Source organism: Oncorhynchus masou, chromosome 2 (genome assembly GCF_036934945.1).
Source record: "Oncorhynchus masou masou isolate Uvic2021 chromosome 2, UVic_Omas_1.1, whole genome shotgun sequence".
Lineage (NCBI taxonomy): Eukaryota > Metazoa > Chordata > Actinopteri > Salmoniformes > Salmonidae > Oncorhynchus > Oncorhynchus masou.
Window position 1 is genome coordinate 26,015,210 of NC_088213.1, and position 118,189 is coordinate 26,133,398.

Consider the following 118,189-nt stretch of genomic DNA (forward strand, 5'->3'; position numbering starts at 1 on the left):
AATAGCTCTACACTCCAGACCTCCAGTACGCCTCCACAGTCCAGTACGTCCTGTTCCTCCTCCCCGCACTCGCCCTGTGTGTGTGTGTGTCACCAGCCGAGGTGCATGTCACCAGCCGAGTACCACCAGTGCCGACACCACGCACCTGGCTTCCAGTGCGCTTCCAGGGTCCAGTACGCCCTGTTCCTCCTCCCCGCACTCGCCCTTAGGTGCGTGTCTCCAGCCCGGTACCACCAGTTCCGGCACCACGCACCAAGCCTCCAGTGCGCCTCGGCAGTCCAGAGGGTCCGGCGACAGTACCCAGTCCAGAGCGTCCGGCGACAGTACCCAGTCCAGAGCGTCCGGCGACAGTTCACAGACCAGAACCTCCAACGACGGGCCACAAACCTGAACCTCCAACGACGGGCCACAGTCCGGAACCTCCAACGACGGGCCCCGGTCCGGAACCTCCAACAACAGTCCCTGGTCCGGCGTCTCCAGCGACGGTCTGGGGTCTCCAGCGACGGTCCCCAGTCCAGAACATCCGGCGATGATCCACGCAGCGACGGTCCCCAGCCCGGGGCCTACGGCGAGGATCCGCAGTGCAGAGCCTCAGACGATGATCCACAGGTCAGAGAAACAAAAGCGGACTCAGAGTAAAGAAGGGGGGCGGCGTCCAGAACCAAAGCCGCCACCAAGGTTAGATGCCCACCCAGACCCTCCCATATAGGTTTAGGTTTGCGGCCGGGTGTCTGCACCTTTGGGAGGGGGTACTGTCACGCCATGATCTTAGTTATCCTTGTTTTCTTTATTATTTGGTTAGGTCAGGGTGTGACAAGGGTGGTTTGTGTCGTTTTTGTATTGTCTAGGGGTTTTTATATGCTTATGGGGTTTTCTAGTCTAGGGGTTTATATGTCTATGGTTCCTTAGATTGGTTCTCAATCAGAGGCAGCTGTTTATCGTTGTCTCTGATTGGGAACCATATTTAGGTAGCCATAATCCTTGATTATTTTCTGGGTTGTTATTCTATGTTTAGTTGCCTGTTCTGCACTAGCTATATTGCTTCACGGTTCGTTTTGTTGTTTTGTTTAGTTCTGTTCAGTGCTCTCTCTTTAAAAGTTATGTTCGCTTACAACGCTGCGCCTTGGTCTCCTCTTTATGACGACCGTGACACTTCTCTCCCTCCCTCTCTCTGTCCCCCCTCTCTCCCTCTTTCTCCACCCTCTCATTGTCTTAAATCCCCAAAATGTGAAATGTATACTCTCCATAGATACAGTATGAGGTGCATCTTCAATCAACAACTTTTGCATCATGATGTGCGCAGCACGCCTGACACCAAGAAGCATGCCCTACTTTCCAGTGGATTAGGAGAGACAGATCATGTCTCAATGCAGTCTGTCACTGGCTTAACAGACCCACCTGGGTAGTTTCAAATCCCCTGGCTGCCAAACTTCAAAGCCTCCTCTACATAAAGTAAATTGAATTATAACTTTCCAAATAAGTATGATCGAATTGTAATCTGTGTAAAATGTAAGAAGAATTGACACCGTGAGGAGATGTTTCTTATTTAAGCACAAGTGTTCTCCTCGGACCTGCTCTCTGTTCACAGCTCAGGTCTCGTCTTGTCTCACACACTGCTCGTCATGAGTCACCATTCAGCCCTGGATAAGGAGGTTCAATACAGACCCATATTAATATACATTATGTAAATTATACCGATGCACAGTATATAGACTGCAGATACCAGTGGGACCAGGATGTTTGAGGGTCTCCAGGGGCATCCATTCTACTGCAGGCCATGTCACATGAGTGTGCGTGGAGGAGGATACTGATATTGATACAGCATGTTGCTACAGCTTTTTGACATTCTATATACTCACATATATTCTACATGTGTCTGGAACTCTATTGGAGGGATGTGACACCATACTTCCACAAGAAATTCCATCGTTGGGTGTTTTGTTGATGGTGTTGAAGAACGCTGTCTCAGGCACCGCTCCAGAATCTCCCATATGTGTTCAATTGGGTTTAGATCTGGTGACTGAGAAGGCCATGGCATATGGTTTGAATCATTTTCATGCTCATCAAACCATTCAGTGACCACTCGTGCCATGTGGATGGAGGGATTGTCATTCTATGGGGGCATAGACATGGTACCCAAAATAATGACCTGCCCAGCATTTTTATACATGACTCTAAGCATGATGGGATGTTAATTGCTTAATTAACTCAGGAACCACATCTGCTTTCAATATACTTTGTATCCCTCATTTACTCAAGTGTTTCCATTAGATTGAATGTTCTGTGAAAATGACCAATGGAGCTATATGCAAATCATAGATGTGAAGCATGAGTGCGTTAATGAAAATGTCTCACACAAACCCTTATATAATGAGCACGCATGGACAAGCACTTTATACACAAACCCCAACAGAACTGCGTGGGCCTGTCTGGGTGAGGGCACAGCTGGCCCTGCCTCAGCCTCAGCCTGCCTGGATCAGCCTATTTCTGTGTTTGTGTGTCACAGTGTAGCGTATGGAGCTGTAGCTGAGGGGCTTGGTTGCTGTGACCTCTGAGACATAACCACAGTTCAGTGTGAAGGGGGTAGATGTCGTACCCAAGGAACCATCTCCCCTCTGACTTCCCATATTCTGATTAACTGGTACGGTTTAGTTCAGTGAAAATACACACACAGAGTATCCTTATCCTCCAGGTAGGAAATCATCTGCAAACGTGTTGCTCCCTAAATGTGACTTGAGCATTTCCTGTGATTAGTGTGAGTGAACATGACAGAGAGCACCATGCTATCCATCTCTCCGGGTTAGTCAGGTGGTGGTGGTGTTTAGGATTACCAAACGATGGGATAGAGACTCCTGTATGTCAGCCATCCCTTCTGATCCTCAACAGATGTCACACCTTTGTTTCCTCAGACGAGGGCTTAAAATCCTCATGTACCTACTGACTGCAGCAGCACACAATAGAATGGTTCAGGGAGCTTTGCTTGCTTGGAGCTCTACATAAATGAGTATATGCAGTCATCAGCTAGTGCAGGGCTGTCACTTACTTTGCCTAAGGGACCATTTCTATGAAGGCATTTGTCCAGAGGGTCACTCACTTTTCACCTGCGGTGCTTGAACAAAACAATCTGATGCTAGGAATGACCTAATTCCATTGTGTGGAGTGTTGTTTCTCCAACATTAAATCTTAAATAATCCAAGAGGTAAGTGTTGCTTGGTGTTAGTGTTACATCATGGCAGGCTGCACACAGCCCATGGACAGCATGTTTGACACGCCTTAGGTTCGTTTTTTTTAGGTGCTAAACTACATCTGGGTTACGGTGCTAAAACTGGGCCTTCCACTTACATCACTGTCTACCATATAAGCAACACATTATGTTGGGGCTTAGCATGAGTATGAAGACATTTTAAGTGGTAGTGGAGGTCAGGAGGCTTTAACATGAATAGAAAACCATGGGAATCATAATGTAGATTGGATATGAATCTTTGTTTGATTTATTTAACCTTTACTTTATCAAGGAGTCATACTGAGACCAATGTCTCATTTACAGATGAGCCCTGAATGACATAAAGTACAGAAAATACACACACCAATATAAATACAAAATGCAAGCAGAAAGAACAACTAGGTCATACATTTTTTTCTTAGAATACACCGTATATCCTGAATATGAGCATAAGGTAAGTTATATCATGCAACAAAGACTGGTCCATACCAGTTTCCCATTCACTTAAACCTTTCACCCTCAACCTCTCTCTGTCCCCTTCTCTCCCATTACCTCACTTTCCCCCCCATCCCATCGCTTCAATTCTCTCCCCCTCCACATCTCTCTCCCCCTCCACATCTCTCCCTCCCTCCATCCTGTATTTTCCTGATGTAGTCCAGTTGCCTGAGAGGGATAGCAGAGCACAATAAGGTAGTGCTGACTGTGGTGAAATGGGATGCAATAGCCGGAAGATTCTCTTTCATCTGAATTGCTGTAAACAATCGGCAATGAGAGGGTGAAAAGAGAGAGGAATGGTGAGGGAGAAGGGAGGAGTGGTGAAATGAGGATGGGGTGGAGAAGAAATGTAAGAAATAGGGTTAGAGGATAAGGGAAAGGTCAGAGGTGACTGGGGGGCAGGAGCAGGAGTGATGAATGGTGATGGTAATGTATGTATGGGGTAAAGTGGTGGTTCTGCATGTAGACTATGCATGGTGGTGGAACACACAATCTTCAAGATAGGTAATTCACTATGCTGCAATTCTAACTAGAAATATAGTGACATCCTTTGGGCACTTAGGATATGTAAAAAATGAAATAAACAATAAGGTTGTGCTGCAGGCTAGACACTCCTGTTTCCTGTGTGGAGCTGCAGAGTTACTCCTCACCCACCCCTTCCCTCCCCTCATCACCCCTTCCCTCCCCTCCCCACCCCTTCCCTCCTCACCCCTTCCCTCCCCTCATCACCCCTTCCCTCCGCCCCTCATCCCTCATCCTTACCTCCCCATGCCAACATCCCCTTCTGTCTTACGTAAGCGGTAGCCAACATATAGCCCTTTCCTCATACTACACCCGCCCCTCATACACACACAAGCAGTGCAGATTAAGACTGTCACGAAGACCTTGACAAAGATCCCTGTATGAAGTGACGTATGTTTGAGTCATGGCAGAGCCGTGTGCACTTCTCTCCACATTCAAATAAACAGTGTCCCTGCCTGTTTATATGATGTGAACTGACTTCCTCCCAGCTAAAGTGTCCTTGCATGCCCGTGTTAGGGCCCCTCCACTACACTACACTACACTACACTACACTACACTGACTAGCCCACGCTGAGTTCAATAGGAATTTCTAGGATTAAAAGAAAACAAAGCTAGGAATCCAAAGGAGGGTGAGAGAGTCTTTGCCTTGGAAAACGTTCAGTTCCCAGGCTTGGGAGAACTAGGATTATGGAAGAGGTCGGGCGTTGTCCATCTGGGGGGAGTGGTCCGACTCAGTCTCCATTCTGTTCTCATCATGAGGCTCCACTCTGCTCTGTTTGAAACACTGTCAGGGAACATTACCAAACACACACGGGTCAACCTCCTCCTAAACACACAAATGAATGCACTTATACACATACACACACTATGACAAGATGGCACCAAGACATGGATGCCCTGTTCCAGGCTCCTAAGCAACTTTGCAGTATTTCACAAGCATGTCCCTACACCCGCAATAACATCTGTTAAATATGTGTATGTGACCAAGCAAATGTGATTTGACTTCTGTACAGCTGACTCAAAGTACAGCTATGGCTATGAGGATAGACATGGTACAGTAGCATTTCATCCTTGATGACCTGATATGACTTTCTTTCTTGTTCTTCATGATGCTCTCTGCGCTTTTAACGGACCTCTGAGACTATCACAGTGCAGGTGCATTTATACGGAGACTTGATTACACACAGGTGGATTGTATTTATCATAATTTAGGTCAACATTGGATCATTCAGAGATCCTCACTGAACTTCTGGAGAGAGTTTGCTGCACTGAAAGTAAAGGGGCTGAATAATTTTGCACGCCCAATTTTTCAGTTTTTGATTTGTTAAAAAAGTTTGAAATATCCAATAAATGTCGTTCCACTTCATGATTGTGTCCCACTTGTTGTTGATTCTTCACAAAAAATACAGTTTTATATCTTTATGTTTGAAGCCTGAAATGTGGCAAAAGGTCGCAAAGTTCAAGGGGGCCGAATACTTTCGCAAGGCACTGTAGATGTGTGTAAGCTGGTGGCAGAGCTATAGGAGGATGGGCTCATTGTAATTCCTGGAATGGAATCAATGGAACGGTATTAAACATATGGAAACCACATTTGATTCTGTTCCATTTTTCCTTTCCAGACATTACAATGAGCCTGTCCTCCTTTAGCTCCTCCCACCAGCCTCCACTGCAACACACACTAACAAACACACACATTTGCAAAGCTGGCTAACTAACTGCCCAGTGATAGGCCTTCAAACACTTCTCAATGTTCATGTAGGCCTACAACATTCAGACCACACAACAACAGAACAACACACACAGACTCCTGTCTGGCTGCTGTCCTGACTACACAAACCCTCCCTCCCTGCCTCAGTCAGTCTGTCGAAGCCAGTGAACATGAGATGAATTCAGTAGAGAATGACTGAAGGCAACTCAGATGCTTGTTGCCAACTAGATTTGAAAAATCAGGCCTGTCCCCTGGGCACACTCATCATTCTCTCCACTCTCTCCTGTCTACCCTCTCCTCTCTTTTCTCACCCTCTCCCCTCTCCCTCTCCACATATTACTACTGGCCCAATGAAAGAGGCTGTGTTGTTCGTCATGGCCACGCTGAGGTGAAGGATAGGTGAGGCCCAAACTAGGCTGCTGATGGCTGAGGAGGTCAACTGCAGCCAGGAGCCATCAAACTCCCAGGACTGCTGGACAGGGACCTCAGATTTATGTGACAGGCTGCCTGGAGACGTTAGCATCGCTGAGCCTCCGGTCACAAACGGAGTAATGGGTCTTCTTACACAGGACCAAAGACCGTCACATGCGTGCACACACACACACACGTCACACTACCCAGTCCACCATTACACGGCTAGGGTTGAGAGAGACCCCGTCACCAGGCGTCCGGTGTAGCACACCCCCCCTCCCAGACTATACAGCCTGTCACACACCCAACGGCTCGCTGGGCGGACAAGTCATACACACATCATTGGAGAAAATAGAGCGGTTACACAAGCCATCGCATAGAACATCAGCCTTGGCTTATCCTGACCTGAAACACCACCACTGTATGGGTTGTTATCAGTCAAGTCCATCTTAAAATGGATTTAGGACATGGGACTCAGCTAACCTCAGACCTCCAGAAACCTCCAAGTCAAATGAGGAATATACACTCCTCGAGCCAGTAGGATTTGTGTGAGGAAGTCAACAGATGAGGGTCTTTTCAAAGGGCCATGGCCTCCTTTTTTACTTATTGTGAAACACTCTCCTCTAAGAGATCCAAGAATTCCCCCAGAATTGTCAGCATCCCCGCCTTTCCTGCTGTTCCCGCTCCAACATATAAACACACACACACCCGTGGAGCTATCAGGGCGGAATTGATTGATGGCCTTCAGAACCAATCTCATCACAGGTCGGTGAAGATGACACCACCTCTCTCTGCTGTAGTTTCTTATGAATGCCACAGGTCTCAGCTTTCAGTCTCCCCAGGGTAGGAAACCAATGCTCCATTCAGTCACAACACCCAGCCCACCCACACACACAACATGCATCACATCAAGGGATGGATCCATCACTGGCTTTCTTCCATCAACAACCCCGAGGCAAGGCTTACTTTATCAACCAATGTCCTTCACCGGGACATTTCTTTGTAAATAAACATCAGCGCTTGGCTGCTTGCTTGTATGCTCTCCTGTCTGGGTACAGGCTTGAGTATTAAGGGTTAAAGCAAACATTATCTGGGGAGCGACTGAGAGAGTGAGCCACGTGAGTCAGGCACGTCAGCGGCCGCCCGTGTCTGCCTTGGGTCCAGTAAGGTGGTGAGTAATCTGGCCCAGGGTCCCTGCCTCGTCTTCCAGTGAGGTCATTACTGCCAGCTGACCCAGAGAGGTCAGACAAACAGGCAGAGCAAGCCCTGGTAAAAACACAACACTTCCACATCCCTCATCATACACAGCATCTCCAATCATAAACACACCTTTTATTGTCAGCGTTACATGTGGAGAAACACAGTGATGATCATTCACATGATCCCACTTCCATTTGCTGTAATAATCTAATTATGGTTAAAAGGGGAAACCATCTCTCCATAGACTCAGACCCAACATGACAGAAAAAGACAGATAATGGCACCAAACCATTTCACAAAGACCCTGACCATTACAAGCCATTGAGTTGCTTAACTCAAATAGGAGAAGAGGGTGAGGAGGATCCCTGGCAAACCCTCCATAGGGTCTGCTACAGATCCTAGATCTTAATTTGACCAGATCCTCACAGCAGCAAAATAATCCTGCAGCAACAGGAAATGTTCATTATTATGTGGATAATAAATAATGGACATGTCATACTGACACATAACGCACAGCGACTGGAACTTCTCTCCTGTTCTCATGGTGTTCATGCAGAACCTGTCTGCTCTGTTCCTCATTAGCTTGTTGTTCTAAGGCTATGTGATTACATGTCTCTTCGCATGTGAGTTGCCACAACACATTATCTTCATCCATGTGAATGTACTGGAGGAGCCACGAGTCATTCCTGCCCATGGACAGAAAAGAGGTTGTTACTCACATACGGCCCAGCCTGAGATACACACAGGAGCTGTGTTTATGCATTGTGTGTTTGTGTGTATGTGTAGACGCCTCTCTCGACTGGAGGAATGCAGACTGGACCATGCAGTCCACAGCCACTCACTCCTGGGTACATTCCATCAGCCACAATGTGTCGGAGAGGGTCTGATCCCAGTCTGCCTGGCTTTCACTCCTCATCTCTGTCAGCAGGGTCCAGGGTCATGGCTGCTCTATCCTCCTCTCTCCCCCTGCCTTCGCCCTGCCACCCAGGACACAGACAGCTCAGCCTTGTGTTGTCCTCCAGGACAGTAAAGGGACAGTAGGGGATGGAGGACGGAAGAACCAGGTTGAGGGAGGGGATCATCAGGCAGAGTCCATGTGTGTGGAACTAGAGGGACATTCAGGTCCTTTGGGTGGTGGATCATTCTTGATACACATGAGAAACTGTTGAGCGTGAAAAACCCAGCAGTGTTGCAGTTCTTGACACACTCAAACTGTTGCGCCTGGCACCTACTACCATACCCCATTCAAAGGCACTTAAGTATTGTCTTGCCCATTCACCCTCTGAATGGCACACATACCCAATCCATGATTCAATTGTCTCATGGCTTAAAAATCATTATTTAACCTGTCTCCTCCCCTTTTGACACATGTTTATACAGTAAACAGTGTTTGGATGGTTGTCTACCACCTGTGGTTACTTTAAATGACTTACAAGCATAAAATGAACCACTGACATTATTCATGATGCTGGTACTGTTTATACTTATGTGCAGGAGCTCCACTATACTTTGAGCTAATATTCTTTAAGAGGAACATGAGCTCAAGCAGCAGAACATTTTTAGCTCCTGCCCAAGTCAAGCGCTGTGTGTGTACGCTGTGTGTGTGTACGCTGTGTGTGCGTACCCTGTGTGCGTGTCAGCTATGGAGTTGAAGTGGTCTAGATGTGTGGCAGCACAACATGGAATGTGAGAAAAGCTTGCCTTACAGAAGCTGCTTGTTCAGGGAGACTGTCAGCAGGCTGATATAATGGGCCCACTAGTCGATGACAGCGGGCTGCATGGGCAACATGATCTAGTCCTCAGTGTTGAGTCAAGCACTGACCCATCTAGATTCACTAAAGCATAAGTTAATCTGCACAGCCTCAGCAACACCATGTATTAAATCTAGCTCTTGTCTTCTTTATGCCTGTCATGCCATGGAATCTAATGTACTGGTGTTTCAGGTGGCTAACTAGGCGATGATGGAGGATAAAGTGATCCAGGAGAGGGGGTTGGGTAGAGGAGGAGGGGGTCTATGGTGGTTCCAGGGGCCCCTCACCCTGCTCTGAGAGAGATGTGTGTTGGCACCGCACGCCCCTCCGGCAGGCAGTGGGCGCGGGACTTGGGGCAGAAGGGTGAAATGTCACAGACAGAATGCAAATCCAGCCTGACAACTGGTGCAGAAAACATGTTCTCTCTGACTCTGAGAACCTTGCAATTTCACAAAGCCGAACGAACATATCAGCCATGCGGTGCCCTGGGCTCCAATTGGGTTATTTTTAAAAGAGTCCCCCAAAAAACTGCCCAGCTAGCGTTACATCATCACAGCCCTTTGTTGCCTTTATCCGTCTTCTCCAGCTCAGAGCTCCACCTCCCTCCTCTTTTACACGTCTGTCTCCCAGGAGCAGCTTCACACACATGGGTTAGGGTTAGATGTAAGTCGGCCATCTGGAGTCTCGTTGTGGTAGAGATGATAAAACAACTACACACTGACTCCTGTTAGTCATCTCCGATACTGTATGCTCAGATCAGATCCAGCATATTGAGCATCATAACATGCTGTTTGGTTCAACCGAGTTAAGATGATTCCTTCCTATCCATGATCTGCAATGTCACGAGTCAGTAAGCTATTTCGTTCAGATGTCCATGTGATCCATGATTTGTGGTTCCACATATGAACGAACGGTGAGCCTTGCTCTGCCATGCATATTTGATTCATAGCTCATGGATTTCTCTCTCAGTACATGATGTCCACTGATGATCGACCTGGCCAGGCCCAGCTCAGTGACGTCACACGGTCACAGGGGCCGAGACATGGTCCTCAGTCCTCTCTGTCATGTACTGCCTGGGGAGTCAGGGATACTGAGAAATGGCTCTGCCCGCCTGCCAGGTCTAGTGGGTCGATGATTAGCTGTGACGGCAAGGTTATGCCTTCTGCAGTGAGACCTGAAAAATATATGGAACACAGTTGTCGGCACAACTGGTCCAAGCACACCAAGACAGTCGTGAAGAGGGCACAGCAAAACCTATTCCCCCTCAGGAAACTGAAAAAAATTTGGCATGGGTCCTCAGATCCTCAAAAGGTTCTACAGCTGCACCAGAGAGCATCCTGACTGGTTGCATCACTGCCTGGTATGGCAACTGCTCGGCCTCCAACCACAAAGCATTAGAGGGTAGTGCGTACGGCCCAGTACATCACTGAGGCCAAGCTTCATGCCATCCAGGACCTCTATACAAGGCGGTGTCTGAGGAAGGCCATAAAAATTGTCAAAGACTCCAGCCACCCGAGTCATAGACTGTCTCTCTGCTACCGCACGGCAAGCTGTACTGGAGCGCCAAGTCTAGGTCCAAGAGGCTTCTAAACAGCTTCTACCCCCAAGCCATAAGACTACTGAACATCTAATCAAATGGCTACCGAGACTATTTGCATCCCCCCCTGGCTCTGTACCAGTACCCCCTGCATATAGCCCTGCTATTGTTATTTTACAGCTGCTCCTTCATTGTTTCTTATTTTTCTTTAGGTATTTTTCTTGAAACTATTGTTGGTTAAGGGCTTGTAAGTAAGCATTTCACTGTATAATCTACACCTGTTGTATTCGCACATGTGACAAATAAAATTATTTGAACTAAGAATCTAACTAGGCAAGTCAGTTAAGAACAAATTCCCATACTGAAAAGCACAATTACAAAACTGAATAGCATTATAGAATATTACTCAGCCCATTAGTCCATCCAACCACCTCAGAATGTGAATCCATAAAAATTATTCTGCACTCACTAATGTGGCACAAGGCTGTCGTACTACTACCACGACCAACTAATAATAACCAAGGCTGCCAAAAGACACCAAGAACTGCGTTATTAAGCCTTTCTATAACAAAGCCAAAAGCTGCCGAGCCAATAGACCACTGGGCATAAACCTCCCAGTCCACAGACACAAAACAATGCCCCGGCCAGACAGTCAGGACCACAGCGACACCCGTAGCTATCTGAGATGTCTGCACGCATGGCCACAAATAGAAGCTAATTGCTGCTGAGACATCAGCTGAAGCAACAGATTATTTTTAGGGTCTGTTCAGTGGAGTGAGAGATCTGATCCCAGACCAGACGAAGGGGAAGGAAGGGAATTGATGGAGCTTTGTGGAAGGGGATTTGTCAGGGAGCAACAGAGTGGGGAGCACAGTGGGCCCATGTGGACAGCTGAGACAGCCACACATCGCAGCCAAATCAGCCTGACATCGGCCTGACTACTCCCTTCAGCACCAATCACCTCACTAAATTCCTGTCGTCACCGAATTGGGCTGGAATCGGAAAACTCCCCCACATGTCCTGCTGCTGTGCCAGTACAAATTAACCCATTTTGGCATCAGTGTCTTTGTTCTCTGCATATTTCTCCCAGTAAAATAACCTCCTCTGTGCTGTATAAAGCATTGCATTATTATACATCTTATCTAAGGCTTCTATTTCTATGTTATAGAACATGTTCAGTGTCTCCAGTCTTGAGAGTTATGGCAACCATATCAGGTGAAATAATTACGCATTAAAGCCAGAGGTGTGGTATACGGCGAATATACCACGGGTAAGACCTGTTCTTTTGCACGATGCAACGCAGATAAATAAACTGGACAAAACTCTTAGCTGCGGAGTGTCTGGATACAGCCCTTAGTCGTGGTATATTGGTGATATACCACAACCCCCTGAGCTGCCTTATTCACTTTATAAACTGGTTACCAATGTAGTCAGTCTTTTTTTGTCATGCCGTGGTATACTTAAGTGATAATGCCCGAGAAGCTGGTGTTTGGAGGATATACTGGCACGAGTGTTGTCAGGCCCAAGACAAAGTCGAGTGCCGGCAAACCGTGCCAATATATAATCCCAATAACGGCTTCTCGGGCATTATCACTTAAGTATACCACGGGTGTGTTATTTTGAAGAATTTATTCATTCTGAATCTATGGACGCTACCCAGTTGTTCGTTCTAAATGCCATACTGGCTGGCAACGTTCTTATCCTTTGCTAGCTAGCCAACGACGGCTAATTTACAACCACGTCAAACGGTGCAGCCAGAACAACAACAAAGTAGCTGCATTTGCATAAACTATTCTCTGGTGACATTTATTTGGATACATCCATAACAATGAGCTAATGAGGCACGACTTCACCTAGCATAGAACATGTGCTCTCTGTGTCAGGACACTGTTGTTCAGGAGCTAGCCAACAACAGAGCGAAATCAAATCACTCAGGCTGGAAAGACCGCAAACTAGCTGCACTTTGTTTCGTTTGACTTGTTTTCTATTGATAGATCATAAAAATGATACTGATTCATGATTTCGAATGGCTGAGAAAAGCTGCCTGCCTGTCTGTGTCTGTCTCATCCCGACACGTTCATTTGTATGACAGTTGGAAATCGAATATTGGAACAATGCTGCAAATGTTAATACAAATCTCCGCTGTTGAAAACTAAATGTTAGTCTAAAAGAAAATGGGAGAAAATGTCTAAATGTTTTTGATAGTGGAGATCAAGTTTATAAATGACCTGGCTGGGCTGATAAAACAGTGGATTGCACAGTCATATGGAACAGAGTGAATAGGCATTTTAAAGTCAGATTTAGCCAGTGGTACTTCAAATGGCCCAGAGGCTCAGGCACTACAATCCACACTAGCCTCTAGCCTGCAAACATCAGAATCCTCCTGGATTTAACAAAAATTGTTGGTGTAATCAGATTAATTCATGGTGGGTTTTTAATTTGTTGCTGTCAAGAAATATCAGGCTTAGGAGATAAGTTATGGATCTCAGCTGCCAACGTAACAAAAGCTGAATAAAACAGGATGCATCCTCTTCCACTCATCTGTGATAGTGAAGAACAGGCACTGAACTGTGTGTGTGTGTGTGTGTGTGTGTGTGTGTAGTTGACAGGATTAGGGCATTTAATTGTGAATTTGTGTGACAGTGAGATGAGAATCATACACAAAAGTCCTGGAATGAACTATGACCCTTCCAAGGTAGGATGACATCTCTATAACTCACAAGTAGCCTAATGCGGCTACATTTGAACACGCGAGAAGGGTGACTAACTCTGGTGTTCCCACTATAACAGTAGCAGTATATCACATACAGGCTTTTTAATCGATGTATTGTATTTTACCAGGCAGATTGATTAAAAACTAAATTCTTATTTACATTGAAGGCCTGTCATAGCATATTTATCGCCATCCATCCATGAGTTCTACTGGAGTAGACTACACAGTGCCAGCTGGTGGTGATCCATGGTAGTGGTACAACCATCACATGACTGGGTGAGTAAGATTAATTGCTGCACTCTTGTAGTAGCCTAAGCCATAGACACAGTACACATCAAAACATGCATTTAAATATGAGGTCCCGCTCCAGCAATGCTCCTCCTGTGTTTTCAGAAGCACTGTAAATGTGAGATGGAGTGACAGCCCAGTGTAATGATGGGTTCTGACAGCTAAGCAGAGGCACACAGCCTTGGTTGAGAGCGCCCTGTGTTGTGTAACCAGCCCATTGTTACCACTTTGGACTGTCAGCGCCATTAAAATTCATAGGAATCTAAACGCGCCAGCCAGCCCAGACCATGGACAATTGTCCAAGCAACAGGGCTGGCGAGACAGGATGAGGGATGGAAACAGAAAAACATGTGCGAAGAAGGAAGGCTTTGAGCCATAAAGAAAGACAAAAGCTGAAGATATTGAATCATGTTTTTCTTTACAAAACAAAAAAATACACGGTCACACAGACAAAGCCCTTAAAGCTGTTCCATTTGAGCTCTGCTCAGTTCAGGCTCAGTCTCATTCTGTGTGTGTGCCCTGTTTGCAGCAGAATATCACTGGAGGCGAGTGGAGGAACAGCCACCCCAGGGGAAAGAATGGAGACGAGAATGACATGAGAGGAGCTTTAGTCTGTTTGACTGACCATTGGAAATGGAAACAGATCAGCTGACACAGAACACTGCAGCTTCAAAGCTTGAAGACTCTTTTGGCACGTCAGCTATATCTGTTTTCACACCCTCAAAACACTTCTACATTCTAAAACAGAGCTGTGTGAGAGAATTATTTTAGGCTCAATCTGTGAAGTCACAGGTTCTGACAAGCATTTCGCTACACTCGCAATAACATCTGCTAACCATGTGTATGTGACCAATAAAATGTGATTTGAAGACCACAGAAACAAGCCATAGTTAGAATACCTTATTCACAGTTCAGTCAAATAAGATTCATTGGCCCAAGTGTATGTATGAAACCAGGGGGTATGTAAAGTGTGTGGAATAGCTGTATTTCCTCTGTGTAAATGAATATTTACCGTGTGGGAATGTGTGTAATAGCATAAAGACGAAAGGTTCACTTCATATGGAACAAACACCCAGGGCATCCCCAGTGGCCCACTGCCCTGCTGTTACCGCTATCATCCAGGACATTCACATGACTGAATAGTACCCAGGTGCTTTCAGAGGGGAGCCCCCTCTCCCTGTGATGTCAGTGTGGACTGTTGACCTTCTTTCCACACTGTTCAGACGGAATGATTTATTCATAATCATGGTAGCATAATAAACATTGAAAGCACTGACAGTTAAACCCAAGGCCTCTGGCACGGCATGCACACACCCAACCCCAGCATTCACTACACTAAAACGCTCTTATATCCTTCAGTCCGTCTTTCCTTGGCTTCTTTTGGTTCTTTATCCTTCAATTATATTTTAATATAAAACAAGCCCACATATGATGAATCGACTATGTTGAGAAGTGCCCCTCCCTCCCCTGTCCTGTGTGGAGTTGGAGACAGGCGCTTCCCAGCGGAGGCTCTTTATGTACTGGCCTCCTTTCCTCTGAAATGTTCACGTTCTCTTTAACGGACATAGAAGAACCTGTTCTGGAGCCGGAGGGAGACAACTGCACAACCAACCTCCCCAGAAAAATTATTTTAAAAAGATTTCTTTAAAAAATGAATATAAACTGAATAGTCCGAGTGGAGGAGTAGGTTCTGGAAGCTGAGGGGGTCTGGAGCTCTGTATACTGAAAGCACTTTGGCACATAGCCAAGGCCCCAAGTAAGGCCCCATACAGGAGAGTGAGACAGACAGCATGCAGCGCCACACTACCAACCAACACAGATACAGGAATGATCAAGGCACAGAGAGACAGACCGAGAGAGATTGAGAGCACCTGACAAACATGTGGAGGAAAAGGCCAGCCTCCCCATTATCACGTTTTTGAGAAGAAGAAAATAAGAAGAGTTTGAGGAGGTGACAACGTCACAGTAAAGAGACTGGGAGAACAGTAGGAGGAAGGGGGTAGAGGGAGGCTGATGGACTGGACAGAGGAGGAAAACAACCAGCTGACAGAAAGCTATTCAACACATACAGGACTTCTGTTCCTTTCTTTCAGAAGAGTAGAGGGGGAATGTAACACAGGGGAGGGTTTACTACAGTCCCAGAGGAAAACAGGTACAGCTCAGGTATCAGGTAGGGTGTGGTCTACAGGTGAAGCAGGCAGATGAGTTCCGGTCCTGCTCCAGTTAGTTTCCCCCAGCCCGGAAGCTCGCTCCCTCCCTCCTCTCTAGTCTGCTGTGTCTTCCCTCTCTGCCCCTCACAGGTAGAGCTCCTTGGCTCTGATATGTGACAGCTTGTCTCTCAGCATGCGGAAGGAGGGCCGCAGCCCCACGTCCAGGGTCCAGCACTGCTTCATGACGTCGTAAACCACCACCGGGCAGCCGTCGGGGGCGTCCATCTTGTAACCCTTCTCCACCCGCGGCACCACCTCCTTCAGGGGCTGAGGAGCAGAGGGCGTTATCAACCCAACCACATACTCTACTAGTACGTTCTAACATCCACTGTCTGCCTGTGCACAAGCTTCACAGCTATTAAATGATACTAAATACATCACTCATCTAGATATATCCATTTTTGCCTTGCATTGGAGAAAGCAATACAGATAAGGCTGCTGCCCCTTGCTGGAGTCACCTTACTTACAATTCTTGGGTAAGGCACACGCCCAAAGGAGTAGATCTCCCATAGCAGGATACCATAACTCCACACGTCTGACTTAGTGGAGAACCTCTGGAGGGGGCAGAAAGAGAGGCTGAGGCACCCCAGACACAAGACACCACAGACAAAGACAGAGCTCAGGCTACACTATTTAAACATGCTCCCTCCCTCCATCCAATCCTCTCTTTCCACCTTTACCTTCTCTCGCAGGGCTTCGGGGGAGGTCCATTTGACAGGCAGTTTGGCAGTGTCCTGTGTGGACGAGGCCTCCTTGGTCAGACCAAAGTCGCTGACCTTGGCGATGTTGTCGTCAGACACCAGCACGTTCCGGGCTGCCAGGTCTCTGTGCACAAAGTTATTGGCCTCCAGGTACTCCATGGCTTCACATACGTCACTGTACAGCAGGGGAGAACGAGGAGAGGAGGAGTCACCAAATGGAGATGTGAGACACAGAGAGAGAAACAATGGGATCACTCAGCCAAGACAAATAACTAATTTCACTGTAGATAAGTGATACCAATAGCTATTTAAAATACTTTGTTTTCTGGCATCCTCTCCAGGGAAATCACATTATAATTGAATAAAGAAATCCAATACTGTAGAACTTCCTGAGGATGACTTACAGTGAGAATTTGAGTAAACAGTCTCCTCCCAGCACGGTCCGTCCTCGAGAACGGAGGTAGTCCACTAGACTGCCCTGCGGTGGGGGGGAAAGGGGGACGGCTGTGAAGTTGGGGAGTAGGAACAGACCCTATCATAAAGGGACAGTGGACTCCAGCCCACGGCCTAGATAGAGTAGTCCCTGGACAAGCAATAGACTAGACTGAAGTACCTTGGCCATGTACTCTGTGACGATGTAGAGACTGCCCCTCTCCTCTACGATCACCCCCAGCAGCTGAACCAGGTTGTTGTGCCTCAGTTGCCTGCAGGGAAGAGGGTTTTAGTGACATAGCTACGCACTAAGGTGCACAGACACAGTCAGAAGGTTTTAGAGAAAGTGGGTAAGACCATAAAACAGAATGGTTTTTTTTTGCTATTTTTTTTTACCCCCTTTTTCTCCCCAATGTCGTGGTATCCACTTGTTAGTAGCTATTATGTTGTCTCATCGCTCGGGAGAGACGAAGGTTGAAAGTCATGCTTCCTCCGATACACAACCCAACCAAGCCGCGCTGCTTTTTAACACAACGTGCATCCAACCCGGAAGCCAGCCGCACCAATGTGTTGGAGGAAACACTGTGCACCTGGCAACCTTGGTTAGCGTGCACTGCGCCCGGCCCGCCACAGGAGTCGCTGGTGCGCGATGAGACAAGATATCCCTACCGGCCAAACCCTCCCTAACCCGGACGCCGCTATGCCAATTGTACGTAGCCACACGGACCTCCCGGTCGGGGCTGGTTACGACAGAGCCTGGGCACGAACCCAGAGTCTCTGGTGGCACAGCTGGCGCTGCAGTACAGCGCCCTCAACCACTGCGCCACCCGGGAGGCAAAACAGAATGGTTGAGACTTACGTCATGACGGAGGCCTCGGCGATGAACGCCTGGGCCGTGGCGTCGTGTTTGATGCACTTCACTGCCACCTTGGTCCCTCTGTAGTCCCCCACCATCACATCTGAACAGATACATAGAGATGTAACACTGGACAACAACACACAGATCTCACACAGGGATGGAAAGAGACATCTTTATCAGCGCTGGTCTCAGTTTGGGTCTTTACCTCCAAACTCCCCTTTGCCAATGGTCTGGATGAGCTTGAGTTCCTTTCTGTTCAAGGCCCAGCCACCTGTGGAGCAGCAACAGAGAGAAAGTCAGATTCAGGTTCCAGCAGATCCAATGAAACATCATCCTTCCCCAGACAGAGCAAAGCACAAGGTTAAAGACTTACTGCTGATTAAGCCCAGGTTTCCTGTACTACAGAAGATGAAGACATACTTTATTTATTTTACCTTTATTTAACTAGGCAAGTCAGTTAAGAACAAATTCTTATTTTCAATGACGGCCTAGGAACAGTGGGTTAACTGCCTGTTCAGGGGCAGAATGACATTTGTACCTTGTCAGCTCGGGGATTTGAACTTGCAACCTTCCGGTTACTAGACTGTAAGAATACACAGTGACTCAGACCAAGAGTGACTCGGAGAATGGAAACACAAGGTTAGTAAAGTGCTCTTACTCCTGGAGAATTCATCCTGGGCGGCCACCGTTCCCTCCATCAGCTTTGGCTTGATGAGTCTGGTACAGAGGCCGTCGGCATCTTTAGTGTAGTGCTGAATGGAGATCGGCGAGAGAGAACATGGTGAGTTGGATAGTGTGTATATTAACAGTAGCTGCATAGTCACACTGAGGAGGTAGAACTGCATTGTCAACCATATGTCAAGGACCAGACAACAATGAGCGGGAGTCAAGAAGGCTCTCAGCAGTCTGTGGTGGAAAGGATGCTGGGATTGTAGGGCTAGTGGGGACTGCTAGTTAACAGGAGAAGCATGGCAATTGTGTGTTTGGTGGTGAGGTCACTAACCACACCGTCACTTTTGATACACTCACATAATCCTGTCCACACCAACTGGTCTACATGTGATCATGTTAACCAGTCAAACACACCGGCCATCCTTTTGACCTGTGATTAGTTTGTTAAATCAATGGAGAAGCACCCAGTCAGTGTAATCTGACTGCCACTGTCTGTTCTACATGTGAATAGCATTCGCAACCACCAGATGGCAGCATGGTATAGGAACTATTGCCTCTGTACAAGCTACTAAACAAATATATTCATGTCAACACTGTATTTGAGCTTTAAAGACCCATCAAATTTACACATTTCTGAATATTTGCAGTTATGAAACCAAGGTTATATAACTGATATTTGGACAATACAAAAATACTCAATGTGCCTGAATACATACTTGAATCTCCACACATAAGTACCCACCATCCATAATAACCCAAGTACTTAACATGTGATTGACTAATCCCTTAAATGCAACAGTGTTAGATTTCCATTATGTGGTTAACACCACAAATGTGGGTCTTTTGACAGGGAAGGACAACATGTGTACCAATGTGGAGCCCGTTGTGACAGGCCAGTGAGAGTAAGGGGGAAAAGAGCGAGCTAAAAATCACAAGAATGTGAGAGCGGGGGGGGGTAAGGCGAGAGAGAGCGGAGAGACGAGGGCGAGAAAGCGCAGAAGGAATAAGCAGAGGATTGTGGTGGAGTGATAATAAGATGGAGTGTGCCAGTTAGACAGATGGTCCTCGATGCCAGTGTGCAGATTCCTGCCTAAATCCCAGCAGCGCCTCTGGGAAAGAGATGAGCGTTAATTAAAGTGCGATTGCAAACAATCTAGCTAGAAGCCTGATGGAGCGTCTTATCTCTGGGGAAGAGAGACCTTTCCTACCATGGCCCCCTTCCTCCCTTACCAAACTAACTCAGCCCTACTGCTGTAGTAGAAGCTGTCTAATAGACCACGCAGTAAGCAGAGGTCTCCCTCCACTAGGACTGGGAAATGACAGGGACCGAATGATATTATGGTACTTAGGTGCCGATTATATTTGTATTGCCATTTGATGTTCCAAACATATTGCTCACGATAGGTCTGCTGCAGAGACGAGAGAGCACAAGAAAATGAGTTTTGATCAGTCATGGAAATAAGTGCTGAAAACATGTTGGCTCCCTATTTAAAAAGACAGAACAAGCTATAGCATGAAAAAAATACCAGGTACAGCCGACTAGCGCTTGCTAACGTTAACTTAAATCCATACTTGGAGTCAAAGTATCAATATAATACATTTCCCAAAATAATATTGATCGCTCTCCCATCAATAACCACCCCCTTTGCCTTCTCTAACTATGTGACTAAGCATCCTTGACGAGTACCTGACCACCATACAGGATAGGCAGTGCGAGAGCTGAGGGAGTAGCCTAAACAGTAAGAAATAGGGAGCGCTTGGGACTGACAGGCTGACACCGCCTTACCTCCACCAGCTGCATGAGGTTCTGGAAGAACTCCTCCTCATCGATGCTGAGCTTGCCGTTGTGGTAGATGATGCGGTAGTGCTCCACCTTGCCGTCACAGCTGACACACAGGGTGTAGTCCCCAGGGTAGTTGGTGCTCTCCCTGGCCAGGAACAGACCAGTCTCTGGGGGGTAGAGGAGGAGCTCTGCCTGCTCCCTCGTTATCTTACCATGGAACCATCTGGAGATGGACATGAGAAGGAGAGGAGAGAGGGGGAGGGACAGGACACAGAGATAGGGCCTTAGTGGACTACAGAAAATGACCATACCAAGGTCATTAAAAGGGCAACAAGACAATTTATAAGTAGATGGGAGATCTACTCATCATCATTATCATCATTATCATTATCATTATTATTACTAGCGTGTAATGTTGGCCATGTAACACATACAAAGCCCTGTATTAAAAGAGTTGTTAAACAGTCAGTCATAGACAAGGTAAAGGGGACAACAGCAGTAGATCAGCATAATGTAAGGCAGTGGCATTTCTAGGCAGTTGTACTTAGAGCAGTGGAGTGAGTCTGTGTCTCAAGGAGCCAGTGAGAAAGTGCCTTGATGTAAACAGGAAACGGTGACAAAAACACACAGGCAGGTAGAGTCTGAAACTGACACAGGCTCTGCAATAACAGGAAAATGCAAAGCAGCACAGGGCAGGCTAGACACAGAGCAGGGCCTACCAGACCCCGCTATCACAGAGAGGTGAGACCTCACTGAGGAGGCTTTTAGAGAGAGCAGCATAGTCTCATCCCCTCAGAACACAGTCTATGAAACCTGCCCCCAGCTGACCACAAGGCAAGCTGCAGGGCACAGGACTTAAAAAGCTCTCTTAGGGAAAACACACGCGGTTCCCTTCTTTGTTTTAGCTCAAGCTATTAAACACAGCCTCCATCTCACCTCATGTAGAGGATCTACAGGCTTCTAAAAGCCCTTTCTTGGCTTTTACCTTAGGATCATTAATCTCTTATCTGTAGTAGACCCTAACACAGAATCCCCCAGCAGTATGGAAACAGGAGCAGCAGGAGGTCCACAGGGGTCTCTCTGGGGGCTGGTGAGTTAAGGGTAATCAAAGTGTGTAATTGATTTACACACTTCCCTCCCTCCGTTGCCCAGCACCAAGACAGAGACAGAGCAGGGCCTGTGCAAAGCGGCTTAATGCGGAGAGAGGATTGAGTTGATTAGATCAGCGAAGCTGCTTCTCCATGGACAGCAGCCTCCTTAACTCCCATTAATCTGAGAACAGGCGCCAGTAAGCCAGCAGTCAGCCAGACACTGAGTAACCAACAGCCAAAACACAGGAGGAGCACACAGGAGCTACCAGCCAAACATATGACCAACCAGTCAAACACAGGAGGAGCACACAGGAGCTACCAGCCAAACATATGACCAACCAGTCAAACACAGGAGGAGCACACAGGAGCTACCAGCCAAACATATGACCAACCAGTCAAACACAGGAGGAGCACACAGGAGCTACCAGCCAAACATATGACCAACCAGTCAAACACAGGAGGAGCACACAGAAGCAATCAGTCAGACCATTTAATGAGGAAGCAGGGCATGTAATATGTCATTTATGTTGCAGTTTGTGCTATTCATTAGTCGTACGATGGGAGAAAGGGAAAACCGGCTGCTAGAAGTAAGGGGCAAATAGAGAAAGGAAGGACAGTGCGGAAGGAGGTAGGAGAGACTGCAGTGAGGAGGGAACTGAGGCCTTTTGCCAGTCTTTAGGGTGGTGCCGTATTTTCCTCATTACCAACAGAGTAGAAGATTACCAGCAGGTGGCAGCAGTGAGCTATGAGGTCAAAGAGCAGCATCTCTCAGGGTGTGTAGACCAACATAACCAAGAACACAGCTGACACTGTTGGTTATATAAGCCAACAGGGAGCGTTTTCCCAAGACATCTGTTACCAATTCGTAAAAACATAATAACCCCCCTCGGACTCTCGCCACTAACCACCGCTCTCTGAGGGGATCCACAGGGCTGATGCATCATTAGCTGTACTTAGAGAGTTTACTCTGTTACAGCTGAAGCAGAGTATGAGTGCAGTGGACACCACTCAGTCCCTGAACTGGTGACCTCTACTTCATAAGGACAGTAAACCCACCGACTCCCTCTAGCCAGTTCCCTGTCCAGTGGAGTAGCTTTCTCTTTGTCCTTCCTTGTAACACTTGACTGGTCACCCTTCCCCACACTGCTTGAGCTTTCCTCTGCTCAGCTGGGCGGTTAAGCTCAGTTGATGGGTATGGAGAGGGAGAGAGTCTTCAGTGTGTGTGTGTGTGTGTGAGAGACAGAGACACACATCCCCATCAGTGTGTTTTGGTCCAACACGTTTGAGTGCAGCAACCTCAGCCTTGTCCTGTGTGTGTGTGTGTGTATGAGAACACCGATTACCTCCTGGCCTCCAGTTTTATTCCATTTGCATAAGTCTCGTTTTTTTTCTCCCTCTTTTGAAATAGCTGTCCCTTCAAAGAGCCCGATTCAAATCGCAGCGCCAGTTAGCCCCACCCGCAGTGGCAGGCAGCCACCCAGAGAGCAGAGGGGACAGAGAAGCGGCAAAAAAATAACAAATCAATTACCAACGTCTCCTATCAGGCCTTTGTAACACTCAAACTCTAATGAACTAAGCCCCATAATCATACCTTTATTATACAGTGAAACTTCACAGGTAAGGGCATATCCTATGTGACAGATCAGCAAGGTACTCGTGTACTTACGGCATAAGACTGAGTTTCCCCCCCGACTTGACCCCTTCCCTTTTCTGGACGTAGTTAGCTGGGATGGTTCCCTCTCTGCCCACTGTGTTCTTCGCTTTGTACCAGTTGGGATCCTGAAATAGCAGCAGAAACACACTTTAGAACGGTGCCGTGCCCCCCCACAGGACAGTTGAGCTAACGTAGGCTAATGTGATTAGCATTGAGGCTGTAAGTAAAAACATTTCCCCAGGACATAGACCTATCTGATATGGGCAGAAAGCGTAAATTCTTATTCATCTAACTGTCCAATTTACAGTAAAAGAACACCATGCTATTGTTTGATGAGAGTGCACAATTATGAACATGAAAATATATTAATAAACCAATTAAGCACATTTTGAACAGATATGCAATGATTCCTTGGATCAGTCTAAAACGTTGCACACACACTGCTGCCATCTAGTGGCCAAGATCTAAATTGAGCCTGGGCTGTAATAATACATTATGGCCGCTCCTGCATTTCAAAGATGGAACAAAAAAAAACATGCATTTTTTCTTTGTGCTAACCTTTTACCAGATCTAAAGTCTTATATTCACCTACATTTATTTCACATTTCCACAAACTTCAAAGTGTTTTCTTTCAGAAATGGTATCAAGAATATGCATCTTTGCTTCAGGTCCTGAGCTACAGGCAGTTACACAAATCTATGTCATTTTAGGTGAAAATTAGAAGAAAAAGGTCCAATCCTTAAGGTTAACACAGCTGAAGAACTACACAAGTCCAGCACAATAACGGTTTCACACAGTATAGACAGGTGAGCCGTACTTACCCTGGTGACTCCGATTATGGTCAACACATCTCCTTTACAGAAAGGCAGGTCCTGTTCATTCGTCGACTGGAAGTTGTACTTGGCTACACACTCTGTGCCAGGCAACCATGGCACCTAGGTCACGAGTGAAGAGGAGAGGCGCTGTTATAAACACTGAGATTGAATACAGTGAAAGGTTACAGATAGTCATAGTTCGGACAAGTGAATTGCATTCACGCCATGACACTCCAGGGAGAAATTAAATTGCCATCGGGTTACAGTAACACATTACAATCAAATAACATTATTATTACAAGCATATAAAAAGGTCTACTATTCAAAAAGGTAGCTATGCTGGTTTGTCCTATACACTGTTCAGACCATATAGCATGTGGGCCTATTCTATAGGCATTAACAGGCTCCCACTTCTAACCGGTGGTGTTGTGGCATCAGTGTTGTGAATAACATACAACCATGACTCCTGTGAAGACGTTATCAGTTAGAGGCAATGACAGTACAAAGCAGCAGGTAGGTAGGTGTGTGTGTGTGTGTGTGGGGTGTGTGTGTGTGGTGTGTGTGGTGTGTGTGTGTGAGAGAGTGAGTGAGTCAAGGTGCATCCAAAATGGCACCCTATTCCCTCGAGGCTCTGATCATAAGTTATGCACTATATAGGGAATAGGGTGGGACGCAGCCACTATCCTCATATAACCTGTTATAACCTGGTGTATTCCTGAAGCAATGCACTACACACAGCTGTGTGTGTCTGATATCATTATCAGGACACACATCCCTCGATCATTTCCCGATAGGAGTCAAAGAGAGACGAGTGTCACAGGGGGAGTGATGTGAGAGTTATGTACTGTTGTGTGCCAAAGATTAAAATCATTTGGGTTGATAAGCAAATGTGAAGACGGGGGATGTCAGTCATGCTATGCTGCTGCTGGCAGATGAAAAGCAGAGGCACTAATGTCAGTCATGCTATGCTGCTGCTGGCAGATGAAAAGCAGAGTCATGCTATGCTGCTGCTGGCAGATGAAAAGCAGAGGCACTAATGTCAGTCATGCTATGCTGCTGCTGGCAGATGAAAAGCAGAGGCACTAATGTCAGTCATGCTATGCTGCTGCTGGCAGATGAAAAGCAGAGGCACTAATGTCAGTCATGCTATGCTGCTGCTGGCAGATGAAAAGCAGAGGCACTAATGTCAGTCATGCTATGCTGCTGCTGGCAGATGAAAAACAGAGGCACTAATGTCAGTCAGGAAATATGACACTTCTGAAAGAGGCATGGCACATTAGAATGTGTGTGTGTAAGTCGGATGCATGTGTTCTTTAGTGATGCATGGGTTGACTCAAACTGCAGCCCCCATTGTTATATCTGCAGGGAAGGCGCTTTTAGGGTCATGACATTGTGTGGCTGAAGGGTGGGTGGCGGGTTGAATAAAGAGAAAATACCTTAAAATAAATAAATAATTAAAGGTATAATTCTTGTGCAATTTATATCAATAGACTACCATTGATGTTCTTTCATTATTTTAGGCTATATGGCATTAGCATGTCAGCCTGAGCTTTAGAGCCCAGCTGTACACGTGTCAAATAGCCTACACGCCAAATCACAAAATACTTTCGAGAACGGGCAGAGAAACAGTTTAATTCAATAAGAAAACAGCTGTGAAATGGAGAGTAGAAAATAAAGAGAAGCGAAGGCCAGAAAGGTATGTTTGGGAAAGATTTGGTGAAGTGGTAAGAGGATGATAGCAGTGTTGTGCGATGGATCTGTACAAATTCGACAGTCACAAGATGGGGACATCAAATAGGCCTATGGTACGTCAAGGGAACTGTAGCCTACTGTTCAGATGGGTTAAATGGACACTACTACCTCTCATAGCCTTAATATTAACTCCTGCAGAAGCATTTCTTGCAATAAAATTATACAAATGTTGGCAACATTTTTACTCAGGAACAGGAGTGGAAAAATCAGATTTTCTTTCAGCGAATGTGCAGTTAGATCACATCTCTACAGGTGGTATATTTATTGGAATCATAAAAGCAGATAGTATGTCAACCACAAATTATGCACCAAGCAGAACTAAATCTGATCAGAAACACAATGGGTCGTATTCATAGCTTTCTATTTCCCTACAACCAGTCAAACTGATGTCATTCGGAAACTTTGCACAGACAATCTTCCCAGTTTTTTTTAGATAGAGATAGCGAGATCCATCTCAATTTATTTAACCCCCCCCCCCCTAACCTGGTCCCTAAATGTCTTTTCTCCGCAAAAGAAGCAGGGATGACAGAACTTGACCGATGTCAACTAGATTGAAGCATTCATTCTATCGATTTAAGACACTATGGTGAGTAAGGATTTAGTTAGTTTTCTAGGGCAGCGGTTTTCAACTGGTGGGTGGTTATGAGTGGTTCGTACGTGTTATAATTTATGAAGAAATACTCCAGTCTAAACGAAAATGGCCAGGTAGAAAGTGTGTAGAAATGAAGACAAAATTCTACATTTAAAATCGCAGATTTGTTTTTCTTCAACCACATCATTTGCAATATAGAGCTATTAGCAGCACTATTTCGGTTGATTGTGTGGTCTCAAACCAGTGATATTATTAACAGTCATCAAGAACATGTGCAAAATGCTATAAGGCCTCAGATTTTCACATATAGTCCGATGGTTGCGGATGGGTTATTAGCAATTGCAAGCAGGGGTAAACAAACAGTTGACTTGTCCACTACTAGCTTGCGTGTGTAGATGTGTTCCTCTCACCTGGATCCCAGACATGGTAAAGGGGGTGGGGGAGGTGTCCTCAGCAGGTGTCACTGGTCAGCTGGTACCATCAGAGCTGCAGGACAACAGAAGAGAAGATAGTCATCCAATCACCACGTATTGTGGTTCCCTCTGACAGACTAACACCACACTGGAACAGGATGTATGCTCAGCCTGGTAAACAACCACATGTGGTCTGGTCACTAAGCAAAAGAGACCCAGATTGAAAATGTTACTCTGCTTAGTTCTGTTAAACAGCTTCAATCTGTAGTTTACTTTGTCAATTCAACTCAGTCGCTGTGAATAAGATTCACATGCAGAGGAAAAATAGCCTACTGTCACTACCTTGTTTTTCGACCAAGGTGCATGAACACTGGAACAACCTCATCTACTGCAAAAAAACCACACTTAATGTGCTGTTATAGACTGCAATAATAGCCTACGTACTGGAATGAGTGAAATATAGGACAAAAAAAAAAATATGACTCCTCTATGCAGATAAGCATTTAAGCGCCAATAATTGTGCCTCTCCACGGTGACCTTCAGAGCAAGGCGAATGCAGGTGAGTTGATCCTCCCAAAGGAAATGTTGCCCACTGCTCTGATCTCTAAAGCTAAACCCACCACTATCTCAGCTCATCTGTGTCAGGTAGGCCTCTGTTCTGCGAGAGCTGAATGATCTACAGTAGTGAGCAGTATGATCTGTTCTGGCTAGATCTAGGCTACAGTAATGAGCAGTATGACCTGTATTGGCTGGATCTAGGCTACAGTAGTGAGCAGTATGACCTGTATTGGCTAGATCTAGGCTACAGTATGCAGGCAGAACACAGGAGATGCCTGGCCTGAAGGGTGTCTCGGTGGTCTGTCCCTGAGGATGAGAAAGGGGGGCAGAGAAAATACTGGAGGCACACAAGGCCATACGGTTCATGCTGCATCAGACAAAGGCACACACAACATGGTAAATTCCCCACATTAGGGCCAGTACAGTAGCTCACAACCTCATCTACCGCGCCTCTCACAACCTCATCTACCGCGCCTCTCACAACCTCATCTACCGCGCCTCTCACAACCTCATCTACCGCGCCTCTCACAACCTCATCTACCGCGCCTCTCACAACCTCATCTACCGCGCCTCTCACTTCAGACTGCCCGAGAACAGGAAGTGAGAAGTGGCTGACTTATATTTTCCCCGATGGCTTGGTGTGGTGGGGGGCAATCAGTGCCTCCCACCTCACTACAGACAGAGGAAATATTTACAGTCAACCTGTTTTAATAGTGCTGCTGTTTTGCTGTTTTTTTATTTCACTTATTTCACCAGGTAGGCTAGTGGAGAACAAGTTCTCATTTGCAACTGCGACCTGGCCAAGATAAAGCATAGCAATTCGACACATAAAATAGAGTTACACATGGAATAAACAAAACAGTAGAACAAAAGAAAACAAAAAGTCTATATACAGTAAGTGCAAATGAGGTAAGTTAAGGAAATAAATAGGCCATGGTGGCGAAGTAATTACAATATAGCAATTAAAACACTGAAATGGTAGATCGGCAGAAGATGAATGTGCAGGTAGAGATACTGGGGTGCAAAGGAGCAAAATAAATACTAGTATGGGGATGAGGTAGATGGGCTGTTTACAGATAGATAGCCTAAGTACAGGTGCAGTGATCTGTAAAATGCTCTGACAGCTGGTGCTTAAAGCTAGTGAGGGAGATGTGAGTCTCCAGCTTCAAAGAGTTTTGCAATTCGTTCCAGTCATGGGCAGCAGAGAACTGGAAGGAAAGACGACCAAAGGAGGAATTGGCTTTGGGGGTGCTGCTACGGTGACCAGTGAGCGGAGATAAGGCAGGGCTTTACCTAGCAGAAACTTGTAGATAACCTGTAGCCAGTGGGTTTGGCGACAAGTATGAAGCGAGGGCCAACCAACAAGAGCTTACAGGTCGCAATGGTGAGTAGTGTTGTGGTAGTGTCCAGTCTGTCAATGTTGTGGACAGCAGCCCCATCCAGCCAGATACTGATTGTAACACAGTGCTTTCGGAACTCCATAAATGTACTGTAGAATTCTAGTGCTATTAAATTACGCATGTCCAGAAGGCCTGGCTGGCCTCATCCATACAACCACTACAGTGTATCAATGGCCTCACAGCACAGCACTGCTAGTTCTACATCCTGTTCTAAAACAGGAAGTTGGCTAATTGCAGACTGCTGCAGACCTGTATGCAAACTGACAGAGCCAAATATAGTAGCTCTGGTATACCCAGAGGCCACCCACTTTTCTATTTGCCTTAGTGTCAGTCAGTGCAAAGGGAAAGCATCACGCCAAAAACCTGTTGTTTTTAATAATAAATACGCATCTCTAAATTGAGCCTACTTCCATCGTCCTCTAAAATGGACTGAATATCCTCCTCACTTCAGTGTCAGTCAGCGTATGTGTGTGAAACAGCCATATGCCATCATCCATGGCTCCTGTAGTGCTGGTGAAAGGAGATGATTCTACACAGAGCCGGTGAGGAGATCCAGACAAGGTTTCTGAACCAAGGTAGGAAGGCGGATTACGTCTGAGAAATGAGCTCAACTCCAGCAGCAGTGTTGACATACTGAGGTCAAAGACAGAGCTGCTTAGAGCCCACTCAGCAAATCAAGTTCACTGAGGTGTCTACACACACAGCCATGTGAGTGATGCTCTATACCTCGGAGCGTAATCTCCCCTTTCCCACTCATCCCCTCTATTCTTTTCAGCTCTCGCAGGCTCCCTGCTGATATCGCTACCATGGAAATCCACAGTGTGATGTAACACACTAGAAAACCATGAGAACTACCTCTTCATATAGTACAATTCTCCTTTCTCTGCTGAGTTCAATGACAGTCATTAGGTGCTCCATTTAGGCTACAGCCACACTAGGTCTACATCAATTCATTCACAGAGCCAAGAAATACTGCTGAGAAAGAGACACCGTACTACAGACAACCATAAATAAACTCCATATTACAAGCACAGCGCTCTGCTGAGGTATCTAGTTGGAAAAACTTTACGCCACTCTCCAGTGAGTGTAAAAACACCTCTCTGAAAGGAAAACCATCAGTCCAAAACCTCTCAGTACTCCTCTCTAGCCATCTAATGTTAAATGAACACAGACATGGTATCCACAGCAAATCTATTATTTTTACCATGTCATGCTTGTGTAGTCAACAAGCACTAAGAAAGTAGGTACGGTAGATGTGTTTGCCAGAAGAGTCTCCCCAGATGGATAGCATTGCATCAGCTTCATGTGAAGTCTTCAGATGGAGAGAGATCATTCTGCTTGTGCAGTCAGGGTGCTACTTATTGTTTTCCTGTGCTGGCTGAACTCTCCATGGCTGCAGCTGGTCGGAAGTGGACAGTAATTCACACTTTCAAAAACAACCACACAATCATGATTAGGCCTACAGTATGTAACAACTATGCCAGTGGGAGACAGAAAGAGTGTTGCATATGTACCACATTGTGAAAACTCTATTCTGAGTAGTATATGCTGTTGAGAAACATTAGCTTATATGACAGGTTGCTCCAGGTAGAAATGGATGGTGCACAGAGTTCACATTTCAGAACTCAACTACATGACCTGAGTGTCTGGCAGTGGCGGTCGGTGCCGTTCAAGATTAGGGAGGAACATTTGTTTTTACTGAACATGGCCTTATTTATATTAAAGCATATTGGCTGACTGTCCTTCAAATTCCATATCAACATAACGTTGATAGGTTTAGGCTACTAAATGATACTCTAAATGTACCTTTTACCCATCGAGGTTGCTACAACGTAGCCTACAAATGAAAGTTCATAACATAGGTGCACAGGTCAAGAGACAAAATTGGAGTAATCAAGGTGAGACAGTGACACGTTCAATACCGCCTTGAACACTCATTAGTCAAAACAGTTGAAATGAAAACAAATCACTTTCCATTGGACAAATTCAGGTAGGTCCCTCCCAGTTTCATTCAGTTTGCTTCTATTTAAGAAATGTTTGCAACAGAATTGGCAGAATGAATACACCCCTGACCTTTTGGTCCTTTAAAAACCTGCTGTATATTAAATTGTGCAATAGCTTGGAAAATGACTCTGGATGACAATGTTTTCCAAAATAATTTAAATCCACTTAGTTTCCTTGCCACAATACTAATGATATCTAAATACTTGTGTCATCCCAGCCCTAGTTGTAAACATATTAACGTTATAGTCAACCAAATAGAACTGTTAGTAATCCCACAGTCAAATCCAAGTGGACAATCACACAGTACAATGTACAACAAGCAGTTACACAGGCAGGCCCCGGTGGCAATAAAACTGAAAGCTTACCTTGGCTTCACTTGGAAGAGTTGCCGTGTTGGATAGCCTTGGCCATCCAGCAAACATAAATAGCATTCCTCTCCTCGCAGAATCAGGTTGTTGAGTTGATTTAATTAAACTGCAATAGTTGGTAAATCAAAGGTAAACTAAGAAATATATAGCTAGCACTCCCTCTCCCTGCCCTCTTCTCCTTAATTTGAAGAAATTAATTTGTTCAAAACTGTTCAACTATCATCTTTGAGTCAACTACTCACCAGAATTTATGCACTACAGTGCTAGATTGCAAGCATAAGCTATAGCTGTACTAGATTCATAACCTGATACTTTGATTGGATGTTAACTTGACTAGGGTAGGGGGCAGCAGTCGGAATTTTGGATGAAAAGAAGGCCCAAATTAAACTGCCTGCTACTCAGGCCCAGAAGATCGGATATGCATATAATTAGTAGATTTGGATAGAAAACACTAAAGTTCTCCAAAACTGTTAAAATAATGTCTGTGCGTATAACAGAAATGATATGGCAGGTGAAAACCCGAGGAAAAGCCAACCCAGAAGTACTATTATTTTGAAAGGCTGATTTTCTATTGAAAGCCTATCCACCAGACTTAGGACCCAGTTCACGAGCTCTGTGGCTCTCTCTACATGTGGTCAGTCTTCAGGCATTGTTTCAGGCTTTTACTCTGAAAAATGGAGGGAGATACAGCACTTTCAATCAGTGGCCAGTGGAAATTTCCATTCATCAGCCATGCGCCTGATCGGGAACGCACCTTTGTTTCTCCTTTCCTATTGACGAAGCATTTGTCCGGTTGAAATAGATTATGACAAAAACAACCAGAGGATTGATTTTAAACATCGTTTGGCACGTTTCTACTAACTTTTATTGTACTTAATTTTTTTTTATCTGGACTTATTAGTGCATGCGCCTTAAGCATTCGGGTCACTGGACAAAACGCGAAAAAAAAAAGTAGGCATTTGGTTATAAAGAGGGACATTATCGAACAAAAACATTTGTCTAACATGGAAAACTGGGAGTGCCACCAGATGAAGATCAAAGTTAAGAGATTAATTTTAATGCTATTTCTGACTTGACACTCTCCTTGGCTGGAAAATGGCTGTATGGGTTTCTGTGGATAGGTGCAGACCTAACATAATCGCAAATTGTGCTTTCTTTGTAAAGCCTTTTTGAAAATCGGACACAGCGGTTGCATTAAGGAGAAGTTTCTTTATTTGTATGTTTAACACTTGTATCGTTTATCAATGTTAATGATGATTATTTCTGTAATTTGATGTGGCTCTCTGCACTTTCACCGGATGTTTGTTTGAGACAATGCATTTCTGACCATAACACACCAATGTAAACTGAGATTTTTGGATATAAATATGAACTTTATTGAACAAAACATACATGTATTGTGTAACATGAAGTCCTGAGTGCCATCCGATGAAATTCAAAAGGTTCGTGAGTAATTCTCTCTCCCTTTCTGCTTTTTGTGACTCCTCTCTTTGGCTGGAAAAATGGCTGTATGGTTCTGTGACTAGATGCTGACCTAACATAATCGCATGTTGTGCTTTCGCAGTAAAGCCTTTTTGAAATCGGACACTGGTTAGAGTTACAAGAAGTTTCTTTAAAATGGTGGATAATACTTGAATGTTTGAGGAATTTTAATTATGGTATCTCTGTTTTGAATTTGGAGCCCTGCAATTTCACTGGCTGTTGCCGAGTTGGGACGCTAGCGTCCCACTTGTACCAGAGAGGTTAATTTATACAGCTTGGATGACTTCCTTCAGAAGTCATAATTATTGTGAAAGTCCATGGAAAGGGATGAGAACCATGAGCCTACTAGTTGTTCAAGTCAGACTAGCCAGAAGAGGATTGAAAACATCTGTCCTCCAGCTACACCATGGTGCTACCATAGAGGGTGCAGAAATTCATTGCAACAGTGTTTTTTAATCAATTATTTGGTGACATGTTGATGTTATGTTGGGAGGAGTTTCATGGTAGGCTCAGAGGTTGCAGGTGTGTGTGCTGGGCCTGTAGCACAGAGTTTGTATTGTAGAGTTTACTGGCAGCAAAGAAAGGTACAGGGAGAAATATGGAAATGTTACCTCCTGACTATGCAAATACAGAGCAACAGCTCACACATTCACAGTTCAGTGGAGTGGTCCGATGTTGACGAGACAACAAGTGCATAACTGTCCACAACAGATGACTCAATAGTTAAGTTTTGAATGTGAAAAATTCTTTACACTATTGATTAGCCTAACCACACCAAAATCACAATATAGGTCAACTAAAAAAAACATTGTCATTGCACAGAGTATGGATATCACAAGTGAGATGTCATTAGTCTCTGCACAGAAGCATAGTGTAAACAATCCTATGGTGAGAAGCACAGTGAGTCCAGTGTTGTGACTGGTGTCCTCACAGCATCTACTTTCTACTAGCCTCAGCCTAACTGAGTGAGGAGAACTGAACATGGACCCTCCCTTGCAGAGCGCACAGTGAAAGTTTGAGGCATTGTGCGCTGTTATGAGTGTTGGCGGTTCTAAAGCAGGGCACTGACAGACGGTATCAGGGTGCTAAACTGCTCCAGTCAGACAAAGCACAGGCCTGGCTGTCACGGTGTTGTCTGCTGCCTCCCTCCTACTGTCCCTAGTAGCAGGAACCAGGAAGTGGGCAACAATTAGTGTTAGCGCAGTGAGACACGATGTGCCCTGAGATAAAGCAGCCTCGCTCCCAGAGTCTAATAAGCCCTTCTGTTCTTTTCATCTGTGTCTGCCCTAACCCTGTGTCCCACTGCCCCAGTAACATAGAGAGGACAGACAAACGGCACAACGTGAGCTCATGAGTAACATGGCACAAGCATTTCGCTACACTTGCATTAACATCTGCTAACCATGTGTATGTGATACATTTTATTTGACTTCCACGACAGGACCAGGTCAGCACCGCTAGCACAGAGAAGACAGACACAGGTGACTCCGAATATCTCACATGGCAATTTCTCTAGCAAAATACTATTTTAAATGCTGGCAAACTTCCTCAGGGTAGGTGTTTGCCAACGTCTACATAAAAGGCACCACAAGGGACACACTATACTTACAACTGGGTTAGTTTCGGTATACAAATAGAATACACAAGCCTTTGATTGTGGGGAATACACAAAGCTAAAAGTGGAACAAGCGCAACAGCGAGAAGAGAATGATTATATTTGAGTGAAATGATCAGCCAAGATCTGAATTCCTCTGTTCAAGAGTCATGTGGAGCAGCTATGGGAGGAGAAATCCATCTGAGGGAGAGAAAGGAAAATACAGAGGAAAAGATGGTAGAGAGCGAGCGAGGGGCCTTCAGGAAAAGAGACAAAATAGAAAGAGAGGGAGGTATGTGGACATCCCTTCGTAGTGCTCCCCTCCACCTCATTAAACAGAGCACATCTGGCTCTGCCATCTGCTGCACGCCACCTTTCCGTCGCTCAATTCTCTCTGTTTTTAGACATGGTCCGTTCTTCACAGTCCCACTGAAACGGCTGGACCCATCTGTTGTTTATCTTGTTCTCCTACACTTAGTTTCAGGGGGATAGACAGATGAACAACAGGCTGACTACATGTGAGAGGAGAGGTAGAGAGCAGGAGAGAGAGCTCGTGTTCAAAGCGCCGAGGTCCTGACCGGACTGCTTCAGTCTTCAGCTCAACGGTCAGCCTGACCGGATCTCATCCAGGCCCATCAGTACTCTAGGCTACATATTCCAAGCCCATACAAATACTCACCACTAGACCTTCACCATATTACTATTACCCACAGATTGAAGGTTGAGACGGTACAAGAGAGCTGATGCTTTTCTTGTGGCCATCTGAGCGTGAGACCTACTCAGCAAATAGCCTAAGGTACTGTAGTTGTATTAAAAGGCCCAGAGCAGCCATTTTTATCTCCATATCAAAATAATTTCTGGGTAACAATTAAATACCTTACTGTGATTATTTTTGACCATTGTGTTTGAAAACAATTTCTCAAGCAACATTTTGCTAGAACTGTCAGGAGTATTCCAAGTGGGGAGGGAAAAACAAAACTAGATGTTACTGGCAGAGAGGTTTGGAATGCTTTCTTACTGGTCTATTAACTACTTTACTGCCTGGTGATGTCACCAGGCAGGCCAAAACTCCATCCCATCAAAACTGACAGACTGCATCCTTATGTAATACATGTATCACTAGCCACTTTAACTATGCCACTTTGTTTACATACTCATCTCATATGTATATACTGTACTCGATACCATCTACTGTATCTTGCCTATGCTGCTCTGTACCATCACTCATTCATATATCCTTATGTACATATTCTTTATCCCCTTACACTTGTGTGTATAAGAGTAGTTTGGGAATTGTTAGTTAGATTACTTGTTGGTTATTACTGCATTGTCAGAACTAGAAGCACAAGCATTTCGCTACACTCGCATTAACATCTGCTAACCATGTGTATGTGACAAATAAAATGTGATTTGAGACATGTAGGCAGTATTTCCAAACAGCTCTTATACTAAAATGGTGAATGTCCTTTTTTAGTGTAACTCCAACCTCAGTGTGGAAATATACAGTAGATACAGTTGAATTCGGAAGTTTACATACACTTAGGTTGGAGTCATTAAAACTTGTTTTACAACCACTCCAAACATTTCTTGTTAAACTATAGTTTTGGCAAGTTGGTTCGGACATCGACTTTGTGCATGACAAGTCATTTTCCCAACAAATTGTTTACAGACATATTATTTCACTTATAATTCATTGTCACAATTCCAGTCGGTCAGAAGTTTACATACACTAAGTTGACTGGGCCTTTAAACAGCTTGGAAAATTCCAGAAAATGTCATACTTTAGAAGCTTCTGATTGACTCAAATGTAAATTAGTCTATTGGAGGTGTACCTGTGGATGTATTTCAAGGCCTAACTTCAAACTCAGTGCCTCTTTGCTTGACATCATGGGAAATAAAAATAAATCAGCCAAGACCTCAGAATTAAAAAAAGAAAAAAAATTGTAGACCTTCACAAGTCTGGTTCATTCTTGGGAGCAATTTCATCTGTACAAACAATAGTACGCAAGTATAAACACCATGGGACCACGCAGCCGTCATACCGCTCAGGAAGGAGACACGTTCTGTCTCCTAGAGATTAACGTACTTTGGTGCAAAAATCAATTCCAGAACAGCAAAGGACCTTGTGAAGATGCTGGAGGAAACAGGTACAAAAGTATCTATATCCACATAACCTGAAAGGCCACTCAGCAAGGAAGAAGCCACAGCTCCAAAACCGCAATAAAAAACCCAGACCACGGTCTGCAACTGCACGTAAGGATAAAGATCATACTTTTGAGAAATGTCCTCTGGTCTGATGAAACAAACATTGAACCGATTGGCCATAATGACCATCATTATGTTCGGAGGAAAGAGCGATAGGCCTGCAAGCCGAAGAACACCGTCAGCCTGGCGGGGGTGCTTTGTTGCAGGAGGGACTGGTGCACTTCACAAAATAGATGGCATCATGAGGCAGGAAAATTATGCAGATGTATTGAAGCAACATCTCCAAGACATCAGTCAGGAAGTTAAAGCTTGGTCACAAGTTGGTCTTCCAAATGGACAATGACCCCAAGCATACTTCCAAAGTTGTGGCAAAATGGCTTGAGGACAACAAAGTCAAGGTATTGGAGTGGCCATCACAAAGCCCTGACCTCAATCCCATAGAAAATATGTGGGCAGAACTGAAAGTGTGTGCAAGCAAGGAAGCCTACAAACCTGACTCAGTTACACAAGCTCTGTCAGGAGGAATAGCCAAAATTCACCCAACTTATGGAAGGTAACCCGAAACGTTTGACCGAAGTTTAACAATTTAAAAGGAAATGCTACCAAATACTAATTGAGTGTATGTAAACTTCTGACCCACTGGGATTGTGATGAAAAAAATAAAACGGTGATCCTAACTGACCTAAGACAGGGAACTAGGATTAAATGTCCAGAATTGTGAAAAACTGAGTTTAAAATGTATGTAAACTTCCAACTTCAACTATATAATACAGCAAAAGCATGTTTGACTGCACTGGGCATTTAGTACCTCCAATATAACACCATACATTCTAAGGCTGGGAATTGCCATGGAACTCACAATATTATCATGATACTTGGGTGCTGATGTGATATGTATTACGATTCTATATGTATTGCAATTCAGTAGTGCGATTTGATGTTCCAAACATATTGCTCACTGCTGCATAGAAACAAGAGACTGCATGAGACAAAGTTTTGATCGGCCATGGAAATACAAGTGCTGAAAACATGTTGATTCCCCATTTTAAAATATTATGGAGAACAAGCCATAGGATTCAACATACCAGAGTTTTGGCGGAGGTACAGCCGACTAGCTCTACCTTGCAAATAAAATATTTTTTTGCATTATTTATTTAGCCTAGGCTACACACACACACACAACATCAAAGTATCAAAATATCACCCAAAATAATATTGTGATAAGCAGCTGTATATCAACCCCCCCATCAGTAATAAATTCTCCATCCTCTATTCCATTTGTAGAAAAACATGGTGTGGAGTGAGTGTCAGAAAGTCTCACAGGAATGACAGGTAGGCAGCAGTATGCACTTGAGTTCAGTACAGTATGTCATGCAGAAGAAATGGAGAGGTTGATCTGAGTGAATGTGTAGCCTATTTTGACAGCACGTCATAAAAGTGAAGGCAGCAAGAAACCCCTTCCCTTCAGAAGCTGCAGACGAGAAAGAGAGCGAGCGAGTGAGCACGACCGTCTATTGTGTTAGAGCCAGAGCAGCCGCAGAGCAGCTCTCTTAGCTGTTGTCTCAATCTCAGCACATGCAGGCAATTTGCTAATCTCATTCTATTATAGCCTCTGCATATCCGGGCAAAGTGAGACTGCAGTCCTTTTCATAATTTCATACATTAGGTGTGTGTGTGCGTACATGAGGGGATTCTCTCCGCACACAGACGGTCAGAGATGCTACAAAGGAAATTCTTCTGGGGAAGGTGGGCAGACAGCTGGAGGGGGTGGGGGCTGGAACCCCTAGTTGTCAAGCAGCATGGAGGCCGAGGGGAGGAATGCACGCTAAGGAGAGGAGTGGGTGACGAAGGAGTTCCTTGAACAGAGACAAATCGAGGCAGAAGGAGCTTGAGCCATGAAAGGGGATTTGGGAGGCTGAGACAGTGTGAAAGCGAGTGAGATAGAAATGACAGCAGGGTACCGGCACAAGCAGCCAAATAGACTGCTGCAGTGTCTTAAACACGCAGAGAAGCAGTCTGCCTGCCTCAGGCAATGTGCCTCATTGCACTGCACAGCTCCCCACTCCGTCTACAGGAGAAGCCAGAGTAATAGGTGACAAAGAGCCTCATCACACACAGCAATGAGAGGATTTAGCAGAGCAGGGTCCTGGAACAACAACACAAATCACTCATCTCCAACTGACAGACTGTTGTGTTCCTGGTTCGAGCCCAGGGAGGAGCGAGGAGAGGGACGGAAGCTGTTACACTGGCAATACTAAAGTGTCTATAAGAACATTCAAGGTTAATGAAATACAAAATGGTAGAGGGAAATAGTCCTATAATAACTACAACCTAAAACTTCTTACCTGGGAATATAGAAGTCTCATGTTAAAAGGAACCACCAGCTTTCATATGTTCTCATGTTCTGAGCAAGGAACTGAAATGTTAGCACATATTGCGCTTTTACTTTCTTCTCCAACACTTTGTTTTTGCATTATTTAAACCAAATTGAACACGTTTCATTATTTATTTGAGGCTAAATTGAATTTATTGATGTATTATATTAAGTTAAAATAAGTGTTCATTCAGTATTGTTGTAATTGTCATTATTACAAACAACAAATTTAATAAAAAATAAAAAAATTAAAACATGGTCCTCCAATAGTCGGTATCGGCATTGAAAAAAAATCATAATCGGTCGACCTCTACTAGAGAGTGCATACATTTTCATACTTTTCTGTACTGGTCCCGTGAGAGTTGTTTCAATCGGACACTAAACATGAACAATGGAGCCACACCCCGCGGACCCTAGTGTACACCAGCCAGCACTGCGAATAATGAATCCCTAAACAGACTTCCATTAGCTCCCTCGACAGAGACTCACATGCATGCTCACAATGAGTGGAATTGAATTATCTTACTCATATATATCTTCTTTAAAAAAGACAGACTCGGCTCCTGATGAGATAAAAGGAAATTGTGGTAGGCTACAATACATCTAATAAATCTTTGTGAGACAAAGAATGTCAATAAAGATATTCAACTAATTAAAATCAGAATAAACAAACATGCTTCATTGTAATTAAGGCAAGGCATTCTTGATAGGGAAATGAAAGTGGTCATATGGTGCAGACATTAGGGTTTAGTGAGTGCAAGACTGCAGGTCCTTGAGCTCCAGGTCAGGACAGTGTGCTGAAGTGTGTTATATCCCCTCTCTACATATGGCCTAGATTCACCCAACCCACATCAAGTCAGATCACACGCAACATACTGTCACACGGCCAGAAAGATGCACACAAAGATATACCAGAACAGGCACGCGAGCATCGTATGCGTTGGTATTCAGTTATTTTCTTAATACCGACTTTGTATGAGCAGAGCTGTGAAGAGCTCATCTCAGAGGCAAACCATTCATCATTACTGATATAAAGAATCCTTCTCTCAATAACATAATACCACACGGGGCTGCATGCAGTCTCCTCACACAGATGTGCCAAGACACCAAGCAATGTGTGGACAAGTCTTCATTTGAATGTCAAGCAACCAACGTTAACACATTTAACAATATTAGGGGGAAAAGCAAGCAGATGTCTCAATGCTCAAGGGGGTGAAGACAGGTAGGGTTGGAGAAAACTTAAAACATGCCCAAAGGTGGTAAAATGAAAGCCATCTTATCCTACACCCACTGACTGTATTGAAGTGACTTGAGTGGCAGGCAGAATTGATCCCATTAGGAGAAGAGGGATAGGCTACATGAGATTCCCCAGGCTGAGAAATGGAGTGTGTGCTTCACTGAGAGGCCTGTTTTTGTCTGACCTGCATAAAGAGAGGCCATCGGAGAAGGTGTGTGTGAAAATCTGAGATCATAAGCCTAGTGAGAGATGCTTAGAGAGGATTTCTGCAAAGTAACCTGCAAATGGTTGCAGAGGCAGCAGTTGCAGGCAGCCCTGTGGAACAGAGAGCATAGAGACAAGGCCAACAGGTTGTTTATGACTGTACAATAGTCTCACATACTGTGGGTGAAGACAACCTCATGCACAAACACTGGTCCAGACTTAACATAAATACAGGCCATTGGCATTTCCATGTGTACAATGGAACCATAGCTAGACTGTTAGCTGTGTGCTTTGCAATGCATGACAGCTCAAGACAAAGCATTGCACTGCAGTTAAATGAAATAAAAATCACATACACATGGTTGGCAGATTTTTTGAATTTAACCTTTATCTATGCAAGTGAGTTAAGAACAAATTCTTAGATGTTACTGTGAGTGTAGCGAAATGCTTATGATTCTAGATCCGACAGTGCAGCAGTAACTAACATGTAATATCAACAATTCCACAACAAAACCTACTACACACAATCTAGTAAAGGAATGGGATAAGAATATATAAATGAGGTAGTGAGTGCGGCTATGATGCAATTGATAGTGTAGGATGCAGTATACACATGAGATATTTAAACATTCTTAAAAGTGGTGTTATTAAAGTGACTAGTGTTCCATTTATTAAAAAGTGGCCAATGATATCACGTCTGAAAGTAGGCAGCCGCCTCTCTGTACTAGAGATGGCTGTTGAACAATCTGATGGCCTTGAGATTGATTGTAAAAGAAGGTTTCTCTGTCCCAGCTTTGATACACCTGTACTGACCTCGCCTTCTGGATGATAGCAGGGTGAACAGGCAGTGGCTCGGGTGGTTATTGTCCTTGATGATCTTTCTTGTCTTCCTATGACGTTGGGCGTTGTAGCTATCCTGGAGGGCAGGTAGTTTGCCCCCGGTGAGGCATTGTGCAGACCTCACCACCCTCTGGAGAGCCCTGCGTTTGTGGGTGATGCAGTTGCCGTAACAGGCGGTGATACAGCCCGACAGGATGCGATCTCGATTGTGCACCTGTAAAAGTTAGTGAGGGTTTTCGATGACAAGCCAAATTTGTTAAACCTCAGGAGGCTGAAGAGGCGCTGTTGTGCCTTCTTCACCACACGGGTCTGTGTGGGTGGACCATTTCAGTTTGTCAGTAATGTGTACACCGAGGGAACTTAAAACTTTCCATCTTTTCCACTACTGTCCCGCCGATGTGTATAGGGCGATGCTCCCTTTGCAGTTTCCTAAAGTCCATGATCATCTCTTTTGTTTTGCTGACACCACACTGCGAGCCCTCACCTCCTCCCTGTAGGTTGTCTTGTCGTTGTTGGTAATTAAGACTACCACTGCAGTGTCATCTGCAACCTTGGTGTTTGAGTTGGAGGCGTGCATGGCCATACAGTCGTGGGTAAACAGGGAGTACAAGAGGGGGCTGAGAACGCACACTTTTGTGGGGCCCCAGTGTTGAGGATCAGCGGAGCGGAGATGTTGTTTCTTACCTTCACCACCTTGGGACGGCCCGTTAGGAAGTCCAGGATCCAGTTGCACAGGGCGGGGTCAAGACCCAGGATCTCAAGCTTAATGACGAGTTTGGAGGGTACTATAGTGTTGAATGCTGAGCTGTAGTCAATGAACAGCATTCTTACATAGGTATTCCTCATCCAGATGGGATAGGGCAGTGTGATGGCGATTGCATTGTGTGTGGACCTATTGGGGAAGTAAGCAAATTGAAGTGGGTCTAGGGTAAAAATCCAACATAAAAATATTTTTTACATACATCTACGGATGAGACAGTCACACTTCATATACAATGTATCCCATAGGACGGTAGCTAGCTAAGTCCACAGACGCAATGAACAAAACACTACCAATTTCCTCCAAGCTAGCTAACCACTGCAGCTAACCTCAGCAAAAAAAAGTAACGTCCTCTCACTGTCAACTGCGTTTATTTTCAGCAAACTTAACACCATATCAGCCCGTTCTTGCTGTGAGATGTTACCCCCCTCTTCCACCAAGGTACCTGCTAGTTCCCGGATGTCCCAGACGTGCTCAATGGGATTGAGATCCGGGCTCGTCGCTGGCCATGACAGAACACTGACATTCCTGTCTTGCAGGAAATCATGGTCATGCTGGAGTGTCATGTCGGGATAAGCCTTCAAGAAGGGTACCACATGAGAGAGGAGGATGTCTTCCCTGTAACACACAGCATTGAGATTGCCTGCAATGACAAGCTCAGTCCGATGATGCTGTGACACACCGCCACAGACCATAACGGACGCTACACCTCCAAATTGATCCAGTGCCAGAGTACAGCCCTCGGTGTAACGCTCATTCCTTCGACGATAAATGCAAATCCGACCATCACCCCTGGTGAGACAAAACCGCGACTCGTCAGTGAAGAGCACTTTTTGCCAGTCATGTCAGGTCCAGCGATGGTGGGTTTGTGCCCAAAGGCAACGCTGTTGCCTTACAACAGGCCTACAAGCCCTCAATCCAGCCTCTGAGCCTATTGCGGACAGTCTGAGCACTGATTGTGCGTTCCTGGTGTATCTCGGGCAGTTGTTGCCATCCTGTACCTGTCCCCCAGGTGTGATGTTCAGATGTACCGATCCTGTGCAGGTGTTGTTACACGGTCTGCCACTGCAAGGACAATCAGCTGTCCGTCCTGTCTCCCTGTCTTAGGCGTCTCACAGTACGGACATTGCAATTTATTGCCCTGGCCACATCTGCAGTCCCCATGCCTCCTTGCAGCATTCCTAAGGCACATTCACGCAGATGAGCAGGGACCCTGGGCATCTCTTTTGGTGCTTTTCAGAGTCAGTAGAAAGGCATTTTTAGTGTCCTAAGTTTTCATAAAACTGTGACCTTAATTTCCTACCGTCTGTAAGCTGTTAGTGTCTTAACGACCATTCCATGGATGGATGTTCATTAATTGTTTATGGTTCATTGAACAAGCATGAGAAACAGTGTTTAAACCCCTTACAATGAAGATTTGTTATTTGGATTTTTACGAATTATCTTTGAAAGACAGGGTCGCTTTTTTTGTTGAGTTTAGTATTGACGTAATTAAATCACAATGTATGAGCTCGCTTCCATTAAACAGCTGCCCGTGTTAGCTAGTTAAGGACACTGCACTGATGTGCTCGCTAGCAAATATGCTAACATTAGCTAGCAAAACATTTGGCTATGGGCTGGCACTGCAGTAGTGGATTATGGAGAGTGAATGAAATTGTTTCATCATCATCTTGCTAGGTAGTTATCTAGCTGTGGCTAGTATCAACAAGGGATTTTTACACAAAAAAAGCAACATTAGCGCAGAGCTTGGAATCTAGACCATAAGCACAGATATTCATTGCCAAACAATGCTACTGCAACCTTCTGGTTTGGAATATTTTAAGGCCGAGTGGCTGATGAATTCCAAGGTCTTTGCTGTGTGAACACGGTCATGGCGTTGGCCTGGGGGGTAGGTTTATGACAGTCATAAATACCTCTTCCCCCCTTTTTCCTCGCTCTTCCCTACTGAGGTTACATTTGCAAAACCCTTGGTTAACAGAGATTCTGGGAACATCAGAAGGTGGGGGGAAATTAACTATATTCTGGTAATCAGACCAATTGAACATATGCGGTGGTACTTAATGAATATGATGTCAGTTCGGTTGTCATCTGAGACATTCTTATCAATGACAAACTCTAGTGGAAAGTCTACACATCATAGTTATCAGATTCACATGGAATTGTTGTTCAACTTAAATGTTTGAATATGAAATTATTCGTGATGGGATAAAATGTGATTTTAGCTTCTAAAATGTGAGATTTGGGTTTTCATAAGATTGAGCAGAGCCCCATCAGTGGCCCGCCCCTGTGAAGGCACATGGGCTATAAAACTTTTCAAACACACCCTCCTCTCCCTTCCTATATAAGCCCTTGACAACAATATAACCTCCTGTTCCGAGGACGAGGGTCCTATGTCAGAATGGTTCAGATAACTACAGAAGGAAGCCAACATCAGCATGAGCTTTGGTTGCGAATGGTATGAACTTTGAACTCTTACTCACGACAGAAGTGATACCTCCTAGCCGTTGAGTTAGCAACAGCCGCTGAAAACGAGGGTTAGGAAAGAAGAGACAAAGTATCCCATCTATCACCCAACAACGTTACTACAACGTAACCAATTGACAACCAGAGACATTCTTCAAAGGACACAGGACTCAGTTGGGCCTCCCATCTAGCACCAACCTACCGAAGCACAGCTCAGAGTAAATATTGCATTTTCCTTTTCCAAATGGGCAGTAAATTTAGAATGCATAAGATACTCTACTTACAATAGCACAGCTTATTCCCTTTGTTCCTCAGTCTTCCCGCTCTTTCACTCAAACCCAGCCCCTTTTCTTTTGTGTAAGAAGCCGTCATATCTGTTCCGCCCGCTAGGGACGTTGTCCTTTGACGTAATTTGTAATCAAGTTTTGATTTAATTATGTGTAATTCTGTGTGATTAGTTAGGCATTTAGTAAATAAATCAACCCAATTTTGTATTGCTGATACAAATTGTTAGCCAGGGTTCATGCAGATAACCAAGAATTTACAACTTTCAGATGAGACCGAATTATGACGATTAATATTGACTGCTATTGATGTAAAATATTACTAGTTCTTTAAGAGTTTATTCGGAAGATAACAGCTCTAAATATTATTTTGTGGTGCCTGACTCTCTAGTTAATTACATTTACATGATAAGCTCAATCAGGTAATATTAATTACGGATAAATTATTTTATAGAAAAGCATGTCATATCACTTAATCCAGCATAGTCAAAGACACGACAACACGAAAAAAAGGGATTGACCGCCGACACTCTGTTGAGAGATGCTGACGGCAGGCAAACGTTTGACAATCCTACAGGTGTGTCTGAGCTTTAACATTTACCCAAACTCTACCTAAGTTTATTTTCCACAAAGCTGACCCTGATATAGCAACGCAAAGGCCTGGAGAGATGCAACAGCTAGGCAGCCTGTCAGCAGAATGCTGTGTGTGTGTGTGTGTGTGTAAATAGCAGAGCAGCACTGTACAGACTGGACATCAGCCCTCCACCACAGCTAGGTGGCCTGTCGAATACCAGACATAAACCACTACAAGAGCAGTGTCTGACAGTCAACTCATTTCCTGAAGCTATTTCTTAGACACAGGAAACCAAATTAGCATACTCAAAATTGAAGACGTTCCAAGAATTGCATTTGAAGTAGTAACAATTACTGCAAATAGTAACTATAGTGTTAATGACACTGCTAGTTGACACACAGTACCCCAGTCAAGGACTGAAGAGAGCTTTGGGAGAATTAAACTAGTGCTGCTTTTTTTAGTAATGGCACCATAGCAGAGTCGTCTGAAAGATAGACTGCAGACAAGCACATCACTAAGCATGCTCAGACTACCAGAGCAATGGTCCTCCTTTTGTATTAATCAATAGCTGATGCAAGTTCTCCTTGTTTTCCTGGAAAATGGTCTCTCATGTTTGAGCTCTTGTCTTGGTTCATCCTGATTGGCCAGCTAGCCCTTGGATGAGGGCTGCCTTTGGCATGATTGGACTGCTGTTGAGTCAAACGTGCTACATCAAGTTCAGAGGTGACTTGTAAGCTGATAAAATCCTTATTGAAATCATATCAAGACAAATATGCCCATCTGCTTTCAGGAAGTAAACCTAGCCTGTAACCTGCATTATTATCAAAGAGCTCAAAGATGGTTTGAAGTAGACTTTTATAAGCGTCTACTGATCCATTGTTGAGAATGCCACTGTTTTTGATGCTGGTTTTTATTTGAAGTTAGCTCATTCAAGTTGGCCTGAAATCCATAAAACAGCAGATGAAAGTAGGAGGTGGCTTCCCCACTGAGACAGATGTATTATCTAGGATTTATCCCGTGTTCCAAACAAACAGGCCAGTCTGTCAACAACAACAGTATAGTTCGACTATATGAGTCTACCCCCCACATCCCCATCAGTTACATAACCACCAACATCATTTTCTCTCCCTTTCATTGAGGGCTCCTAAAATCCAAAGTTACACATCTACCATAGAGCTGCTCCTAGGGAAGTGTGGGGGAAGCAGGGGAAACCCCAGGCTAAAATACAGGACAGGCAAGCAGCATACATCTCTTCCCTGCAGTGACTTCACAACACTTCCTGCTCACTTGGTGACCACAGGGCCAGAACAACCTCAGCCCTGTGTGGACAAGACAATGAGGGTCACTTATTAATACCACATCCCCAACAGAAATAGAAAGTCTAAAACAGACAAAGCCCCCCCAGACCAGAGCAATTTGACAAAACACTCAATATGGCTGAGGTACAGGCTATGCCTAGCTACTGATAACATTTCTATGATATGCCCGCTCCCAGATCAAATGCCACGATCAGAGTCCATGATGCCAAACAAGGGTCAGCCATCATCCTCATCAGTTTAATAGCCAGTCAGGTTAGTCAGCCACAGCCAGCCCAGTATGTAACAGTGTCTTAATGTGAGCCCTTCTGCATGGCTCTGTCTGGAGGAGGAAGTGACCTTACGTTCCCATCGGCTCAACATTTATCTTTTGCTTATTAATTCAAATCAGCTCCCACAAACAAAACCCTTACTGATGCCTTCCAAAGCCCAACATTTGAATAATTAACTGTGGCCACCTGACAGTTCACACAATACGAGGTGGCAATGGTTCTCTAAAACAGGTTTGTGTCTTAAAACAGGTTGGAAACATAGGAGAGAAAGGCATCAAGGGATAGATGGCATTCAGTGACTGAACTTCGATCACCTCTTCTATAAATCTGTCAACTATATTGAGCTGTGGAATGTCTCAGTGCTGTCTTTAAATCATCACTTCCTGTTGAGAGAGATTACTGAGATAAAAAAGGTTTGGGTTGCAGCAGGTCTCAGATATGGCAGGCAGCACTGCTGTCGGCTTGTCAAGTTAACTACCCTCACCTCTGGGGGCATTCTCACCATGTCACAGAGAAAGGGTGACATACACACACTGCGGTTGACCTGGAAAGGCAACAGTTACTGAAAGTATTGGTGTGAATGTGATTCTTAGTCAGTAAACTTGTGTCTTAAAATGATAACCACATTCTACCAAAAATCTGTGTAGGACCTTTTATAGAAGTAAAGCAGATGTGTGCTTTTACACACCAACGCAAACACTCAATTACACAAATAACACCTTAGGCAGTTATTCTAATCTGGGTTTTGGGTCAGATTGGTGTAAAATGTTTCTCAGCAGGGAGTGAGTGTCTCACTGGGTCTCAGTGTGTGTGTGTGTGTGTCAGGCAAGCAGCTGTGCTCTCCTTAGAAGTGTGAAGGTCCCTGTGGCTGTCCAGCAGGCCCAGTAGCAGGAGATCCATGCCCCTCTCAAGGAGCAGCATGCCTTGCCAGCCACTGCCCAGATGGAGATGCTCGCACACTGTGTTTGTGCCTCAGACCACCACCACAATGCCCCCATTCTGCTGGGCGGTAGGCAGGGCCGGAGGGGTCTCGCCCTCCCTGTGGACCCCAACACTGCTCCTTCCTTTCACAGCTACTGAACAGAGAGAAGGGGACATAGGAGCACCAGAGGGAGAAAAGAGAGCAGGGCTAATATGGCTCTATGCCACCTCTTCACCCATGTTACATAGAGACCACAGTGCCAGGGTTGTTTTAATGACAGAATAATATGAAGCTGAATGGCTACAAGGCCAGGCTCTTTGAAAGCTGCACACTGATTGCAGTGTGTGAAAATAATTATAGTGCATTGTAGTACACTTATGGTGGTGCTACTAAAATGTGTTATGTTAGTATGACATGGTTCTGATTGGATAACTTCAATTGATTCTAGCATGATCCACCACATGCAGAAGCCAGGGGTCAGAGTGCATGTCAACAAACACCATCTAGGCCTAGACTACTTATCTCGCCATCTTACTGCTAGATATTCAAGAAACAGAATGTAGCTCAAATGCATGCCCCAGATTTGCCTTGTTGAACGAAACAGCAGGGGGTGTGGAGCAATTTATTTTCCTTCCCAGCCCCTAACAACACGCACAGGCACTGCTCAGACACACACAACTAACCAACTCATTAATCTCAAAACGACATTGCTCCTCTAAAAGCAACTTTGCCAAGCCAACTTAAACTGACTGAGGATGGAGGTAAAAGGGAATAAAAACAGGAACATCTAGGTACACTAGTCTAGTGCCCACCAGATCATCTTAATGCCAATTTCAATTGAGGACTACACAAATCTACAAAATTTCAGAGAAGAAAAAAAAATAGAATGTGGCAATTGTTTAAAGGTCGGGGTCCTTGGCCTGTTGGCCAGGCTTAAGATGTCTAATGAGGGGCCTCACGGGTGGCGCAGTGGGTAAGGGCGCTGTACTGCAGCGCCAGCTGTGCCACCTGAGACTCTGGGTTCGAGCCCAGGCTCTGTCGTAACCAGCCGCGACCGGGAGGTCCGTGGGGCGACGCACAATTGGCCTAGCGTCGTCCGGGTTAGGGAGGGTTTGGCCGGTAGGGATATCCTTGTCTCATCGCGCACCAAAGACTCCTGTGGCGGGCCGGGCGCAGTGCACGTTAACCAAGGTTGCCAGGTGCACGGTGTTTCCTCCGACACATTGGTGTGGCTGGCTTCCTGGTTGGGACTGCTGTGTTAAGAAGCAGTGCAGCATGGTTGGGTTGTGTATCGGAGGACGCATGGCTCTCGACCTTCGTCTCTCCCGAGCCCGTACGGGAGTTGTAGCTCTGAGACAAGATAGTAGCTACTAACAATTGGATACAAAATTGGGGAGAAAAAGGGGTAAAAAGAAAAAGATGTCTAATGAAAGAGTACGGAAGACAGAGCAGCAGCCATTACCTCCCTTCCTGCTGTGTGTAAGCTGAGCTCTGAGACACTAAATACTTCATAGAGACAAGGGAGAGCAGAAATTAGCTTCAGCTGACACCTCTAGTCTTCTTCAGCAGTGGCTAATGCAATCTACCGTCAGTCAATCAATACTGCAGAGTGAGCTATTGACAAAGAGCAGAGGAAGGCGTATTGGTGTGGTCGATGTATTCCTTACCTGCATGGTCTGCCTCAGTAGATGGGGTCTGTCCCTATCAAACCAAGGTACATGAACACTGGAGCAAAGTGAATGACAGACTGGTTGGTTGTTTATGTGTCCAATGTTTAGTTGTCTCAAATGCATTGCTACAGTTGTTGGTTAACTAGCTAGAGAATGTCAGCCATATTAGCACCAACATAAAATCAGTTAAAACACCTCAAAATAAAGACATGGGATCAATACGATGAAATGAGCCACTTATAATTCCCATATGTTCATTTCTTGTCATTCTTGCAAGCAATCTGGCCATCCATAATCACAACATGCTGACTTCTGCCTCATGGAAGCGTGCACGTCATTTTCATGACGTTATCTATTCTGCAACTCTGGGTAGCACAATGGAAGTTTGCAAGCAAACTTTTTAAACAGTGCCTTTTGACAACTGCCTTCATCAGGGTATCTGCTTGCCTTTACAGATAGAGATGAGGCCAGCTTTGTCATCACTCACTGCATACCAATTCTACAGCCTACCAATTCTACAGCCTATCCTTATTCCCTAAGTGCATACTTGTTCACTTACCTTGAGGAGCAGAGAGCACAAGAGCACACTTTGGGATAATTGGGATGCAAACACTCACTCAGCCTCCATGCAGCAGGTGGACACCCTAACAAGGCAGCAAGAGGCCCAGCTCAGACAACATACAGATTCCCAAACATGTTGCAGTCTGGTTTCCAAATAACTTGGAGGATAATCAATGCCAGGATCATCTCCTCCCACCATCTTGATAACCGATTTTTCGCTAAAGGAAAACCCAAAGCTACAGTATCTGCTACATTACACTTTGCACTTAATAACCTGATAGTGAAGATGGGTCATTTGTTAGGCAGAGAAGTGATTTTGTTAGTTACTCCTCTGTGATGCCCAAATTGTTCATGTGACCGCCCATGACCCCTAAAAAGTAACCCAAATATTTCACACTGCATTCATTATAGGCTTTTGACGCCTGTTTCTTTAAAAATATAACTGAAAGCACATCATGCGAAGTACAACGAGATTCTGGTGCTCTGTCACAATATTATACTTTCAATGGCATGTAAGACTATCCAATGACACAAGAAGTAATCAAAACATCTGGAACTAACCAAATCCTATAGCTTCCGATTATCGCTACGGCTCATAATGACTTAGACAAGGTTGTAGCGAAGTGGGGCACAACAATGAGTTGAGGCTACATGGTTTCGGACAGACATGCCACAGCACGCGATAACATGTGATTACATTGCAACATTTAGGAACAACAATGTTACAAAACATGTGTAGATAGAGGATTGATTACCACAACATCCTAAATGACAACAATTAACACATATTAGTACGGAACACAGAACCATAGTCACCCACAACAGTGTAACTAGATTGAGCTGTGCACGAACCCAGGCGATTAGTATAATTCATGCATGCAGTAACACTGCCTTGCGGACAGTAACATACCCACTTCCTGTCTTGCTTGTCGTTATTGCTGAGCTATCAGCGGCCACAACAACACAGAAAACTCAGACAAACTCCCCGTCAAATAACCCGAACACGTTGGTTCCATCAATTGGCTGACCCTTCTCGTCCCGGCACCAGTCAGTCAATGCGACTGATCGAAGGAACGCGGAGGTCGCTAATGTAGCTAGCTAATAGCACCGGTTAAATGGGTGGAGCCATTAAAAACCACTTGGAATTATATTAAGCTAATATATGTAGTTATAACGGCTGTAAGAAACTAATTACAAAAATACAAAACCGCCTAATTTGACATTTTCTTTCAAATCATTGGGAAGCTTTCCGGGCTGAAATGGTAGTGCAGCACAGCGCTAGAGACACTGCTTGAGTGTACAACAACTCACCGTAAGCTATCGCTTTATGTTGACCAGATGTCTTTACAACTTAACGCGGCAGGCCATGAAGATGCTGTATGTTATTGCGAGCATCCAGTTTGTCTGAAGTAAAAAGAAGAATATCCCAATTTGACGTTTGGACGCTCGCTCTATGAGGAGTTCGCACAGGCCTCGTAAATGAAATGGATGGCCTCCCCCTCCTTCCACCCAGCAGCAGTACGCATGCGCTAATATATTGGCAGCAATACACAAGGGAATTTCAGCTGATTGAAGACGTGTGCGCTGTGAGTACAACCTTGTGGTCAAACCAGTGATGTGGAAGCAAAAATAATATATCCAACAGAATGCGGCCAAGTTGCAGTTTGCTGGAAAAATATATATCGAGAGAAGAATACCTAATGCTATGGTCCTCCACTACTGATATGTCATTAACTCTCTTTTTTTTTTAACAATTTGAACGAAATGCTTGATCTTCTCCAAGGCAGTATCAATTCTCATGACTTGTGCCACCTATTGCATTCATGCATTCATCTCAAAGCTACCAGCACGAAGCATCATTAAAAATGGCTGGGTTTCCCAGAGGCAAACTTTTGTCATCACTCAATCACCCAGCACAGCACATAGGCTACCTTGGAGCTTCCTTAGGTTGTGGCTACATAGAACCATCTGGTGGACAACCTGTGAAAATGCATCCTCAGTACTCCCACCATACAAATAATATGTGAACACAAACGTGCAGAGTAACCACATGTCCATTTAATAAACAAAAACACTGTACATTTGCTGCAGCTTTATTAAAAAGTGTGGCTTGGAGAACCGTAACAATTACTATACACACTCCCACACATGATCTTGTAACAAATGTTTTTCCACCCAAAACAACATTGTAGCTGTGGTCTGTGGGTTAGCTATAACACAAATTAAATAAATCAAATGTGCTCTCAAGATTCAATTCCTACAAAAGTAGTGCATGTGGTACATTCTGCCCCCTGTATTTTCTATATAAAAATGGATGAAGTGGTCTTTATTTTTATTTTTACAACAAACAGGTTAACAGCAATTGAAATGGAAGTGTTTTGAAAAATCAAGATTCAATTCCTACAAAAGTAGTGCATGTGGCACATTCTGCCCCCTGTATTTTCTATATAAAAATGGATGAAGTGGTCTTTATTTTTATAACAAACAGGTTAACAGCAATTGAAATGGAAGTGTTTTGAAAAATTGAGGCCCTTTAAAAAATTGAATAGTTTCTATGCAGTGTCACATTTAATGTTTATCAGTCAAGAATTCTCAAGCTTGATCTCAGTATACAGAACAGTGTCAACTTGGACCAGACCTGCATACACAGTTACAAATACTTGTGGTGTCACATGCTTCATCTGCCTTGCTGAAATTCCTTTATGATAAAGGATAACATTTATTATTCCAGTTTACACACCAATTCCTCAAAAAATAAACTTAAGTAAACAAAATGTTAAACAAATATTAAATCTGTAATGACTTGATCAAACAAAAATGGTTTAGTTCCGACATCATGAGATTAGCCACTATCCCATTGCGAGCTACCAAGAGGACACTTCCCAAAAACAATTACTGTGAGTCCTTAAGAATATGACTAACTGGCCGTGTGAAAACATGGCCTGTTTTCCGGCAAATCTTTTGTAACAATATGACCATAAATCACTTGAAAATATATCTGTCTGGGCTGGAGTGTCACAATACAAGACCATCATTTCCCTGGGAAATATTTCTGAAAGTAGCACTTTTAGGTGACACAAAATCTCCTGTAAGACTTCTCACCTCAGCATCCATAACTCTCTGGCATTGCATGCAGGAACAGGCCATCTGATGGCATTCCTCTCAAAGCTGACAACAGCAGCAGCCTCAAGGAGCCCAACAACTAGGCTAAAATAAGTGATTTGGATGCTTTATAAATATACATTTTTTTGTTCTATTCTCACATCATAACATGGTATGTCAATACTGCGGTGCCAACTACAGATACTGCAAGTGAGATGGCATACATTTACAAAAATAGGCTACATACACTTGTAATAAGTGAGAAAGCTCATTGCGTGACATTGTTGAGCAGCACAGCATTATTGAGCAACATTACCAGAGATAAACAAAAACAAATGAAAACTCAAAGAGTCCTACCAGCTAGAACACAATTGGCAACAGATGCCATTGATTCACTATATTACATGTATTGAATGCACTATTAACAATAGTCTGATTTAGTCGTTTGGAAATGTAGAGCAGATACACAGGCAAGACATAGTCATATGAATGTTTGCATATGAATGTTTGCAAAGTTGTAACCCGATCAATTCAGATCAATCCTCATCGACTACCCATGAAAGTAAACATGTGCAAACACACCAATAATTGTATTTAGAATAAAAAAGTGTATAATACAGTTTAAGAAAGCAGTCAGCCTCAATGCCCATGGAGAAACATAGCCAAACCTAAATCTAACCCATTCACAAAAGCTCCCTAAAACACTTGGTCTGCACTCCATGCTAAGATGCACCGAGTGTTTGCAAAAATTGCAAATAGTTTGCAAACATAATTCAGACATCCTGGCCAGTACGTGACCAAACAGATCTGCAATCACAGATCTGTTTACACAACCTCCGAACGTCTCACACAAATCCAAGTCTGGCTCAAGCGAATTTAAAGATCCGCTGTGGCCCCTCTGTTTAGCTACACATCTAACGCTTGTGTTCAGAATTGAAATGGCATATTGCCAACACAAATTAAATAAACCCAAACCCAAGCCTATCTGAACGTGAATTAAAAATGGTACAATGGCTACTACTAGGAAAACTAACTTACATTTTTTGTTTCTTGACAAATGCTGTAATACTCAGTGTAAACTAAATGGTACTGCTTGGCAAATGACATGTTTACAAAACCTGAAGCAAGAAGACAGTCACGGCAGCAGAGATAGAGCATGTGTACCTTTCTACTGTGTATAGCTACTTAACAGATACATATGCATACCCTTGTAAACTATTATAAGACTGTATGTGGCCTTATCTGACAGGTGTCAAACAAAGATGAGATTTCATATGAGAAGTGTAAAAGACGGAGAAACTATTTGTTTGTACGATAACACAAATACACTGAAACAAAGGTGTTGAGCATCACTTTACATATTTCATTGCAGTGTTGTTAAAATATAGCCCAGATGCAGCTTAGAAAATATATGCACTCAAACAAATCCAAAACATTTTCCATATATTCAAAAACAGACCAATTCTTAAACATTCTCTTAGATAGAGAAAAGAGGACAAACAAACTAGTGTGTTTCGAGTTGATACTAGTGCTAGCTAAATTACACATTTCAATTCAATATCACTACAATCGATGTTGACCAAAAAGTGCCATTTAAGAAAAACACACCAATTGAATTTTGTGAGAATATGGCATTTCAACCAAAACCTCCAATTCAGATCATAGTGCTTTTCCCAGAGAGGCGAGAGAGATTGAGCTCTGCTGTGGAGCACTGGGTCAGCCAGGTCCTGTGGTCTCCAGTCCACACAATCTACAGTAGGAAACAGGAAGTATGTCTCAGTCCCAGGGCTGGTCACATGGTCAATGTCAGGGGTTATAGATAGAGACTGACTCCTAGTGGTTAGTCAGCTCTCTGTAAACATAACATACTCAGACTGGCTATTAGAAGAGGGCAATACACACACATTGCCCTTATCAGGAAGCCCTCCTCTTGGAGCTTTACCATTCTCCCGTGGCCCACGATACACTCCCAGGGGTCCACCGGGAGCAAAGGAAAAACATATACCAACCAGCAATACAATTAAGTGCCAATTCTGAAATCCCCCCACAACCTTTATTCAGTAACTGCACACATCACCCTCTAAGAAGGCCTTCTGTATTTCACTAGAATGACAACACAATCCTGTTCACAACCAGGGCTGATAGGTTGTAGCAGGTCCTGCTATGCAGAGTGTAAAGGAATAACGAATTTGCAGCCGAAGGGCGAATGGTAGTTGATGCCCACTTCCTGGAACACCTGCTTGGGCACCCCAATGTCACACAGGTAGACCCTAGCCTCCCCACCATCTATAGGCAGGGGCAGGCCCAAAGACAGGGTCCACTTGGCCTCCACGGCCTGCTTCTGGCCACTCACTGGAGGGTCAATGCTGAGTACTGGAGCCCTGTTTTGGTTGGCCCAGTCCGCAGCCGCCAGGTACCAGGCCTGATCCCTTAGGAAGCCGTTCTCATGGCAGTCCAGACAGTTGATGACCAGATCCACCGGGCTGACCGGCAGGTCTGGGAGGAGAGAGAGGGACAGAGATCAGGGTATGAACTGAAAGCTTCTCCAGCAGAGGGCAACATTGTTTCAGTGTACCCCTGTTAAAAGCAGACAAGCAACACAGATTTTACAGTGTCTAGCTAATTTCGCCTTGTGTCTAACTATAATGAACGGAAATATAAATGCAACATGTAAAGTGTTGGTCCCATGTTTCATGAGCTGAAATAAAAGATCCCAGAAAAGTTCATTACGCAAAAGAAAAGCACATTTATCTCACATTTTGGGTACACATGTGTTTACATCCCTGCTAGTGAGCATTTCTCCTTTGCCAAGAAAATCCATCCACCTGACAGGTGTGGCATATCAAGAAGCTTATTAAACAGCATGATCATTACTCAGCTAGACCTTGTGCTGGGGACAAAAGGCCACTCTAAAATGTGCAGTGTTGTCACACAACACAATGCCACAGATGTCAAGTTGAGGGAACGTGGAATTGGCATGCTGACTGCATGAATGTCCACCATAGCTGTTAACAGAGAATGTAATGTTAATCTTTCTACCATAAACTGCCTCAAATGTTTTTTTGAGAATTTGGTATGTGGACGAGTGGTTTGCTGACATCAACGTCGTGAACAGAGTGCCTCATGGTGGCGGTGGGGTTATGATATGGGCAGGTATAAGCTGCGGACAACAAACACAGCATTTTATCAATGGCAATTGGAATGTCCAGAGTTACCATGACGAGTCCCATTGTCGTGCTATTCATCCGCCTCCATCACCATGTTTCAGCATGTTCCATGTCCCAAGGATCTGTACACACTTCCTGGAATCTGAAAATGTCCCAGTTCTTTCATGGCCTGCACAGTCAGACAGGTCACCCATGTTTGGGATGCTCTGGACCAGTCATGTGAAATCCATAGATTAGGGCCAAATGAATTTATTTAAATTAACTTATTTACTTATATAAACAGTAAAATCTATTAAATTATTGCATGTTGTGTTTATATTTTTTGTTCAGTATATAACAGAGGGAAGTGTCTACTCTAGATTAGAAAACAATGGACTTTTTATTCAGCTCATGCGAACAAAAAAAACACAAGGAAGTGGATTTACCATCTTCACTATCTACAGTTCATTTACCTTTCCATTTACAGTCTCATCACATCTAATGATTTCAAAAGCTGATAATATCTGTGAACAGAGAACAAATCTGTTAATCAGGATAAGTCGGTACCTTTGATTCTGGCCACCTGCTTGCCACTGGTCTTGCTGTAGAGAGAGAGCTCGTTGGTGATGGACTCCTGCATCTTGACAAAGTTGGGAAGGAAGAGGATGACCTCCACCTCGTGGTTGGCCAGGTGCCGTCCACAGCTGATGCCCTGGGCCCCCTGGACATGGGGGCCACACAGCAGGGCCACCGTGGGACGCTGGTGATTATTCTTAGGTGTCAGCCTGGGGACATCCAAGAGACAAATGTGATTTTGTTGTCTTATTTTGATTTCTTATCAATACAAATAGTACAAGCCAATGCCTGGGATATGTGATTACTGGTGGATTAGACAAACTTTATTGTCCTCATTGAGATAATTAATTGTGCAGAATACAATCATGACTGATCTGAACATCATGATCTGCAGTTTCCACACACTGCAAACAAAAGGAGCATTATCATCACCTCAGGCGTGCATGGGTAATAAACTGGTTGTTGTGCAAGGGTTTCTTTCTTATGAAAACACAACTCTTCAACTACAGCATAAACACCAGAGGAAGCCTTTATCTGCAGTCATTGTAATTAAGATCAGTGGAGCATTGTGTCCATAAACACCTCACGCTTTCAATAGGCTGCTACACCTTTCCATGCAAAGTATTGGCTGTCATGATTAATTGCTAAAGCTACTGTCTATTCATCATAAATATGGCGTTTGCATTGACTCCTTCACACGCACAAAGAAAAAGGCCTAAAGCTGTGGGGAAATGGAAGATTCACAGCCTGTCAGACATTCTTGACTTAACAGTGGGAATGAATTTTTAGATACACTAGATGACGAAGGGGGGGGGGTGCACTGTTTTGAAGCCATGCTTCCATTTTGGTGCTCCCCCACCATTGTAAAAAATGTTAATCATTTCTTAATGTCTACATTTGTTTTTACAATGTTTATTATATTATTTTTTTTTATTTTTTGTGAGCTAAACAAAACCACAAAAATATATATATATATATATATAGAAACATTTCTGTAAAGTATCATTTTTACAAAGTAATAATGTTATTGTCCCCACTACAAAAAAATATATACTTAAATCTTTACTGTGTAACTGTGTGTACAGATGTTTTTGGAGACCCTTCTGGCAAGAATGCTGTATTCTTTCAAGATTTTAACCCGATTTCCCAGACACCCCAGTAATCACAGATGGGATGACTTGGCATCAACATCCGCTGTGGCGGTGTTATCAAGCAGGGGAGGCTGCTGAGGAGAGAACGGCTCATAATAATGGCCGGGAAAGGAAAAACTGGACTGGCATCAAAGACCTGGAAACCATGTGATTGATGTATTGGATACCATTCCACTGATTCTGCTCCAGTCGTTACCACGAGCCCGTTCTCCCCAATTAAGGTGCCACCAACCTCCTGTGTTATCTCGTGCAGGGTTTCCCAAACTCTCTCCTGGACCCCCTAGGGGACTTTTTATACGCCGTCTATAATCCTCATTTTTATATTAGAATAAAAAATATTCTCGTTGTTTCAACCAGAAAGGCAGCTAATGTTAGCAATGTCAAGGTAGCTAGCAGGTTGAGAATAGTTACCGTGAATTTCCCTGCCTGGTACAATGTCAAATAGCAATCTGATGATAGCTAGCAAGTTAACTTACAAAAAGCACTGTAAAATGTTTTTGTTTTTGACTTCATAGACCTGCATTCATGTAAAATAATATTGACTTTGTATGCATTCATTCCATTGCCCTTCGGACTCCTATACTAGGGAGCTAATAACATTATTGGGATGGCCCCTTGATTCTCGAGAGCTATTGCTACATATGAAGATGTTGTGCAGTGATTGCAGAAGTGTGATACTCGACCCTTCTGCATGAAAATCAATATTGGTTATTCATAAACACAATGTCGTGAACATTACAATACAATGCTAATAGTGTTGTGTACATGTTTTCTTTTCTGTAGGATTCCAGTTTTGAAGAGCCGCAGCCTGTCCAGGGGCACAGGCAGGGCTGCAGAAAGAACTTGAAAAGATCTGCCCGACTGCAAGAAGAGAGGCTGGCTGAGATGAAGGTTAGTAAAAACCTTTCACCTGTGGTACTGTTCACCTGTTTCACAACATATCACACAACATTTGGCTGCACGCTGTAATTAAGTTCATGCTTCCAGTCTAACTGGAATTATTTTTGATATCATGGAGTACCGGAGAGCTATCCTAGGATCTCCAGACATCCCACAACGAGGACAATCTCACTGGTGCAACTGCCTGAATTGCAGGGAGACTCCTGCACCGTACAACAAAACTGCTGCCATTTAACAACTGCACTATTTCAGTTATTTATTACCAAGTATGTTTACATAGCAGTTGAACACTTTCCATGACATGACAACACCGTACTTTATTCTTCATTTGGATCCCAATTAAGAAAAATACTCAATTTGGTGACATTTTTAGAAGTAATTTTTTTATTTTGTCCTTGGTCTGGGTGACATCAGTTCAGTACTTTATCAGAAGATTTTCATGACACAGTGCCTTTGTTATTTCAAGAAGTTTAAAGATACTACCTTGTATTTTTGTTAATTTCCCTAATTAAACATTAATTGACCTGATCTGTGTAATCAGACCGACTTGTTTTGTACTGTATTTACACCACTGTGGTCCAGCCATCTTTCTGGATATCTACCCACCTGTGGGTCTGCTAATTTGAACTGAAAACCGACAAGAGCATAGATATCCAGGAAAACAGAACAGTTAAGTAAATCATTCTAAAACCATTCCAAAAATACAATGACACCAATTTGCAAGATAAAGAACGCACACATTTTGTTTCTCACACAAGTTTATTGTTGCCCACACTAACATCCCTTATTTATATATGTTTGGTTGTAGTCCCAACTCTTTGAACAACATTTCTGAGTACTCCGTAGGTTTTCACACTTCCCGGGAACGACCAAGTCTGACTAAACGGATAGCTCAGGTCCTTCCCTGCTCAAAGCTGTGCTAACTGCATCCTGTGTTGCAGGTCAACGTCTCCTCAAAGTTGTAGCAGGTCATCCGTTGTTGGTGGTGGCACTTCAGGGAGTCTTGGCTCATCTGATCTCAGTATCATTCCCCTTGGTGTCCACAATTGAGAACCCAGTGTTCTCAACACTGCTCCCTGAAGTTCAAGGATGTAGGTGTAGTCCTGTGCAGTTTTCAATGCGTAGACATTCCACCTTCAAGACTGATTGTAGTCTCCTTTAGCTGAAAGACAGAATAATATTTGGTGAGTATTTTGTCTTATAGATTTTCATTACCATCAGTGCAGAACTGTAGAGTGCAACAAAATTCTAGATCACCTTTACTCCGCATACAATGGCCTCCCTTAGGCAAATCAGGCCATAACTCCATTCTCCTGCTTCCTGCTTAAAAGATATGCATTCATGTTTGTAAGAACGCAGATCTGTTTTGCAAGCCCTGCCACATCCAAGGAGCGTCAGAGCCGGTGTAGCAGGATTCGATCTTAGTCCTGTATTGACAATTTGCCTGTTTGATGATTCGCCAGAGGGCGTAGAGGGATTTCTTATAAACTTCCGGGTTAGTGTACAACTCCTGGAAAGTGGCACCTCTGGCCTTTAGCTCGGTGCGGATGATGCCTGTAATCCATGGCTTCTAGCTGGGATATGTACGTACAGTCACTGTGGGGACGACATCATCAATGCACTTAATGAAGCCGGTGACTGATGTGGTAAACTCCTCAATGCCATCGGATGAGTCCCATAACCTATTGGGGCAAAAGTGTGTCACCAATCAAGCCCCAGAAGACTGGAGTTGCATCATCCCTGACCGAGACAGACATCAAATAAAACATTCCCCATCAATAACAATCTGGAATACAATTTTACCATTTGACAACTATGAAAGAATTGCCTTTGATAACCATCAGTCTTATATATTTAGAGTAAATACATTCATGGGAGAAGTAGGCTATTAGACAGAATGAGGACTTAATGTTTCCAGTCATTTCATGTAATGTCATGTTACAGTCGTACACTCAATGCATGTATATATTTTGGGCTGTCTGTTTACATCTCAGCCAGACAGCTCCAACGGGAAATAACATAGTAACATCTCTATGCAGTAAGATAATGTTGGGCTAGAAAGTCATCAATAATGAAAGTAAATCCTGTGCAGTTCATTTTCCTAAACAGCTTAGCTAGATAGATGCATAGCATTAACATATGCTACTTACTGTTCTTAGCTAGCTAGGGGAAACAACATGATGGAACAGACATCGTCAAAAATAGTCTGTGCTTACCGATCTGATTCTGCTTCAATACTCAACGATGATGGGGCTGGAAACAGGCTTGCTTGGTGTTGATGGCAATTTATTCCTTTCATGACTGAAAAATAATATTTCAGGTTTAAAGATATTTTCAAGAGCTTTGACGTCAAGCAATGAAGTCCAGTTACGATACAACAGCCAACAGGAGACAAAACTAGCTAGTTTTAGAATGTGGTGTTGTACAACAGCTGACTAAAGACAGGGCATTCAGATCAAGAAGAAGAGACGTGAAGTTGACACCGTTTCGTCAATGAATCTTGGAAAATCCAGCCAATGAAATGACAGGTTCTAAAACTAGACCCTTCCGATTAAACAAATCATTGCATTGTGACTCATTTTGTGTATCTGAAATTAACTTTATGATCATGGCTACTCCGTGCCAGTAAAGTAATGTGTGAAATAGCTAGCTAGCTAATATCACAGCGTGACTTTCAGACCACAGAAATATAACAAGGTCAAGCAACGTTACACACATAAATTAGGCAGCTAGTTAGGACTAACTAGTGAAGCTAAATGTTGTTTTTTCATTTGAATATAACAATGTCAAAGCCAGCTAGTAAGCTGCAAAAGCTAATAAACAAAGTAACGTCCTCTCACTGTCAACTGCGCTTATCTTCAGCAAACTAAATATTTGTATGAACATAACAAGATTCAACAACTGAAACATAAACTGAACAAGTTCCACAGACGTGTGACTAACAGAAATGAAATAATGTGTCCCTGACCAAAAAAGGGGGGGCAAAATCAAAAGTAAGTATCTGGTGTGGTCACCAGCTGCATTAAGTACTGCAGTGCATCTCCTCTTCATAGACTACACCAGATTTGCCAGATCTTGCTGTGAGATGTTACCCCACTCTTCCACCAAGGCACCTGCAAGTTCCCGGACATTTCTGGGGGAAATTGCCCTAGCCCTGACCCTCCGATCCAACAGGTCCTAGACTTGCTCAATGTGATTGAGATCCGGGCTCTTCACTGGCCATGGCAGAATACTGACATTCCTGTCTTGCAGGTTATGTTTGGCTGGTGGCATTGTCATGCTGGAGGGTCATGTCAGGATGAGCCTGCAGGAACGGTACCACAAGAGGGGGGAGGATGTCTTCCCTGTAATGCACAGCGTTGACATTGCCTGCAATGACAATGATGCTGTGACACACCACCCCAGACCATGACGGACCCTCCACCTCCAAATCGATCCGGCTCCAGAGTACAGCCCTCGGTGTAACGCTCATTCCTTTGACGATAAACGTGAATCCGACCATCACCCCTGGTGAGACAAAACCGCAACTCGTCAGTGAAGAGCACTTTTTGCCAGTCATGTATGGTCCAGCGACGGTGGGTTTGTGCCCATAGGCCACGTTGTTGCCGGTGATATCTGGTGAGGACCTGCCTTACAACAGGCCTACAAACCCTCAGTCCAGCCTCTCTCAACCTATTGCGGACAGTCAGCACTGATGGAGGAATTGTGCATTCCTGGTGTAACACGGGCAGGTTTTTGTTGCCATCCTGTACCTGTCCCGCAGGTGCGATGTTCAGATGTACCGATCCTGTGCAGGTGTTGTTACACGTGGTCTGCAACTGTGAGGACGATCAGCTGTCCGTCCTGTCTCCCTGTAGTGCTGTCTTATGCGTCTCACAGTATGGACATTGCAATTTATTACCCTGGCCACATCTGCAGTCCTTATGCCTCCTTGCAGCATGCCTAAGATACATTCACGCAGATGAGCAGGGACCCTGGGCATCTTTCTTTTGGTGTTTTTCAGTAGAAAGGCTCTTTAGTGTCCTAAGGACCTTAATTGCCTTCCGTCTGTTAGTGTCTTAACTACCGTTCCGCAGGCGCATGTTCATTAATTGTTTATGGTTCATTGAACAAGCATGGGAAACAGTGTTTTAACCCTTTACAATGAAGATCTGTTAAGTTATTTAGATTTTTACGAATTATCTTTTAAAGACAGGGTCCTGAAACGGGGATGTTTCTTTTTTTGCTGACTTTACAAACTATTGGATGCGTGGCTTGAAAACAACAATCAAAATAAGTAATCCAAAATAAACACTTGCATTCATATTTATAACTATATATCAAAACCATCATTTCACTTTATATCTAGAAAGATTATCTACCTAACAATGTCTTACCTTTTCAGTTGAAAAAATGGAAACTGTCAGTTTTGAATCCCTTCAACTCTCATTGTTCTCTCCACTGTGTGAACGCAAATCCGAGGTTTACTCTAGTCTTGGCCCGGACTCTATCGTTTTCCCTTTTCTCCTGTCAGCTCTCCAAAGTTCTCAGTTTCTTTGGCTTAGATGGAGTAGCAGCTGCTGCTGGGTCAGGTTGTTTGTCCCTCAGGTCTGTAAGCTAGCTATCTGCTAGCCAAGTGTGGACAAGGGCTCAGCTAGCTAGCCATCATACCACTACCCGTTAGAATATCCCTGAACTGTAGCAACGCCTCCTCACAGGCGGAAACAAGTCCCTCATTAAGAGCAGCACAAAATCCAACCCGACAGTAAAATTAAAATCAACGAATAGAGGGGTTCTCAGCTAAAGCTAAAGGTGCAATATTGTTACCGTTGCATCACATTGGATAACCAGTAGCTACTTATTCAAGCTTTTGAACATAGCCAAATAATGCTTAGATTTTTTTTTTCCTGCCCGTTCCCAAAATACATAATTCTATTCATTCCTATTGAGGACTGCTTCTTCTGAGGACTACCAATATGTCCGACCGGTAGCTTCAAAACCTCTAATAGGCCAATACATCCAGAGTTTCATTGATCAGTGTTTTACAGGGAGCACCCCAAGGTTATTTGCCTGTTTAATACACCTCACTACAGTTTATCACCACGGCAACAATACAAGAAACATTTATTTATTTTTTTAAATAGGAGGACAAAGGCATGTTTGTATAAACCTGGGTCATGTTCATTAGGGCACACCGTAGCAAAATGTCTTGGAACTGAAAGCAAAAACTAACATTTCTTATTGGGCAAGTTCAAATATTGTAGTACCTCCCCATTTCAAACCATTTTCTTTAGTTTCATGCCTATTGAACACAACTCTATCAATGAAGCCTGTTGCATGTGATGTGATGTCACCACTGTAGAGGGAGCCCACCCAGCCACTCACCGGTTGGGGCCCCCCAGTAGAGTGAGTGCCATTTGGCTGGCACACACACCAGTCATCTCTAGCCTTCGGTCCAGAGACAGGCCATGCCGCTCCGCTGAGGCCAGAAGACACTTGTGAAGCTCATAGGACACACTGGGGACAACCAGGCCAGAGTCTATTGTCAGAGGAGCGAGAGAAACAAGATGGTAAAATAAACATGTATTAGTTGTTATTGTGCCAGATTATAATATATATAGCTATGAGAAGAGACTGGAAGTTTTTTTAAAGTTCCAGATTTTCCCCCAAAATATATGGAAATGGTACTAAAAATAGAACTGTATAGAATCCTCATAATCAATGTGACTAGACATTATCAAAAGGAACTACAAGGCCTAATTCACCAACAGCATGAACTTTCACAATGAGGACACACACACAGGAAATCTTCAAGGAGTAGGAGTTTATGTAAAAGCAGCACATCCCCTCACGCGAGGAGCCAGTTCCCCTTGGGAAAGCCAGTTCCCTTGACCTGATCGCTTTCCCATCACAGAGGGAGGAAGGATTCCTTTCTTCCCCCTCATATGTCACTGTTGTCCGACGCAACAACAAACAGATTGGCAGCCTTTTACAAAATATGACAAACATGAGGATGCAAACCGTGAACTGCCTCTCCTAGCTATCCACCACGGCCTTCTGGAGGGGCTGGGTTCACACGCTCCAGCTCATCACTGCTGAGATCCCTCAGCATCCCCATAACCAGAGCTTTTGGCTGAGAAAGACACCAGCAGCAGCCCCCCAGGCCCACACACATTACCGCCACACCTCAGAGGACTCACCCAAAACATAAAGGTACCATGACAAAGGGGAAACTTGAAAACAGGTGGTTAAGGTGTACTCGTTGGTACACCTGTGTGCAATGATGATGGCTAGCGTGTGTGGGAGAATTGCAGTTTGACTTGAGTGAAAACTCAGTTCCAAGACTACACACACACACACACACACACACACAAATTATATATACACACACAGTTGAAGTCGGAAGTTTACATACACCTTAGAGTAAAAATTCCCTGTCTTAATTCAGTTCGGATCACCACTTTATTTTATTTGAAATGTCAGAATAATACTAGAGAGAATGACTTATTTCAGCTTTTATTTCTTTCATCACATTCCCAGTGGGTTAGAAGTTTACCTACACTCAATTAGTATTTGGTAGCATTGCCTATAAATAGTTTAACTTGGGTCAAATGTTTCGGGTAGCCTTTCACAAGCTTCCCACAATAAGTTGGGTGAAATTTGGCCCATTCCTTCCGACAGAGCTGGTGTAACTGAGTCCGGTTTGTAGGTCTCCTTGCTCGCAAACGCTTTTTCAGTTCTGCCCACACATTTTCTATAGGATTGAGGTCAGGGCTTTGTTGTCCTTAAACCACTTTGCCACAACTTTGGAAGTATGCTTGGGGTCATTGTCAATTTGGAAGACCCATTTGCGACCAAGTTTTAACTTCCTGACTGATGTCTTGAGATGTTGCTTCAATATATCCACATAATTTTCCCTCATGATGCCATCTATCTTCTTCGGCTTGCAAGCCACCCCCTTTCTCCTCCAAACATAACGTTGGTCATTATTGCCAAACAGTTCTATTTTTGTTTCATCAGACCAGAGGACATTTCTCCAAAAGGTATGATCTTTGTCCCCATGTGCAGTTGCAAACCGTAGTCTGGCATTTTTATGTCGGTTTTGGAGCAGTGGCTTCTTCCTTGCTGAGAGGCCTTTCATGTTATGTTGATATAGGACTTGTTTTACTGTGGATATAGATACTTTTGTACCCGTTTCCTCCAGCATCTTCACAAGGTCCTTTGCTGTTGTTCTGGGATTGATTTGCACTTTTTGCACCAAAGTACGTTCATCTCTTGGAGACAGAATGCGTCTCCTTCTTGAGCGGTGTGGTCCCATGGTGTTTATACTTGCGTACTATTGTTTGTACAGATGGAGATGGTACCTTCAGGCATTTGGAAATTGCTCCCAAGGATGAAACAGACTTGTGGAGGTCTACAATTGTTTTGAGGTCTTGGCTGATTTCTTTTGATTTTCCCATGATGTCAAGCAAAGAGGCACTAAGTTTGAAGTTAGGCCTTGAAATACATCCACAGGTACACCTCCAATTGACTCAAATGATGTCAATTGGCCTATCAGAAGCTTCTAAAGCCATGACATCATTTTCTGGAATCATCCAAGCTGTTTAAAGGCACAGTCAACTTTGTGTGTGTAAACTTCTGGCCAACTGGAATTGTGATACAGTGAATTATAAGTGAAATAATCTGTCTGTAAACAATTTTTGGAAAAATGACTTGTTATGCAAAGTAGATGTCCTAACCGACTTGCCAAAACTATAGTTTGTTAACAAGAAATTTGTGGAGTGGTTGAAAAACGAGTTTTAATGACTCCAACCTAAGTGTATGTAAACTTCTGACTTCAACTGTGTGTACACACAAACACACACTCATTTTTACTATTTTCTACATTGTAGAATAATAGTGAAGGTATCAAAACTATGAAACAACAAGTGGAAGCATGTAGTAAACAAAAAAAGTTAAACAAATCAAAATATATTTTAGGATGTTAGACCCATTGCCTTGATGACACCTTTGCACACAATTGGCATTCTCTCAACCAGCTTCATGAGGTAGTCAACTGGAATGACTTTCCAACAGTCTTGGAGTTCCCACGTAGGCTGAGTACTTGTTGGCTGCTTTTCCTTTAATACTCTTCTTCCCGGTGGGAACCACACATGCGGAGATCATCCGTTCACCTTCTCTGCATCTCACAAAGACACGGCGATTGGAACCAAAAATCTCAAAAGGACAGATATCCACCAGTATAATGTCCATTGCTCTTGTTTCTTGGCCTAAGCAAGTCTCTTCTTCTTATTGGTGTCCTTTAGTAGTGGTTTCTTCGCAGCAATTTGACCATGATGGCCTGATTCACTCGGTCTCCTCTGAACAGTTGATGTTAAGATGTGTCTGTTACTTGAACTCTGTGAAGCATTTATTTGGGCTGCAATTTCTGAGGCTGTTATCTCTAATGAACTTACCCTCTGCAGCAGAGGAAACTCTGGGTCTTCCTTTCTTGTGGGGGTCCTCATGAGAGCCAGTTTCATCATAGCGCTTGATGGTTTTTGGGACTGCACTTGAAGAAACTATCAAAGTTTTTGAAATGTTCCAGATTGACTGACCTTCATGTCTTAAAGTAATGATGGACTGTCATTTCTCTTTGCTTATTTGAGCTGTTCTTGCCATAATATGGAATTGGTCTTTTACCAAATAGGGCCATCTTCCGTATACACCCCTACCTTGTCACAACACAACCGATTGGCTCAAACGCATTAAGAAGGAAAGAAATTCCACAAATTAACAAGGCACACTTGTTAATTGGGTTCCCGAGTGGCACAGCTGTCTTAGGCACTGCATCTCAGTGCTTGAGGCGTCACTACAAACACCCTAGTTCGAATCCAGGCTGTATCACATCCGGCCGTGATTGGGAGTCCCATAGAGCCGTGCACAACTGGCCCAGCGTCGTCCGGGTTTGGCCAGGGTAAGCCATCATTGTAAATAAGAATTTGTTCTTAATTGACTTGCCTAGTTAAATAAAGGTTAAATTTTAAAATAAAAAATGCATTCCAGGTGACTACCTCATGAAACTGGTTGAGAGAATGCCAAGAGTGTGCAAAGCTGTCATCAAGGTAAAAGGTGGCTACTTTGAAGAATCTTAAATATAAAATATATTTTGATTTGTTTAACACTTTATTGGTTACTACATGATTCCATGTGTGTTATTTCATAGTTTTGATGTCTTCACTATTATTCTACAATGTAGAAAATAGTAAAAATAAAGAAAAACCCTGGAATCAGTAGGTAAACTTTTGATTGGTACAGGTGCATCCTGTTTCCATTGATCATCCTGGAGATGTTTCTACAACTTGATTGGAGTCCACCTACGGAAAATTCAATTGATTGGACATGATTCGGAAAGGCACACACCTGTCTATATAAGGTCCCACAGTTGACAGTGCATGCAGAGCAAAAACCAAGCCATTAGGTCAAAGGAATTGTCTGTAGAGCTCCGAGACAGGATTGTGTCGAGGCACAGATCTGGGGAAGGGTACCAAAAAATGTCTGCAGCATTGAAGGTCCCCAAGAACACAGTGGCCTCCATCATTCTTAAATGGAAGAAGTTTGGAAAAACCAAGACTCTTCCTAGAGCTGGCCACCCGGCCAAACTGACCAATTGGGGGAGAAGGCCCTTGGTCAGGGAGGTGACCAACAATCCGATGACCAACAACTCTTTGGCCTGAATGCGAAGCGTTACGTCTGGAGGAAACCTGGCATCATCCCAACAGTGAAGCATGGTGGTGGCAGCATCATGCTGTGCAGATGTTTTTCAGCAGCAGGAGACTAGTCAGGAAGACTAGTCAGGAAGACTAGAAGACTCAACGCTGTAATCGCTGCCAAAGGTGCTTCAACAAAGTACTGCATAAAGGGTCTGAATACTTATGTAAATGTAATATTTCAATTTTTTTGTAAATTAGTAAACATTTCTAAAAACCTGTTTTTGCTTTGTCATTGTGGTGTATTGTGTGTAGATTGAGGAAAACAATATTTAATCAATTTTAGAATAAGGCTGTAATGTAACAATGTGGAAAAAGTCAAGGGGGTTGAATACTTTCCGAATACACTGTCTGTGTGTGTGTGTGTGTGTGTGTATATATATAGATATCTATCTCTATCTCTACTACTCTGGTCAGGTCTGTGTCTCAACAACAGTAGAGGATATCTAGGAAAGACCAGCCCAGGGAACATGGTTCCTAGGTACTGCCACAACCATGTCATTATTCTGGTAGCTGCTCACGGAGCCCTTTAAAGAGCCCTGTGCTAATCTCTACCTATAGCCCATGGCACATTAGTCTAGAGAGGAACAAAGACTGGCTAAAGGGGCTGCACGGCTCAATATCCCTTTGATAGTGAAGCAGGTAAGCGTTGGCCTGGCTATTGAGTGCTCAGCGTGGCTTCGCTCCTCATGTATTATGTGCATGCAGGCACGTATGCAGCTATCAGAAACACACAGGCATATCACTCAGGGCAGAACACACGCAGTGTGACATGCAAACACACACCTGCAAACAGCAGATAGACGGATGTCGTGCCTGGGTGAAATTAACCTTATCTCTTCCCTCTCCGTATCTCCACATCCCTCCCACTGTTCCAATCCAAAGACAGGTAATATACTACAGTGGGGTGGGAGAAACCCAGTCTACACTGTTGCGGCGTTCTTCGGACAATCATGTGAGAGAAAAGCACACAGCAAAGTCAACTGCTCCTTGTTATGCAACCTGCCACTGAGGAGAGGGAGAGAGAGAGGTGGGAGTTGCACTATGATCTAATTGCCTTTTGACCATCCCGCCAGCTAGATGTGTTTGTAAGGAATTCCCCTGCTAGAGCACCCCACCCCGATCCGGTGTACTCTCTCTCTCACACTCCACTACACGCAATGCTCAACCGGGTAGCCAGGAGCACACAGCCGCAGTAAAATAAACTGACCTTGAAGCAATCCTTCAAGCATGACAACGAGAACATTGAAGCTGAAATCAATACACACACGCAGGGTGGAAGAAGGCCATGGGTGATTAGGGCTGGTGCTGAGAGAGGAAGGGGAGAGAACAAGGAGTGAGGTTTCACAAGGCTCCTCCAGACTACAGGCCTGTTACTGCTGCAGTACCAAGGGGCTGCGAGCCTCTAACATTCCAGACCCTCCAAAACTTCGGCACTCATAACTAAGATTAATGCAGGTCAATTGATTAGGAAGTTCCATTTGAGGGCCTCCTGAGTGGCGCAGCGGTCTAAGGCACTGCATCCCAGGTTGTGTCACAACCGGGAGTCCCACAGGGCGGCACACAATTGGCCCAGCATAGTCCGGGTTAGGGGAGGGTTTGGCCGGGGGGCTTTACTTGGCTCATCGCGTTCTGTAGCGATGAGACAAAATTGAAATTAGGGAGAAAAAGGTACAAAAATTTAAATATAAAGTTCCATTTGCTCTCATGCCACCAGACCAGGGGAATCAATAGTTCAACATACTCGTCCTCAGCTCGCTCTCCTGTCACTCTCCAATTCAAAGGTAGTTTGCAGGGCAGTGATTTGTTCTGTGGCTTTAGTGTGTTTACAGTGAAGAGATTTGAGTACATGTGTTCCAGTGGCAGCTGCTGAGGGAAGGAAGTTCATAATAATGGTTGGAACGGAGCAAACTGAATGTGTTTGATGTTGTTGATACCTTTCCATTTTTTCCTTTCCAGCCATTACCATGTAGCCGTCTGCCCCAATTAAGGTGCCAACGTGTTGATGAGGAGTGGTTTAACACGCATAGGAATTAGCAAAGGAGAGTAGACCTATGCCTTTTCCACCAAAACTGAATAATAAGGCCAATGATGCACCACATACATGTCTATGTGTAGACAGACAATATGTTATCCTAACGCCAAACATTTGTTTTCCTAACCCCTTTTCTGTTGTCTCATGTTGTTGATTTAAATGTTTACAGTGGATAGGAATGGATTCAGGTGAGAACAGCTTGGAGTAGGGTAAGGGTTTGTTCCACATGTAGTGTGGTTGCATCCCAAATGGCACCCTATTCCCTATGGGCCCTTAGCAAAAGTAGAGCACTATATAGGGAATAGGGTGCCATTTGAGTGGTAACCTGTGTGTGACTATGAGAGGTGCTGTTTATGTAAAGCTCAGAGCGGTCTGATAATTACAAGGTACAGAGGATGGGGCTTAGCATGACAGCATTCAGGCAGAAAGAGGCAGAGGTAGCAGACCTGCCTAGCCCGTTCGGTAAAAAGAGAAAAGCGTCCAGTCAGCTCCCAGTTCTCAGCACCAGGGGCAAGGCTTTTAAAGGCCGCCTGGCCCGCATTGTTGTCTTCATAGTCACCGCACTGCTGTCGCCATGATAACGTTGGCTGGTGGCCATGTTAGGCTTCTTAGAAAAAAGTGCCAACGTCATAACCCTTTCTAAGAACTGCTGCACTTTGCACATACCTGTATGTCGGTACAGTATGTACTGTAGTGTAGTGGGCTATTTGAGGCTAGGGCTCACATGCATGTAGTGAGTCATGTGGTGGATTAAGCTATCCAGCGAGGTGTATCAGTGTAATGTCTTCGTCTGGGAGTATTTAGTCAGCTGGTAATAGAAGCAAAACACTCCTATCTCCATGGGGGCACAAAATGCATTCTATGACTAATAGCGATGGTATTGGCATCGCTATCCTCTTTTCCCTAATGAGAGCGCAAGCATGTGTGTGAGTGTGTGTGTGAGCGTGTGTGTGCTTGTGTTCCACTAAGACCTATATCACTTTGTGCCAACACCAGAAACCAGATTTGACTGGTACTGATCCCCTATCCTTACAGCGTAGTGATTGGTCCAGCAGAGCCAGAGTGATAGGTGTTGCTCTTCTTGTCACACCTTGGAATCCGGGCCAGGGGCCTAGCATAGTGTGCCATTCACTTATCTCCTGTATGAAACCAATTATATAACACACTTATAAAGAGTGTTGTTGAGGTGTGGAAGAGCAGCTCCTCTTCCCAGAGATGGACTGGGACTGTGTGGTGGGGCAGTGAGCTCAAAAGTCACCTGCTGCCACAATCAAAAGAGCAACCAGAGTAGGATCCCAGCCAGCCCAGCACGTTGCGGAAGTGAGAGGCCCTTTCTGGCCTATAGGAGACAGTCAAACCCACATCCAGCAAAGAGTTTCAGTGTTGCATCACAGAAGCACAAGAGGTAGGCCTACATTAGACCCACACTGTCACTCTGAGAACATACACTATTTCTGTCTAAAGTCACTGACATGGAGGGGGAATTCAACCTGTTTCCAAACAAAACACGACACTCATTGTCACCGGTCCGCAAGACACAAATGCAACAGAAAACATCCTGAGGGTAGAACTTGTGTCGGTCATCAATTCTTTTAATTTTACAGAGGGACAAAAATATATATATTTTTAATGGTAAATCCCGATTCTTTGGTTGAATGGGTCACCAATCTACAGTGGTTTTCCCATCTCTGAGCTACACGAAAAGTATCTGTATGGACAGAGAAGACTAGCTCATTAGGTGTGTGTGCACGGTGGGTGTGTCACTCCTTAGGGAGAAGCCAGCAGTGATTACAGAGAGGGAGAGGCTCAGCCTCTTCACCGCACGCTGCACACGGGCTAAGCTGTGACCGGAACCTATATCTCTCCCCCATCACATCTCCAGCCCGATGGGCTTCACTGAGAATACCGACACCGTTGTAATTCCTCACGGTTGCGTCCAATTACTGGGGCATTTTTCTTCTTGCATGTTAGTTTAAGGCCTATTTTAGAGCTGTACACAATGTCCTGTCTCTCCACTTGTCTGGCTCGCTTAGCCAAACCCATGGGTCTACTGTAGCCTCAATAGATCCAGCGGCTGGGGTGAGAGACACTCAGGGCCTAAGGGCACTGGCAGACAGGCCTCTGGAAGTGAATGTGTGATGACAGATGTGAATGGAGAGTGCTCTATCTGTCTAACCCTCAGGGCAGCAGGTTTCTTGATGTGGATGTGTGATATATATGTGAATGGAGGAGGGTGCGCTCTTTCTCTCTCCCATGGTGAATGTGAATGGAGCCAATGTGTTGTGTTTTCTCTCTCTTACCAGTGCAGTACTCTTTGCCCCCGTGTTGTGGGACCGTAATCTGCCGGTAGACGACTGGTTTGACCTCCAGGATGTTCTCGTCGTGACGGTAACGTGTGGGTGTCCCGCGTTCGCCACCGGGCGTACCACGGGAACGTACCCCATTGTAATCTGTGCCATCAATCTGCGAGAACACGGCTGCCTTGTCGAACAGTGCCAGGTTTGCCTCAAAGTCAAAGTCTGTGTCAAGACCCTCGTCCATGTCAGCACCAAAACACTCGTCGTCCCTGAGCCTCATCTGCCCTCCACCTCCTCCGTTCTTCACTCCGTTCTTCTTCGGCGTGGCCTGGTTTGGCCCTCGGTTACTAGATGATGCTGGAGGACCTGAAGAATATGAATCAAGACATTAGGAGGATGATTAACTCAATTATTTTTACAATACATATGCCTATAGCCTGACTAGAAATTATGGTGCACATTAATCCCAGTTAAGAGGGTAATATTTCAGACTGGAGTCCATTAATCTCTGTCAGGCCTCCAGTCTGCTCTCTAATGTGTCCTCAATACTGATCTTATCCTATGGCTGTATCAGGAGCTACAGTTATATAACAAGCAACATCAATAGCACATTAATAATACAGGCTAGTAGTTTTCTACCAACACACAACGTTTAGATACATGCATGGCGCACTAACAAATCAAAAAGAACCAACTGGAAAAAAAATAACTGGAAAAACCGGGTGTTCAACCCTAACTGTGATGAGGTCTCACGCTAACCTAGAGAGAGAGAGAGAGAGGCACAGCCGCACGCAAGTGTCACACTGACAGCTAGGTACTTTAGGCTCTCACGCAAGATACACACCAAGACTCTCAGTCAAGTCACGTACACACTACTGTTGTCACAATGGCATTGTCACCCGATCACACCGACTGATCTGAGACCTGCTACTATATCAATGTATTTTTGACAATGGAGGGGAGTGAAGGACTGCTTAAAAAAAAATATCTGTTCATATGTGTGCATTAGCTTTTCAACATAGGCAAACATTTTACAATGAGACCACACAGAGTGTAATTACCTACAGGTCTATTGTATATCTCAGTGAATCAGATGCCTGAATGCACTGGGCAATGCTCCAAGTCAAGCAGAGAATAATGAACACCAAGTTAGTACTAGTGTCTGATAGAATTGATGTGAAAATGTGGAGAGGTGTAAGAATCTTAGGTTCAAGGAGAGCTGAGATATTTGAACAAAACATGAACTTGAAAGTGAATGACAGCGTGCTGTGACAGCGTGTGAGGCTTGACAACATGTTGCTGTGTTGTGTGGAGGGAAATGTGTTCACATGCAAGGTAAGACTGACAGAAGGAAAACCATGTCAGTCACCTGCAACAACTCCCTCTGTGTGTGTGTGTCAGTCCAAACAAGAACAGGAAGGAATAGCTTTACTGTACACTTAATGGTATGTACCAGGGGTACAGGAAAAACAAAGGACTGATAGCATGTATAGGAACATGTTGATATGGATTTCATTTTTTTTAAAGCTATTTTTTCCCCCCAATTACCCTCTTAATTTATCAAGGTCTATTTGGATCCAAGATAATCCACTCGATTTGCAGAGGACTATGCATAATTCATTTCATTCCTACATTCCCATCCTAAATCTCCCATAAATACTGTCAGATACTTACAAATCATTTGTACAGCCCATGTTCTTGAATAAGTAGTCCGTAACCCCACCTCCCTTTCTTTCTAAGGCCCCTTGCTTAGGGGCTGGTTTAGGGCATGGCATTGATGTGAAAGGGTCAGCCCAGCCCCTGCCACTCAGAACTTCAGGCTCATGCAATTTGTGCATTAGCTCCCTTGGCTGTTGGCCCAAGAATCTGGAGGTTGGATTTTTTATTTTAAAGGTAAACAGTGCTTCCACAATTGATATGGCCTGGCCCCTTCCAAGCGCACTGCCACAACATGGCTTCCTGTGGGGGGGTCCTGTGCTGAGCAGGAGAGAGGGAGGGTGAGGAGACTGAGAACAGAAGGGCACGTAAGCCAGGCCTTGCATAACCTCTTTAGGAGCAGACACAGCGAGGGGGGAATGTTTATTGATCTTAGTCACACACGTATTGTAAAGAGGAACTTTGGTACAAGCCTTTTGCACGCTATGGGAATCTGGGGAAGTCACAGCATTGCAAACAGTGCCAGGATGCTTCCACGCACAGGCTTGTTAACAGTAACCTAGTGAAACCATAGACTAGAGGAAAGGACACCGGTTCAGACAGAAATAAACTAGACTGATTAAGCAGATAACTATTAAGTAGCCATTTTAAAATGGTCGCTGTTTTATGTAACAATGGAGACGGAGAAGAAGGCTGACGTTTTACGTGCCCCCAACCGATTGTGTTTTTTTGTTAGTTTATAACTTGTTTTTTCACTTATTTTGTACATAATGTTGCCGCTACCATCTCTTGTGACCGAAAATTATTTCTGGACATCAGGACTGCGATTACTCACCAGAATCCTTTTTTTCCTTTAACGAGTCTGAGGAGCCCGATGCAAATGATTTTCTGCTTTCTCGGGAACAAGCCCAGATACCCGTGATTTGTGTGAAGAGGTGGCTGAGACAAAGTGGCTAGAGGGCGGGCTGCCTCCTGAGAATTCATAGGTGATCGAATAAACCCCCACTTCCTTCCATTCTGTTAGCAAACATGCAATCTTTGAAGAATAAAATCGATGACCAACGCAGAAGATTAAACTACCAACGGGATATTTAAAACTGTAATATCTTATACTCAACATTCCACATACAGCTGCCTGGTTATAAACTCTACCGGCAGGACAAAACAGTGGCATCTGGTAAGACAAGGAGCGGCGGACTATGTATTTTTGTAAATAACAGCTGGTGCACGATATCTAAGGAAGTCTCGAGCTATTGCTCACCTGAGGTAGAGTATCTCATGATAATCTGTAGACTACACTGTCTACCTAGAGGGTTTTCATATGTATTTTTCGTAGCTGTTTACATACCACCACAGTCAGGGGCTGGCACTAAGACAGCATTGAAGGAGCTGTATTCCGCCATAAGCAAACAAGAAAACTTTCACCCAGAGGCGGCGATCCTAGTAGCCGGGGACTTTAATGCAGGGAAACTTAAATCCGTTTTACCAAATTTCTATCAGCATGTTAAATGTGCAACCAGAGGGGGGGAGGGGGGGGGACTCTGGACCACCTTTACTCCACACACAGAGACGCATACAAAGCTCTCCCTCGCCCTCCATTTGGCAAATCTGACCATAATTCTATCCTCCTGATTCCTGCTTACAAGCAAAAAATTAAAGCAGGAAGAACCAGTGACTAGATCAATAAGAAAGTGGTCAGATGAAGCAGATGCTAAGCTACAGGACTGTTTTGCTAGCACAGACTGGAATATGTTCCGGGATTCCTCCGATGGCATTGAGGAGTACACCACATCAGTCATTGGCTTCATCAATAAGTGCGTCTATGACATCGTCCCCTCAGTGACCATAGTACATACCCCAACCAGAAGCCATGGATTACAGGCAACATCCCCACTGAGCTAAAGGCTAGAGCTGCCGCTTTCAAGGAGCAGACTCCAACCCGAAAGCTTATAAGAAATCCCGCTATGCACTCCGACGAACCATCAAACAGGCAAAGCGTCATTACAGAACTAAGACTGAATCGTACTACACCGGCTCTGACGCTCGTCGGATGTGGCAGGGCTTGTAAACCATTACAGACTACAAAAGGGAAGCACAGCCGAGAGCTGTCCAGTGACACAAGCCTACCAGACGAGCTAAACCACCTCTATGCTCGCTTCCAAGCAAATAACACTGAAACATGCATGCGAGAACCAGCTGTTCCGGAAGACTGTGATCATGCCTTCCGCAGCCGATGTGAGTAAGACCTCTAAACAGGTCAACATTCACAAAGCAGCAAGGCCAGACGGATTACCAGGACTTGTACGGTGAGCATGTGCTGACCAACTGGCAAGTGTCTTCAATGACATTTTCAACCTCTCCCTGTCCAAGTCTGTGAAACCAACATGTTTTAAGCAGACCACGATAGTGCCTGTGCCCAGGAACACTAAGGTAACCTGACTAAATGACTACCGAACCGTAGTACTCACGTCTGTAGCCATGAAGTGCTTTGAAAAGCCGGTCATGCCTCATATCAACACCATTATCCCAGAAACCCTAGATCCACTCCAATTTCCATAGTTCCCCAAGATCCACAGATGATGCAATCTCAATTGCACTTCACACTGCCCTTTCCCACCCGGACAAATTGAACATTATGTGAGAATGCTATTCATTGACTACAGCTCAGCGTTCAACACCATAGTGCCCTCAAAGCTCACCAATAAGCTAAGGACCCTGGGACTAAACACCTCCCTCCGCAACTGGATCCTAGACTCCCTGATGGGCCGTCCCCAGGTGGTAAGGGTAGGTAACAACACATCCGCCACGCTGATCCTCAACACAGGGGCCCTTCAGGGGTGCATGCTCAGTCCACTCCTGCACTCATGACTGTACGGCCAAGCACGACTCCATCACCATCTTTAAGTTTGCAGATGACACAACACCAAAGAGACAGCCTATGGGGAAGAGGTCAGAGACCTGGCCGTGTGGTGTCAGGACAACACCCTCTCCCTCAACGTGATCAAGACAAAGGAGATGATTGTGGACTAAAGGAAAAAGAGGACCGAGCATACCCCCATTCTCATCGACGGGGCTGCAGTGGAGCAGGTTGAGAGCTTCAAGTTCCTTGGCGTCCACATCACCAACAAACATACATGGTCCAAGCACACCAAGACAGTCGTAAAGAGGGCACGACAAAACCTATTCCCATCAAGAGACTAAAAAGATTTGGCATGGGTCCTCAGATCCTCAAAAGATTCTACAGCGGCACCTTCGAGAGCATCCTGACGGGTCGCATCACTGCCTGGTATGGCAACTGCTCGGCATCCGACCGCAAGGTACTACAGAGGGTAGTGCGAATGGCCTAGTACATCACTGGGGCCAAGCTTCCTGCCACCCAAGACCTCTATACCAGGCGGTGTCAAAGGAAGGCACTAAAAAGACTCCAGCCACCCTAGTCATAAACTGTTCTCTCTGCTACCGCACGGCAAGCGGTACCGAAGAGCCAAGTTTAGGTCTAAGAGGCTTCTCCACAGCTTCTACCCCCAAGCCATAAGACTCCTGAACATCTAACCAAATGGCAACCCAGATTATTTGCATTGCCCCCCCCCACACCGTTGCTACTCTCTGTTATCATGTATGCATAGTCACTTTAATAAATCTACCTACATGTACATATTACCTCAACTTACCGGTGCCCCTGCGCATTGACTCTGTACCGGTACCCCCCTATATATGGTCTCGCTATTGTTATTTTACTGCTGCTCTTTAATTACTTGTTAATTTATTTCTTATCCATATTTTTTTTAACTGCATTGTTGGTTAAGTGCTCATAAGTAATCATTTCACTGTAAGGTCTACCTACACCTGTTGTATTGTTAATAAAATTTGATTTGATTATGGTTGTGGTTATTTTACCTGGCAGAAATGACAGAAAAGTATTCTCATAGTACATCGAGGTTAATCATTTACTAAAACATTTGTGCCCAAAACACTGCAGGGATTTCTGTGTCTGATAAACAGAAATTACAGAGCAGGGACCAAACAAAAGAAACAAAGGCTCTAAATGTATGAATGTGCCGGTCAGGTAAAACAGTGTAACCTTTCCCTTCCTACCCACAGAGCCTAGGTGTCTCTCAGAAAAGACAAGTGCATAAATGTTACTATAATCAAAAAGAGAAAAAAATGCCAGGTGAAGCAATGGGTTGGCTCGGCTTCAATGACTGCTGACAAACTGTGCAGATCCTAGAGATTAGGGAGTGGATTTACATGTGACACTGATACTTGTAGTTTCACATTTCCTCCTGTCACTGAATAAAGAAAAATATCAACAATGAGAACTTTCTGCTCTATAATCACAGCCAGATAGCGGGAAATACGTTCATGGCTGTGCTTAAACTGTCTTATGTAAACATGTCATAATTGAGAAATAGCCTCGTTCCCAATGTGATAATGTGTTGAGTGTACTTTCTAAATGGGATTAACTGTTACAGTTGGCACCAAATTCAATGAGTAAACACATGAAGTGGCTAAATATAGTGCAGGTCAAATGTATTACCCTACATCTAGCACACATAAGCAACAGAGGCAGAGATAAAAATGTATGTAGTCATTGAGTGTGATGGTTAAATAAAAAGGTTAAATAAATGGTGTAAGAGTCTGGTGCAATATATAGTGCATTCAGAAAGTATTCAGACCCCTTGACTTTTTACACATTTTGTTACATTACTAGGAAGGACTGTGGCGGTCACGAAATTTAATCAGCCGGTGATTGTCAAACAAATAACTGGTTGGTCTCACGGTAATTGACCGTTAACTAACAAACACATTTAGCATCTCCTGGCTTCCACACATAGCCTACAAGCCACTGCTGCAGACCTTTGGAACATCTATATTAGAACAAGTCTAATAAATCCATGTAATATAGCCTACACCTTCACAATAAATCTATTATTTATTTTAAACAGGTCTAAAGAAACATGATATGAAGAAAAAGTAGTCTATTTCAGAAGAACAGAAACGCATACTCTGAGTTGTCCTTTTGTTAGGCCCTGATCTGGATATGCCAAATAGCTGTTGTCTACACTGGTTCATTTAGCAACAAGATTTGCTTAGAATTCTGTGCCATTATTTTATAGTATGAAGAATACAATTGAACATAGCTGAATAAAATATAAATATTTTCTCCAAATGATTTGAGGGAGTGCGCACATGCGGCTATTCTGTGTTGAGCGGTTAACAAAGAAATAGGTCCTCCTATATGCTTAATTTAGAGTTATTAATGTAACTTTAGGTGTTATATATGTTTTGATTTTTGATTTTTAATACATTGTAAGGCTGCACGATGCGACTAATGATGAGTTGAAAAAAAGTTGCTTGAAAGGCATGAGCTCTCCTTTGTTTTTTCGCAGGCTGTACACTTCATTTGTCTCTCATTCACAATTTGACAAGCACTTGACAGCGCCCCAAATTTCACGGCGGCATCCACTTTGTGGCTGTAATGCACCCTAAAAAAATCCATGCCTTTTGCGGCCAGTGGCCGTTGTGCCCTTCTCCCATCACGTGAACGTTTATTTCATACAGAAATATACCATTTACAGAAGTATTCAGACCCTTTACTCAGTACTTTTTTGAAGCACCTTTGGCAGCGATTACAGCCTCAAGTCTTCTTAGGTATGACGCTACAAGCTTGGCACACCTGTATTTGGGGAGTTTCTTCCATTCTTCTCTTCAGATCCTCTCAAGCTCTGTCAGGTTGGATGGGGAGTGTTGCTACACAGCTATTTTCAGGTCTCTCCAGAGATGTTTGATAGGGTTCAAGTCCAGGCTCTGGCTGGGCCACTCAAGGACATTCAGAGACTTGTCCCAAAGCCACTCCAGCGTTGTCTTGGCTGTGTGCTTAGGGTCGTTGTCCTGTTGGAAGGTGAACCTTCACCCCAGTCTGAGGTCCTGAGTGCTCTGGAGCAGGTTTTCTTCAAGGATCTCTCTGTACTTTACTCTGTTCATTCATGCCTCCCAATCCCTGTCGGGGGTGTCTATGGAAACAGGATGCACCAAAGCTCAATTTTGAGTCTCATTGCAAAGGGTCTGAATACTTAAATAAGGTATTTCTGATATTTAATACATTTGCAAACATTTCTAAAAACCTGTTTTTGCGTTGCCATTATGTGGTATTGTGTGTAGATTCTTTTATATCCATTTTATAATGCTGTAACGTAACAAAATGTGGAAAAAGTCAAGGGGTCTGAATACTTTCTGATTGCACTGTACATAAGAAGAAAGGCTGTGGCCATTGTAGAATACACTGAAAAAGCCTGTGGCCTATTCAAATGCACTCAGTCAGACAGCACTCTTTGTGGCTTCTGGAGAACTGCTGATAGAAGGTGGTGTTCCACCACCAGTGTATAAAAAGTCCCCCAGCCCAATTGTTGTTACCTGAGGAGATGTTGCATCAGGGCCTTGCAACAAGTTTGAAAAATAAAACTCCCAAACTAGTCCTCTCATCTCACCTTTGCGTAAAATGGTAATAGGAGCGGTGGTGCAATGGGTGTTGTTGGCAAGGTAACCACCTCTGCTATTCTGACCACTCTGCCCTGAAGATATGACGCCTGAATCAGACAAGATCCCCTGTCCAGCACTGGCTCTGCTGACACCACTTTGTGTTTGGATATCCAGGAACTTGAGCTCTCTGATGTCCATAGCACTGCACAGAATGTAAACATTGACATGTTAACAGCAGATTGCTTAAAACAAATAAGTAGGCCCCTATGTCTTTGTGAAATAACTAGATCAATGCACAGAATGTAACTAGTATGTCTGTAGCCTGAGTCTCAGATCTGTTTGTGCCGTCTTGCCAAATGCCAACTCCTATGTCATTGTCACCGCAAATTATTTCCTGAAATCTGTGACGCAGGCTAATCTTTCTGTACTTCACCATGTGAAAGCCTTACCTGAAGGTGACCTCAGGGACAGGGCACCTGACCCCATTGTGGAAAGGTTGTCTGAGAGAGATGGTCTGACTGGTCTGGTCCACAGATGACACTTCTCCCTGGTACATGCCCAGGGTTGGTCCACAGTTTATTGACACTAGACTTCCCAGCCAGTCTGCAGCCATTCTCTCTGGATCTAGGCATATATGGAAGACAGACAATAACTTCACAAATACATTATAGCTTTCTGACCAATGAGACATTAATGGTGGAACACAGTCTAAGGACATGGTTACAGGTCTAAAATATGAGTTCCATACCAGTTACATTAGCTATAGAATGGGCTAACAGCAGGGGGTAACAACCGACTTTTGTAGATTACTACTAACGTTAGCTATCTAACGTAAACTGGCTACTCACCCATCACTTACCTACTCTGGCAATTACATCGTTAGCTAGCTAGCTAGGTAGGAAACAAACTGGCAATGTAGCTGTCAAATACCCTAGTTAGCTATCAGTGTTAAATCGGTATCTAGCTAACTAACCAAATAACGTAATTGGCTAGCTGTTCCATTCGAGAAGATGGCAAGCTAACGCTACCTAGCTAACTAACTAAATAGGTAGCTACTGCCAAATTGCTGTGAACGGTAACGTTAACTAAATAACGTTAGCGTAGCTAAATCAGAGATCATGGCTAACGTCGGTTATTAATATAGCCATCCTCTCCACCATTTTGTTATTCATTAAACGCTGTCAGGTAAAATTGAAAAGAGTATACCTTGTTTTTGTGTATGATGAGTTTTTTGTGATGAATTTGCTAGTTTGCTAACAAAACTTTCTGAACTCGAAGAATCAGTGTTGTTTCCTGTTCACAACGTCACTTCCTTAGCTTTCCCCACCAGCGTTCATTGATTGTTTATGCGGGAGGGGGGCACCAATGAGGGCACATGTTGCTGCAAAGGTGTATTAAGGTAAATGCAATTATTATAAACAATTAAGGCATTATTTATAATGCCAACAAAGGTTGTTTTAAATCATTGCACCAATGGCAAGTTTATAGCTTATTTACTCATAAAACGTGCTCAGTTTGTGTGCTGATTGTTTTTATAGTAAAAGTCTAAGTCTTGTACACAGATAAGAGATGATATCCAACCCTATCTTATCTAGTAGTGTCACAGATTTACTCTTTGGTCAGCCAAATACCGACGTCCTCTCATAATGGTTGGCCTGTGTATATTAGCTTGTGAATTGTTGCATGGGTTGCCAATGAGATAGGCCAACACACTCAAGAAAAAAGAGCACAAGTGAATTGATTTTCTTTCATTTTCAGCTTTTATTTCAGTAGCTACCTAGATAGCTATCAACAACACAATGCATAGTGTGTACAGTTTGGCCTTTAGTTTACAAGAGTCCTTCGTTACATTGTAAAATGTTGACATTTATAACACAGTCAGTAATACATACGTATTTTAGTATCCTGATAAAGTCATACAAAGCCACCATAATAAGTCACCACAATATATACACATTTTAGGCACATTTCAAAAAAGGACATTCCAAAATACATCTAGGCTTAAATATGTACACAAACAATCAATCACATGTTGGTGGCATACAAACATAGCTTCAGTGTGTTGTGTCCACGTTTTACTGATTTATTCAGTGGAATAAAAAATATCTAGCTTAGAAATGGGAGGATACATCCATTCAACTGCCTGTGATCTATGACCACCTGAACAATAACTCAAAAGTACGAGAACAGGCACTTTATCGTGTAGGTTGTAACATTTTTGCCACAAAAAAATATGTAGCAAAAAATTCTACCCAAACATGGAACTAAAAACAAAAAAACAATGCTCTTTAACACCCCACCATGGGTTTATGTGTATGTTTTATAGATTCATCCTCTTTAAAGCGATCTGATACAGTATATGAGCTGTGATCAAAGCAAGAGGAGAAGTAAAACACAATGATGTAGACAAAAAGGCAGCTAAACAGCTATAGTCTCTCCTGATATCTCCTGAAGAAACACCTGACAAACTCTAGTAGGGCCTGTAGTATGCTAGTCATAGAAACCAATCACCTCTATGAGTTTGTGAAGGTCCTTTATCCAATTCAACACTTGTTTGGAATCCATCTACAAAATGTGTTTCAGATTATAATTTTATCGATTTCAAATTGTCTACAATTTGACTCAGTTTTCCCTCACTGTTAATTCTCCTATGAATCAGGGGAGGTGTCAAGCCCAGTCTTTCCTAGAGAGAAAATGTACCCTCTGGCTTTTATATCTGATCTCAGCTCATGCCATCAAGTATGTAGGGCTAACTATAAATCAGTTATAGTGATGTTGAGAATCATAAATGTGACCATGGTCCTCACTCCTCCTGCCCCCATGGCCGCAGGCTAGCCTTCAGCTGACAGCGCTTGTGCTTCATGGTGAGGCCGTACTCTGGGGTCATGTCCAGCGGGTGCCCAGGTTTCTCCTGGAAGCGCAGCCTTTGGAGCAGGATGGCCAGGAAGAGGTAGACCTCGTTGCGTCCGATGGCCTCACCGATGCAGCGGCGCTTGCCCATGCCGAATACGAGCACTTTCTCCCCCTCCAGCTTGTTGAGTTCTGTGCCATCAGCACTCAGGAAACGGTCAGGGTTGAATGAAGAAGGCTCCTTCCACAGCTCCCTGAAGAGCACAAAGGTAACATTTTACATTAGGTTCATGTTATACCTGTGTAGTAACACTGTAATTACTGCAGTAACAACACTGTTGTTGCACAGTAGTTGCATAGTAATGGAGTTGAGAAGTTTTCGTTTGAAAATCCTACTCACGGGTCATGGTTGACCTGCCACTGGTTGATGAAGACACAGGTGTTCTTGGGAATGAAGTAGCCATTGAGCGATGTATCCTTGACTGTGCTGAAAAAATATTGACAATACCAGTCAGACCATGCCATGTGTCTATAATGTGTAACTGATATTGTAAATGTCTGTTTGGCTAACATTGCAAATGTGTGCTTGGCTGATATTCTAAATGTCTGTTTGGCTGATAATGTAAATTTGTGTTTGAGCAGGTGCAAGTGCAACTCACCAGTGTGGGATGGTGAACGGCAGGAAGGAAGAGTGTCGGAAGATCTCCAGGATGAAGGCTTCCAGCAGAGGTAAGTTGATTTTGTCTGAGAGACGGGGAGTGCGATTCATTCCCACCTTTTCTTCTGTTGGGAGGACAGTAGAGAACATTGGTTATCAAAAAAGAATGGGATGCGTAGTGACAGGTAAGTAAGCCACAATATTTTGAATCATGACTCCATATAATTACATGTAGAACTGATTTATAGGATCTCTCTGTGAATGACTCATTTCATTTAGTGAACAGAACTATCTGTTAAAACTAGCAAGTTTCAACTTACTCAGTTCCTGATGCAGTCTTTCCTGGATCTCTGGGTAAGCCACAAGGTACACAACAGCCCATGACAGAGCTGTGCTGATGGTGTCAAAACCTTGAGAGGGAGACAGAAGCCGCATTGCATAATTAAAACATCCTACAAATGTAAAAAAATGTTCAATGATATGGATTGACTCAGCATAACTGTTGCGTTATTTTAACTCAACTCACCTGCCCCAAACAGATCATTGACAATGCCCACAATCTTCTCATCAGACACCTGGACGTTGGCGTTCTCATCTAGTTTCCTGTCCTCACAGTGGTCAATGAGGGAGTCAGTGATGTCACGGATGTTGTCCTGAAAACAGAACCATGGACAATCAATATCACAAACAACAAACAGCAATAGATCAAACATTTTTTTAAACATGATGCAATGTATTATTTACCTTGTCATAGCTGTCATAGTGCTCACTGACAATCTTCTGCACAAAGGTGTTGAAACGGTCATTGATATCCATAAACTTCTTCATGGTGCGGTTTGGTAGGTAACGAAGGATGGGAATGAAGTCTGCAGGGTTGCCGCTGCCCACCACCTGCCCAAACTCATCACTCATGTTCACCAAGCCCAACAGCTCCTGGTCATCATGGCTGTAGCGCCGGCCGAAGCACATTCCACAGATGACGTTGGCCACCGATACAACAATATGGCGGAAGGGGTCAAAGCTGCCACTGACATCCATGACGGAAGTCAGCTGTTTTACCAGGTACTCTCCCTCCTTGCAGACGTGCTCCTCCAGGGCACAGGAGTACTCTGGGGTCGATCCCTCCAGGGTGGCGAAAGAGCGGAGGGCGCTCATAGCTAGCTTGCGGCGGGCGCGCCACACCCCAGCCTTGTCGGTGCTAAAGGCCAAGCTCTTGCCGTCGTTGATGAATTTGAAGCTGTATAGATCCGGCCTCCCGGCGAAGTCTTCCCCTTGCTTGATAAGAGCCTGGCGGACTGTCTCATTGCCACTCAGAACAACCACAGGCCGCATCCCTATTTGGATCTGGAAGACTGAGCCGTAGCGCTCGCTCATGGCAGTCAGGCTGAGGTGAGGGTTATTGTGCACCTCCAGCACATTCCCGATGATGGGCAGGGGCTTTGGTCCTGGGAGCCGTTTCAGTCCCTCTGGGATCTCTGTGTGCATGTACTTCATGATCATGTACACCAGGCATAGTGTTACCATGGCCACCAGCCCCTCAGACACAGAGACTGAGCCGATAATGGGTAGTATCATGAGAACCATTTGTATGTTTTATTTGTGGCTTCTGCACAATCTGTAAAGAGAGGCAGATGTTTTAGTGATTAATAGTGAGTGAGAAAGATACTCCAGCTGATTAATAAACATTGCTCGAAACCATGTTACACATGGTGCACTCACACCTTTCAGCTTTTGCAAACCTCCTTACTCTACCAGACTCGTACCATTAAACATAGGCTACATAAAAGGCTGTATAGTGTAAAAAAAAAAATGAAGACCTTAACTGTTATATTGCCTACACGTACTTACATTTTTTTCAAATAGATTATACGAAAAAGAAGACTCAAGAATAAACGGTACAAGTTAACAGTATATAATGCGTGTTGGAGCATGCTATATTGAAAAAAAACCTACTAATATTATGTGCAAACGAATTAATAAATGTTATTTCGACACTTCATTCACAACAAAAAGACACCTGCTATTCCAACATATGTTTCCTTGATCCTTATTAAATGTAAATATATTACATGCAGAATTAGTCATTTTTATTACCTTCCGTTATGAGCCAAATGAGCCGACTTGAAGGGAGATCGAAGAAGTTTGCAGGTGAGGTTATATTTATACAAAGCTTCTTCTCTTGCTATACGATAACTCCGTTTCTCTGTACTTAAAAGTAAGAATGGGAACTTCTTTTATAGAGCGCTTCTCGGCTCCATTGGCTGATGTCTGAGTGACGTAACCTCTCTCGCTCTCTCTTGGCTTGCCAGCAGCAGCGGCTTCCTCTGAAGGAGAGGTGTAATAAAATATCAAGCGGAAACATCAATGAGTAGTGTATATACAATGTAAGCTTGCCTTTATTATAAAAAGAAACGTCTAAGGAGTAAGATGTTTTTTTCTAAGAGTGCATGCTTTCACTGATATATCAGTGATGGGCCCTATTGAAAAAATATATACATACAATTTCATATAGTTTGTTATAAAAATATTTTAGAATGTCTAACCGTAGAGAAATATAATAGACTGCATATTTAATTTTCGAACAAGTCATTCTCAGTAGGCTATTCGACGTTCTTTTTTTACATTTTGATTTTTTTTACATTTTTAGATATGATTTTAGGTTCTTATCAGAATGATTGGATGAGTCTCTTTTCAGATGTTCATTAGCCTGTTGAGGGTGTTATAAAACAGACTATACAGAAGAAGCCAGTTAGGTAAGAGGAATACATTGATTTGTGGAATGATCACCGATTATATTTGCAATTGAAGTAGAGCATGTTAAATGTGTTATTGTGTAATAACAATACAATAATACAATCAGTCTAACTTTTAATCATAATATATCATCATAATCATAAGCACAACCATGTAGATGTAGACCTATAATCACTATCATACCTATTCATCATACTACACATTTTACTTATAATGTTATAGATGTGGTAATTATATTTGTATTTTTTGTTTTATTTATTTGTTTAGGCCTAAATATTTATATGTATTTTATTATTAATTTATTACCATGAATGTTATGGTATTGGGCTTAATTTTGCAGGCTATAGTAGGCAGTAGGCTAATAAGCCATATTGAAAAAAGGCAATTCATCCACTCCTTATCAACATGTTATGAACTATTTATCTTAAAAGTATATGGAACATATTCATGAAAACAGTTATATAAAGCACACTGTATAAGAATGACAGTATTTTAGGGCCTGATCCAAATATTTCTTCTCAATGATCTATTGAACATGAACTCTTCCACAACTAATTTAAGGACACAAGGTCAATCACTTTGGGCCCACAATATTTTCAAAAGTAAATTTACCATCAGTGTCTAGTCTGTTTCCAGTGGTATTCATTTTTATATTTTATTATTAGCAAACATCAACCTTTCTTCTTTGAATACTTGTTCCATAAATTAATTAACAGGAAACTGTTACGCATTGGTTATTAAGTCATAAACCCTTTGGCAATCTTTCCTTTAGGCCTACTCATTGCAACAGATTTCGATAGCGTGCAAAGGTGTAGCCTATCCCAAGCGAGAACTTACAGCCCCGAAGTACTTTTAATCAATAGACTCATCTTTGACAGTTTGATAAATCTCACTCAACCAACCTGTCAACAGTATAACGGTGGTGCATATAAGGACAATGGGAAGACGTGTGCGTCTTATTAACTTATAGGAAACAAATGTAGCCAACCTATCAAGTGTGTCATGGAGGATAAAACATTCGATTGAGATAAGATACTATATTGTCTTGTCTGTTTGTGTAAGCTATCCAAAGTGTTTGACTTCGGATCCCTGTTGTGTTAATCAATATCCCAATTGGAACTTACTCAAATGTAAGTTATATGTATTAAGACCCAGAATAGAGTCTTCTAGACCTCAGCATCTACAACACACCCTTCTGAGCGGGGTCTGTTTTGAAACAAGTCGTGATAAAAACTGTCAAATGCCATCGCGTGCGTGTACCTGTTAGCAGTCAAGTTAAAGATTGGCCAAGTTGCGTGAGAGCGTTTTGGCCAAGCCCTCGCCTCCCCCAGCCCTTGGTTAAGGATGCTGGGGTGTGGGGTGGGGGAGTATTCTGTCAGCACTGCAGGGGTGAAAGGGTGAATGAGTTCATGATTACCCTTACAGTCTCTCTTCTTATAGAAATGTACATCCTATTCCAGATAGCCTACTGACAGTGAATATATATCGACTCTGCTCAGCAATACGAGGGATTTCCAACATAGTTGGACCATGAACTGAAACAGCGGTAATGAGCCTATCGACTCAGAATGAAATTATATTATTTCAACAACGTATTTTGGATGCATATAAGCTTTTCCTGTTAAACAGCATCATATTAGCCTGGCTGTTAGCCTATATGCTTTGATTGATAAACATAACTTGTTGCTGAGAAATCTCAGTCGACAAATTCCTAACTTAATATCCACACGCATAATTAGACATTTAACCAACCCGTTATTATGCACGCATATCTCTATCATTCGGGCCACAATGGCCTGTCCATATACAAATAAACATGCTGAAATGGTTTACTATTGGTGTGTAGGAATAGGCCATAGAAAAGGCATGGATGTTTTATTAAGTTTTTATTGAAGACAGATATGGTTAATTAGGCTATATTTTAAGCATTTGCTTATCTCTTTGTTGTTTTATTTAAGTTGTTCTCTATATCATAATTTTCATCATGTAAATGGATTCATATTAATTGGCTTTTGTCTACTTGACAATATGCCTCTATTTTTTTGTCTTGCGGTATGCCTGTATTTCAACTTCCAAGACCTAATGTGTTATTGTCAGGGCGTGAGTTGGGGTGGGAATTCTATGTTTTGTTTTTCTATGATTTTCTATTTCTATGTTTTGGCCGGGTATGGTTCTCAATCAGGGACAGCTGTCTATCCTTTTCTCTGATTGGGAACCATACTTATGTAGCCTTTTTCCGCCTGTCTTTGTGGGAAGTTGACTTTCTTTATGGCACTAAGCGTCACGGTTTTGTTTTGTTTTGTTTTGTAGTGTAGTGTAGTGTAGTGTTCTGTTCGGCGTCTTTTCTTAATTAAAGAACATGTACGCTCACCATGCTGCACCTTGGTCCGCTCCTTTCAACAGCCATGACAGTTATTCATTTGGTTTGGGGGTTAACTATAGGACTGTATCATTCACAATGGGTTAACTTTATTGTTAAATTTAAATAATTAGCATAATTCAACATGACGACGTCTCAAGCCATTTAAGTGCAGATTTCAGTGTATGAATGTGTGGCTATTAGAGAGCCTCATCATTAGATTCCTAATTAGTTAATAAACATTTGGATGATCATTCCTGGAATCATGTATTACAACTAGTAGGCAACCCAAAATGTGCAGGCTTTTGAGGAAAGTGTAGTGTAACTCCAAAGCCAAGATAACACGCTAACGTGTAATTTAAATTCTGAAAAACAATAGACTAAATTTTCCACTGTGAGGCATATGAACATTGAGAGACGCTCTAAATCGCGATGGGCCTACACACCGTATAATTGCCAAACTCAATATGATGGATAATGCCAGTCGCTTGGCTTTCGCCCACTCACCGCCCGTGCACCTCAGTGCAGCGTCCCTGCTCCTGCAGTTCGCGTGAGAAAGCGGAGCTCCGGCATGGAGGGGTGGGCTTGGTCTTCCGGACAATCCTAAATCAGCTTGGTCAGTCAATTGAAGTCAGCAGCCCCTGGAAAGACAAGGGTATTCAACGCTGCAGAACAAAGAGCGAAGGACGTGATACTTTTTCTTGGTCACGGAGGTGCACATATTCGCGCGCTACAGCTTCTGTAAATGCGAGGATCTTGGCCTTTGGAGTCATGCGATCTACCACTCAGGCTTCACGCAGACATGGCTGAAGTCAACTGCTTAAATCCACCAAATACCAATTGACCTGCATAACCTTCGCGTATGAACTTGGAACACACGTTATGCTATTTCAAAGAGCTGTTTAAAAACAAAGTCAAGTTCTCCAAATGAGACTGTTCACTGCTACATCATGACACAGTCAAAGTCTGATTTATTAAGCATACACGTGAAGTATATAATCACACTAAGCATTACGTACAGCTTTGTGAGGGGAGAGGGAGACGATAGCGTGAGATGCCATGGGACGGACATTATTCCATACAAGCCCAGCATTCAACGTAAACATCATCAGGATCACACCCGTTTGAAATAGGCTTCTCTGTTCATATGGCTATGGCTTACACGCTACTCTCTGCTCATGATTAGTGACTTGCTCAATGACCTCCAACAATTTGCATGACTTCTTATTGCAACGCAGGTTCGGTTATCTAACAATCACCGTTGCAAATACATGGAATTCAATTCAAATTGTATTGGTCACATACACATATTTATGTTATTGCGGTTGTAGCGAAATGCTTGTGTTCCTTGCTCCATCAGTGCAGTAGTATCTAACAATTCACAACAATACACACATCTAAAAGTAAAATAATGGAATTAAGAAATATATAAAATATTAGATCAAGCAATGTCGGAGTGGCATTGACTAAAATCCAGTAGAATATAATACAGTATATCCTGTACATATATGAGTAAAGCAGTATGTAAAAATTATTAAAGTGACTAGTGTTTTATTATTAAAGTGGCCAGTGATTCCAAGTCTTTGTATATAGGGCAGCCATTATGGACAATAACGTGACAAATATCAATAAGAAATGTTAGAGTAGTCTGTTATTTAGTCAAGTTAGGGTCACACGCATACATCCATGATGTCCATTTACAGAGCTCACATCATAACCAAAACACTGTTTAGCCCACAGCAAATTGAAATTCCCTTGAAGAATCTCCCTTTTTGAGTAATGACTGTAAAGGCAGCTGAAGTCTTCAGTTCTTTGGCACGCAACAACCAAACACCTGTCACACACCTTCAAACCAGGTATGTGTGTGTGAGTGAGGGAATTTTTCGTGAGTGGGTTTGCATGTGTGTGAGGGCGTGTTGTTGTTTGTGAATGTTATGGAGGAGGTCAACTAACCCCTGTACACAGACTGTTAGTTAGAGCAATTAACCGCTCAGGTGACAGGTCAGATTGGTGCACTCATCTCTCAGTCTTTTATTCTAGTCTGTAAACACTAGACAGAACAGTCTGTGCTACCAGAGGTTTGGAAGTGTCTTCCTTGAACTCTCAGCAAAATAAAACATGCATGAACAGAGACAGGAGGGGAGAGATAGACAATATCACCATTGTTCATACACGCAATGCCAAAGCACACAACACTTATTTATTAACATGTTATTACTTTTTATACTATGTTATTACTGTGTTTTATTACCATGTTATTACTGTATTACCACTTTTGTTATTACCAATTCTATGGAGTAACGTAAACCCTTAGGGCAGTACTTGTTACGCTGAAAAGGCTAATGACATCTCCTACTATGCAGATGTTTTACGGATGATCATCTGAGACGGTTTGCCTCCGTCTTTTCTTTTGACGGCCCAAACTTTAAGAAGGAAGAAAGTGTAGTTATTTTTAAGTGCGGGGAGCGATGCATCGATCAGTGGGAAATCAGCTGTGTGGCTGAGTTGGTACAGCACGGCACTTGCAGAGCAAGGGTTGGGGGTCGATTCCCATGGGGACCAACACCAAAAATAAAAAACAAGTACAAAATATTATATGAAGTCACTCTGGATAAACAAGGACAACCATCTCAGTAACAGGTGCAGTAAGTACAAATACTAACAGATTGGATTAGTTTATAAAATGTATGTTATTTATCTTTGTGTAGCATATGATTAATCAACCAATCAATATGCATGCCAAAATACAGGGATTGAAACAAACAATTCTGAAAATCAACTTGCAATAGAGCATGCTGGGAAATATGATAATGATGGGTGTGTTTGAATGTTTTCCTCCACACAGATAAAAATGACAATCACACTCAACTCTGTTTATTAATAACAACACAGGGTTATTTGACACTACTGAGTGTTGAATGTAACTCCTGAATCAACACTAGACATTTTACACTAAAAAATCAACACTAGGTAAAACTGGCCAACTTTCTGTGTACCATACTATACATACTCCCTTCTATTCTCCTACTTTCTGCTCAATAAATTCACAGAAAATACTAATTTGAAAAACAGAAATCATGGCAAAGATATCAACTATGTCAGTACTGTATATGTAAAATGATTAAGTGAATACCAGATACAGTACATGCATAAATCTTCCCATATACAGTTAAAACGATTCTCACAGCTATCTTTTAAAACTTAGCTGATTACTCAAACTCCTGATGTTGAAGATTAAAAACTGGTTTACATTACTCCAAACATTATTGCTCAGGCACAATTTAAAATAATGAAAAAATACAATAAAATAGCTGATACAGATTCAGAAGATTTCTATGTAGAACACTTCTTGCCTTCCAAAGAATCATCAAAGAACCCTTTCTTCCAAAATCATCTCTTATGATAAAAACTGTTTGAGGTTTAACTCTTTGCTTAACAAAGAACCCTTGTCTTACAAAAAGGGTTCATTCAGATGTGAAAAGGATCTTGGTAGAACCCTATCCATCTACAAAGAACCCATTTGGAACCTTTTTTTCTACGAATGTAGGCCATGACACTACTCATGAATGTGTGACTGTGACCTCATCCAAACCCCCTCTGGCTTGAGTAAGTCAACACGCAATCACTTACACTATACACAAACTGTAATTGAGCAACATTCTGCCTCGCTCGCGCCCGCGGCCGGCTCGAAGTGCACAAACAGGCATGCTGGGGTTCGGAACAGGGAGAGGAGGGGGCCGGTCCCCATATTGTATCGCCTTCCCCTCACGGATTGGAGTGAATACCACATTAGTAACTGAGCTAACAGTCCTGGTCTCTCTCTGTCCTTATGCAAGCCAAAGTTCAAAATACTCACTGGGAAAAACAATAGTTGCGTGCGGAAATCTCTCGGTCATCCATCTTTCTGTCACGCACGAATCTGACATGCGCTTTTTTACGCTGACTCAAACTGTGGGAGGGAAAAAAAATAAGAGAACATATCATAAAGAAAGGAAAATATGAAACGCGTGTACAAAGACAGACATACAACAACACAGTGAAAGAATATATATATGCTTGACACGCAACACGAGCCATGAAACAAATTAACCTCGTCTGACCCCCTCCAACTCTCAACGGGCTTTGCAGGCTACGAAGCGGATTGACAGCACATTTACGGGTTAATCATTGTGCCACAGACCCAGCACTGCGTGCAGACTGTGTTTTCTCTGGCTGTGCCAAGGGTCGCGAGGTTCTGTACAGAGAGAGCAGGGGAGGCATCAGCCAACCTCGCGGGTCACCCCTTTATCAAAATAGTCACCGACCGTTTTTTGGGAAGCACGCTACTGTTGTGTAAATAGAACAGTTTGCAGAGATTGGCCAGACTCAAATGTGGATTTCCTCTATAGAAACCAGTGCATTATAATGCATATTTCAATCAGTGTTTGGCCATAAAAGAAACGGACATTAAATCTTCAATATCGTAAGATATTGAAATAGGCCTACAGAAAGATCTCCCTACATTCTTCAATTGTGTTTATTGTATAAATAGCAAATAAAAAGGGATATTTATAAGCAAATAGATTAACTAATGTTAGAAGCACAAATGCTCAATATGCTTAATATTTGTAGTAGGTCTGTGCCATGTGCAGATTTACTCTCACAGAAAATGTACTAAATTACCTAGAATAATTTCAACATTCTTGCTTTGCCAAAAGAGTGATACTACAGAGACAGGATGGTCAAAACAATCTCGTCTGAGTTGTTTCATCGTGTGTGCATTCTGTTAGTCTGTGGGACAGTGTGTGGAAGAGAGAGTGTGGTGTTGTGGCCAGGCACCATGCAGTGTTTTTCTTGGACTTTTTCCAAGAAGACTTATCCCCAGTGCCCTGTTGAGTAATGGACTGAACCCGGTTCAAGCATAACAATACCTTTCACCCTACTGAGACAGGATGTCTGACACCACTGGCTACTGAGTGGGTGGATGTGTGCGAGCAGCCTACACACTCACACATGTGTGTTATCACTACTAATGACTATTTGGGGGTTTGACTCGCAATGTTGTTGTAGATTCATCTCTGCACCCACAACCAAATAAGTCACGAGAGACTAGGTCTAGCCCTACTTGTCAAAGGGATCAATCAGTAATGATGTGTGCTATGAAACATTTCCTATAGCAAGAGTCAGCGGTAGCAAAGTGACTAAGTCCATCATCAAGGCCATCATCATGCAGTCAGTCTTCTGAGTCATTGCATGTGGTTTAATAGTATTGTGTATTGTGTCAGAACCCCTGACATCCGTTATACTATGTCAGGGGCTGCAGCTTTCCTCTACGGGTCCCCCAACACCAGCTCTGAGGATGTGGCCCCAAGGTGAGCAGCTATAGATTGCAGTAACGTTAGATATATGAGGAGTCCTGACAATAGTCCTGACTGTTATCATCAGCAATATGAGTTTATTGTTTTGCTGATTATTTTCTCACCTCACACAAGCATTTTGTGATAGTTTTTACTGCTTTCCGGTTACCGCTTGTGAAATCCAACACTCATTTTGCCCCTCACTCACACCTCTCAGTTTCATATGTTTCAGATCCAAAGTTCTCTCATAACCGCTGGGGTATGTGGTTCTTCGCCCGACTTACTCCGTTTAACTTGTTGTGAACAAACAAGGTATAACAGTACGCAATATGTTTCTAGGTTGAGCTTTAGAATTCATTGAACTTAAATTTACCATTGTAACCCATGTAATTGTGACACCCACACATCATGACATCACATTTTCTTTTCCACATTTAGCCTTTGTAGGAGGTGCAATGTGGGAGAAGTGTGTGTGAGTATGCAAGAGGGAAATGAACTGAAAAGGTCAATATCTTCTTTGCGTGAGGAGGCCTGGTCTCTCAGGTACTACCCACCAAATGTAGTGCTGAAAGTTATTGTGTGCCAAGGCTTTATCTTTTAATCAGTTGTGTTCACCACCAGTTAATTATTTGTACATGCCAAGACTCAGACACATTGGATTCATTACACGCAGAGAGAAAATAGAAGCTTGATGACCTGATAGGTGCTAATGCTGTGCGTGATTACTACAAAACTACACAGGCCCGGACAATCATGTGGTTTACTTGGGAAGGGTGTTCTTTGACAATATTCCTGATCTCAACTGATCACGTGCATGTTGGGTTGACACTATTTCTTTCTGTGTATGCTCAGAATTTTTTATTTTTTTGCATTATTGTGTGGGAGAAAAAAAGATTGGGAGAGAGACAGAGAGAGAGAGATAAAGACAGAGAGAGTGTGTGAGAGAGAGTGATGTTGACTGCAGTGCAGTCGCTGTCCTGCCTGTGCTGTATGAAGGAGAAGCTATAATCCGGTGGCCTGTGAGCCTCTACCGCCCCACACAGCAGGACATTGTGACAAGGAACCACCAAGGAGACACAGCACCGCAGGTCACGACCTCTGAGGGCTCCATGCCACAAGGACAATGGTACACATGGCGATGGAGCAATACCCAGCCTTTACTGAGTGTTTGTGTGTGTGTGTTCCTGTGTGTTTATGTATGGTACCTGATGTAGGTATGTGTATGCGTGTGAGAGGGAGGGAGTGACAGCCAGAAAGTGATAAACATATAGACTCTCCCTGCTTTGGTGTGCTTGTGTATGCCCATGGGTGTTACCTGTCCTGAATAAACAACCGTCCCCGCAGGGCCCTGGTGTTCCCCATCCACCCACCCCACCTCAGCTCTCTGACTCAGGGGCTACAAGGCAAGCATCCCAAACAGAAAAACAACCTCCACCTCCTCCTCCAGTAGCTTATACAGTAACATATACGGGGAGGCAACGTTATGTTTGTCTGTCTAACTAACTGCTTGGCACCATCCCCTCACTTTACCCCCTGCAGGCCTCCTGCTCCTGAGAGGAGATGAATACACTCAATCAAACCAGTGCTCTCTGTCCTGGCCCTGTATCAACCCGCTGAAGAATGGCAGCAAATCAGTAGTTTGATTATGTAAAGTAAAAGTAAGTATCGTTGTTATGTTTAGGTAGTTAACGACTGACTGAGGGATGGGCCGTGTGGAGGAACATGATAGGTTCAGGGCAGAGCGTACCCCTTTATAATGGTTACAGGGCAGAGTATACCCCCTTTACACTGTAGTATAGATCTGTGATTAGGTATCTATTGTGATAGAGTAGAAAGCCCCTGGACTCTCAGTTCTCAGATGTTACCTTCCAGTGTCCCATCAAACTGGGCTACAAATCAATCTGCCAACAGCCCTATTACTTTGTCTGTCAGGTGTGAACAGTTTATTCCCATTTGATTCTCAGCCAGCTCCCAACCGCCACCTACCAATTAAAAGCAGCTGTAATTATAACACTTGCAAAAAAAAATGCCCATGTGCTACTGTTCAGCCTCAGCTTGCCTGGGGATATTGTGACATTTGTTTTTGCTTTCTTCTCTCTCTTCCCACCCTCTCTCCCTTTACCCCCCTCTCTCCAGCCACAGGAGGGGCATGCATGGTACGTAGGCACGTAGTAGTGTTAAATCCTGCTTAAATCCTGCATGCAGGACAAGATGGTACAGGAGATAAGGGCAGGAAATATCAGAGTGGCATGCACAGACATACCCCTCTGTTCTCAGTGTTCTCTGCTTGTTTGCGCTTTCGTCAGATTTTGTGAGGTTTGCCAGATTTGAGTAAAAAGCCGATTTGGCTGTTTTTTTTGTGGTATTGATGAAGGTATTTGTTTGGGGAATGGGGATACATTTACATGATGGGAAATTAATGAATTAATACACGTGGGGAAACAGAAGACCTGCAAAAAAAATCTGTTTGGTTTAAATTCCCCTGGTGCAACTGCATGGTATTTGCAACTATAATGAGTCTGGACTATGATCAGTTAACCCATATTAATGCAGTTAAACAGGTTAATGTAAAATAATGAATTAAGTTGCCTTACACATATGGCACTTCCAAGGCCGTTTCATGATGATTATTACAGTCGTGTCAATCATGTTATATACTTAGGCTATTGTAACACGACATATGCCAGCATTGTAGGCCTACTGTCTATGCCCAGAGGCCTACTTTCATGGCAACGGCTGTTAGAGCTAACTTTGCCACATATGAGCGCTGGTTAGAGCCTGTTGCAGATTTCACTCTCTTCCGCTGTGTTGGTGGCAGCGTTGGGATCACATCCAGCTCTCATCTAGTTATGTTATGTGGGAAGCATTCTGTTTTTCAACATTGTGTTGGGTGTAATTACATTGATATATCTTGTGAACAATGAATAAGCAGCAATGGGTGTGACAGAGAAATAGTCACTACAGGTGTGATCAAGCCTTACATCAAAGTTGCCTGAAGCGGAAAGGAAAATGCTATGCCCTGACCAGTTATTCAGGAGAAAATCCTCTGTGACTGTCTAATTTACCAGTGTGGACCCAAAACAAACACATTCTACACATTTACAAAGGAGCTGTTTAAAGTGTCAATACAACCATGGTGTTCTGTTATTACTGAATCATATACATCTAATAACCGGACAATGATCCACATCATACGGGTAGACAAATAATGTAAGTGTGTTGTCCTTTTAGGATGCAAATCAATATTATGAATCACTGTTGATCCATCCTGTTCTGATATAATGAGATGGATGTAGGATTTTCTAGTCTTAGAATCAAGACCTTTTCCAGTCATGAAGGAAAAAGCTAGGCACCTCTTGGTTCTCATTGGTGAAGACTGAAGTCAAGTTAGGGCAGCGGTGGAAAAAGTACCCATTTGTCATACTTGAGTAAAAGTAAAGATACCTTCATAGAAAATGACTCAAGTAAAATGAAAGTCACCCAGTAAAGTACTACTTGAGTAAAAGTCTAAAAGTATTTGGTTTTAAATCTACCTAAGTATCAAAAGTAAATGCAATTGCTAAAATATACTTGAGTAAAAGTATAAATTCTTTCAAATTCCTTATATTAATGTAACGTCTGCTTCCAATTCACACTCAAACACGTAGATCCCCTGAACACAGCTCACTCTCCAGATCCCAATCACCTGAATTCTGATCACCTGTTCACACACCTGTATATCATTATCACACACTATTTAGTTCAGTTCTTTGCACCCCATCATTGTGAGGTATTGTTTGTTTTGTGACACACTTCTATTCAGAGATGTGTTTTTCCCATAATTTAATCCTCCCGTGTATGATAGTGAGGCAGGCAAAAACTAACAATGCCTTTTGCCTATTCCCTGCTTGTACTTCAGCCTATCGGATTTCCTGTTATCTATTTCCTGATCACCCGGACGACGTTACTAGCCTTTTCCCTGCCTGTACTGTTGCCTTTTTGGACCTCCTGTGTATGACCTTCTGCCTGCCCCTGGACCCAGCTACCTGTCTCCTCCTGTGGTCCTTTACAAATGAACACCTACTGCATCCTGTGCTTGAAACCAGCTCTGTCTCCCATCGTGTTCATTACAATTAAGCTAACCAGACGGCACAATTTTTTTATCTCCTGTCTTGCTAAGCATTCAACATGTAAGGAGTAATATTGGGTGTCAGAGAAAATGTATGGAGTAAAATGTACATAATTTTCTTTAGGAATGTAGTAAAGTCAAAGTCAAAAATATAAATAGGAAAGTACAGATACCCCAAAAAAACAACTTAAGTAGCACTTTAAAGTATTTTTACTGAACTGAGTTATGCGTTATATGACTCTCTCATACCACTTTGCCCAACATGTTATACACCAGAGGATGTAAATATACCCTTTTTAAAGTGATAACATGTACCATTATTATAGGGCTGTGAAACCCATAGCCGAATTGCTTCAGACTGACCATTTCTCACTGGAAATTGCTGCTGACATTGAACATACAGTGGGGCAAAAAAGTATTTAGTCAGCCACCAATTGTGAAAGTTCTCCCACTTAAAAAGATGAGAAAGGCCTGTAATGTTCATCATAGGTACACTTCAACTATGAGAAATGAGAAAAAAAATCCAGAAAATCACATTGTAGGATTTTAATTTATTTATTTGCAAATTATGGTGGAAAATAAGTATTTGGTCACCGACAAACAAGCAAGATTTCTGGCTCTCACAGACCTGTAACTTCTTCTTTAAGGGGCTTCTCTGTCCTCCACTCGTTACCTGTATTAATGGCACATGTTTGAACTTGTTATCAGTATAAAAGACACCTGTCCACAACCTCAAACAGTCACACTCCAAACTCCACTATGGCCAAGACCAAAGAGCTGTCAAAGGACACTAGAAACAACATTGTAGACCTGCACCAGGCTGGGAAGACTGAATCTGCAATAGGTAAGCAGCTTGGTTTGAAGAAATCAACTGTGGGAGCAATTATTAGGAAATGGAAGACATTCAAGACCACTGATAATCTCCCTCGATCTGGGGCTCCACGCAAGATCTCACCCTGTGGGGTCAAAATGATCACAAGAACGGTGAGCAAAAATCCCAGAACCACACGGGGGGACCTAGTGAATGACCTGCAGAGAGCTGGGACCAAAGTAACAAAGCCTACCATCAGTAACACACTACGCCGCCAGGGACTCAAATCCTGCAGTGCCAGTCGTGTCCCCATGTTTAAGCCAGTACATGTCCAGGCCCGTCTGAAGTTTGCTAGAGAGCATTTGGATGATCCAGAAGAAGATTGGGAGAATGTCATATGGTCAGATGAAACCAAAATAGAACTTTTTGGTAAAAACTCAACTCGTCGTGTTTGGAGGACAAAGAATGCTGAGTTGCATCCAAAGAACACCATACCTACTGTGAAGCATGGGGGTGGAAACATCATGCTTTGGGGCTGTTTTTCTGCAAAGGGACCAGGACGACTGATCCGTGTAAAGGAAAGAATGAATGGGGCCATGTATCGTGAGATTTTGAGTGAAAACCTCCTTCCATCAGCAAGGGCATTGAAGATGAAACATGGCTGGGTCTTTCAGCATGACAATGATCCCAAACACACCGCCCATGCAACGAAGGAGTGGCTTCGTAAGAAGCATTTCAAGGTGCTGGAGTGGCCTAGCCAGTCTCCAGATCTCAACCCCATAGAAAATCTTTGGAGGGAGTTGAAAGTCTGTGTTGCCCAGCAACAGCCCCAAAAACATCACTACTCTAGAGAAGATCTGCATGGAGGAATGGGCCAAAATAACAGCAACAGTGTGTCAAATCCTTGTGAAGACTTACAGAAAACATTTGACCTCTGTCAATGCCAACAAAGTGTATATAACAAAGTATTGAGATAAACTTTTGTTATTGACCAAATACTTATTTTCCACCATAATTTGCAAAAAAATATATAAAAAATCCTACAATGTGATTTTCTGGATTTGTTTTCTCATTTTGTCTGTCATAGTTGAAGTGTACCTATGATGAAAATTATAGGCCTCTCTCTTCTTTTTAAGTGGGAGAACTTGCACAATTGGTGGCTGACTAAATGCTTTTTTTGCACCACTGTACCTCAGGTCAGGATATTTAATTAATGTCAGACTCTCCTATTGTCACGACTCCTAACGAAGGTGGCTCTCCTTCCTGTTCGGGTGGCGCTCGGCGGTCATCTTCACCGGCCTACTAGCTGCCACTGATCCTTTTTTTCCCCTTGTCTGTTTATTAGTTACACCTGTGTTTAATTAGGTTTATTGGTGGGGCTTTATTATCCAGCTGGCCCGCCTACTGGGTGTGCGGGATTATTCTCTGTGTACATTTGTGCACGACTGTAGGTCACGGTTGTCCGTGTATGTGTGTATTTTCTGGACTGTTTAGTTCCCCGTGTTTTGGGGCATTTGTTTGGGTTGGTGTCGGTTTCACCTGTGTGGTGAATTAAAAGTATCGCTACCCTAAACTCTCTGTTTCCTGCGCCTGACTTCTTCCTCCACTACACCCCGGGCATTACACCTATGCCGCTATTCCTAACATCTCATAGGTTGTAAATAAATCCTTTTTAAGGTGATATAACTTGTATCATTATTACAGTGCCTTAAAAAACAAGCATGTTTGGTGTTCACCAAAGGCATGTGGGAGACTGCCCAAACATATGGAAGAAAGTACTCTGGTCAGATGAGACTAAAATTGAGCCTTTTGACCATCAAGGAAAATTATAGTTCTGGCCCAAACCCAAAACCTCTCATCACCCCTAGAACACCATCCCCTCAGTGAAGCATAGTGGTGGCAGCATCATGCCGTGGGGATGTTTTTCATCGGCAGGGAATGGGAAACTACTCAGAATTGAAGGAATGATGGGTGGCACTAAATACAGGGAAATTCTTGAGGGGAAACCTGCTTCAGTCTTCCAAAGATTTGAGATTGGGACAGAGGTTCATCTTCCAGCAGGACAATGACCCTAAGCATACTGCTAAAGCAACAGTAATGATTTAAGGGGAAACATTTAAATGTCTTGGAATGGCCTAGTCAAAGCCCAGACCCCAATCCAATTGAGAATATGTGGTATGACTTAAAAATTGCTGTACACATTAGCATACCCCATCCAACTTGAAGGAGCTGGAACAGTTTTGCCTTGAAGAATGGGTAAAAATCCCAGTGGCCAGATGTGCCAAGCTTATAGAGACATACCCCAAGAGACTTGCAGCTGTAATTGCTGAAAAAGGTGGCTCTACAAAGTATTGACGTTTTTTGGGGGGGTGAATAGTTATGCACGCTCAAGTTCTGTTTTTGTCGTATTTCTTGTTTGTTTCACAATAAAACATATCTTCAAAGTGGTAGGTATGTGTAAATCGAATGATACAACCCCCCCCAAAAAATATATTTTAATTCCAGGTTGTTATGCAACAAAATAGGAAAAATGCCAAGGGAGGTGAGTACTTTCGCAAGCCACTGTATAGGGCTGTGAAACCCATAGCCGAATGGCTTCAGACTGACCATTTCTCACTGGAAATTGCTGCTGACATTGAACAGCCCTGTCCATTTATTTATAGTAGTGTGTTGATTAATTATTGCTTTCTTCAGGGGAAATACAGAATATGTATAAAATTAAAAAATATACCAAAAGCTAAATCAAGCAGAGATTTATGACTATTTAATCATGTTAATCATTACTGAAACATGCAAGCATTTAGCCATTTAAAGATAATGAATACAGGCTGAATCCCACCCAGCTGTGATTGGGAGTCCCATAGGGTGCCGCACAATTGGGCCAGCATCGTCCAGGTTTGGCCGGGGTAGGCCGTCATTGAAAATAAGAATTTGTCCTTAACTGACTTGCCGAGTTAAATAAAGGTTAAATTAAAATAAAAACATGACAACTATGCACAAATATGTTATTAAAAATAATTCATACAAAAGTCTAGAGTTTGCTATAACATCAGTACAAACAAAGTGAGTGTGTGTGTATATTATGGTGTGTATTATAACTTCCCATCATAAAAATGAATCCCAGTTCCCTAATGAAATACAGTCATTGTACCACAAAAAAACAAACTGGCAACCCTCATAAAATTAGAAATAGCCTTGTATAAAATGCATTATGAAAGAAAATTGGGAAATGTAGGCTCCATGAAATTTGAAATGCATTATGGAGAAAATCATGTAGGCCTACTGTTGCCAACACAAAAAGGGCCTCTTAGTGCACCAACATCCCAAAGTATTTTGCAAAAACAAGAATAGAAAATAGCATTGGCATTAATAAAACAAAAAAACAACGTGTAGCTACTATTATATTATGAATATTACGTTGACAACCTGGTTAATTAACAATATTGGGTTGTTAACATGTTATATATATATATATAAAAGTGGGACACCATTGTCCATCATGCATTGCTCGAACAGCTTTCAAATGATTGTTCCAAAGTTTGCCCCCCAAAAAATGATTTCCCTATGAATGAAGTCTTACACATTTTTTTTGCATTTTCACACGAATTAAGCCACACAAAACACACAAAATCTGTTGAAATACTTTGTCATCGTGGCTTCCCCCTCTCTCACACACCCAGGTTCTGTTATCTCAGGTCATAAATTCCTGGCGGAGACTCCCCCTTTTCATGCAGAGAGGGAGACCAGAGTGAACAAAGGATTTCACTTGGTCAAACTCCTAAATCCCCAAAATGGGAAAATTAAACTATATGTCCACTTGTGAGAATGTGGGAAGGGTCGGTGGACACTTAATAAGGGACAGTTATGTTGAGTGTGTTTTATTTGGTGACCTCACGAAGGACAGGAAACACAACAAACAATATCTCTGAATGTGTACATTTCTCATTTATGGTGTTTGCATCTAATTCTTGTATAAAATGAATGAGTAAAGATTAAACCATTTGTGAAATGTAATGTGACGTTAAACCTTTAATGTGAGAGAATTGTATTCCCTTTAACATTTAACTAAGTCATTGGCCCATCCCAGTGAGCACAGACATGATCAGGCATCATTGAACAGCCCTCTTCTACTGTTACGAATAAAAAACCCTCCTAAGAAAATCTTCTTCAGACTAAGCAAACCCACAGCATGAGCTGTGATTGCGAATAGTTACGACCACAAAAACCTCAGTGTAAGCTAAGGTTGCAATGGTTGTTGAATTCCTAACCATACCACGTGGAGCATTGGCTACACGGCTGGAAATGGTTCAACTCTGAGACTATTGATCCCCACAGATTAAGAGTGAATCTTGGATACTAATTACTCGTCTGCTGCTGGAAATTATGTAAACCTGTGATGCGAATACCGACAACCACCTAAACATCTATTCTGTCAGAACTTTTCTGAATGGTACTCTGAAGTATTCTTTCTAACCATGAAAAACTTTGATCTTCAGGGAAACAAAAAGAGAGAGAGACTCGGATGAACTCTCCAGCAGACGGACCAGATTCCAACAGACAACAATGACATACACCGTAAATATGTACGTCAATTATTCTCGAATGAGCGAACATTCATGTGCGAAGGATTAGCATTTCAATGTATATAATTATAGACTGTGTAATGAATCCATTTAGTCTTTCCCGCTCTTTCTCAGGCCACACCCCTTTCCCTTTACCATTTACATTTAAGTCATTTAGCAGACGCTCTTATCCAGAGCGACTTACAAATTGGTGAATTCACCTTCTGACATCCAGTGGAACAGCCACTTACAATAATTCTTATTTTCAATGATGGCCTGGGAACAGTGGGTTAACTGCCCTGTTCAAGGGCAGAACGACAGATTTGTACCTTGTCAGCTCGGGGGTTTGAACTCACAACCTTTCGGGTAGTGGTCCAACGCTCTAACCGCTAGGCCACCAAGCCGCCATATTGGTGTAACCCACGAGAGAATATTCCCTATCATTGTTAGTAACCAATATCTACTGTTTGTTTATGCATTTCTGTGATTATTTAGTTAGTTAGTAAATAAATGATTAGGCCAATTGGTGTATGGATGATTTATAGTAAAGGCTGGGTTCGTGCAGATAACCAATAATTTACGACGTTCAGATGAGACTGACGTGAGGTAAAGAATAATTCATTCATACAAGACTAATTGATCAGATATTAAAATATCTGTAGAGTTATATTCTGAAAATTCTAACTTTGTAATCTGAAGATTTTCCGTGTTGCCAACTTCCTAGTTAATTACATTTACATTATTAGTTTAATCACGTAATAATAATAATGACAGAGAATTGATTTGAGAGAATAAGTCTTCACCTTTAATGATGCCAAAGGCACGACAACATTTTGTATACATTTGCACAAATCAAGTGTGAGATTGTGTTGAACTGGGAAGAAGTAGAGTGGTGGAGGGAGAGGAGAGGGGTGGAGGGAGAGAAAAGAGAAAAGAGTGATGAGAAGAGAGGAGAGTAGTAGGGGGAGAGGAGAGGGATGGAAGAGTGGTGAAGGAGAGGGGTGGAAGGAGAGGAGAGGAGTGGAAGGAGAGGAAAGGAGAGGGGTGGAAGGAGAGGAGGGTGGTGGAGGGATGGAAGAGCGGTGGAAGGAGAGGGGTGGAAGGAGAGAGGAGAGTGGTGGAACGAGAGAGAGGAGAGTGGTGTAGGAGAGGAGAGGGGTGGAGAATAGTAAGGGGAGAGGAGAGGAGAGGGATGGAAGAGTGGTGGAAGGAGAGAGGGGAGTGGTGGAAAGAGAGAGGAGTGGTGGAAGGAGAGAGGAGAGTGGTGGAAGGAGGGAGGAGAGTGATGTAGGAGAGGAGAGGGGTGGAGAGTGTGAAGAGTGGTGGGGGAGAGGAGAGGGATGGAAGGAGAGGAGAGTGGCGGAGGGAGAGGAGAGGAAAGTGGTGGAGGGAGAGGAGAGTGGCGGAGGGAGAGGAGAGTGGTCAAGGGAGAGGAGAGTGGTGAAAGGAGAGGAGACAGGAGGAGAAAAGATAAGATGAAACACATGCATGGGTGGGGAGCTGACAATCCCCATCTCTCCCCTTGTTAACTTCATGTGGACCAGCTTGTTTAGTGTATACATGGAGGGAGAAAGAAAGAGAGAAAGAGAGCAGTGAGTAAATGGACAGGTATGCTACATTACATGATGATTCCTCTATGAGTAATAGCCAGGACAATGACTAACACTGCCATTGAACAGTCCACAAAATAATGCTTAGCTGTGACTAATGCTAAGCTGTGGTATACGGTAGCCCATAAAAGAGATGGAAGTGAGTTGAATTATAGTGATTATGATGATAATAATCAAGCGATTCCGATGTGATACAGGACTCGTGGATTTCCAGGTTAGAAGGAGGGATACAAGAGGTGAACAGTATTTCAGCTGACACCCCCTTCTTGTTATTTGTCTCTACTTTGGATATTACAATATCAGGTGTAAGAGTAATGGGCGATTCCAAAAATATTTTTAGTATCTCAGATTGTTTTGGCACAGTCAATTTATTGGGAGGACGGATGTTAAACATGCTTTCTGCATTTGTATCACGAACATATTTTTTGAAAATCATAATGAAATTGGCAATTTTAGGCCCTCTAAGCTCAAGACATTGTCTGTATCATGTACAGTTCACAGATCATAGGGTCTTACAGGAGGCATGTATAGGTCTAAAAAGGGCCCGAAATGGCCACTTTCATTATGAAAATGGTTTGTGATACATATGTAAAAAGCATTTCAAACATCCTTCCTCCCAAATAAGTTATGTGAGAATTGCCAGGGCAATCTGAGAAGAACCAAACATATTTTCTGCTACCGCTGGCATGGAATCACCCTAAAATGGTTTTACAGGATGTAATGCAACCACAATCCCCATTAAACGTATGGTTACTTGACTTATGTCAGTGTTTCTTACTGTTCTCTGCAGAAACTCAATGATGTTTCATGCCTTCATGCTTGTAAATCATACCTGACACATAGTACAGAAATGCTCTTGATATGCACCATTTTGTCCATGTACTTTATGCTCTTTTGTCAATGTAGTTACTCAGACTTGGAACGTGTGTGGTCTGTGTTCCAATTTACAAGTGCTTCAAAGTCAGTACTGACTTAACAACCTTAACAACCTCAGGGAGACTCCCATTCACTGAAGCTATGAGTTCATGTTCATGTCCAGCAGATAGGAGAGAAGAGAGGTGGAAGGGGAACTCTCTCTCGCACACACCCCCCCCCCCCCCCTCACACACACACACACACACCACACACACCATTGCCTGCTTAAAACTTGCCTACAACCCAGGAACGTGCTGTCTTGAGCAAGCATCTTGGAGCTGGAGCTGCTTCTTACTCCACTGTATCACCTATCCATTATTACACGTACCTCAGAGGAAAGGAGAGTGCATGTGAGGGAGAGAGGGATGGAAAGAGAGAGAGAGAGAGAAGGAAGAAGGGTGCATGTTCAGGGGGAGAGAATGTGTTTAAGTGTGTGTGTTTCCAAGAAATATCAGATAAAGACCTCCCATATTGTGTGACGCTTCATTAATCTCAATGCAACCTGAAATAGCCTCCACATCAGGATGAAGTGCAAGTGCTCGGTGATTTCTGGAGATGTATCCCAGATGAAAGTCAACATGAAAGGATTACAGTCACTCACATAGAAGCTTCTGACATTTTTTTAAGACCACAGCCCACTGGTTGAATCAATGTTGTTTCCACATCATTTCAAACAAAAAAATCTGATGTTGAATTATCGTGGAAAACTGATTGAATTTGAAAAAAAGTCAGCAACATAAGGGAATTTCATATTTTTTTCCACCCAACTTTTAACTTAAATCCAATGATCTGGTGAATTTGACAGCTCAAAGTGAAGTTGACAACTCACCAAATGTAAATCAAAACTAGATGTTGAACTGAAGTCTGTTCCAATTGGGAGGCTTGTTCTTTGGTTGTTCTGTTGCCATCTGTCACGATCGCTATAATGATTGGACCAAGGCACAGCCTGCGTAGAGTTCCACATATTTTAATTAATCGCCGGAAGCGCCGGACCGTGAATCCTCGGCAAAGGAACCGGACCGTGGGTCTTCGCCGGATGTACCAGACCATGGATCGTCGCCGGAGGCTCCGGACCGCGGATCATTGCAGGAGGAACCGGACTGTAGATCGTCGCAGGCTCTGGAGGCTCTGGACCGCCGGCTGTCGCTGGAGGCTCTGGACTGCCAACAGTCGCTGGAGGCTCTGGACCGCCGACCGTCGCTGGAGGCTCTGGACCGCCACCCGTCGCTGGAGGTTCCAGACTGGGGACCGTCGTTGGAGGTTCCGGACTGTGGAACGTCGTTGGAGGTTCTGGACTGTGGACCGTCGTTAGAGGTTCTGGACTGGTAACTGTCGCAGAAAGCTCTGGACTGGAAACTGTCGCTGGAAGCTCTGGACTGGGAACTGTCGCCGGAAGCTCTGGACAGTGGAAGCGCACTGGAGGCCTGATGCGTGGGACCGGTACAGGTGGCACCGGGCTGATGACACACACCTCAGGGTGAGTGCGGGGAAGAGGCACAGGACGTACTGGACTGTGGAAGCACACTGGAGGCCTGATGCGTGGGACCGGTACAGGTGGCACAAGGCTGATGACATGCACCTCAGGGTGAGTGCGGGGAGGAGGCACAGGACGTATTGGACTGTGAAGGCACACTGGAGACACAGTACGTATGGCCGGCGCAGGATATACAGGGCCGTGGATGCGCACTGGAGGTCTGGAGCGTAGAACTGGCACAACGCGTCCTGGCTGGATGCTCACTTTAGCCCGGCAAGTGCGGGGCACTGGCACAGGACGCACTGGGCTGTGAAGGCGCACTGGCGATACAGTGCATAGAGCCGGCGCAGGATATCCTGGTACGAGGAGGCACACTGGAGACCAGGAGCGTTGAGCTGGCACTACGAGTCCTGGCTGGATGCTCATTTTCACCTGGCAAGTGCGGAGAGCTGGCACCGAGCGCACCGGGCTGTGAAAGCACACTGGAGACACAGTGCGTATCACCGCATAACATGGTGCCTGAATGGTCACACGCTCCTCAAAGCAAGTGCGGGGAGTTGGCTCTGGTCTGGAACCTGGCACCGTCAACCACCCCGTGTTTGGGGGGGGGGGGCTGCCTCTCGTGCTTGCGTCTTGGTTGAGAACCCCAGAGTTGTCGTTGATCCTCCTTCGCGGCCTCCATCTATTTCCTGGCAGGCTTTCATACCTCCCTAATACTTCCTCCCAAGTCCAGGCTCCTCCTGAGCACGTTGCTTGGTCCGTTGTTGGTGGGATCTTCTGTCACGATCACTATAATGATTGGACCAAGGCACAGCGTGTGTAGAGTTCAAGCACAAACAAAATGTGACGCTACTGGTGTGCACACAGGCAACTATCCGTAGACAAGATCCCACAAAGCACAATGATGAAAAGGCTGCCTAAGTATGATCCCCAATCAGAGACAACGATAAACAGCTGTCTCTGATTGGGAACCATACCAGGCCAACATAAACCATTAATCACCGAGATGACCCACCCTATCACTATCACTACCCAACCGACAGGGCATGGTCAGGGCATGACACCATCGGTCTATTGCCATCAGTCTATTGCCATAGTCTATAACATTTCAGCATCTCTGCTTAACAAGCAGCTCTGAATAATATACGGTATATATTTTAAAAAGTTGATATTTATTGCCCATGCTCGCCCATTATAATTGGCATAGTGGATGGCACCTTGATGTTTGATTGGACCTACATTATGGCTGGTTGTTTCATGGCATCTTAACAGATTTTCTGGCTGTGTTTGCAGGTGCTTGTGAAACCCCATTCACTTGAGTCCCAGGTGTGCGTGTGATCCACTGCACAAAGTCATGTAACCTAGCTTTGTGTACTGAGAGAGGAAGACTCCGTGAAAATACTTGGGAACATCGCAGCAGCACTCACAGACTTTAATTACATCCTCTAGTGTCTTTGTCACTGGGCTTTTGGGCAGGTTTGTGTTGTCACTACTAGTATTATTATTCAGGGTGGAGTGGTTGAGTTTCTTCTTTATGAGTGTACTGTATCCTCTTAGTCTCCCTACTCCTCCTTCCCTCCTTCCTCTCCCCTTTCACAGGAGGTTGGTAGCACCTTAATTGAGGAGGATGCGCACGTGGTAATGGCTGGAGCAGAATGGGTGGAAAGGTATCAACAACATCAAACACATGGTTTCGCCACTCCATGTTTGCTGCCATTCCATTCACGCCGTTCCAGCCATTTTTGTGAGCCATTCTCCCCTCAGCAGCCTCCACTGAACTCGATCAATCGTTATGTCAACCCCTCTATGAAAAATCCAAATGCCACAGATCACACCGACATCTTGAAACAGAACGTTTCTCTGTTGCAAAACCATTAAACATTTGGCAGCTCTTCAGTTTGATGAGTGTGTTTATTAACTTTTTTTTGTCAGTAGGGAAGGGAAGTTCGCAGATCAAAATGGTGAGGAAATGTCCCAATGTCCCCAGGGGGTTTAGTTATATCAAAGAGAGACTAGATGAAATGCCACCAGAGGCTGTTCTCCTGCCAACATTTCCATGATGGATAATAAATCAAAATGCCGTTCAACTGTCTCTTAATTCTTTTTATGTGAGCTTTGCTGTCCTCCCTGGGCCCGATCCCCACCTCACAGAGCTCTGTACCTCCGGTCTCCATGCACCTGCTGATAGACGTCCCACTCCAAACACACAGAAGGGAAAACAGATTTACCAACGAGCTTCAATATAGGACCGAATATACACACTGTTGTTGGAGGCCCTGTTTTCCCAGATCAAAATGACACCTTGTTGGAGGCCCTGTTTTCCCAGATAAAAATGCCACCTTGTTGGAGGCCCTGTTTTCCCAGATCAAAATGTCACCTTGTTGGAGGCCCTGTTTTCCCAAATCAAAATGTCACCTTGTTGAAGGCCCTGTTTTCCCCAAATCAAAATGTCACCTTTTTGGAAGCGCTGTTTCCCCCAAATCAAAATGTCACCTCATTGGAGGCCCTGTTTGTTGGAGGCCCTGTGAACACACACAGAGAGAGAGAGAGAGAGAGAGAGAGAGAGAGAGAGAGAGAGAGAGAGAGAGAGAGAGAGAGAGAGAGAGAGAGAGAGAGAAAGAGAGAGAGAGAGAGAGAGAGAGAGAGAGAGAGAGAGAGAGAGAGAGAGAGAACAGGGGCAACTATGAATGGCACCAGTTGCATCATAAAGCTTATAAAGTATAAAATGGGGCCCTGTGACAGTATGACTGCACACAATCAAAGGCAGTACCTAAACAGGGGGATATGGTTGAGACGCTCTAGACCCTGGGCGGTCCCTCTCTCTCTCTATCTGGCCTACTCCTGTCCTGTCAAAGCCAGACATTTGTTTGGTGGGAGTCATTAATAACCCCACAGCTCTCCTATCAACCTGTTGGTTAACAGACCCTAATTGTATTGTTGGTCAGATCGGCATAGCAAGCCCTTGCAACTTGTGAGCATGTCATTAGCTAATACAAGCCTCCCTGGCTGGCACGGTGGCATACCAGGCAGGGGCACAACAGGTTTCTGGTGTGACATAGTCTGCAGTGTGTGACAGAGTCTCTGTGTGATACAGTCTGCAGTGTGTGACAGAGTCTCTGTGTGACACAGTCTGGAGATTCGTTAAAGTAGCCACCCTTTGCCTTGATGACAGCTTTGCACACTCTTGGTATTCTCTCAACCAGCCTCATGAGGTAGTCACCTGGAATGTATTTCAATTAACAGGTGTGCCTTGTTAAAAGTTAATTTGTGGAATTTCTTGCCTTCTTACAGTTTTTTTTTTACAATCGCTAGGACCCATTTCTCAATACTTACGTCACTTTTTCAAAACTCTTCACACAGTAAGCACAACAGCAGTCTATGTAGGCTAAACTGTGGATAATTCTTCATTGCTTTGGCACAAAATGCATTCAATGACTACATCTTTCAAATTTCATGAATTATTTTCTTACTCAGACACAACCACCACCAAAACTCTATGCACCTACAGGCCAATTTGCACATGTTTATAAACTATTTTCAAAACTGCTAAACTTAAGTTCAAAACCTAATACAACACAAAATTGAATAAGACAGCAATTTGCTACATTTCTACAGTAATACCGTAATGAAGTATATTCCAAATCTAAAAAATGAAATACTATCAAAACAATTAGACCAACCACAGCTGATTCCCATTGTAGCTGAACACCTACCCAGGTGTTAGACTTTCAATTTCATTACCATCTATACAAAAGAGGACATCTTAGGAATAATGCTGTACTGTAATGTAAACATGGACCCAGCCAGAGATAGAGAAGTGGCTGACAGAGGAAGAAGACTGGCTGGGAGAGGGAGAGGAAGATCAAGAACTATAGTCTCAGATGAGATTAGGGCTATTATAATTGATCATGTAAATCATGATCTATCAATGAGAGAGGCTGGTCTGAGAGTGCAGCCAAATCTGCAATGCTCAACAGTGGTGTCAATTGTGAGAAATATCCGGCAAAACAACAGGTAAGATGTGCATTCTGCAAGGGCATCTGACTGAACTGCACATTACAGAAGTAAATTGAGCAAAGCCTCCAAACCCACTTGTGTGTACTTGTTTTTGTTTGTCTGCATAGGACCCAACGGTTACCTCCCAAAGGCAGGAGAGGTAGGATTTTCACTGCTGTGCAGGAAACTGCAATCGTTGATATGGTCATCAGAAACAATGGCATAAAACTGAGATTCGGGACGAGTGTTGGCGGACAATGTAAGCATAACAATTATTTCTAGAGTCCTGAAATAACATCAAGTCAGGATGAAGCAGTTGTACACTGTCCCCTTTGAGAGGAACCCTGAACGAGTCAAACAACACAGGAACCAATATGTCCAGGCAAGATGACTATAAAATACAGAACTGGTTTTGAATAAAACCAATCAGAACAGAGGCACACAATGGCATGTTTTTAAGTATAATGTAAACTACTGTAATAGCCTAAATCTTATGTTGCCTTGTGGATTTATTTTAGAGAGTCATAGAGATTGAAGCCAGGAAAACAACCCACTTATTCATCTTTGTGGATGAGGCTGGTTTCAAACTTGGCCAAAACACGGTGGCGAGGAGGAATGTGTTTGGGAAAAGAGCCACAGTGGATGTCCCAGGCCAGAGGGGTGACAACATCACAATGTGTGCAGCAATATTCTCTAATGGATTGTTGTTACACAATCTGCTAATTGGGCCATACAACACTGAGCGTCTCCTTTCATTCCTGGATGACCTCTATGAAAGGGTTGTGTCAGGTGAGGAAAGGGTTGCAGTGAGGCGAAATCGGACAACGTTTGAAATTGTATGGGAGAACGTGGCCTTTCACCACTCGGGTGCAGTCACAGTGGTTTGCAGCCCATCCCAAGATGGTGTCACTTTTCCTCCCACCTTACTCTCTACTCCTCAACCCCATAGAGGAATTATTTTCCTCATGGAGGTGGAAGGTTTATGACCACCATCCAATCAAATGTCCCTCCTGGACGCAATGAATGCTGGATACCTGGACATATCTGCAGAAGATTGCCAGGCATGCCAAAAGATAATTTCCTTGGCGTATTGCCCAAAATCACATAAGATGTGATGTGGATGAGAACCTGTGGCCAAATGCAGAAGACAGGGTTGACTAGTATTGCTACTGTATCTGTTTTGGTAGATGGTGAAAATACAAATGATTGTATTTTGGAATCACTCAATGCCAAAAAATGACATAAAACATATTGAAGCATATTGCATCATGTCTGATTCATTCCTGTAACATATACTGCGGTGAATTCTAAACAATAGAGAGGTGTCATTCTGGTTTTGAAAGGACATTTTACAAAAGAAAACATTGTGTAATGCTACCTGTTGTTAGTGTTTTTTAGGTCATTGTTTTATGAGTGACAAAGTGTGCTTGTTGGGTGACAACCTTTGCTAGTGTTTTGTAAGAATGAGTTGATTTGAAACATGTATGAAGTGTTTTGGTAGCTTTAGTGCATTTTGGATGTGAAATTATCTGCCGTGCCAAGCTGAAAGTCGATTAGGAGAACTGTGTGATGAGTTTTGAAAAAGTGACCTAAGTATTGGGTCCTAGCGATTGTAAAAAACTGTAATATGTTTAAGCCAATCAGTTGTGTTGTGTTGCGTCAAGGGAGGGTTGGTATACAGACAATAGCCCTATTTGGTAAAAGACCAAGTGCATATTATGTCAAGAACAGCTCAAATAAACAAAGAGAAACAACAGTCCATCATTACTTTAAGACATGAAGGTCAGTCAATCCAGAACACTTCAAGAATGGAAAGTTTCTTCAATGGCAGTCACAAACACCATCAAGCGCTATGATAAAACTGGCTCTCATGAGGACTGCCACATGAAAGGAAGACCCAGAGTTGTCGATGGTGCAGCTGTATAACTTTTTGAGGATCTGAGGACCCATGCCAAATCTTTTCAGTCTACTGAGTGGGAATAGGTGTTGTCGTGCCCTCTTCATGACTGTCTTGGTGTGTTTGGACCATGATAGTTGGTTGGTGATGTGGACACAATAGTGTCTGCAGTGTCTGCTGTGTGATAGAGCTTTCCTTTCTCAATTATATCACCGGATCAAGAGCCTGGACACACAATGAACTTGACTAACCTCCTTTAGAGGCATCAACTCACATCAACTCTGCACTACACCCTCAAACAGCCCTCTCCACTTCTGTCTGATTGGTTGGATAAAGATCGGTTCGATAGGGGTTCTCAGGCATGTCACCACTACCTGTCATTCTCCTGACTGTGGATTGACCCAAAAATATCTTCCATTTTATATGACAGGTGCTGGAATTGTGTGAGTTCTATTGACAGTATGGGAGAGTGGGGTATGTTGAGCCATTTTTTACATTTAGCATCACTCTATCGAAGGAAATATTGTATTATTTGGATGCTTTCACACAGGTAGCTCAATTATGATCTTTTCCACATTAGATCTTTTCTCATCTTTTTCAGAGCTTATCTGATTGGGAAAAATACACATTTGTGAAAAAAAGATCAGAATTGGCCTGCCTGTGTAAACGTAGCTATACTATCAAAGATATCTACATACACTGAACAAAAATATAAACACAACATGCAACAATTTCAAAGATTTAACTGAGTTACAGTTCATATAAGGAAATCAGTCAATTGAAATTCATTAGGCCATCACTTTTTTTTTTAAAGGTAGGAGCGTGGATCAGCAACCAGTCAATATCTGGTGGGACCAACATTTCCCTCATGCTGCGAGACACATGTCCTTCGCATAGAGTTGATCAGGTTGTTGATTGTGGCCTGTGGAATGTTGTCCCACTCCTCTTCAATGGCTGTGCGAAGTTGCTGGATATTGGTGGGAACAGGGGCACGCTGTCATACACATTGATCCAGAGCATCTGAAACATGCTCAATGGGTGACATGTCTGGTGAGTATGCAGGCCATGGAAGAACTGGGACATTTTCAGTTTTCAGGAATTGTGTACAGATCCTTGCGACATGGGGCCATGCATTATCATGCTGAAACATGAGGTGATGACGGCGGATGAATGGGACAACAGTGGGCCTCTGGACCTCATCACGGTATCTCTGTGCATTCAAATTGCCACCGATAAAATTAAATTGTGTTTGTTGTCCGTAGTTTATGTCTACCCATACGATAACCCCACAGTCACCATGGGGCACTCTGTTCACAACATTGACATCAGCAAACCGCTCACACACACAACGCTGTACACATTGTCTTCCCGGTACAGTTGAAACTGGGATTCATCCGTGAAGAGCACACTTGTCCAGTGTGCCAGTGGACATCAAAGTTGAGCATTTGCCCACTGAAGTCGGTTACGACGCAAAACTGCAGTCTTGTCAAGACCCATGAGAGGACGCAGATGAGCAACCTTGAGATGGTTCCTCAAATTCTTTGGTTGTACAAACTCATATTTTCATCAGCTGTCCGGGTGGCTGGTCTCAGAATTTTTATTTATTTGTTTTATTTCACCTTCATTTAACCAGGTAGGCCAGTTTAGAACAAGTTCTCATTTACAACTGCGACCTGGCCAAGATAAAGCAAAGCAGTGCGAGACAAAAAACACAGAGTTACACATGGGATAAACAAACGTACAGTCAATAACACAATAGAAAAATATATATACAGCATGTGCAAATTTAATAGGATTAGGGAGGTAAGGTAATAAATAGGCCATAGTGGCAAAAAAAATACAATTTAGCACTGGAGTTATAGATGTACAGAAGATGAATGTGCAAGTAGATGTACTGGGGTGCAAAGGAGCAAAAAAATAAAAAATTTGGGGATGGGGTAGTTGGGTGGGCTATGTACAGATGGTCTGTGTACAGGAGCAATGATTGGTAAGCTACTCTGACACCTGACGCTTAAAGTTAGTGAGGGAGATATAAAATTCCAGCTTCAGTGATTTTTGCAATTTGTTCCAGTCATTGGCAGCAGAGAACTGTAAGGAAAGGCGGCCAAAGAGGGAGTTGGCTTTGGGGATGACCAGAGAAATATACCTGCTGGAGCGCGTGCTACAGGTGGGTGCTGCTATAGTGACCAGTGAGCTGAGATAAGGCCGGGCTTTACCTAGCAAAGACTTATTGTTGACCTGGAGCCAGTGGGTTTGGAATATGAAGTGAGGGCCAGCAAACGAGAGCATACAGGTCGCAGTGATGGGTAGTATATGGGGCTTTGGTGACAAAACGGATGACACTGTGATAGACTACATCCAGTTTGCTGAGTAGAGTGTTGGAGGCTATTTTGTAAATGACATCGCCAAAGTCGAGAATCGGTAGGATAGTCAGTTTTACGAGGGTATGTTTGGCAGCATGAGTGAAGGATGCTTTGTTGTGAAATAGGAAGCCAATTCTAGATTTCATTTTGGATTGGAGATGCTTAATGTGAGTCTGGAATGAGAGTTTACAGTCTAACCAGACATCTAGGTACTTGTAGTTGTCCACATATTCTAAGTCAGAACCGTCCAGAGTAGTGATGCTAGACGGGCAGCGATCGTTTGAAGAGCATGCATTTAGTTTTACTTGCATTTAAGAGCAGTTGGAGACCACGGAAGGAGTGTTGTATGGCATTGAAGCTCGTCTGGAGATTTGTTAACACAGTGTCCAAAAACGGGCCAGAAGTATACCGAATGGTGTCGTCTGCGTAGAGGTGGATCAGAGAATCACCAGCAGCAAGAGTGGCATCATTGATATATACAGAGAAAAGAGTTGGCCCGAGAATTGAACCCTGTGGCACCCCCATAGAGACTGCCAGAGGTCTGGACAACAGGCCCTCCGATTTGACACACTGAACTCTATCTGAGAAGTAGTTGGTGAACCAAGTGAGGCAGTCATTTGAGAAACCAAGGCTTTTGAGTCTGCCGATAAGAATGCAGTGATTGACAGAGTCGAAAGCCTTGGCCAGGTCAATGAAGACAGCTGCACAGTATTGTCTCTTATCAATGGCGGTTATGATATCGTTTAGGACCTTGAGCGTGGCTGAGGTGCACCCATGACCAGCTCAGAAACCAGATTCCGTAGGGGAGAAGGTACGGTGGGATTCTAAATGTTTGGTGATCTGTTTGTTAACTTGGCTTTCAAAGACTTTAGAAAGGCAGGGTAGGATAGATATAAGTCTGTAACAGTTTGGGTCTAGAGTGTCTCCACCTTTGAAGAGGGGGATGACCGCGGCAGTTTTCCAATCTTTAGAGATCTCAGACGATACGTAAGAGAGGTTGAACAGGCTAGTAATAGGGGTTGCAACAATGGAGGCGGCTCATTTTAGAAAGAGAGGGTCCAGATTGTCTAGCCCAGCTGATTTGTACGGGTCCAGATTTTGCAGGTCTTTCAGAACATCAGCTATCTGGATTTGGGTGAAGGAGAAATGGGGAGGCTTGGGCAAGTTACTGTGGGGGGTGCAGAGCTGGCGACCGGGGTAGGGGTAGCCAGGTGGAAAGCATGGCCAGCCGTAGAAAAATATTTATTGAAATTCTCGACTATCATAGATTTATCGGTGGTGACAGTGTTTCCTAGCCTCAGTGCAGTGGGCAGGTGGGAGGAGGTGCTCTTATTCTCCATGGACTTTACAGTGTCTCAGAACTTTATAGAGTTTGTGCTACAAGATGCAAATTTCTGTTTGAAAAAACTAGCCTTTGCTTTCCTAACTGCTTGTGTATATTGGTTCCTAACTTCCCTGAAAAGTTGCATATCGTGGGTGCTATTCGATGCTAATGCAGTACGCCACAGGATGTTT

General features: G+C 43.6%; 3 protein-coding genes across 7 annotated transcripts; all 3 read right to left on the bottom strand.

Moving 5' to 3' along the window:
* Positions 1 to 14,249: 14,249 nt before the first annotated feature.
* Positions 14,250 to 51,433, bottom strand: LOC135557563 (tyrosine-protein kinase CSK). 4 transcript variants are annotated; one of them, XM_064990970.1, is made up of 14 exons: positions 51,222 to 51,433; positions 49,909 to 49,993; positions 26,820 to 26,895; positions 24,072 to 24,185; positions 23,263 to 23,375; positions 20,509 to 20,728; positions 18,709 to 18,802; positions 18,256 to 18,321; positions 18,051 to 18,150; positions 17,373 to 17,463; positions 17,164 to 17,237; positions 16,739 to 16,934; positions 16,526 to 16,612; positions 14,250 to 16,325 (listed from the first exon to the last, which is right to left on the bottom strand). In XM_064990970.1, the coding sequence occupies exons 3-14, from the start codon at positions 26,832 to 26,834 to the stop codon at positions 16,143 to 16,145; spliced, it is 1,353 nt and encodes a 450-aa protein (XP_064847042.1). In that variant the 5' UTR covers positions 26,835 to 26,895; positions 49,909 to 49,993; positions 51,222 to 51,433; the 3' UTR covers positions 14,250 to 16,142. The 4 variants fall into 4 exon arrangements, with proteins under 4 accessions (XP_064847042.1, XP_064847026.1, XP_064847034.1 ...); XM_064990954.1 differs by lacking the exon at positions 49,909 to 49,993 and having other exon boundaries at positions 51,222 to 51,432; XM_064990962.1 differs by lacking the exons at positions 49,909 to 49,993; positions 51,222 to 51,433 and adding an exon at positions 50,821 to 50,945.
* A 513-nt stretch (positions 51,434 to 51,946) lies between these two features.
* On the bottom strand, positions 51,947 to 82,284 carry LOC135557579 (enhancer of mRNA-decapping protein 3-like). Of its 2 annotated transcripts, XM_064990994.1 has the most exons (7): positions 82,188 to 82,284; positions 81,431 to 81,605; positions 80,990 to 81,183; positions 72,849 to 73,211; positions 64,150 to 64,303; positions 56,726 to 56,943; positions 51,947 to 55,508 (listed from the first exon to the last, which is right to left on the bottom strand). In XM_064990994.1, exons 2-7 carry the CDS (start codon positions 81,592 to 81,594, stop codon positions 55,174 to 55,176), a joined length of 1,428 nt encoding a protein of 475 aa, XP_064847066.1. In that variant the 5' UTR covers positions 81,595 to 81,605; positions 82,188 to 82,284; the 3' UTR covers positions 51,947 to 55,173. The 2 variants fall into 2 exon arrangements, with proteins under 2 accessions (XP_064847066.1, XP_064847073.1); XM_064991001.1 differs by lacking the exons at positions 80,990 to 81,183; positions 82,188 to 82,284 and having other exon boundaries at positions 81,431 to 81,556.
* Positions 82,285 to 82,718: 434 nt separating this feature from the next.
* On the bottom strand, positions 82,719 to 86,693 carry LOC135557596 (cytochrome P450 1A1-like). The gene is made up of 7 exons (XM_064991014.1): positions 86,584 to 86,693; positions 85,234 to 86,104; positions 85,016 to 85,142; positions 84,810 to 84,899; positions 84,491 to 84,614; positions 84,232 to 84,318; positions 82,719 to 84,085 (listed from the first exon to the last, which is right to left on the bottom strand). The coding sequence occupies exons 2-7, from the start codon at positions 86,071 to 86,073 to the stop codon at positions 83,785 to 83,787; spliced, it is 1,569 nt and encodes a 522-aa protein (XP_064847086.1). The 5' UTR covers positions 86,074 to 86,104; positions 86,584 to 86,693; the 3' UTR covers positions 82,719 to 83,784.
* Between the last annotated feature and the right edge of the window lie 31,496 nt (positions 86,694 to 118,189).

What these genes read in the sequence shown, in the direction of transcription:
- LOC135557579 (XM_064990994.1), bottom strand. Translation starts at nt 81,594, where the DNA reads ATGGCTGCAGACTGGCTGGGAAGTCTAGTGTCAATAAACTGTGGACCA. An exon ending in GTCCCTGAGGTCACCTTCAG is followed by an intron (nt 81,184 to 81,430) that starts GTAAGGCTTTCA and finishes CATTCTGTGCAG; the next exon opens with TGCTATGGACATCAGAGAGC. An exon ending in TATTACCATTTTACGCAAAG is followed by an intron (nt 73,212 to 80,989) that starts GTGAGATGAGAG and finishes CATATTCTTCAG; the next exon opens with GTCCTCCAGCATCATCTAGT.
- LOC135557563 (XM_064990970.1), bottom strand. An exon ending in GGGAAACTCAGTCTTATGCC is followed by an intron (nt 20,729 to 23,262) that starts GTAAGTACACGA and finishes GTCCATCTCCAG; the next exon opens with ATGGTTCCATGGTAAGATAA. An exon ending in ACCTCATGCAGCTGGTGGAG is followed by an intron (nt 18,803 to 20,508) that starts GTAAGGCGGTGT and finishes ATCTCCATTCAG; the next exon opens with CACTACACTAAAGATGCCGA.
- LOC135557596 (XM_064991014.1), bottom strand. Translation starts at nt 86,073, where the DNA reads ATGGTTCTCATGATACTACCCATTATCGGCTCAGTCTCTGTGTCTGAG. An exon ending in CAATGATCTGTTTGGGGCAG is followed by an intron (nt 84,900 to 85,015) that starts GTGAGTTGAGTT and finishes CTCCCTCTCAAG; the next exon opens with GTTTTGACACCATCAGCACA. An exon ending in AAGACTGCATCAGGAACTGA is followed by an intron (nt 84,615 to 84,809) that starts GTAAGTTGAAAC and finishes TCCTCCCAACAG; the next exon opens with AAGAAAAGGTGGGAATGAAT.